This window comes from Salvia hispanica, chromosome 1 (genome assembly GCF_029641045.1).
Source record: "Salvia hispanica isolate PSC_SH4W2 chromosome 1, Shi_PSC_v1, whole genome shotgun sequence".
In the NCBI taxonomy this organism is placed as follows: Eukaryota; Viridiplantae; Streptophyta; class Magnoliopsida; order Lamiales; family Lamiaceae; genus Salvia; species Salvia hispanica.
The window spans coordinates 38,900,178-39,006,393 of NC_142692.1; the positions used below are offsets into that span (position 1 = coordinate 38,900,178).

The 106,216-nt window shown below is 35.4% G+C and overlaps 18 protein-coding genes, 1 long non-coding RNA gene and 1 other non-coding gene across 22 annotated transcripts; 4 read left to right on the top strand and 16 right to left on the bottom strand.

Annotated features, from left to right (window-relative positions):
* The first annotated feature begins 549 nt into the window (after positions 1–549).
* Positions 550–2,173, top strand: LOC125222717 (SKP1-like protein 1A). The gene is made up of 2 exons (XM_048125482.2): positions 550–961; positions 1,827–2,173. Exons 1-2 carry the CDS (start codon positions 629–631, stop codon positions 1,998–2,000), a joined length of 507 nt encoding a protein of 168 aa, XP_047981439.1. The 5' UTR covers positions 550–628; the 3' UTR covers positions 2,001–2,173.
* Positions 2,174–3,016: 843 nt separating this feature from the next.
* Positions 3,017–4,630, bottom strand: LOC125219188 (tyrosine sulfotransferase-like protein). Its single transcript, XM_048121095.2, has 2 exons — positions 4,494–4,630; positions 3,017–3,731 (listed from the first exon to the last, which is right to left on the bottom strand). The coding sequence occupies exon 2, from the start codon at positions 3,727–3,729 to the stop codon at positions 3,328–3,330; it is 402 nt and encodes a 133-aa protein (XP_047977052.1). The 5' UTR covers positions 3,730–3,731; positions 4,494–4,630; the 3' UTR covers positions 3,017–3,327.
* A 1,598-nt stretch (positions 4,631–6,228) lies between these two features.
* LOC125223233 (la-related protein 1C-like) lies at positions 6,229–9,796 on the bottom strand. Of its 3 annotated transcripts, none has more exons than XM_048126279.2 (7): positions 9,162–9,796; positions 8,157–8,724; positions 7,897–8,080; positions 7,727–7,817; positions 7,084–7,158; positions 6,666–6,973; positions 6,229–6,596 (listed from the first exon to the last, which is right to left on the bottom strand). In XM_048126279.2, the coding sequence occupies exons 1-6, from the start codon at positions 9,609–9,611 to the stop codon at positions 6,698–6,700; spliced, it is 1,644 nt and encodes a 547-aa protein (XP_047982236.1). In that variant the 5' UTR covers positions 9,612–9,796; the 3' UTR covers positions 6,229–6,596; positions 6,666–6,697. The 3 variants fall into 3 exon arrangements, with proteins under 3 accessions (XP_047982236.1, XP_047982237.1, XP_047982235.1); XM_048126280.2 differs by having other exon boundaries at positions 6,229–6,582; positions 9,168–9,794; XM_048126278.2 differs by having other exon boundaries at positions 6,229–6,582; positions 9,162–9,794.
* A 2,520-nt stretch (positions 9,797–12,316) lies between these two features.
* LOC125217504 (UPF0496 protein At1g20180-like) lies at positions 12,317–14,280 on the top strand. Its single transcript, XM_048119021.1, has 2 exons — positions 12,317–12,446; positions 13,035–14,280. The coding sequence occupies exons 1-2, from the start codon at positions 12,398–12,400 to the stop codon at positions 14,060–14,062; spliced, it is 1,077 nt and encodes a 358-aa protein (XP_047974978.1). The 5' UTR covers positions 12,317–12,397; the 3' UTR covers positions 14,063–14,280.
* A 497-nt stretch (positions 14,281–14,777) lies between these two features.
* LOC125223964 (peroxidase 64-like) lies at positions 14,778–16,605 on the bottom strand. Its single transcript, XM_048127286.2, has 4 exons — positions 16,398–16,605; positions 16,134–16,322; positions 15,546–15,708; positions 14,778–15,351 (listed from the first exon to the last, which is right to left on the bottom strand). Exons 1-4 carry the CDS (start codon positions 16,596–16,598, stop codon positions 14,951–14,953), a joined length of 954 nt encoding a protein of 317 aa, XP_047983243.1. The 5' UTR covers positions 16,599–16,605; the 3' UTR covers positions 14,778–14,950.
* A 3,591-nt stretch (positions 16,606–20,196) lies between these two features.
* LOC125219309 (expansin-A11-like) lies at positions 20,197–21,771 on the bottom strand. Its single transcript, XM_048121251.2, has 3 exons — positions 21,588–21,771; positions 21,144–21,465; positions 20,197–20,742 (listed from the first exon to the last, which is right to left on the bottom strand). The coding sequence occupies exons 1-3, from the start codon at positions 21,730–21,732 to the stop codon at positions 20,436–20,438; spliced, it is 774 nt and encodes a 257-aa protein (XP_047977208.1). The 5' UTR covers positions 21,733–21,771; the 3' UTR covers positions 20,197–20,435.
* A 1,444-nt stretch (positions 21,772–23,215) lies between these two features.
* On the bottom strand, positions 23,216–26,526 carry LOC125219307 (uncharacterized). The gene is made up of 9 exons (XM_048121249.2): positions 26,379–26,526; positions 26,070–26,195; positions 25,399–25,479; positions 25,216–25,304; positions 25,019–25,093; positions 24,764–24,825; positions 24,607–24,678; positions 24,136–24,495; positions 23,216–23,606 (listed from the first exon to the last, which is right to left on the bottom strand). The coding sequence occupies exons 2-9, from the start codon at positions 26,190–26,192 to the stop codon at positions 23,527–23,529; spliced, it is 942 nt and encodes a 313-aa protein (XP_047977206.1). The 5' UTR covers positions 26,193–26,195; positions 26,379–26,526; the 3' UTR covers positions 23,216–23,526.
* Positions 26,527–29,647: 3,121 nt separating this feature from the next.
* Positions 29,648–30,605, top strand: LOC125219308 (uncharacterized protein At1g76070-like). Its single transcript, XM_048121250.2, has one exon. The coding sequence runs from the start codon at positions 29,663–29,665 to the stop codon at positions 30,446–30,448; it is 786 nt and encodes a 261-aa protein (XP_047977207.2). The 5' UTR covers positions 29,648–29,662; the 3' UTR covers positions 30,449–30,605.
* Positions 30,606–35,409: 4,804 nt separating this feature from the next.
* On the bottom strand, positions 35,410–36,098 carry DRT112 (Cupredoxin superfamily protein). Its single transcript, XM_089063098.1, has one exon. The coding sequence runs from the start codon at positions 36,068–36,070 to the stop codon at positions 35,573–35,575; it is 498 nt and encodes a 165-aa protein (XP_088919224.1). The 5' UTR covers positions 36,071–36,098; the 3' UTR covers positions 35,410–35,572.
* A 1,349-nt stretch (positions 36,099–37,447) lies between these two features.
* LOC125217944 (uncharacterized) lies at positions 37,448–40,149 on the bottom strand. Its single transcript, XM_048119525.2, has 4 exons — positions 39,872–40,149; positions 39,721–39,800; positions 39,366–39,623; positions 37,448–37,785 (listed from the first exon to the last, which is right to left on the bottom strand). Exons 1-4 carry the CDS (start codon positions 39,984–39,986, stop codon positions 37,612–37,614), a joined length of 627 nt encoding a protein of 208 aa, XP_047975482.1. The 5' UTR covers positions 39,987–40,149; the 3' UTR covers positions 37,448–37,611.
* A 3,883-nt stretch (positions 40,150–44,032) lies between these two features.
* On the bottom strand, positions 44,033–44,106 carry TRNAT-AGU (transfer RNA threonine (anticodon AGU)). The gene has a single exon. It is a non-coding gene; the product is annotated as a tRNA-Thr (tRNA).
* Positions 44,107–47,119: 3,013 nt separating this feature from the next.
* Positions 47,120–48,486, top strand: LOC125185702 (uncharacterized). Its single transcript, XR_016134447.1, has 2 exons — positions 47,120–47,793; positions 47,950–48,486. It is a non-coding gene; the product is annotated as an uncharacterized LOC125185702 (long non-coding RNA).
* Positions 48,487–50,687: 2,201 nt separating this feature from the next.
* On the bottom strand, positions 50,688–53,399 carry LOC125218369 (rop guanine nucleotide exchange factor 1-like). The gene is made up of 5 exons (XM_048120023.2): positions 52,907–53,399; positions 52,432–52,548; positions 51,800–52,338; positions 51,317–51,679; positions 50,688–51,222 (listed from the first exon to the last, which is right to left on the bottom strand). Exons 1-5 carry the CDS (start codon positions 53,166–53,168, stop codon positions 50,887–50,889), a joined length of 1,617 nt encoding a protein of 538 aa, XP_047975980.1. The 5' UTR covers positions 53,169–53,399; the 3' UTR covers positions 50,688–50,886.
* Positions 53,400–57,831: 4,432 nt separating this feature from the next.
* Positions 57,832–62,137, bottom strand: LOC125218914 (Pseudouridine synthase family protein). Its single transcript, XM_048120717.2, has 15 exons — positions 61,923–62,137; positions 61,260–61,639; positions 61,031–61,151; positions 60,799–60,916; positions 60,309–60,433; positions 60,085–60,162; positions 59,470–59,538; positions 59,307–59,387; positions 59,078–59,197; positions 58,919–58,993; positions 58,758–58,838; positions 58,592–58,665; positions 58,456–58,516; positions 58,264–58,319; positions 57,832–58,032 (listed from the first exon to the last, which is right to left on the bottom strand). Exons 1-15 carry the CDS (start codon positions 62,070–62,072, stop codon positions 57,951–57,953), a joined length of 1,671 nt encoding a protein of 556 aa, XP_047976674.1. The 5' UTR covers positions 62,073–62,137; the 3' UTR covers positions 57,832–57,950.
* A 2,657-nt stretch (positions 62,138–64,794) lies between these two features.
* Positions 64,795–68,867, bottom strand: LOC125222608 (TCP-1/cpn60 chaperonin family protein). The gene is made up of 12 exons (XM_048125317.2): positions 68,761–68,867; positions 68,290–68,352; positions 68,137–68,193; positions 67,898–67,963; positions 67,709–67,820; positions 67,205–67,333; positions 66,883–66,954; positions 66,671–66,786; positions 66,439–66,515; positions 65,775–66,260; positions 65,346–65,661; positions 64,795–65,199 (listed from the first exon to the last, which is right to left on the bottom strand). Exons 2-12 carry the CDS (start codon positions 68,293–68,295, stop codon positions 65,053–65,055), a joined length of 1,584 nt encoding a protein of 527 aa, XP_047981274.1. The 5' UTR covers positions 68,296–68,352; positions 68,761–68,867; the 3' UTR covers positions 64,795–65,052.
* Positions 68,868–70,092: 1,225 nt separating this feature from the next.
* Positions 70,093–74,976, bottom strand: LOC125222891 (L-ascorbate oxidase homolog). The gene is made up of 6 exons (XM_048125759.2): positions 74,744–74,976; positions 74,551–74,660; positions 72,464–72,734; positions 70,828–71,642; positions 70,675–70,753; positions 70,093–70,551 (listed from the first exon to the last, which is right to left on the bottom strand). Exons 1-6 carry the CDS (start codon positions 74,942–74,944, stop codon positions 70,339–70,341), a joined length of 1,689 nt encoding a protein of 562 aa, XP_047981716.2. The 5' UTR covers positions 74,945–74,976; the 3' UTR covers positions 70,093–70,338.
* Positions 74,977–77,488: 2,512 nt separating this feature from the next.
* On the bottom strand, positions 77,489–80,600 carry LOC125217834 (cytoplasmic tRNA 2-thiolation protein 1). Its single transcript, XM_048119383.2, has 10 exons — positions 80,433–80,600; positions 80,237–80,351; positions 80,010–80,152; positions 79,642–79,761; positions 79,393–79,505; positions 78,971–79,063; positions 78,828–78,868; positions 78,612–78,678; positions 78,410–78,521; positions 77,489–77,878 (listed from the first exon to the last, which is right to left on the bottom strand). Exons 1-10 carry the CDS (start codon positions 80,529–80,531, stop codon positions 77,714–77,716), a joined length of 1,068 nt encoding a protein of 355 aa, XP_047975340.1. The 5' UTR covers positions 80,532–80,600; the 3' UTR covers positions 77,489–77,713.
* Positions 80,601–88,298: 7,698 nt separating this feature from the next.
* LOC125217961 (uncharacterized) lies at positions 88,299–89,996 on the bottom strand. Its single transcript, XM_048119541.2, has 2 exons — positions 89,808–89,996; positions 88,299–88,699 (listed from the first exon to the last, which is right to left on the bottom strand). Exons 1-2 carry the CDS (start codon positions 89,934–89,936, stop codon positions 88,478–88,480), a joined length of 351 nt encoding a protein of 116 aa, XP_047975498.1. The 5' UTR covers positions 89,937–89,996; the 3' UTR covers positions 88,299–88,477.
* A 4,162-nt stretch (positions 89,997–94,158) lies between these two features.
* LOC125217960 (uncharacterized) lies at positions 94,159–95,114 on the bottom strand. The gene is made up of 2 exons (XM_048119540.2): positions 94,934–95,114; positions 94,159–94,597 (listed from the first exon to the last, which is right to left on the bottom strand). The coding sequence occupies exons 1-2, from the start codon at positions 95,096–95,098 to the stop codon at positions 94,406–94,408; spliced, it is 357 nt and encodes a 118-aa protein (XP_047975497.1). The 5' UTR covers positions 95,099–95,114; the 3' UTR covers positions 94,159–94,405.
* A 5,839-nt stretch (positions 95,115–100,953) lies between these two features.
* Positions 100,954–102,193, bottom strand: LOC125219040 (dehydrin ERD14). Its single transcript, XM_048120889.2, has 2 exons — positions 101,861–102,193; positions 100,954–101,383 (listed from the first exon to the last, which is right to left on the bottom strand). Exons 1-2 carry the CDS (start codon positions 102,068–102,070, stop codon positions 101,072–101,074), a joined length of 522 nt encoding a protein of 173 aa, XP_047976846.1. The 5' UTR covers positions 102,071–102,193; the 3' UTR covers positions 100,954–101,071.
* Between the last annotated feature and the right edge of the window lie 4,023 nt (positions 102,194–106,216).

Below are 106,216 nucleotides of genomic sequence, written 5' to 3' on the forward strand. Positions count from 1 at the left end.
AAAAGTTATGTTAAAATTTGTTATCGCCACTGAGCCTCGTCATGACCTAGCTTTGTATTATTTAATGGATCGATTCTAGAGGACCTACTTGAAAGTCCAGGTTTTGAATGTAGAGGAAGGGGGGTTGTTGTTTTGGTCCCGAGCCAAGGGACTAAGAGCCGAGACAATGGTCGTTTTGTAAGGTTGCCGATCGAAACATGCAACAATGGGTAAATGTGACACGAAAATGTTTCAATAATGTGAGTTCAATGTTTGCGAGTGTTCAATTTAGAAGGGATCGATGACAACAAAGCAAATGGTGGCAGAGATCCGAAGAGGAAAGAAAAGAAAAATTAGAAAAAAAAGAAAATAAATAAAATTTACCTTCCGTGAATTTTGAATTTTAAGTAGAATTTAATAATTTGTCATTAAAATTGAAGAAGAGGTGATATACCAGAATCTACTATTTTCACGGTTTTATTTTAGGTATATTTTCCTTTTAAAAAAAATAATTAAACAATATCTTTTCGCCTTCCGCGTGCGATATATTTGGGCTTCCCCCTTATTTATATCTCTGTAGCAGAAAAATCCCCCATCCCCAATTTCGAGCCCTAATCCAATTTCCAAACCCTCTCTCAAATCGAATTCCATGGCTTCCGCGTCGGAGAACTCCGGCAAGAAGATCATCCTCCGCAGCTCCGATGGCGAGGTCTTCGAGGTCGACGAGGCGGTCGCCGTCGAATCTCAAACCATCAAGCACATGATCGAGGACGACTGCGTCGACAACGTCATTCCGATCCCCAACGTCACTGGCAAAATCCTCTCCAAGGTCATCGAGTACTGCAAAAAGCACGTCGACGCCGCCGCCTCCTCCGCTTCCACCAAGGCCGAGGACAAGGTTGCCTCCTCTGACGACGAACTCAAGGCTTTCGACGCCGAATTCGTCAAAGTCGACCAGGCCACGCTGTTCGACCTGATTTTGGTACATTTTTTTGTTATTCGGTGTTCTGGTGTTTGTCTAGGGTTTTTGATAGCTCTTTGTGATGTTTTATTTGCTGGATTTGTTTGTGCGTTGTGGTTTAGGGCTTTGTTTAATGCTACTTGTTTGCACGTTTATTTGCCTTCTATTCTCCAATTACTGTCATGATTGCTATATTACTTACTTGCGTTTGCGTATTGGACTTGTTATGTGCTTTCAACTTTGTGATTATTGGTTTTGTAACTCACAACTTGTTGTTGTTGACTGATTTTATACATTTTTATTTGTTTACTGTCTTCACACAGTACTAATTTGGGTCAGATAGTATTGCTTTGTTGTCTGTCTATAGAATTTGAGGTTTACAACTAACTGTGGATTTAAATTTTGATATTCCTCTCTGGTTTTGATATGATTACCCATCAAATTTTGAAATTTGAATAATTTGAAATTCTCCCACGACTGCTCCATATCTTAGCAGAGTTGTTGAAAGCTTATTCCATATGTATAGTTTCTTGTATTTGTTTTTTGATCATTTCATATGTTTATTGAATCATGATTCTTCCAATCATTGTTTGTTCTGCAATCTAGTGGAACAACAATATGATAACCAGTGAAGATAATAGCTTTTCTTCTGATTTTTTGGTTCTCTTGTGTTAAATAAACCTTGTAAATCTAACTATTGATGATTTCACTTTCAATAGAATACAATACTCTTGTTGTAGTTATACCCTTGTGAATATTTTTAGATCTTTTTGAAAACTCTACTGTCTCTATTGATGATTGTTCAATCCTGTTTTCTGGCCTCATTAACACTTTATTATGTCTTTGATTTTGAAAGTGTCGGTTTAACTACTTTAAACATTTGCAGTCTGCTAACTACCTGAACATCAAGAGCCTTCTGGATCTGACTTGCCAAACAGTTGCTGACATGATCAAGGGAAAGACTCCGGAGGAGATCAGGAAGACGTTCAACATCAAGAATGATTTCACTCCCGAAGAGGAAGAAGAGGTCCGAAGAGAGAACCAGTGGGCTTTCGAGTAGAAGTAAAACCATTCTGGCTTGTGAATCAAGTGCTACTTGCTGTTTATGGCTTATTTTGTTAACCTTTGAATCGAATGTTTTGTTAAGTTTGGTTTCCCCTATGTTTGGCACCAACTTAAACTGTGACTGGGTAATATCTATTCTACTATGGTTGTTATTATTATTATTATTAATATTCGTGTTGCATTTTGGTTTTGTTCTTTTGTTGATCTTTCTAAGAGCACACAACATTCCAGCAGGGAAAAGTTTTAAATAAAAAAGTGCTTACCTTTTTTGATAAGTAAATGTTGCGCAATGAATTCAATATGGGGTGAATCTAGTTGAAAAAACTCATTTTGTTTTGCATAACCAAACAGCCAATTATTGTGAAAGACTGTGAGCCTTTCGTATTTGACTAGCCCTTTGGCGTTTTAGTTAGCTGCAACTGCAATTGAGTATTGATGTGTATCGATGGTGAGACCTTCCAAGTCCCCCAAGCCTATTTATGGGTGTGTTATTGGTGTATCCTCGGCTCATTGTATAAATAAGTTCATCGATGCCTAGCGGGCGTGGGTTTGATTGAGGCACTTCTATGCCCTAGGAAGATAATTGTCTTACAAATGGAATGTTTCTCCTAGACTTGACTTAAGGTTCTTTTGTTTAATCTGTGGTTTACATTATTGTTTTCCATTTTTGTTGTTTTGAATTTCGTTTCCTTTTAAGAGTATTTCAATTAATTTGTCATCCCACACACACACAAGAAGCATTGTTCAAAAGTTATTTCTTTCCACAAAATCGACTTAATAAACATCACAAATGAAAGCATATCAACACCTTGCAGAAAATACAACAGATGATGTCCTGTTATTCATCAGCATCTCAGTTTTAGCAGAGGCCAAAGAGGAAACGAATATCTAAACAGCACGACCTACTTATGTAAGAGCTCATCGAAGCATCATAACAAAAACATTCAAAATGGATGTTCATCAATAACATATGCAACTAACTAACAAAGCATCATGAATTCAAGAAGATACTTAGCAAGAAGGAATCCAGTTTTGAATAACATGAAATGAAAGGGCGGAGCTGTTAGCTACTAGTTCAACACCTTTTTGGCATACGACATAACAATTCATCAGCATCTCAGTTTTAGCAGAAGCCGGAGAGAAAACAAATGTCTAAAGAGCACGACCTACGTATGTAAGAGCTCAACAAGGCATCATAACATAAAGGTTCACAACGGAGGTCGACCAACAACTTATGTAAGAACTAACAAAGCATCAAGGTGAAACTGCACAAGAAGGAATCCAGCTTTTAATACCATGAATCGAAAGGGCTGAGCTTTTAGCTACTCGTTCAACGCCTTCTTGGCAGCGTCCTCTTCTGCTTTCATCTTCCTCTCCCACCTTCTCTTCTTGTAATCATCCAACATCTTGGGCATCTCTTCCATCAGTCGAGCAGTATTGGCTCGCTTCTCGGCAGCCAACCTATCAACCTTGTGACCTTTCCTCTTTGTCTTCATCTCCTTCCTTTCCGGATCAAATTCCCAATCACCTCCAGCAAGGAGGACCTCTTTGCGGATCCGAGCTCGGCGGCGTGCACTGATAGCTAGAGGCTTCCAAGCACCAAGCTCCCAGTAACCCCACACACCCTTTGACAGCTCATCCCTGTATTTTGTCAGCTTCTCTCTCCATGGGAACTGGTATTCCCCAACAGCTTTTGCAACAGATTTCACTGCTTTCCCAGCCATGACTGAAACCATAGTAGTCACAAATTTGTACAAAATGTGAGTGGTTCGTGGTGTGGCATCATTGGACATATAGACAAACAACTATTCTTCACAATGAAGCATTTAAATCATGTTAATGAAACTTCAATCATAATGCAGCAACATGTGGCTCTCTAATTAACGCTATATATATCATATATGACACACATCAATTTGACATTTTCACAAACAGCTTAGCTGCATATCTTCACAATCTACCATTTCAACCACAATGAGGAAAATTCAATCATAATGAAACAACATCAACCATTTCTGGCTCTTCTAATTAACGTTATATATATGATACAATTCAATTTGACATTTTAAAAACAGCTTAGCTGCATATATTCTTAATCAAGCATTTCAACCACAATGAGGAAACTTCAATCATAATGAAACAAAATCAACCATTTCTGCTCTTCTAATTAACGCTATATATATGATACAATTCAATTTGACATTTTGACAAACAGCTAAGCTGCATATATTCTCAATCAAGCATTTCAACCACCACAAGGAGCAGCATGAAGCATTTGTGGCACTTCTAACTAACGCAATATACATGAAACACTTCCATTTGCGTTCGATTTTAACTATTTTCCCTCTGATTTACCAGATAATTAAAAAAAAAAAGAAGAAGTCAATGTCGGAAACAATACGAAGCCTTTTAATCGTACATCAAATTTCAATTAATCAGATTCACAACAAAACAATAAGAAAAATGAAAGATTAGCTGAAGATTAGACCTTGGAGTTTAAGAATCGCGAGCTGAGGAAGATGGAGAACAGCGGCTCTGTCACTTATATTTGGCAAAATCTTGAAACCCCAATTTATTAATCGAAACAGAAAGGAGTCTATTTCTCAGAATTATAGCAGTATGAAAAAACTAAAATACTTGAATATATTAGTATAAAATTACATACCACAATATTATTAATTTTATTTTTAAAACAAGAAAATTAGTCTAGGATCATTGTATTGAGGCATAAATATTTTGCATAAGTTCTGTAATTTAATTATTAATTGGGGTAAATATGTACTAGTTCATTATAGAATTAAAATAGAGTATCCATTCGATTATAAATCAACATTTCAAATATAGAAATTTTAACTAATTATAAAAATACTATGTGACAATATTTAAATTCATTACTACTTTAATGATTTAATCCTATTATATTTGATAAATTTCATTGTCAAAACTAGGTTTTATGCAATGTTTTTTCGAGTTAAGTGGAGAACAATTCACATAGTAGAAAGAGTAGTATTTATAATCATTTAGGTGCAATGTCCGGGAAAATTACACTCCATCGATCTGCCATTAGTAGTCTCATTTCTTGATGGCACGAGTTCTAAGAAATGTTAAGAAAAGTGAGTGAAAAAAAGTTAGTTGAATATTAGTACCACTTGTATATAACTTTTAAATATAATGTGAGTAGAATGAGTTAGTGAAATATGAGACTCTATATGGAGTACTCCCTTGTCCGCCATTAGGAATCTCATACCTTGGTGGCACGGGTTTTGAGAAATGTTAAGAAAAGTGGGTGGAAAAAAGTTATTGGAATATGGGTCCCACTTGTATATATTAGTTTTAAATGAAATGTGAGTGGAATGAGTTAGTGGAAGCTGAGACCCTATTACCATTTATGATAAAAGTGAACTGGGACTCCTATTCGCGGACGAAGGGAATACCATTTATGGTAAAAAAGTGAACGGAGACTCCTATTAGCGGACGTACTTAAATAGAAAAACGCGACTCCTATTTGCGGACGGAGGGAGTATCAATTAGTCCTATTTGTGGACGGAGGGAGTATCAATTAGAGTGAGACAAGTAATTTGTAAGGAAACATGTGAAACTTCAACAAGGTAATATATTTGGCATGTTTGATAGGGGTGATAACTCATCTAGGGATGGAATTTTGTGAAAAAAAATGTCTAGATGAGTTATCACCCCTACCAAAGTGTTTTGGAAATAAATTGAATGATGGTGGTGGTAAATATAAACCAAACACATTTTTACTTTGACTATTGAGCCAGGGAAGACGATATTATGAACCTCTTCCCCAGATTGTTCACACTTGTTGTTCCATAAAGATGATCACGTTGGGGAAATGGAGATATGGGAGGATAAGGTTTGGAGATAGAGACTTTGTTGGAAAAGGAACATGTTTGGTCAGAAAGAAGAACTTGTATCATGTTGTGATAAAGAGTAAATAGGGGTGAGCAAGGGTGTTGTCTTCCTATAGGTCTAGTTTATTATATAGAGGTATCTAGCTTTGTTTTACAAGTTGGTCGATGTGTGGATAATCAGTCATATAGCGCAAGTTTGAGATAACTAATGTGATTAATTTCGTGGTCCCTTGGAAATGATTTGCTTGTGTGCGCTTTTTCAGTACTAGTTTCAATATCCGTTCTTGTTACCTCATGCATGCGTTTGTATTACCAGAATTTAATCAAGATAAAAACATATAGACTTAAGTATGATATGCCCCAAATTGGAAGCCACGAAAGAATATTCAAAAAATAAGTTAAGAGCACAAATCATAATGGCATTCAAGAGTCATTTGCAAAGTATCAACAAAACCACGAAGAGCTCACTCTCAATTTTGGGCAGAAAACCAATATCGTTTTTTGTTCACGTAATGCCCGTGTAATGAGGAAAGTGCACCTCATATCATCTCTCTCGGATGCTTCAAAAAATCAATTAGTCAACAGGAAAAGAACAATCAGTTGTTCATGTTGTGCAATAAACTAGGGTCAGCTCCACTCCATATTCTTCTCCAGTCTTCTTGTGTCTTGATAAATTACAAAAACTCCTTCATCCCGCTCCTTGTGCTGCATAGACATTACTGTGTTTAAGGGGAAAAGACCATCACCAAAGCACAAATAGGGCGTAATGAAGGAGTAAATAACCAAACCTTGGCTGTGCAAAACTTTCGTTAATGAAAGGTCACAAGCTATTCGAATGGTCATCAGCGTGGTCTCCATTCGCCAACCCAGACTGGATGGTCGAGTCCTCAGGCAACTGACCATCAGCCATTTCCAACCGACCTTCTCTTGCATCATCAAGATTGCCATTTACATGGGCTGTGGCATCATCCAGTGAGACCTCATTTAATGAGGTTGCCAGAGCATTTTCCGGAGCTGAAATGTTGCCACTGGTGCTAGGATCACCATTTGAACCTATCCACAAACTCCAATCGTTACGCCTCCTAATCATGTCACCCTGTGAAAAAAAAAGGAAAAAATTAAGTTGTTGCTTTCTACCCGGTCAGGGATTTTCAGATTAAAAGATTACTTGGTAACATCAAAAGAAGTCAAGAAACGAGAGCTGGCCTGTATTTCCACAGCCGTAGAATGATGTCTCAATGATTCCACAATGAGAGGGATATCATTTGTTAAACGCAGAACCTGAAAAGGCAGACATAGAGAAAACCTTGATATTTGCGTTGAAAAACCAAAAGAAAACCTTAATATTTGCGTTGAAAAAACAAAAGAAAACCTTGATATTTGCATTGAAAAACCAAAAGAAAACCAAACCTAGTGAAAGATTTATGTGATCTCAAGAGGGGTGAAGATGTAACAACCACAGCTTGTCCACTTTCTAATATACGGAGTAATTTAATAACCAGAGAGTTTCTTTCAAATATCATGAAATCTCTTGAGAGGATGCTTTGCAGCAAAAGGTCAGAAAAAATAAGCAGTAAACATTCATTTTGAACAGTCAAATTAACTTTCATTTACAAGAATATTGTTTGCAGCAAAGGGTCAAAAATGTCTTGGTAAATTAATAAAATATACAATATGCATTCTCCAATTGAAGAAAAGTTCATCATAAGACTTTGTTTCAGAGTAATTAATGTGAACAAATTTCATTCTTGTTTTAAGACTACAGAAATAGACTTTGTTATAACTTGAGAAGGTATAAAATAGGTTACATAATACATAAAACATAAGAATATAAATCCAATAAACTTACTCGTGGAAACGAAGCTACCAAAGAGATGGGCACCCAGCCATTATCATCCATCTGAGACTTCAAAAAGGGATCTTTCACCAAATTAGCATCGCTGGAACAACATCCGTACTTGATTCAGCATCATTTGCATAGTGAGTTCAACTTCTATATAAGTTTTAAATGAAAATAACCTGAAGTAATAGTCTATTTGGTTGACTATCATATTTGGTAATGGATTTGGAGATAGATTTGGATTTGGTAATGGATTCTCATTAGCAGGAGGGAAAATCACAGGTGGCGGAGGAGGGACCATGGGCATAGTCCTGAACGTTTCCGGTGGCATAGGTGGAACATACACAAAGGGAGGCTCCATATCTGAAAGTTGAAAACAAACGTTAAAGAACATAAAGAGTCATACTGTAACAGAAACTAAACCACGTCGTGGACTCACTAAAGCCCATTTGTCCAGGAAAAAGCATCATGGGTGGTGGTGCCATAAAGGAGGCAGCACCAGGCGGCAGTGGAGGCGGCATATATCCCATGGGTGGGGGAGCATAAGGAGGAGGAGGGGGGTGACGGACTTCTCTGCGGTCATGATCACGCCTTCCACCATGGTTGTTGTGGTACTGTCCATCTCCCCGAGGACGAGGGCCATAGTTGTTGCTCCTCCTTGTGTTAATCCTCTGAGTAGGATGGTCATTTCCAGAATGAGATGGCCCAACCCCTCCTCCGATAGGTCTCGGACCTCTAACAGAGTTATCTAGAACAGTAGGAATAGCCCCAAATGGTACTTCAATAACAGGAAATGGGGGTGGCATTGGGAGAGGTAGTGGATTAAAAGGACCCTGAGATGGTCCACTCACTGAGAAGCTACCTCTTCCACCTCCACCACCACCTCCACCACCACCACGATTCCTCCTTAGCCTAGCCGGATTTGGATTATTTCCCCCGGAATTACCATGAACATTATTAGCATTATTATGAGGTGACCGTTGAGGAGGTTGTGATATTATAGGAGCCTGTTGAACAAAGTAACATATCTCAGATTAATCAGAACAGCCCCTCAATTATCATAAAATAATATAATCATTCCATTTATTGAAAGATCAAAGGTTGTAATTTCAAAATGTGCATATTTACAGAGCATTAGACACAATTTCAAATAGCATAACTTGTGAAGAATTTTATAACTTGTGTAATTTCACTGAAACCCAAAGAAGATATACAGATTAATCAGAAAAGGCATTCATTTATCATACAGTCAAAATTTCAAAACGTGTATACAGATACAATTTTCCCTAAAATATACATTCAAAACCAATGCACACAAATTAGGGTAAAAGCCAATTTTCACTGAAGGTGTGAATTGATTAATTTAATGGCAATGCACACAAATTAGGGCAAAATCACATTAAAGTACGAAACCCTAAAAAGATGAATTAAAATCAAAACGTACAGTAACCTGTGAAGAGGGGACTGATCCGTCAGAGACGATTCTAGAAGCATCCGAGGACGACGACCTAGGAACAGAGCGGGTGGTTTCAGAGAGCGCCGGCCAGGAGACGGCTCCACCCATAACAGTAACCGGCTCAACGACGCCGTTTAGCGGCCGGTTCCAAACCGGCCTCCTCGCAATGCTGTCGCCGTTTTCCGGCTGAGATTCCGAGTTATCAGAAGACAAAGCCTCCTCCATCGGCGGAGAAGACGTGGAGGCTGAGGCGGCGGCGGCAGACGAAGATTCCGGAGAGGTAGCAGCGGCGGGGGGTGCGTTTGGCTCGGGATCTCCGCGCACAACCGAAGCCCAGGGAGAGGGGAGGCTGCGGCGGCGCGATTGGGGACTGAGATGCGCTCCGCCGTTGGCGATGGGGTCGGTGTCTGATGGAGGGGGCGAGGAGTCAGTCACCATCAAAGAGCCGAGAGAAATTTGGAATTTTGAGAGTGAAAACCAAACCAAATGCGTGAATGTGTGAGAGGGTCAATATATAAGGGATGGAAGAGAAAAGAGGGCGAGAGAATTAACAAACGGTTAGGGTGGTGATCGGAGTGAACATTAGGGTTTCGGCCGCTCTCTTTCTTTCTTTTCTTATTTTTTTACTTTTCTATTTCTTTTTCCATTTTTTATTTCCTTTCTTATTTATTCTAACCCTTTTCACCAGCCTACTATTTCAATAATTTGTTACGCAATCTGAGTCAAAATTTAGGACCCTAACAGATTTGCCTATTAATTTACAAAATCTATATACATTTTGTAGATTTTATTTACATAATCCAATGGTAAAATATTTATCGAGGTTATGTTTCTATTCGCCTGTATCATGCACCACGATTCATGTACACAAGAAGACAACTGATGAGTATAGTATTAATTAAAATGTAGGTTACTTCTCAAACCAATGTGCCTATAATTTTGATTTTCAAACGTGAATGAGGGGTCTTTTAGACAATAAACCGAGCTTCATACAATCTGGATCTGTGACATAGAAGAATATCGGAGGCGAACACCGGGATAGGCTTATACAGAATGAGCTGTTTGGTATCTTAATTACAACCGGGTAAGTGGTTGAATACCGGGTCCTTTTGGAAGAATATCAGGGCAATCAAAGACGAGCTACACCCCAGATACAATGTCTTATCTCACCCTATCAGGAAAATCAAACGAGGCCTAATAGTGTCCATCTAAGGTCATCCCCTGAAGCTAACACACAAGGCTTATGATTCCTCATACTCTTTTGGTGTTTCTTTCACCTCGTATATTGTCTGGCGTTTTAGTTTATTTTCATGCTTTTGTTGTTTTTTCTAGACTTATAGGAATTAGAGAGTGATCAATTGTTAACTCATCATTTAATTGCTAATTACAACTAATTTAAGATCATAGGATTTTACAAAACTTATGGTCTACAATTTGTCACGTGTAATTTTCGTTTTTATTAATTAAATTGAAAAGGATAAAAAAAACTATCAAATTTGGGTTTTGGATGAAAATGTCAATATAGTGTTTCGAAAATATCAACACGATGCTTTGAGAATGTCAACACAATGCTTTGATGATGTTAACACATTGTTTATATTGACATTCTATATGTATTATATTGACATATTTTATATAGTATGTTGTCATTTCTACTGTACGAAAAAATTAAAAAATTTCGAAATTGTTTTCAAATTTTGACGTCGGAACATATGCATGTAGGATATCGTTGGAATTCTTATGAAATTATGTTTAATTTGATATATGTTATATGAATTTAAAGTTTTGGGATTTCTTTTAAAAGTTAGTTATAACTAAACATGTAGTTAATTAACATTAATACCCCTATTGATATTTTTTGGAATTAATCCTATGACCTTATTGACGTTTTTCATTGATCATATTGACATTTAGAGATTAATATGATTTAAGCCCTTAATTTGAATATACAATGGCTATTATTTAGTTGTAGTTAGCAATTAAGTTATGAGTTAGCAATATAACACTCTCCTTGTACTATAAATATCAAAATATTTTTTATTACTATAAAATATCTAAATATTTTTCGCTAGTAAAAAGGATAGAAAAGGACATCCATAGTAATTGACTTTATTTCAATTACAACCATACTTTTCGGTTGTGATATCATCCAGCAAATGGAAGCAGTCATATCTAAACCATAATTTAATTGCATAGTAATTTCTAAGAACTCGTGTTGAGTTAAAATGAGACTATAAATGGCGTACAAATAAACTCAAAATAAGATGACTAAAATTTTCATAAGCCGAAGTCATAAATTACATAATATAACTTGCCAAATTACTTAAATTTTTTTCCAAAATTACTAAATACTAACATCTTCCTAAATTTATCTCAAGGAGCGTGATTAGTTAATGACATTGGTGTTCAATGGTAGCAGTGGCGTATCCAGAGTTTTTGATTTGGGAGTGTTCGAACTCAGTCCACAAGGAAGATAGTGTGAGTTAATTGCCACTAGAGCACTTTGTCGTTTTATTTTACTAATTGAAAATAGTATTAATATTATGATTTTTGGGGGTACAGTTGTATCCCTATTTACCCCCCTAGATAAGCCACTGAATGGTAGGACATCAGTTGTCATCGAAGTTTTACCAACTAATAGGGAAAAATATTTTTTTCATGGCCATCGCGACGAGCCTCGAGCCGTTAAACGACCTCGAATCAGTAAAGCAGTACAACTTTTTGACCCACACTTGGTGGAAATCGCGGCGGGCCTTCATCCAACAATCCTGCACTTGAGTCGCGATTCCACCTCGCGCCCCGAGGCTCCACTGTGCATCTCTATTGGATCGTTATTCTAATTATTACACAACATATGATAACTATAGAATAAAATATATTCTAAATCAATAAGTATGTATCATTTGATTTGATTCTTCTGTATATTTCCTTGTGGCTCAAAATATATCTTCATTTTTTATAATTCAAACCTTTATAATGTTACCGAAGCTTCTCTATATCTTACACGTAAACAATGTTAACGTGGAAGGAATACACACAAAACATGTAAAAGACTATAATTGTGGGTGTAGTATTGTAGTTGCCAACTAATTTCTTGTTCATAAATACTTCACGTCTCTTCTTATAAACTCTAACCAAACCAAGAAAATTATAAATAAGGCTTCTTCTTTTGGAAAATAAATTTTCTTATCCATTAATTTGTTAGGATCATTTGTCTGATTAAGATGAGAAAGATCATATGTTGTAAGCTCAAAATACCATTCGCAAATAACGGTTAGTTCTTTTTTTATTACATAAGTATTATTTATAATTCACCCTATTTTTTCTAACAACTAGCTTGATATGTTTAATATTTGAGAGTTTTATGGTTTATGTTATGACTAGATGTGTACATATCTTTTACAAATTATATGAATGATTTTTAAAGAAATAACAATCAATTTATTAAAACAATTGGGAATATTGTATGCTTGTCATCCTTGTGCGCAACCTGATCATGATAATTGAACTTTGTATCGTTCCAAATTTATTCTGAAGTTGATACTTCTTTCAATCACGCACTCCAAAATTGATACTATTATGTGTTATTTTTGGGTTTGTGATGATCAAAATTCAAAATCGATAAATTTCTATTTTTAGTAGTATTATAGGAGTAGTATATAGTTTCCTTCTTCGATACTAAAATTTCTTGTATTAAGCATTGGCCGATCGACATACATTCCCACAAACCTCTATTACTATAAAAAAGTTATTATATCAAAATAAAAATATAACGTCGAAACTCATAAATTTTGATTTATCTCATAATTTATGTTCTAAATGGAGTATGTACTCAGACGTTTGAAATGTATGCTTTTTTAGGTTCACATCGAAGAGAAGAGTATGGAAATACCTCAACCACAAAACCAAATGTGAAGGAGGAATACAAGGAAGCCTTTCGGACCAAGTCTTACATAGAAATATCCGACAAAGTCGAGAGCCATCTTATGAAAGCAACAACTCATGACGTGGAGGAGAATCTCACCGCCGATTCCACGTCATCACCTCCGCCGCCATTTCCTCTCATCCATCTCTCCCCATACTCCTCACCCTCCACCTCCGATTTCAACCATTTCTTCACCAACTACTTCGAGATCACTCTAGAAGCTTCCAGAATCTGCGAATCCCTTCTCACCAACATCAACCAAGCACGCAAGAATCATCTCCGAGTGAAAAAAGCCATCAAAAGAATCTCCGGCACCGACGAATCATACCACCTCCTCCACAAGAATCTCACCCTTTTTGCAGCGCAGCGAAACCCCTTCTCCTCTGCCACGAACCCCGAGAGATTCCTTGATTTACGCGAAAGCCACGTGGCCATGTTCCAAGAGCTGACACGCACGTGCAAAAAGCTCAAGAGGCGAACTCTGACCATCAAGCTCATCAAGAAATCCCTTGCCAGTCTGGTTCTGATGGGATTCGGTGCATTAGTCGCAGTCGCCCTGGCGCACTGCACAGCAGGGCTGGCGGTCGCCCCAGCCCTCGCTGTGCTGGCGCTAGTGGCAAAGAACATGAGGCGATTGGAGCGGAGGTGCGACGAGAAACGGCTTGAGGGCTTGGCTGCAAAGCTGGATGTCGCGGCGAGAGGGGTATTCATAATGATCAATGACTTCGCGACGATGAGGATGATTGTGAAGAGACTTGAGGATGAGATTGAGCATAGGAGATTTGTTGCGGATGTTTGTGTTAGGAAAGGGAGGAAGGAGACGTTGAGGGAAGTGGTGAGGGAGTTTCAAGTGCATGAGTCTTGCTTTGTGGAACAGTTGGAGGAGTTGGAGAGACAGATTTGTTTGTGTTTCTTGGACATAGATAGATCCAAAAGGCTTCTTGTAAGAGAGATGGTTAAGTGATAATTAGTGCCAAGTTGTGTTTGAATGTAGTTTATTATGTGAATGTCAATAGTTGGGCTAGAATTAGCTAGTTTTATGAATTATTTGGATAAAAGAGAGTTAGTATATATAAATATCAGGTAAGTATACTATAGAATGTATAGATATGAATAATGTTTGTTGATGCCTAGATCTTATCACTTAATTGGCACTCCGTTTGTCCGCGATTACACATTTCATTTTGTTGTTTTGATCTATCAGTTATTGTTGGTCTCATTTCACTTTTACTATGTAGGTTAAACTAGATAGTTTTAGGATTTTGGTTTAGCTTTAGTTTCCTTCATGGGTTTTCTTTTTCTTTCTACTAGCTTGTGGTCTTCGGATCTCGGTTTGAGAAGTATTGTCGCTTGAATTTGTTGTGTACTGCAAAGTCGACACATACACGTATTATTCTTGTTATTTTTTGGCTTGAGCATTTTTCACTCTTTTATGGATTGATTCACTTTCCTTTCAGACTCCTTAGTCCAACAAATAAGAGGCAAATTTCCATAAATAATTTTTAACGAATTATTGAAATTCATAGTGAGATTGAATGAGCATTGGTGTGTAAATTGAAATCGATTTTGGTGTGGTTAGATCATGTTGGTGGGGGGCTATTTATTAGTATTACTCGTATAACAACTATTCATTAATTTAATGAATTCAAAAGAATAAATGCCCCCACTTCTTGGTGAAATTGAATTAATACTAGTAATTTTGAAATTGAACACCCATTGTTTCATGATGCATTTACAAATTACAATCGCATATCATCAGTACATATCAGGCGTATATACCGACAAACTACAAAGCCAATCTATACAACAATAACATAGCATAACAATCGAAACATCCTGTTCAATATAGTAATCAATTAACAACTCTGCAATTCAACCTTATCTCAGTCCCACCACCACTACTAATGGAGCTCATCTTGATCATGGACTTGGCAAATGCCTCAAAAAAGTGCTCTTGAGAGGCTGCATAGTTTCTTACCAATCCTTTGGTTTTAGAAGTTGTGAGCAGCGCTTGGTCGGAAGAGAAAAGGCTCTTTCCTTGAATAAGCAGTTTGTAGTATGCATTGTCGAATACAGTTGGTGAAGAGTCCATGTTGGCTCCCGCGCTCCTGACCTTGTTGTGCATGGGGCAAGTCCTCTTCAGGGCGCCTGCGAACGCAGGGCTCATTGTTGGGTCGACGTCGTTTAAGCTGTCGAAGTTGTGGATCCTGTTCTGGAAGGATGAGCAGTGGGAGAATCCGAGTGTGTGCCCTCCTGCATAAATATGTTATGCATGGTTTAGTATACGGACAAACTAAACATGAGAACTCATTTTAGAACTCTATTTATTCTGTTTGGAGAGAAAACTCCATATAGTCTATAAACCCAACATCTGTTGTTTTCGCACAACCGACGTGGGACAACACTAGAGTTCGTAAAATAGAGGATGAGTGGCATTGCTTAACTACCTGAGAGTGCAACTAGGTCCTCCCAAGAAAGGCCTCTCTTGGAGAAGCTTTGGTGCAATTGAGAGATGTTGAATGTGGGAAATGGCAATTGCAATGAGTCATTGGCCTTTGAGATTCTTCCATCTTTCCTCCCTTTAGGCACATCCCAAGTAGGTCCTCCAGACTAGTTAATTTAACATAAATCAAACCAAACCAATTAATCACACTATAATACACAAATTCCCATTTTAGTAATTAATCACGGTAAATTGCCATAAAAATCATGAATTCTGATAAAAAAAACCAATTGAAAAAACCATGAATTTTAAGATTGTTCACAATTGTCCCACATGTCTGATTTTGGTGAAATGATATCTAGCGTGACAATCAAATTAGGCAACACACTTAACACCTACTTAGCTACACCATCAGTTTGAGATATGCATGTGTCGCATCAACAAGATATTACACATACAAGCTTTCATGGTTCTTCTAACTAATTTTTAGAGTTGTGGGACGGACCAGAATTTAACCAAATTTTATGGTTTTCAACAATATTCCCTAATAATTAAGATGAAGCACCACATCACAATAACTTAATGAACTTACAAGTGCAACAGCATCTCTAGCAGCAAGAGCCAAAATGTCAGCACAAGAGACCACACCAGGGCACATCCTCTCCAATTCCTCCTTTGCATTATCAATCACATAAAATGCATGCAATGAAATATTTGGAGCACCATCTTTTTCAGCCTTCTCTTTCCCACTTGAATTCAGCAGTACAGAAGCATCACAACCCTTCAAAACATACACAAAGTTACACACATGTATAACAATTCTATCAAGAAAAACAAAAAAGAAATTTATTCATACCCTAATGAAACAGTCATGGAAGTGCATTCTGAGTAGAGCTGCTGGCACAGTCTTGTCATTGATCATGCCCTTATGCACAATCTTCGAGATCACCGGCTCCGCCTCCGGGCATGTTTGCTTATAGTAGTCCACACTCATTGAATTTGAAGAGCTCATGAAAATAGATGAAATGATGAGAGTAATAGTGATCAAGGAAGCCATTTTTTTTGTTTATACACTTCTTTGACCTTGAGTGAGTATTTGTAAGGACACCCCCCACCCCTCCGGGGGGTGGGGTAGGGTAATGGCATGTTAGTTGAGCTAGAACCACTTTGAGATTCACAAGAGTGGTTAAGGGAAGATAAGAACATTATTTATAGTAAGCTTTATATTGCAAGCCATTATGCTTGAGAATGAAATAATGTAGTTGGGACTTGGATTAATTGCTATAATTAAGTGTGACTTGATGAGTAGTTCAATGTGAGGCACATGGAATTTGGTTAAAAAAAGAGGAATTTTGGTTAGTTACTAACAACTTCAACTGACCCTACTGATCATTAACCACTTCACATAAAAATTCTTAGCAAGAAATTCAAAAAAAAAAAAAATAGACATGAAACTATTTGGTGGATAGGGTAGAAGAAATGAAGAGTCAACGTGAAATATACAATAGATAGCCACATAAATATGTATGACCTATATTTGGTAAATAATAAAAATAATTATAAAATTTTACGACTTAGAATTATTGAGTCATTAACATATTAATTAAATGTATCATCATAACGTGAGTAACATAAGTAGTTTATACTGTGGTGTTCGCTTTGTTAGATAAAATAATATCAAGATATAATCTATGATTAAATTGTGATATTACCGACCTTATCGTACCGAAAATACTAAACTTTCGGTACGGTATGATACTTTACCGAAAGATTCCGGTAAGGTAACAGTATGAATTTTCAAATACCGCGATATACCACTGCATACCGAAATTCGGTATATACCGTAAACTAACATATATACCACAAAAATATAAACATAATTATATATAAAATATATTTTATATATTTAAAATTATAAAATCTATTGTGAAATATAAATATAATTATGAATAAATTATATTTAATTTATTTTTAAAATTATAAAATATAAATAATATTCTAAATACTCTAATTTTCTATATTAATTGATGTTGAAAGTCAGGTATACCGCAAAAGTAAGGTATACCGAATTTCGGTACGGTATACCGAAAATGAGGTACGGCATCGTTATGGAAATTCGTCATACCGAAAATAAGGTATACCAAAAACTTTGGTAAGGTAAAGGCATGACTTTTTCGCATACCGTATTTACAGTAAGTAGGGGTGTGCATTCGGGTTTCGGTTCGGTTTTTCGCCCAAACCGAACCGAACCCGAAAAACCGAATTTAGGTTAAAATTGAAACCGAACCAAACCGAAAAACCGAAAAACCGAAACCGAAAAACCGAAAACCGAACTTAAAAAACCGAACTAAACCGAAAAAACCGAAATTTCAAAACAAAACCGAAAAACCGAAAAAAATAGTATATTTTAATATATCTAATTTATTTTATTTTATATACTAATAGAATATAAATATATATAATATAAAATTAATATATAATATTTATTATATAAAAATATATTAGAAGAATATATGTTATATATATGATATAATATACTAAATTAATAGGATAAAAATATATAATAATATATTTAAAATATAATTCGATTTTTTTTTTCGCCCAAACCGAACCGAACCGAAAAACTGAAATTTTTGTATTTTTAAAACCGAACCGAACCGAAAAACCGAAAAAACCGAACCGAATTTCAAAATTTCGGTTTGGTTCGGTTCGGATATTCGGTTTTCGGTTATTTTGCTCACCCCTAACAGTAAGTTATACGGTATAGTGGTTTCGGTAAGTTATACCGTACCTACCCACCCCTAGAGGAGGTTGGCCATGTCTAATTATCATATGATGTTCATCTTAGATTGAGTTTTGGGATTCAATCTTATGAACAAACACACTACATAAGTACGCGTACTGCTACGACTTGCACACCCTCTCAAAAACGTGGGCTTATGTTTAGGGTTTTACATAGTTGAAACTAAAGTAAATGACTAAATTTTAGATTAAATTAATATGACTAATTAAGTTTGTCATGGCATGTTTAATGTATCTACATTGCCAAGAAATCAAATAGATATTTATAGTTCTTAGTTATGATTTGAATTATGATTATTATTTGCGTATAACTATGTATAAAAATTAATAAAATATTCATATGGATTATGGACCCACACTAGCGGTGTTCATAAATGTGGGGCTCAATCATTTGTATGTAGCTTATAATAAAAGATTTCAACATTTATATAGTTCTAGATTAGTGTAAACATATAAATGAAATAAATTGCGTGCAATTAAAGAACAAACATATATCCTTGTTTCATTTAGTAATTAGTCTAAATATAAGGTATGACACAGTTTTGACGCAACTGATTATTATTGACAAGATTCGTTAATTTATTCAATTTGGGGAAAAGGGAATATTGGAGATAATGGTTTCCTAATTAATAAACTCCGTTATTAGTGCTAAAACATTCATTTTCCATTCAATAATTGGTGCGATTTAGGTGTGTCGTTATCTCATATAAGTCGCATAGTTGTTAATATTGATAAAACAGAGATTTGAGTGGTACTTAAATTACAAAATAGATAGGTCATAATTGAGATTTATTTGGAAATTTCTCTAATAACTAACCGTATAGTATCAATTGATCTGCGTGCATATTTATAGTAGTATCTTAATTTAATTGTAACTTTTCTTTGGTGCAAAGTTAAAAATGGTTTGGACTACAATTGAATTAATATGTTGCAAAAACAAGAGCAGTCTCTTGAAAATGCTCTTAATATCTGCAGTTGCAAAAGTGGAAATTGAGGTGGGAATGTACTTAGAATGTCATTTGTTAGTAATATTATATTTATTTACATGCATTAAAATATTTGTAGCATATATTAATTAATTTTTAAATATATATGTTAATTGTCTTCACTATGTAAATAAAATAACATAATTAAATTTATATAATATATATTTGGTATTTACTTTATAAAAGACTTTGTATTTTAAAGCAAATAAGACATCATTGTTTATTTTTAACACAAGAGCTCAACCACTTCAATGATTTTGTTTGTTCCATCATCAATGTTTACAGAAGTCTATTTCTAAGTTCATTTCCTTACGAGCATTTGGGCCTACTAGTATTATGCTAACCAAACCCAATCATTTAAAAATTCCTCATAAAGCACATTAATGTGAAAGATAAAAGGTGTTTTATTAAGTGTGCAATTGATTGGTCATACAAAGAATATTACGATTAGCGGTTTTGGGCTCATCTACCGCCTAAAATGAGTGTTGAGTTTTGATCATATTTGAGTGTAAATAAAGTTTAAAATATAAGAAGTTATTGCTGCATTTTTCAAATGTTTGTGCTGGTTTAATTATAAGGAAATCCGGAATATAATCTTTTTCTTAATTACGCAATTTATATGTTTGATTTAATTATAAAGAAAGTCATTTGATTCCTAAATTAATAAAAGATTACACTTTTAAAATTTGGAAATTTTAAACGATACTTAACTCTCTTAGGCCAATGAAAATTATGGTTTCAGCATTGTGAAATATAACTAACGTAGCTGATATTCTTATCGTACCACTTGTTATTAATAAATTAATCGTCGTTTCATTCACATGATATATATATTTTTGCTGAACAAACGACTGAACGAGCCCAAGATGAAAAATAGTAGTAGTAACACTTTTATTAGAGTTATTCATCAAATTATATAGCCTAAACACTAAATTACAAACCAATAATTTATGTTTCAAAAATATAAAATTTGCCATTCCTCTCAATCACCATTACCAAAATGCATATCAATTCCTTTAGCGGGCTGCTTTTTTGTATAAAAGCACGCCACGGCCTTTTTAAGAGTAGCAAAGCCCAAAATGCATTGAGCGAATGTACTAATGGGCCTAGAATTGGGTTGGGCTTGAAAACGTCTGACCAAAAGCCCAATTAGAGGGCACAATGTTGTTGAAAATCTTGGTGATTCCATCACTTGTTGTGACCTTGAATGAGATTGACTGTCCATTTAATTTTGAGTTTGATTGCCAATTTGCACCCCAATTTCTTGACATGGACATCCACCCTGTGTTGCTGCCTTTAATTTGGACCGATTGTACTGAACCGGCGTTGGCGACATTGCTGATCATCACTAGCTCGAAGTAGTCTCGGCCATTGATCGTGAACCGAACCCCACCGTGCTTCTTGCATGGAACCCTGAAGTATTTTTGGAATTTCGACAAGAAATCAGGAATTTACACGGAAAGAAATTGAGAACATCGATCGATAAGATTTTACTAGACGATAAAGTTCAACTTAATTAGTAAGATGTTTCGCCTCCAATTAGAAAGTTATTGACGAATGAAATAAACAAATATCTTAAATCGATCTAGTTACTTCACCTATTGCCATTTAATTAAAAAGAATGATACTCCCTACGTCCCACAAAAGATGTCACACTTGTGGGACAACACGAGATCTTAGGAAGTTTTATTTTGTGTGTTAGGTGAAAAGAGAAAATATAATATATTATTACGAGAGAGAATCTTTTATAAAAATGAAAATATGACATGTCGTGGGACAAACTAAAAAGAAAAGTGAGACATTTTTTGTATTACCTCTGGTAAATGACGGGGACAATCCCGCCCCTATATATCCCGATCTTTTCCCAAGCCGGCTGCGCCATGTCAAAGTGCTGGCGCGGTGGGTTGCACCACCCACCGTTGTCGCTCGGGAGATCGAAGTTGGGCGGGCAGAAGTTGGTGGCAGTGACGGTCACTGACACCCCCTTTTTGCACCACTGAGGATCCGCATTGTAGTCACACATTATCTTGTAGCATTGCCCACACGACGCCCCGTCGTTGAACAGCGCCGTGCTCAACGCCGCTGTCCTCGTCCCGTACCCGGTCGAGTACAAGTTCCCGTACCCACACGCACCTCCTATAAACAAAACAAAACAAAACAAAATGATAAATTAAACATCACTTCACTATTCCATTTGACTCAAATATAACACAATCTATCTATATCTATACATATATAAAAACACAATTATTACACACCCATGGTTCCCGAGGCGTCGGCGCCACCGTAGAACGTGGCGTGGGCCGACGTCCAACCGGAGGCAGTGAAGGCACTAGCATTGATGATGAAGCAACACAACACCACTCCTACCACCACTGCCGAATCAATTTTGGAATGAATCATCTTGAAATTGTGTGACACTTAGAATTGATAAATGCTGTGGGATTTATAAGACTGAGAACAGAATCTGTGGGGGAAATAAAATAAATTATCTCTGTGAATTCTGAATCTCATTCAATTATTCCCACGTTCTCATCCACATGGAGGGAGGCTGTGAATGGATGAAATAATTTGGTACACACACAGAATTCAATGCAAGGCTCTATAGATAGAAAATTGTTCAGAGTTGAGACAGTGTGAGAGGTGGTGGCATGTGGCTTGCTTTGACCATATGTAACGCAGACACAGTCCATTCTAATCATGTGTAACCCACGTGCTTTTTGAGGTGCGACTTTGTCTTCATATGCTCTAATTATATCCATCTACACCCTCTTTGTTCGCATTCTTTTCTTACAGTTTTTTCTTCTTGTAATCATGGTTACCGGCGGATTACTACGACAAGGGCGGATTTAGGCGGGATTGGAGTCGATCAATCCCATTTGACCTTATGGAAGCTTCACCTCGACCACATCGTCGAGGCATGAGTACTGCCCGATATATTTCTCCTACTATTCCTAATGAAAGTATTTTAAGTCTATTTTCTAAATATTGATGTTCGTAACAAACAGTTGTCGCACACACTAAAAAGATAATGTTACTTAAACCATTTTTGTGAAACAAAGTGCAACTCGACGTTTCCCTTTGTGAGCAATAGATCAGAAGTTCGAGTCATAATTAAAGATAGAAATTAACAAAAATTAAAAAATAATTAGATTTATTGGTTATGTACAAAAATAGTATATATATGAGGGAGATCTCATGCTACAACTTTATTGTTCCTTTCCACTTTAAAAAAGGTGAAATTATGATGGTCTTCAACTTGCAAATAGTATACCTTTTGTTGGTATGGAATGTAATGCAATTTAGAAATGGAAGTGGACAAATGGGCGACTATTGTGATTGTTCCATAATTGAATATAGTATATGATGATTTAAGAAAAATAAATAAAATAGTGGTGTAATTTCTCCATTTCTTCGTTTTCCATTGGGATGCGTAAGAAGGAATAACATATCTCATGTAAAAGGGATTAGGTTTATCACAAGTTGTCACGTTCTCGAACTATCAAAAACTTATCCATGTGAAGACACCAACGTAGGCAGCAATCCTAGAGACACTACCAATACATCATACATAAAAGCATATTCTGATTCTCAAAGTTCCAATCATTGCTTCAAACTATTTAACTTTGATAACAGTCCCTCCGTGAATTAAAAAACTATTTTTACAAACAAATGGAGTATATAAGTTATACTACTAGTATTCAATTAACCTTTTCAAGCAGCATGTCCCAGTATCCCAAAAGAATAAGATATAATTTTCTAGACACACTTATAACTATTTTGATTAAGAACCTCAAAAATTTGGTAGAAAGTTTTGAAACCAAATAACATGGGTTTTAAGCATCAGAAAATAACAAGAAACCCATACAATTCAAGATTCTTTACCTAGAGAGGAAGTCAATTTATAATAAATCAGCCAGCAAACTTATCCAATCCAAGCATACAAATTAAAGAATGTGCTTCATAACAATCAAGTCACACTTGATCAAAGCAACTAAAAAGCTATGGAAGTATATAAGGTGAATGAGAAAACAAAAAGGCTCACCACGCAGACGCGGCACAAGTTAGTCTTTCTACTACGAATCATTACACAGATGACTTCCTACTGTTAATTCTAGCAAATAGTATCTCGGAAATACATAGAAAGGGAGATGAACAACGTATTGTCCTCACGCAATAAACACCGAGCTCTGGCACTCAACTAGTGGCGGCAATGGCAGGGCCGTTAGGTCTGAATCCACGACCTCTGCCACGGAAACCCCTACCACGACCACGGCCTGCGTCAAAAGGAACTCATCAATTACCATACCATAGAGCTCAACACTAGCAAAACAAATAACTGCTCTACTATTGTTTTGAGATGCACGCAATTGAGAAAGAGGCGGAGATAGGCCAGAATCATTGTAGTGAAAAATCAAAGGGTTCTTGAACACAAAAGGACAATGAATAAGAGTTGCTGACCAAATATATGTCAAAATTTGCGAAATAAATGAGGTTAGTGTTTGGGCCATATTGAAAAATGCATGCAACACAATATTGGAAATCGACTAAAACAACTCTATGAAATCAAATATTTCTGAGAAAACAGCAGTTAAGAGCCATGAAAAAGAAGAGCATCGGGAGTGGGCGTGCTTGGGCTCAGCCAAGAAGTGCTTCTTATTATCTAACAAATCAATCAGAAACTATTTCCCAGCCAAAATTAATAAACTTTTAACATAATAATACTAAGAAGTAAGAATGACAACAACAACAACAATAATAATAATAACAATAATAATAAGGGAATAGTTTAAATGGCTGCAGTACCTCGAGGTGCATCTTGGTTGTAGCGAGGTGCATCTTGGTTGTAGCCACCAGCATCATTCTGAGCATCTGACTGATAATATCCACCCCTGCCACCACGGCCACCAGACTCATACTGAGCATCTGACTGATAATATCCACCCCTGCCACCACGGCCACCAGCCTCATACTGAGCATCTGATTGATAATATCCTCCCCTGCCACCACGGCCACCAGCATCATTCTGAGCATCTGACTGATAATATCCTCCCCTGCCACGTCCACGGAAATTGCGGCCTCTACCTCGCCCCCTGCCCCTAGGGTAACCACGATTCCGGTCATAGCCCCCATCGTCAAACTCAGCAGTCATGGCGTATCCATTCCCTAAAGTAGAATGCAGGAAAAACAGATTATACAGCTGCAAAATTATAAGTTTCTTTAAACTTTAATTGTGTTTATCTAAGAACAAGAAAGAAAAGGTTTCAGCTGTAATACCAGCAGGACCGCCTCTAGGCCGTCCCCTCCCTCTACCACCTCTGCCTCTTCCACGGCCCACAGGTGACCCCTCTACAGAGTAAGAATATTGCAAAATATAAGCTGTCATCAAACTAAAAGGTACGGGACAAGACTAAATCAAAAAATGTCACACCACCTCCTTCATATTCAAGCTCTGTTGACACCTTCACCTGGTCAGCTGGTATGGGGGGTTGATACCTGTATCACATAACAGACAATTATCAAAACAGCTTCCATAAATTAAAACACGATAAAATAATGGTTTAGAAATCATATTTTAGATATCCATAATTTTGAAGCAGATCTATCAAGTTGCTAAAAATTAGATAGCACCTCAAAGTATAAATCAACATAAAGATCAAGTCAACAAAAACGTATAGATGCTACTCACCCAACATTATTCAGGTCCAAGTCCTTTTTGGAGAGAGTAATAGTGACCATTGACACTTTCCTCGTCGTTTCCAGACTGTATGATCAGTAAACAGTGTCAATTAGTCCAGTAATATATGTATGTTTCACTGTGATGATATAAGGATAGGAAATAATATTTTGAACTCCTACAACATAAAACATTTGAAGTAAACTTACGTTTGGAGGCCTTCCTCCAGAGGTTCCCATGTGTCAGTGATATCAGTGGACTGAATTGATGTAATTTGGTGAAGACCAACAATTCTCCTCTGAATTAAGAAAGATACAATAAATTCAGACCACCATCAGCAATAAAGAACAAACAGTTAAGGAAAACCATGAAAAATCATCAGCTAAGGAGACCTTGATTAACTCCACAATTGTGACAGTTTTATTGATGGCTCTGCCCATTGCCTTGAATACTACTTCATCTGAGCCCTTTTCCTACAGTTATCACATAGTACATGAAATATATCAGCATCTGTATGAAACTATGGGCATAGATCCAAACATTGAGTGTTACGAAAAATGACAAAGTATGTGAATAATCATGTCAACAAGACAACAAAAGTGCAGGAGAGCATGCAATCCCACACAGAACAGTTTATAATAAATATCACATCATTACTCCATGTAACAAGATAATTATTCCCGGAAATCCTTTCTATGTATCTTTCCTTCATAGCAAACTGTATAAAGGCATTCACACAATCGGCAATTACATGGATTTTACTACATATTTGAAATTTCATATATATACACTACAAGCTGAAGCTATATTATTCATCACGAAATTTAAATCATACAAAATCTACTTAAGAATCATATAACCAGTTTTGAAGCTTTTAATACAAATAAGTACAAAAATCATACACTACTAGTCTAACAAAATTTGCATAAACAAATGCAAACCGCAATAGTTGAGACTGTGAAACTACACGCTAAATAACCTCACTTCATCAACAACAAACGCAGTGCCGATACATAAATTCACGAACCAATACACTATCACAAACAGTACCGCATATTCATACCTGAAGCAGAGTCATGGCGTAAGTGATGTAGCTCCGCATCCTGCCCTGGCTTGTAATCCGAATTTCATTCTCGTCGATCGGCGTCTCCACCTTCGGCTTCTCCACCTTCTGGTACCGATCCATGCTCTACGAAATCCAAAAAACATAAATTAAATCATCTAATTAGAATTAAATAACAAAACCTCGAAACTGACAAACTAAATTCAAGCAGTATGTGAAACAAAAAACTGGAAATAAAAGCGAGCATCAGCTAGGGTTTTGCTGGTGAAAACAGGAGGAACGGATCCGCAAAATACACACATGGAATACCTTGACGAAGTGTACGTGTACGTATTTGTGTACGGAAGGATGAGATGGTAAAGGGATAATCCCTCTTCTCCGGCTTCGTTACTTCTTTGCTTAGCTCACGAAGATTTTGCTGCGTGCTCCGTAGCTATTTATAGTCCGAGCCCAAAAGCTGTGCCCTAGCTCAATTTAATTGGTCAAACCGGTTTTGGGTAGTTGCTTTTTTATTTTTATTTACTCTTAATTAATTCAAGGTGTCCTATAATTTTAATAATCAGTTTTAAAAAATTATAATCTTATCCAATTTTTGAAATATTCTGATTTCTCATTCATTATTAAGCGTGTTTTTTATTTGGTGACACGTGTTTCAAATTGACGACATTAGTATTTGTTTAGTATATTTAAAATATAATAAATTTCGCACGTTGATCTTTTTATAGATTTTTTCGAATGACACACTGGATAAATTTTTATTTTACAGTCAATTTTTAAAATCGGATCACAAACGCCAAAAATCATGATTTTTCTGCATATTTTATAGTAATTGGTATAATATCATTCATTGATATATATTTCGTGATATTTTGTTACTATCACAATAATTTGCGTTCATATTGATTTTTAGATTGTCTTTAAATTTGTTGTTGTAAAAGAAAAGAGCAATATTTTCTGCCCAAAATCTGGCAAATATGCGCATTGATGGCAATTTATTAGACATGATTATGAATTGTAGTCTAATTTTGTATGGTTCACATAATTTGAAATAATATTGAGTATGAAAGAAATAAAACAATACAAAATCTACATTTTATACAATCTATGCTGGGCTCTTAATGGAGTTATAGGCATAGAGAATTGGGCTGGGCTCTTGAATCTACTTCATATTATAAATGGTTTCTACAAAATGGGTTTTGATTTTGAAAAATGAAGTTGCCCCATAAGACAATGTAGATGTAGCCCAATAACACTCGGTCCCAGTCCCATGAACCTAGTATGTAGTTATATTTCGTTATGATAATACTCCCTCCGTTTGGTATTAGTAGTTCGTTTTTCCACTTTGGTATTAGTAGTTCGTTTTTCCACTTTAGCATGTCTGTTAATAGAAGTCTCATTTGAATTTTCACTAACTCGTCTCATTAACATTTCATTACAAAATATACTTATAGAAGTATGACTTGCATTTCATTACTTTATTCAATTCACATCGCTCAAAACATGTTTCATAAAGAAATGAGACTCTTCATTGTGGATGGGAGAAGGATAATTTATTCTGATAGAAACTTGTGTTTTGATATGCAAGATAAATTACCACCACATATGTGTTAGTCTTTCAGCCTACCCCTCTCCATATTTAGTTGGATTAACATTAACCTACCAAATTGGCGAGCATCCTTAATTTTACGAATGTTAATAGGGTCAAGCCATAAGTTTTATGAATGCTAATCAGGCCAGTCTATCAACTTTCAGATCGGCCCTCCTTAAATTACTTATATTAGACTATAAATTCATTGAACTATAAATTTCAATTAAAATCTTCTAATTTTATAAGCTGTCCAGATTAATCCACGAATTTCGAACCGAACTCACATTCCTACATCGCCAAGTGATATGCATGCTAAGAAAGTAAGACATTATGCATCATTTTAATTTTTGCACTCCTAATTACTATTATAACGAACAATATCATTCGCAACTACCATATTCGCACGAGTGATAAAATCATTTAAAATAATCATTGCTTATCAATTATTAATACTAGTGGACGGCACTATATGACTATATCATCGTCGTGTAATATATATATATATATATATATATATATATAAAAGTCAATTTTCCTATGTTCAACATTTGGATATTATCAAATTTAAAGTACTACTTGTAATATATATATATATATATATATATATATATATATATATATATATATATATATATAAGTCAATTTTCCTATGTTCAACATTTGGATATTATCAAATTTAAAGTACTACTTGTAATTGTATAATAATATATCACAATTTAAATAACCGATCCACGAGTAAAGTTCAAAGCCTGCCGTTTAGTATGACTTTGTTTTATCCAATAATATTAAATCACCAAATTGCAGGCCACATCCATTAATTTCTATATTATCATCACGTTGAAAAAATCAAATTCAATTATCTATATTTAAAACATTGGAACCACTTTCACGAATATTGTGGCAAATAATCTTGAATTCTTTTTCAATTTTCCAATATAAACACAACTACGTATAGACTATACAATTCAGTCTAATACTATGAACTAGTATTATGTTGAATTGTTGATTAATTAGGCAACCGATTTGCATAAACTAATTGATTTGGTGGATTTAGCCCCGAGATATTAACATTTCAATTACTCCATTTATTTATCATGTGATACAACTAATTGCAGAAAGTATATACTCCATGTATAAAAATGTTATTCTACATACATGTAAGCAATCATTCTTTACTATCCCCTTGTTTGGTTCACATTAGCATTGTATCGTTTGTTCTAATACATTATAGTTTATTTTGATGCAAATATCTCAAAAGTGGCCATCGATGTCTTATTATTTTAATTTTCTCTATAACTTTAAATAAATGGATGAAATACCATAATTGGACTTTACATGGTATGTAGGTATAAAATTTAATACTATTAATCATAATTTTTAATATATTAAATTAAACTAAATATATAGAATAAAATAAATAACGGTAAACATGCATAAGCGACACACCTTGGCCTAAAGGCCCTACCAAAAAAATTATTTTTCAGTTATATAATCATATCAATTGGTTGGTATTTTTGGTGTAAGATTATCATGCAAAATCCCCATTCAACTAAAAAAAACAGAGACATATTATTCTATAGTAATGTGTGACAAAGACTAAGGAGTACTCCCTCTGTCAGTCATTAGGAGTGTCATTTCTTGGCAGCACAGGGTTTAAGAAATGTTAAGAAAAATGGGTAGAAAAAAGTCGGTGGAACAAGGGTCCCACTAGTATATATATTAGTTTTAAATGAGATGTGAGTGAAATGAGTTAGTGGAAGATGAGAGTCATATTACTACTATTTATGATAAAAGTGAACCGAGACTACTATTCGCAGTCGTACTAAAATGGAAAAACGGGATTCATATTCGCGGCGGAAGGGAGTACTATATTATTATTATTAGGAAATATAGTGCTTGACCAATTTAGTTACCTATTACACCACCCATACAGACAAGTCAAATATACATCCCCAATTCCATTATCTCGTCTTGTTGTACTCCTCATTGATACACACACACCCGCATGTATGTGTGTGTTTTTTGCGCACACATATATACACAAACATACACATTGAGAGAGAGAAAAAAAAAGAAAGAGAAGTGGTGTCAAATGGAGAAAGCAGCACCAAATAACAAGAAGCTCAAAAACAAGATTCTGAAGCTTCTTCCAAAGGCGATCTCCTTCAGCCCGCGGCGTGACACCCGGCCCGAGAGGCCCAAAACCCACCACAACAAAGCCTTCTCCGGCCCGATCATCCCGGCCGAGGCCCGTCGCAAGCTCAGGAGCTTCGAGACGTTCACGCACGAGCCGACTTCTCCGAAGGTCACGTGCACGGGGCGGGTCAAGCACAAGGGCAGGATTTCCGAGAAGACGAAGAAGAAGCAGGTTTCTGTACCGAAAGAGTTGAAGCCCGTTTCTGATCTCCCGCAGGCCGTGAAGAAGGCCAAGAAGAAGAAGAAGAAGGCGGGGATGATAAAGAAGTTTTTGAGGGGAGAGAGGAAGTGCGTTGAGGTTGAGCCCGAGGGTGGGAGCGCGCCGAGCCTGTGCCATATGAGGAAATTCGCGAGCAGCCGCGACACGTTTGCGAATTTCGATTGGGCGACGGCGGCGCAGATTGCGCCGGAGGATTGCTGCGATGGAGAGAGGGCGTATAGCGATGGTGACTATGATGATGACGACGAGTGCGGCGTACCTTTCTCGGCGCCAATATTGAGCGGCGGCGAATTGGAGCCGAAGAAGGAGATTAATTTGTGGAAGAGAAGGACCATGGCTCAGCCTAGGAGTCTTGAGTTGGATTTGGATGAATAGATCAAATTAATTAGGATAAATTATGCAATTCTCTTTTTCTTTTTCTTAATGATGATATTTGATTTTGTTGTTGTAGGTTCATTTAAAAGTTTGTACTATAATTATGTTGTACATATGGGTAGATATATTTTTTGAAACTATACTTTTTTGGTTTGAACGAGTTTGAGTTTTGTTTACTTGATCTCGTTCGAAGCTAGACTTTTTTTATTTAAGCAAACAAGTTTCAGCTATATATTCTTTAATTGGGTTAATTAATTGTCAAGTAGCAATGAATTTTCATCTATTTTTTAGTTTAACGTGTTATTTAAAAAATTGTGAATATATTATCATTCTTCAATTTCTTGTGATTAATGTACATAACGGCATCCCTCTATCATTCCCGATCATTGAAATATTGATATTTATTCGTGACATATCAACTTGTTAATTTAGGAGGATGATGTGTCCTATGAATTTTTAAATGGTGACATATAGCACCGTTCAAATCGGTATTGGATCTATAAAATTGACAAAATCAACAAGTACAAAATTTCATTAAAAATATTAATAATTTAAATATTCAAGAAGATAAATAAGAAATATATCTTCTTAATAAAGTTATAAATTAAGCAAAATAGTCAATCTAAAAGGATAAAATAGTACTTAATAACTTATTTATATTTGTACAGTAATGGTTCGCTAGAATATGGTTATAATATTTATCGAAACAAATTACATTTAGTTATGTGTAATATAGGGAAATAGTAAAATGACAACGCTATTTTGGATGACACTGTACCACTAATCATGACCATTAGATATAGGAATAGTATGATACACAAACTGCCACATGGCATCATAAATATATACAAAAAGTATGGGATTAGGCGTGGAGGGGTATTAAAGGTATGCCACTAAACGGTTTTATTCTTTCCTAAATTCAAGCAATTAATGTGGTAGATAAGGTAAGTTATTATTCATCTATTATTATGGCACGTTTGTTTTGTACCAAATATAGTTATTTTCTTATAATGTATTATATGATTTTCTTAATTATTATTTTTCATTGCTTAATTTTTTTATATGCAGCATATTGTTTCCTTTTATTTAATATTGTTGTAGTATTATTTTATTGGTGGAGTTTATATTTAATGATTTATTGTAATTTATTGATTAGTTGTTTGTATTACCAATTTCATATGTCAGATTGTTTGATTAAATATATTATATTGCTTGTTTATGAGTATGAAGTTGCATATCATTGTTTAGTGATTCCTTATTTGTCATTTTTGTGCTAAAAATAATAATAGAAGCTATATTTCATGCCTTATATACTTTATTGCTTATTAGTAATAGATATCGATTTGTGCTTGTTGTGGTGTAAATTTAACAATGACTTTGCATCGCATTTTGCTTGATAACCATATAGATTTCAGGTAATATTCGCAATTGATTTTGAAACTACAATTTCGCTTGGTTACATTTGATGAATTGTTTGGGTGTGCATTAACATATGCTTATAATAATAATTGATCCCTTATGTGTGATTAATGTTCTAAATCTCAATGTGCTGAATGACAAACATAACTCGATATCTACAGTTATCTTCTCCAGGATCTTCGTTTGCCTTCCTTTTCTAACCATCGTAATAAGCGCGAGTCCTGTGTTGAATGACCGAAATTATTAGTCTATTGGCTTGTTCTCAAGTTTGACAAGAAACAAGCATATATGTATATATGTAGTAAGCAGATATACGATAGAACACAAGCAATTGAATTAGCAAGCATATATATGGAATCACATAAGCATTTTTCATACTAGTGGCAAGCAATCTGGAATCCTTTTTGTAACCATTTTAATTAGACGACCAAAACTATTAGACTAAAAGCTCAGTCTTAAGTATGTCAATTGTCAAGCAGCAAGCAAATACTCCCTCTGTCCCATTAGAAATGAAATGTTTTCCTTTTTAGTTTGTCCCATTAAAAATGAAACGTTTCCTAAAACGGAAACATCTCTATCTCTACTTTTTCATCTCTCTTACTTTACTCTCTCCTTATTTACTCACAAAACAACACTACATAAAAACATGTGCCAATTCACAAATGTTGCATATTTAATGGGACGGAGATAGTATATAGTAAGCATATGCACAGTAACAACATAGGTAATTGAAGTAGCAAGCAAATATATTGGAACATACTAGCGTTTTTCGAACTTGTGTCAAGCAATTCGAGATAATTTTTTTAACTATTCTAATAAGCAAGTCTCATATTCAATAACCAAAATTATTACATTGTTGGCTTATTATCGAGTATTCCAAGCATCAAGAGATATGTAGAAAGCAGATATATACTAAAACACAAGCAATTTTAGTGGCAAGCAGATATATGGTCACACACAAGTATTTATCCAACTTGTAACAAGCAATTCGAATTTATTCAAAATTGAACCCAAACAAAATCAAAACTCAAAATCAATATAGTAACTGATAGAGATATCAAAGCAAACAATTGCATACACGGCAATTACACTCATCAACAATGTCAAATCAAAAGAATTACCCAATCTGTCGCACCGGAGCAGGAATCAAGAACATTAGAGGAGCTATGAATAGATGTAATGAGAAACAATTAGAGAGAAAGGCTGGTAGTTACTGTAATCGATGGAGAGAACTGGTGGAATTGAGAATTGGGGGTGACTCTGGAATCCAGAATTGTGGCGGAGTGAATTGGTAGAAGAGCACTAATTAATTGAACATTTCTTCCTAGGGTTTTTGGATTGAGAGAGCGTTGTGATTAATTGGATAATAGGGGAAAGAGAAAGATGGGAGAGAGTTATGGCAAAGTGGGAGAAAGAAATTCAAAATCAAAGTGCAAAATAACAGGGATTTTCAAATCATGCATTAGTTTCTTATATGAAAAAATGACTAAAATACCCATTCAAGCAATATTCTGTTAACAAGCAAGCAATCCGGACTCTATTTCTGTAATCCAATCTCATCTATTCATTTAAGAAATCGGATGGCTTATAATGATGATAGGTTGTCATTTTAACTATGTTGTCACCGCAGTGCACCCCGTGTAATATAACATCAAAGAGGGAGTATGTATAGTACTACTATAACTTGCCACCACGTTACCGATCTCATTCTAGTTTATTATCAATCTCTCTTCATAAATATGCTCCAACAACGATAGGCCAGGAAGAACATCTAAAAGCAATGCCTAAATAGTGATCTTTTTTCCTTCTTCTCTTCTCATCCCAATCTCTAGCTAGACATCTTCAATTGATAATTACAATATCTAAATCAGGTATGCTATTCACTTTTTTTCCACCGCTCATCCCAATCTCTAGCTAAAGTATCATCGATTGACTACAATACCTAAATCGTTTTCTTTTTCACTTTTCTCTCTTCTCATCCAATCTCTAGTGAGAGTATCTTTTCAACATTTTCCTTTTTTATTCGACGATTGATAATTGTAATATCTCAATTATGCTTCTTTTTCACTTTTCTCTCGTGTCATCGCAATCTCTTATATGAAAGGTTCTTACTAGTTTTGATGAAATGCCTAAATATTTAAATTTACTAATCTAACTTTGTGTCTATGGTAGTAACTCCCTCCGTTCTGTTTTGTGTCAAATTCGTCAAAAATATATTGTAAAGATATTAATAAAAAAATATGAGTATATAATAAGTTTATTATGAATATATACCCTTTAAGGTATTGAGGGTATTTTCGTCCAGAAAAACTTGAAAATAGTAAAAAAAGTACTTCAAATGATATTAACTCATAGTTGATGGACCTTAAATGATATTTTCAAAGTTCACGGACCTAAAATGATACTTTGGCAAAGTTCGTGGACCAAAAAAGATGTTCCATCTTTTTCAAAATGGTGCAGAAAATGAAACGTCTCTATTTACATGGTACGTGAGGGAGTACTATTAAAAAATAATTTCTTATAAAAGATTATTAATAATAGTTTCCAATCTATTTTTGTAATGACTCAAAATCTTATTCTACTAATTGAAAGGAAAACTTACCAGCTGAGTTAGGCATTGCCCAAGTATTTAATGAGTTTAAGGGAATAAATTTTATGCATTAGTTGTTGATTACCCGTGCTTATGTGGCCGACACGTTTACTAGAAAACATGCTAAGAAATCAATCATTCTTTTTGCGAAATTATTGGGTAATTTAGTGAAGATTCTGGTGGCAACCATGGAGTTATTTAGGATAATTTTCAAATTTAACACGCAATTTTCAACATTATGATTAATACCATCTTATACAACTTTCTACCAAATGCCGTTGTCTCAATAAAAGTTTCTCACAATCAAGAGATTGTTTTCAATTTCGGTAAATTCTGTTTTTACTTTCTACCGTATAACTTCTATTGATAGAAATAAAATAATAGTAGTACGGAGGAGTACTATTAAATAGAGGATTGCGTATGTGTAAATAAGAGATGAATAATTAAAAATGAATCAGACTACGAATTGGAGTCACAGATGGAGATATCCTTGAATCAAAATGCATAGGATAAATTGATGGAAAAACTATGGAATTCAATTAAATTTTGGGCAAATTTAAAACTAATTTGAAAATTTGTGAAATTTTTATTTGTATTTAATATAATCGTACGTACATTACCACAGTTAAGTTAAACAGTAGGAGTATAATTTATCTGTAAAGAAAAAAACATCATTTAATTGAAAATATCAGCAATTGCAATATATATATATATATATATATACAATGCAAAAATTCCAATAATTCAACAATACATCATATGTTGCCTATTAAATATTTCGTTGTGGAAGAATAATTTTGAACTGTTCCAAAATTCATGTTTGTTCCACTGATTTTTAAAGCTGCGTGATGCAACAGAATTCCACTATTTTTGCATGATTAGCTTACTTAGCCCGGCCTAAAAATACTTTAATTCCAAATTATAGAATCTCCGGCTATATAAAAACAAAGAGTAGCAAATAAAATATACATAATCCGATAAAAATAAATGTGTAATAAATGCAGAGGGCACACCACCATGATCATCATAATCATCATCTCATACATAGAGTTCAAATACAAAAATGAGACGATTCACATGAGCATTTAATTTGCGGTGGCACGACACGACGTCGTCTACTTAACGGTGACCTTTCCGACCATGCCGGCCCCTTGGTGAGGAGAGCAGTAGAAGGAGTAAGTCCCGGGCGCCGTGAGAGTGACGGCGTAGGTCTCCCCCTTGGCGTTGAGGAGGTCCTCCTCGGACATCGAGATCTTGGAGGCGTCGACGCCGGCGGGGATCTCATCCTCGTCGAACACCACGTTGTGCGGGAACCCGGCGTTGTTCTTGAACACGATCTTCTCCCCCGAGGCGACCTCGAAGTCCTGCGGGATGAACACCAGCCCCCCGTCGTCGCTCCCGAGGGTCACCTCCAGTGCGAGGGCGTTGCTCGCCACGATGGCCGTGGCGGCCGTGGCGGCCACCGCCAGCCCCAAGTCCCTCAGGGACGCCCGCACGGACGCCCTGGGGGCGGCCATGCGGACCGAGGCGGGCTTGGCGGAGGAGCTGGAGGACCCGGACTTCAAGCCGGTGAAGGATGGGATGGAGACGGCGGCGGAGGTCATGGCGGCCATTTTTTCTTGTTAGTGATAGTGGTGGTGGGAAATCAAGTAAAGTTGGGATTAAATATTTGGTGGGGGTTTAGTGTGTGTGGTGTGTGTTTTTGTGGATGAGATAAGGAATGTCTGGTTGAAGATATAGGGATTCATCTCATTGGGTGGTTTGGATACTACTACTATCCAATATCATGGGATGTGAGGTGGGAAATAATTTAATTAAATCATGTGTATATTGATTTGTGGAAGAGGATATGAGATGTGGATTTCATCTAATTAAAGGTGGATTTTATTTTGAGATTTTAGCTATGTAAAAAAAGAAAAGTAGTGAAAAATTACTACGTATAAAAGACTTGTGGCATACCACGATTTATCAAATTATATTAAGAGTAATTGCCAAAAAAAAATTTGAATTCTAGTTTAACCAAAATATCTAAAACCAGTAAAAAAAATCGTAAAATTTGTATTTTCCCATCCAACACAGTGAAATTTTTGGGTGAATAATATCTACTCATATACACACTAAACTACATTGTTATACTTAAACACAATTTAAATAATGAAAAATCCAATATTTCAAAAGAGTGTGAAAATAACCCGAAAGTGAAAACAAGCCCATATACGAAAAAACCCTCTTACAGGAAGTAGAAGTGGAAATAGGCTTCATTTTGAAAATAAAAATAAATTTAAGTAGAAGCAATGCCTCAGAAAGAAAGAATATAGAAGTGGTGGAAAGAAGTTCTACTAGTAGAAGGAAATTGAAATATTTTGAAGAAATATATAGGGGATTAAGCAATAGATTTTTCAAGTACAAACGGGCAAAGGTGTAGTACTTAGTGGTACAACACAAATACAACATTGTGGTTTTGCCAAAAGAGTCGTACAATTCGAACAAGGACAACGTTTATTGTGAAATCGTAATTAACCACAATTTATTCCCTAATAATTTCTATTTATCTTAATTATGGAGTAATTAATAAACCAATTGCAAACGTTGGTAGTTCAAGGTTTTGTATAAATATATTTCCAAAATTAACTTTTGGTTCATGGTTCCTCGTAAATTTATAAGTTTTAACAACTGCATGCGTGCTTATCCGTCAGCCACCATCATATCGCGTATAGAGCACATCGATTTCCTATTCCTTTGTGACAAACAAATTCTGGTTCGTCCCATAACTTCAAAACGATATCGTTTAACTGAAAAACACCAACAATAGAGGTAATTCGATTTTTTTCTTGTGAAAGTTCCTAACACTTTTGTAGCTCATTTTCTTTTAAATTTGCAGGAGGCCAAATTTGACCAAAACTCATGGTTATTCGGCCAAATTGTCTTTCAACAAAACCCCAGACATTATTTATGTGAAGAATAGAATGGTGCAATACCTAAACTGGGAATTGGAGAAACCCAAGTATACTGATATATATCAAACACTAAGCTTTACACATGTATGCTATTTATTGTGGCAACACCAAGATCACATTATCACTATCTACAAACACTATGTTACAGTCAATAGAATGTAGAACAAAGTTGAGTATACAAATACAAGTCACACCTCTCATATACCCGGAAAGATATCATCGCCCTTGTCCTCGTCCTCGTCCATGTCAAAGAACTTGAAGCTCATGCCATCGTTCGCATTTGGATTGAAGCTTGGATCCACATAGCACTTCATCTCGTGGAAAAGATTCAAATTGTCCACCAGTTTATGGAATACATTGCATCCACAACACTATATCCACAAACAAGAACAAGTGAACAAAACCATATAAGTGCATCTTCACCCAATGAATCAACACCAGTATTGCCTAAAAACTATTGATCAAAAAAGGTTTTAACCTTCCAACTATCAAGAATACTATAGTACTATGTTACTATATACAAGTGCTTGAATTGTAGACAAGGCTTTGATGAGTATGGAGCCTGAAAGAAAGTGAATAGATCTACGACCACAATTTAGGCTTTCGTATAGTTTATAGAGTAAAGGCCAAAAGTGGTCCCTAACATATGGTCGTTTTATCAATTTGGTCCTAAACATTATCTTTTTTATTATTTGGTCCCTCACAAATGAACTCCGACTCCTCCAATTGACGGAACCGTCAATAATAGACGGTCAACGTCATTTCTGCCGCCAACCTCAGCTTCGGCAACTCTCCAACTCCATCTCCGCCCTCTTCCGGCGCCACCTCCGCCGCCTCGTGTCCCTCCTCTCGTATCCCACCCTCTTCACCCGCCGCCCTCCGATTCTCCGCCTCCGCCAACGGCACCCAATCCGACCGCATAACGTTTCCGTCGAGAGTGACGAGGACCTCGCGGTAGACGCTGTCGGAGACGTAGCCGGCGAGGATGGCGCGCCACCACGAAGGCAGGGCGTCGAGGAAGTTGGGGTCGTGGTGGTGGAGCTCGCAGAGGAGGAGGAGGACGGCGTCGAGGTCTCTGAGCTTCATGTAGGCGGAGAATCGGAGGGCAGCGGCGGGGGAGGGGCGGCGGTGGGGTTGCGGATGGCGTGGGTGAGGAGGGTGAGGTTGGAGAGGAGGTGGCGGGCGACGAGGAGGGACTTGTGGTGGAGGGAGAGGGATTGGAGGTGGCGGAGAGTGAGGGTGAAGAGGGTGGGATACGAGAGGAGGGACACGAGGCGGCGGAGGTGGCGCCGGAAGAGGGCGGAGATGGAGTTGGAGAGTTGCCGAAGCTGAGGTTGGCGGCGGAAATGACGTTGACTGTCTATTATTGACGGTTCCGTCAATTGGAGGACCGATTCAGGTCGGAGTTCATTTGTGAGGGACCAAATAATCAAAAAGATAATATTTATGACCAAATTGATAAAACGACCATATGTTAGGGACCACTTTTGGCCTTTACTCTAGTTTATATTTAGGTCCAACTCATTCATATTATGGATAGGATTATGGTTCGCTTTTTGTATGTATATTCCCTCTCTCACTGTAAATTGAATCCAAGAATATATAGTGAAATCTTAGGCTTCACATCACCCCGACATAGATACCATACCTATCATATCGAACTAGGTAAAAAATTCTTATGATTATTTCGATTATGTTCATGATTAGCTTCTCCAAGATAATAGTACTAGAAAATGGCAGCTCTTTTGGTGCACCAACAAATTGGGAATCGTATAATTGCACAAAAAACATGAAGTTTGGTTAAATTCTGCCACCGAATTCTTTGCCCGGAAACAATTGTAAATAAACTTAAACTTCATAGTTTTGTCGACTAATTATCTAAGCTTCGGAAAAAGCAGAATTTAACCAAAATTCATAGTTTTTCCGGCAATTTGCACTTTTCAAAATATACCTGAACAAAGACGGTGCCGTCGGTATAGGCATGTGGGTTGATCGCCCGGGTTGTGCGCTGGCCACAGACGTTGCACGTGAAGGCCACGCGCATCCGCCGCCGCGGAGATTTAGTGAAGAGTGACCACGGGAAAGTGGACACACGCTCCATTCCCGAATCAAGGCCCGACCCGGCCGGCGACGACGGGCCTTCCATACCCGACCCGGTCGTCCATCCCCTCACGTTGGCCGCGCTCAGAACCAGCCCCATCGCCGCATCCTACAAATCCCCAAATTCGAGATTAATCAAATTTGCAGCTCAACTGTTCGACCAAATTACTGAACCAACTATTTCAACTCAATATAACGAATCTTACCTCCGAAAGCGTATGATTTCCGAGGATTGGGACGAGCTTGAGATCGGGATCGCCGTTGCCGTTGCCGCTGTTTCTATCATCTACATCACAATAAGATCAGAAAAATCCGATGGTGTAAGAGGGGAAGAAAGAGAGAGAGAAAGGTGCTGACTTTTGGCGGAGGTGGAGAAGCGCAGAGCTCGCCGGGAAGAAGGGTCTCTGAATTTATCGGTGGAGAACATCGCCAGCGATACGGCGGCGGCGGATGTGGTGGTGAGGGCCTCCATTTTATGCGTGATTGAGTGTAGAACGCTTCTATGATTCTAATTTGGGAAGGGAAATATGTGATGGAGAGATCGAAGATTGAAAAGCTGAATTGGATTGGGTTTGTGTTTTATATACAGTTGAGGAGGTGGTTGATCGCCGCCTTTGATCGGAGAATGAAGATGATTTTTTGAGAGATTTTTTCTAGGAATTTTGGAATACTGGTGTTCTGATAGAGACAGGAATACTGGATCTGATGTTGGGCTTCATTTGGGCCCGATTTAGTATGTAATTTTGGGCCTTTTTTTAATGGTTAGTGACTCATAAAACAGTATGTCTCCACCATTGACCAATTTATTGGAGGGAAATGCCTAGATAAGAGTGGCGATCATATAAATTGAAACTCATTTTCATTTTGGCTTCTTAAATATTGTGAGGTTTGGAGAATATTTTTAATTTTTCGATCAACAAGATTCACAACGAATGCATTAACCTGCTAGATGAACGTATCATTAAAGTTCCAACACTTTTAGCGCTAAAAATTCCACTTTAGCACTTAATTTCATGGTAACTGATTGATTTTATGAGTACAGAGAGCATCTTTCGTGAACACCTATATCAAGCATCACTGACGTATAAACTATAGTTGGTGCTAAAATATTTATTTATTTGGGCAAATACATGAAAGATAACGAAATTTGGCCAAATTCTGCTTGGTCCTTTAGCTTTAAAAATCAATCGAAAAGACTATGAAATATTGATTTGTGTGCATATCTCATAGCAAAACAAATGGTGTCAAAGATAAATAGTTAAATGATATCGTTTATTCATAATGAAAAAAATGACGTCGTAGTTTAACAATATGTTACACATGGACGGTCGATTCATAAAATCGTAATTCATATAATTAGTTTTACAAAAACATAAAGCATTCATTTTATTCTTTGTTCATTTACTAACAAATACTAGTAAAGTATTTACTAAAAATATAGAGAATCAAACTTTAATTAAATGCACCTGTCCCACTCTTCACTCCTACCTCTTCTTAAATGCCCATATTTCCTCCCATTTCAACTCCACCGTTATGTTATCACTCTCCATATATATCTATATATCTCTCAACATTCTCTGTTCATCATCCTATATACCACAAATATTAGAGAGAGAGAGATAGTGTGTGTTTCTGTGTGTGAGAGATGTTGAAATAGTCACTATGATGTTGGCTCGGCTCACTCAGAAATGACATTATATTCATCTTGACATTCAACGTTTCTGATTGAGCCGTGTCAATATCTTAGAGCACTCCCAATGGAGTTCCCTAAAAACTCCCTTATTTCTCCCTAACTCCTGCCACATCAGCGCCACATCAGCACCAAAATTTATCCCCAGTTTTTAGCCAAGTGCTACATTGGTTTCTCCCTTATTTCTCCCTTATTTCTCCCTAACTCAACATTTCATTTTTACATCATTATTTTTTATATTATTTAATTTTCCCTACAAATGTATTTAATAAATAGACTAATAATGAACAATTCATCGTTGTATTAATCATTGGAAAATATAATACAACGAGAAAAAAAAAACTACAAATAAAAAACGCAAATAAACAAAGATTTAAAAAAAAAAAATCTAAGACGGAGGGGCCGGAGGGGCGTCGGGATCGAGCCCCAGCGTACTCTGCAGGTGTTGGATGCATTTCCAGAGGGCCGCCTTTTCTTCAGGGGTCCCGCCGCCGGTGAAGTACAGCGTGTACATCTGGGTCAGATTGGCGACATTGCTCGAATAAGTGGCTTTTTCTAAGTCGATGACGGATTCCGACGCGACTTCCGACGTTGCGCCCTTCCCCTTCCGCCTCCCCTTCGCCTTCTTCACTCCCTCCGGGCGCTCGTGCGGACCATCCCCACTCAAGTCGATGTGGGCCGCGCTCCCCTCGCTCTCCGAAACGCTAAGTCGCGAGCGCACCGATTTCCCGTGCAGCGCGTCGTGCATTCCCGTCCGGAATTTGGGGAGATCCTTCAGCTTATCGTAGATGTTCCAATACTTGAAGCCCTTCGTCGACAAGTACTGGCTACTATACATCCGGATGGCCTCATCTCGGACCATGTGCTCGTTCTGGCCACTCGTCATGTGAGTCATCAAGTTAGAATAAATACCGTTGAAGTGCCCGCAGTCCCTCATGAGGCGCTCCCAATGCCGACGGATCGCCTCGCTGCCATGGTCCTTCATTGAGGCAGTCTTGTGGCTCCTGTACTTCGCGGCAATCCGCTCCCAGAATATGATCTCAGTCTGGTAGTTGCTGCGCTCCGCGTCCTGTGACGTGTCCGCCCAGCAGTCGGCTATCAGCTCGGACTCTTGCAGAGTGTAAGTAGTCCTTACCCGCTTCGGCCTCTCATCGGAACCCGTATCAGTCGCAGCCGACGACGCCGGCGCCTTCCCCCTCCCGCTCCTAGAAGGCGGCTCGGTGGGCGTTTCTTCCACCTCGAAGTCCTCCGCGCTCAGTGTCGCGGCCTGAGATTCTTGGTCGCCTGGGGTTGATCCGGGGGTGTCGAACTGGGGCCGATACACATCGTCGGCTGGAAAGGGCATTCTGCCGGCAGAGTTGAAGTACGGAGAAAGTCTCCGCGCCGGAGGAGTCTGCAAAGGAGACGGACCCCCGTATGGAAGTTGGCCGGGAGGAGAACCCATCGCCAACAACGACTGCATCCACTGCTCGTTTGCTTCATCCGTGTTGGGAATTTGTGAACTCGACTCTTTCCCCTTACCCTTATCCTTACCCGATCGGGAACTTTTCTTCCAAAAGCTCATAATTTTGATGAAAATTGAAGATTGGGAGAAGAGATTGAAAATGGAGAGAATGAAGATTGTGGGTGATGAATGGAGGAAGTGGAGGAAATATTTATAGGGGTGGAATGTAAAATAGCCGTTGGGTTCAAAAAAAAAAAAAAAAAATTTTAATTATCGCCGATTATCGCCGAGCGTCGCCACAGTGGCCGGCGATCGCTCGGCGATAATCCGGCGTTAGAACGCCACTCGGCGAAGCAACGGCAACATTATCGCCGAATTATCGCCGACTTCGCCACAATGGCCGGCGATAATTCGGCGATAACCGGCGATTTATCGCCGAGAATTCGCCACCTCCATTGGGAATGCTCTTAGTGCGTTTTTCACTTACCATAATTGTTCTTCATTTTGCTACCATAGTATATTCTCAGCTTCATCAGGTTTGGGTTTTATATCTATTTAATTTTGAAGAAAAAACACAGACATATTATAGGAGTATGTATTTTAATGATTCCTCCTTCGTTGTAGTATTATTTTAGAAATTGTATACTTCTACATGTTTGTTTATTTTGCTTGAATACCATGGCTGATACAACCTTACTACTTACTACTGATCAAAATAATGAATATAAATATATGGATTTTTCTTAATTACAATGCTAAAACATTATTCTACCGCTAGATAAATAGTGGGCACACCTTTCTCTTTACAATTGATTTTAATTGGATTCGTTTTTTACTACGCTTTAAATCTATGGATTTTCAAGATATAAATGACCAAATTTCACTCTAAAAGTATATTTTATTGTATATTTGTGATAAAATCATACTAAAAATTGACGCATCCTATCTTTATTCCAATTTATTGCTATTTTTATGGTGAATATTTATTTCAACTTTTCAATTTTCAACTAGTATTTGTTATGTATTTCACCATCTCACGCACTTCCTTTATGTAGATTTCAAATTTTATTTTTTTATAAAAACAAAAGAGTTAGTTGAAAAGAGTAAATGCGAGAGGTGGTATTGTTGGCACAACCATAAATGTTAAGAACAACTTACACTGCAATGATTTATGACACAAAAGAGAATCTCTGCAAAAAATTTGTTTGTCAAACCTTAATAAAATCATGCAGACAAATTATCGCTGTGAATATAAATCTTATTTTAATAGATATATGGAGTCTAAATTAATAATAGTCCACCATTGCTAATTTTGCTCAGATATTATTTATAGTATTATAAAAAATAATCTAACAAAACCTTTCAATTTTTATACAACAACATTTGCTTTCATTGAGAGTTGAACTCAAGACCTCCCGCTTACTAAACGGGTGCTCTAACCAACTGAGCTATGAAAGCTTTTGGTCAAAAATTTGATGTTTACGTTCTTCATTTATTAGAATATATGAATGCCAATTATAATTATGATTTCATTTAATTCTTTATCAGTGTTACAAAATACACACCGACCGTATTTTAAAGATTTCTTTTCTATACAAACAATGTTATAGATTACAAGGCCCAAAAGATAAAATTGAGATGTAAATATTTCATGTGACTAGGCCCATGATTATAAACGAGCCCAGCCTAACAATACGAGCCCTATTTCCTCATATAAAAAGAGCCGAGCATATGAATGTTGAAATTATATTAAGTGGGCAAAAATTGACGACAAAATTTTAAAATTTGGTCCAATTCTAATTAGCCAGAAAAATCATAAAATTTAGGTATTATCACACAATGAAAATATAATTTGCCTATATGTATTTTTGATATTTTTCAATTAAACGACGTTGTTTAACTCACCGATGGTTGCGTCAACATATGATTCCCGGCCCCTGACTGCCATATCAAACATAATATCATCAAAAAAAATTTGTAGACTAATTGGAAACAAATTCAAATTTCAAGATTTTTCTAGCTTATTTTTGAAATTGTGTCAATTGTGGAGTAAGTACTTCATTTCTCCGTCAATTAAAATATATGTTGTCATTTTGATCCATTCTATTATTATTATTAACTCATTTATCTAGTAGTATATTTTAGTACTCCCTCCGGTTCTTTATAGTTGAGTCATTTTTTCATTTCGGGAATTTTTTCATGCTTGAATCATTTCCATATATGATACTAACTTTTTTTTCTTTCTTACTTTACTCTCTCTCTTATTTTATTCTCTCAACTTTATTTACTTTATATTTTATTCTCTCTACATTTTTCTCTCTCTTATATTTTTATCTATTTATTTTACACATTCAATATTCATTTCTAAAACTTAATGCCGAAAAATTCTACATTCAACCATGAAGAAACAGATAGAGTAAGTTTTTCAGCCCGCTTTTCACAAACATAAAAAAGCGCAACTACAATAGGATGAAGTAGTTAATATTTTTGCAGGAAACAAGGATGATATTATGAAAAAGAAGAAATAAACATCGGGTATTGGAAAATGAAGAGGAAATCTAGAGCGATATGGAAGAAAGAAAATATATTGAAAAGACCAGTCGAATAAAGGCTACGAATTAACTATGATCACTATAAACAGTCATCGTCAATGTACTCATCATTTAGGTGTTAGAACTCCATGCACCTCTCTCTCCACTCTCTCAACCATTTTTTAATGTTACAATACAAAAGTGTCGATCCTATAACTACATCATTCACTAGTGTAGTAGTGCCACTTTTTTATTCTCTCACGTGATAGACACAGTATAATCATTATGCATGTGAGATTATTAGTGAGAATCAATTTTATTCATTGGTTCATACATTTATAATGGAGCTCCAATCCTACTCAAATTTTAAAAAATTCTACTACTACGACTACTTTAGATGTAATTAATCTCAGATTCTCAGAGCAAAATTCATTGTTTATAATTAATGTAATTAATGCTTATAGTTTTGGAAAAACACTAATTAGCGCAGTATTCCCTCAAGAAATATACTTATTGATGAAAAATAATTAATATAGAATCTTGAGTAATAGTAGTACTGTTCATGAAAAGCCACTGGTCATTTTATTTTAGGGTGTCAAAGTTGTTCTGACACAGGTGACTGAAATTGGATTTTACAACACAACTGTCTACCGGATTATTTAAAAGTTACCCACAGCTATGCTTAGCTGATCTTTCTTAAAGTTAAACAGAAATGAAAATTTTTAATTTCAGTATTTTAATGAAATCCATTTGAATAATCCATATCAAGACTATACTCTTGATATTTTAAAATTCAATAGATATTCGATTACTTATAGTACAAGATATTTTTTAATCTATTTATGGAAAAGTATAATTTACTGAAAATATGTTCAAAATAAAATAGGTATATATCTTACATAAATTCATAATGATGTAGCAGAATATTTTTAATAAAGTCCAGCAATTTGATAGGATACTTTTTCCTATTTTATTATAAAAAAACCCTGAGTTTTTAGAGGGATTACACCAAAGGGAATGGATTTCCTACTGTGCTTCGTACACAATAGAGGGTGTTGTGAGCTATCGTAACAGTGTAGCATTTTATTTATAAAATAAAATATTAAAATAGACATTAACCCTCTTTCATGGAGGAAGCACAACAAGGGATCTATGCACTTCAACTTCACCAAGCCTTCAAATTAACATGGGCCTAAGAGAGAGACTTCTCGCACACCAAAATTACTAGAGTATTAGAATAATCCATCAATTTGATAGGTAACATTTTTCATTTGAAGCCTGAGTTTTTAGAGAGTTTTCACCGAGCTCCAAAATTAACATGGGCCTAAGAGCATCCTCAATGTGGCTCATTGAAAGCTCGAACTCGTCCCGCCGGGACGAGCTAGCAATGAGACCGGGTTGCATGCGTCCAATCTCGCCCGACAACTCGCGATGGAGGGGAGGCCGGCGAGCCAGTGCCTCCACCTCTCCACGTGGTGAGCTGGGATTGGCGTGTGACGCCCAGTCGCCATCGTAATTTCGGATTTTAAGTTTTTAAAATCCAAATATTGAAACAAAATAAAACTATTTAAATTAATTTTTGAAAAATAGCCGTTAATGGGCGTTGGAAATTTAAATTATGTAACTTTTATTTTATAATTTTATCAATGGAGTAATTTCTAGAATTTAATTATGTAATTTTTTTTTCTAATATTTTGTTAATGCACTTTCTAGTTTTTTATTGTGTCTATTAAATTATGCTTATGCAATCCGTGAATAGCGAATGAATGAAATGGTTAAGGGATAGGATTGTGGATGACCTAAGAAAGAGACTTCTCCCACGAAAATGAGCCCAGATAAAGACCCTTATCTTGCTTTAATAAGATATCTATCAAATGCTACATAAAAATATTTAGAACTTAAAAGTCTCATGTGAACTTTATTGTAAACATTAAACATGTAATTGACCATTCATTTTTCCTATTCTCACATCTTTCTTCCCAAACCCCAAAACCTATTATGTTCCTTTCTCTCTATAGAGATAGAGATAGAAGAAAAAGTGGGGTGGATATAGAGATGGTGGTGGGCGAGGGTGTTAATAATGACACAAGCAAGAGCAATAGGGTTTTATCATCAGAAACGAGGACTTCACAATCATCATTCTTTCCTTCTAAATAGAGTATACCCCAAAGAATGAACCATCTAATCTGATTTAATCACTCATATATTATATCCCTCTCTCTCACTACCACTCCCATTAATTATACCCTCTCTCTCATTTACTGTGCCTCACCTCTCTTCTTAAATAGAGCCACCAACTACTCCTTTTCTCCATCTCTTTCCCCATCTACTACTTCTCTCTCTCTCTCTTGTGTGTGTGAGAAAGAGAGAGGGAGGTTGAGGGTTTTGTTAAGGGCAAATTCATGGAGGGCTTATCAAAGGGTTTCTAACAGAGCTTATTGGCATTCTGTCCACCTCCTCCTATCATTTTTTGAGAAAAAAACATTACATAATGTGAAAATTATATATAAAAAATTGTTAGTTAGAGGAGGTGGGCATACTGCCAACTGATCTATGTTGGTTTCACTTTGTAAAACCCTCATGAATAATTTTCCACAACTGTCTCAAAATCAAGGTATGTTTGATCTCAAATTTTGTTATTTATTTATTTTATTGTAGTGGCTATAATAATGGCTTGTTACAAGTCATGAACCCTATATTTATATTTCATTTTGTTTGTGAAAGTGTTTCAAGAGTGCTGACTGATTCAGTTTTTGTTGAATTTGTTTAGGTTTTGTTGGAATCTCTATGTGAAAATCCAATCAAAGGCAGATGAATATATATGGAGGCCTATTATCGTTCATTAATTTCCTCTAATGGTTTTTGTGTTTGTTTTCTACAAAACTGAATATTCTAAAAACATCAAGAAATATTTTTGAGTACAGAAATGTGATTGCAGGAAGGACGTTGATGAAGATTTTGCCCTTTTCCGGAAAATAAAAGTTAAACATGGAAAAAGCTTATGCAAATTACACAGAGTGGTAGGGCAAAAAGGAAGAATATATTTTTAGTGCTTTTGGTTTTACAGTGGTTTTAATGTAGGCTCATGATTGATTTTTCTGACAATTTAGATAAAATAATCGTAGCATTTAAGGCGTTTTAATTTGTATAGGTTATTAATCTTCTCAAATACTACATGGCTAGTTCAAGATCATTTGACATCCATTTTTAAATTTCAAATTTTAAAATATTCATTAATTTCAGAAGTAGTATCTTCTTGTTTAATGTGGATTTGAGACCAATATAAACTATTATTGCACTTGTTATATGTGAATGCATGTTAATTGGGTGTTACTTCAGTTGATTAATTTTTTTGAGCCTGATGTTCTGAGGAAGTAATTAATGTTTTTAATTTTATATATCTGTATTTTCAGTTTACGTGTAGGGAAAGAATTTCTTGTTTAATGTAAATTTGAATAAGACAAGGACTAGAAATTTTTCTTGGATTATTTCGAGTATTGGCAAAAAAAAATGGCAGGGATGTAATTCAAAATAATTCTCAAAATTGTGTTTCATGTAAATAGTTTTGTAAATAATCTTACATAAAAAAGGGAATAGATAAAGGATTAAGAAGTAGCTAGTAGTAGGAAATTGGATTTAGAAAATAAATATTTGTACATTCCTTAAAGGAAATTGTTTTTTCCAAGGAAAGAATTTTACTCGAATTAAAAAGTTCACCCCATATAATCTTTCAAAATTATTCCACTTTATTTTTCAGCATGTTTATTTTACCTATATGATTTGCATATAATTATATTATATCCGTAATGAACTTTACCTGGTGTATTAGTGTATATATGTAATTATTTCCAAAAATATTTTTTCAATCTCAACCCCATGAAGTTCAATTATTTTGTCGAGTTATCAGTGGCTGAAATCATTTTAAGTGAGTTTGGAAGAGGTAAAAAATTTCTTTATTGGTTAAATAGATGATAGAAATAGAATCCACTCTATCAAATCATTAGGGCTTCTGTTGTTCCGATTTTTTCCATAAGCACGCACGCAGCTTTTATTCATATTTAAACCTTCTCTGTCAACTCATAATAACTTTCCCCTTAAATGTGGAGCCAAATCTCTAATCATATATACACCTACCCCTTATTAATATCGTATATATATTGATCGTTACCATTTTCATTATTTATGCACAATAATGATGATTTTAGATAAAGCATTCATTTCAAACTGAAGTGTGGCCCTTGATTTCATTCTTGATATATAATGTCTTTTTTTCATTTCGACCGTTATCATATAGTATAGATTAAAAATCAAATTTTGTCATATCTTAATAATTATTTTTATCAATATCTTGTTCGGGTGTTAGGAATTATATATTCAAGGTTATTAAATTGACACAAAACATATTTTCACATGCAATTTCATGTGGCTACAGCCTACAAAGTTAACTTATTTTATTTGCCAATTGCTCGTGTAATTAAATGTGGCTTAATTATTTGTTTATTCAACAGTATTATTCAGAACTAATGATCAATTAATGCATGAACTTTCACCTATTTTATGTTAGCATAATATCTGAAACGTTGCAGTAATGTGACATTTCAGTTTTAGTTGGCAATTTTATGGTTATGATTATGAAGAATGACTATCTCTATCTCTTCATTGTGGTCCACAATTTGAATTTTCTCTTGGTTTGTTACATTCATCACATTAAAAAATTAGGTAGTTATAGTTTGTTTTATAATTAAGAACAGCTGTGCAGTGAGAATTTCCGCAATTAAAGGTCGTTCCAGGTCTCAAACACACTAATACTAATTTACACGCCATGTATATATGATTTACAAGCTATTATGAATTTACCTAAACCACGCCAAAATAACGGGGGGAATAATCTAGTACTTGCAAATCTTGAACATATCAATACTATCAACGAAGTGTGAGTCACGCGTCATGTATGTTTTGCAAGCTATTACACACGAACGTGATTTTACCGAAACTATGCCGAAATAATGGGTTAAAGCAAACATTTGCCATGGCGTAAACGGACCAACTTTCCCTAACAAGGCAAAGCAATTTACAAGCTAGCAAGTGTAGCCATTTTCCATTCTTATATATAAATTCTGATGAAACATCATTCAATTGAGTAAGATGTTTGCAAAATCCATTTCTAATAATCCTACCAATTAAAGCCCCCATGACTTTTGCTCATTAAATGTCTCAACAACTCACTACATAATATTCTTTCATGAAAAATACAACACATCATCTTCTTATCAAGTAAAAATAGCTTCAAATAAACAAACATGCCAACTTCAACCATGATGATGCGTGGTCTATTTTTTTTTTTTTTGATATATATAAAATTCGACTTACAAATATTTTGGTAGTATATAAAGTCTTTGTGAAATTTATAAAATCACCACTTTACCATGTTAGTTAGTATGCGTTATATCAAGAATTGCACAAATATACGATAAACAGAAGCAAACGAACAACACACATCATGGAAAGTTATCGTAATAACTAGACTTCGATTACCTAGGTCGATCTCAAAATTATCTATAACCGTGGATTACAAACTATAACGATCGTCACTTCTAATCCGTTGATTCAGATTCACAAAATATCGAGGAAAAAAAAATTATAAAAAGAGAGCGAAATTCTGTTAATTCTAAGCACGAAGGGAATACATAGAGAAATTCCATTCGGATTACAAACTATAGCCATCACTGTGTCTAATCTGTTGGCTTTGTGAACGGCGTAATCTACTGGGCCGCTGCGTTACAGGGACTGAGTAACGGAACGGAGACCCTACGAGCGATGATGATGATGAGAATGAGCTTTGATTCGAGAAGAATTTCTGGTTATACAGATCATGGTGAGCACCCACTGATCCTCTGCGGCTGAGCATGGCGTGTGACTCTGCCAGAGCGCGTTGTCTGGTGGCATCGTCTACGTACAGAAGATCATCGATCCTTGCCAACAAGTTGAAGGCTATGCTCTCCAGCACCCTCGAGTAGCTTTCAAGAATCGACTGCCCAACATCCTTCATCATAGCAATAAGCAGAGCCATTTGAATCATTACTCGGACAAATTCAACATGTGTTTAATGCATCGGATTCATAACACGAAATCCTTACCATGTTATATTGAATCTTGTTCGTGTCGAGAGATGTCTGAGGGAGGCCGGGGAAGTGGAGCTTTAAGTTCTTGAGGAGCGTTTCAGCGCGATGAGCAAAGAGTTTGCTCTTTTCAGCATCACCTGTGGGGCCCTTCACCGTGCTTCCCCAGAATAAGCTCGTTTTCGAGTGGTTTAGCTTCTTCTTCTTATTCTTCTTCTGATATCTCAGCTTCCAGAAGTGAATGGCGGCCTCAAGCCTATTTGCTACTTCCATAGTAGTATATTCTGATGAAAGATCGAAGTAGCTAAGAAGACGATCCGGGGAGAACTGATCTGCAGTTATGTAACGGTATAAGACATCGCCTAAACACGCCTTGTCTGTCTGACAAATAGAACAAACAGTAGATCAGTAAACAGCAACATAAGATTCAACAGAGGATTCAGCAATGCATAACTAACAAATCGAGTTTAGATAGTAGCCGAAGAGACATAAATGAGATACCTTAGGCAAGCTGTCGAGGTAGACTTGTGGCACTTCCATATCTGAAAGAACACTGCCATTGATCGCGAGAGCAGCTTTGAATATCTGCTGCGTGCATTCCTTGCACTGCTGCAAAACCATTCTTGACTCATCCGAAAGACCATTTGCCGGAACCTTTGGGAAAGGCAGCCACCATTTTTCCTCGAGTGTTGTGGAAGGCCTACTTGAAGGTGGCGAACTTTGATATGGTTTGATGTGTTCAGCATCACCAACGATGATACCTCGATCAACATAACGAAACTCAGTGTCGTGAAACCTGTCTAAAATGCTGATCAACATCCCGTCTAGCTTCTTGAGCGCTGGAAGGTTCAGGTACAGGTCGGATCTCTGCTGAGTCACCATGATCTCGAAGCTCCCACCACCAGGGAATTCTTGAACAGACGGAATAAGCTCAACAATGGAGTCGCTAACGCACAAAAGCCACTCCATCTCTCGCTGCCACATTGATCTCCTCTGTGGAGCCAGTGGCTCCAACTTCCAGAGCTCTCCAAATACACTAGCTGTAGATTTACAACGAACGAGTGTAAAGAGTAGATACAACGAAACCATCACACGAACCACATTGTGAAATCGAGTTAGTGAAATGTACTGACCAGCAAGATTAGTGATTGCGTTGGAGATTGCTAGAGCACTGCTTACTCCCTTCCCTCCACCAGACATGTCCTCACCGAGTAACAACTTTGCGAACCGTTCCTTCATGAATTCAACCTCTGTAACCATTCAATCAGGAAAGACTTAGCTAATCCACAGATCAAATCATCATAATTTTCTATCCCAAACCAAAATCAAGACCAAACTGTTTCACACTGCTCATTTTCTAATCGATTCTTCCTCGAGAAGAGACAAAGATCTAGCTTCAAACATTTTGCATATCGACATTGTAAATCTAACTAAAACCTAAACAGCAAACAAACATTTTCCTCGAAGAAGATGATATATGGACGAATTCCACACAATTCTTCATGTATAACACTACAATTATACGTACAATCGACGATTCCATCAATTAATCAATTCAACAATCAAATCAACTAAAAACCTAAAGTGAATCGGAAGCTGAAAACTCACCGGAAAGCTCAGGCGGCTCAGGCTTATCCGTATCCCGCTTCTCCGCCGCATAGACGACGTGTCTACCCCCGACAACCGGCAGCATGATCGGCGGCGGCGTCAAACACTCGGAAGCCAAATCGCGGCGGCGATCGGAAGAAAACGTGGCGGCACTGGAAGTGGAGCTCTCCGACTCACTGACGTCGGCGTCATCGAAACGGCGCGATTGCAGGTCCTCGAACTCTTCATCCGACGGAGAAACGACGCTATCAGTATCAGCCATTTCACAAAGCAAAATTCACCGATCTTCTTAAGCAGTCGAAATTGGGGGAAATGTGGCCAATGCTAAGCTTCAACGGCACAATTTCGACAGCGGCGTGGAGAGCGCATAAAAAAGCAAGTGCGTGTTAGTGTGTGAGAGAGAAAAGTAGAGAGCGAGAGGAAGAGGAGGAGGAGGAGGAGCCCCACCGTTACATGGTGGAGCTCGACTTTATACCGCCATTGTCGTCTCTTTAATTTCTTTCTCTTTTTCTTTTATTTTTTTTTCTTTTTAAGGGAATTAACTGAAATTGTTGTTGACTAAGATTACGGTTTTAGTCAAACATGCTAATGACTTTATATTTTGGGATAAATTCCTTGTTTTGCCACACAAAATTTCTTATTACTATATCTATCCATTATCCATCATTTTAATAATGAATACCATCTTTTGCCATACAATATTTCTTTTTTTAAATATTACTTAATCTATCCACTATGAATAATTTAAATAATGAAGAATAGGAGTTTTAATCAAAGTTAATAGTTTTAGCAATGAATAATAGTATGAATTTTAATAAAAATTAATTAAGTATGAGAAAAATAGAAAGAAAGATTAGTTAATACTATTAGTGTGAGTGAAGAAAAAAGCCCACTTCATTAAGATTTGAGAAATATAATTAATTGAAAATTGGAAAACATAACTATTGATTGTGGTATTAACAATACAATCTTCGTCCAAAACTCTAATGGAGTTATATCTTTTTTATTTCATTTTGATCCTTCTAAAAAATTTAATCCATTTTCATTTTCATTTTCAATGATATTGCCCTCCACTTTCATTTTTTAGGTTCTCTTTTAACTTTACTCGTAATTTTATTAATCAGATAATGTTTCACTCCAAGAATATTATTCTAATACTGTTTTATACCATATAGCACAACACTATCATTTATAATCACCATTTAATTTATTAACTCAAAACCAAAGCAAAAAAATTATAGATAAAATTTAATCTATTGAATAATCAACTTTAATAAGGGCATCCGCAAATGGGGCGGACGATGCATCGTCCGTCGCATCGTCCGCCACTGCATCATCGTGGACGATGGGTAACCCATCGTCCGCGGACGATGCGCAGAGGATACCCATCGTCCGTCGCATCGTCCGCCACTGTGGACGAGGCGGACGATGGGTCACGGACGATGCGACGCGGTTTAGTTTTATTCCTCTTTCACTTCATTTTTCTCACTTCACTCTCATCAAATTCACTACATTTTCAAGCAAAATGGATTCCGGAGATTATCCGAATAGTCCGATGTTCGGTGGTGCACGATGGCCAGGTACAGAACCCGACGAATACCGGCCATTCGACACCAACGCCGAGTACGATCCCGACTTTTCCACCGACTCATACGGGCTGTCCGACATGGAACCGTCTCCAAACCGCCCCTCCGCTGCCGCCGCCGCTTCTGGGTCCGCCTCCAATAAGAAGCCGACCAAGGCACGAGCCCAGAAGTTGCCTACAACGGAGGTATGTGAAGAGTTCGCCCCGGGAAGGACGAACTACTCCGACCCCGAATCCATCGTCTTGACGAGATGTTGGATTGATGTTTCGGAGGATCCGGTGTACGCCAACAACCAGAGGTGACTGCGTATTGGGAGCGCATCGCCGAGAAATACAACGCGGCCAAGCCTACGAACGCGCACAAGCACTGGGATCAAATAAAGAAGCAGGTAAATTTGTTCGTGGCGGAGTACGAGAAGTACGAGAGGGAGCAGGCCAGTGGCGAGAGTCTCGCGGATGTGCGGGACAAAGCGATGCAGTCGTACTTTTCATTGTACGACGATTTCAAGCACTACCAGTCCTGGGTGCTCTTGAGGGACAAGCAGAAGTTCGTTGGTGGTGTGATTCCCCAATCGACGGCGGCGAGGAGGAGGACGTCGAAGCGCACCTTCAATGATTATACAAGTAGCGATAGCGGCGCGTCTCCGATGGACCTCAACAGTCCGGTGTTCTAGGATGAGAGTTCCGGCACACCGATGTCCTCCCGGCGTCCCCCTGGCGTCAAGGCTGCCAAGGGCAAGGGCAAGGCCACATCAACCTCCGTCGCGCCGCCTGACCAGGCCCCGTCGCCGACCCCGAGTTCGACGCCATCCGCGACTTCGACTGCGGCCCATGCGTACGCGGATTTGGCGGCCTCCTCCGACTACCGGACGTTGTTGGACGCGCACACCACCCTCATGCAGGCGACCAACCCGGCTCAAATCGAGGGGATCCAGCGGATGATCGATGGTCTCAGCCGCAAGTTGGGACTTCTCTAGACTAGCCTCCTTTTTTTGTATTTAGTGCTTTTTTTATTTCTTATTTTGTAACTTTTTTTTAATTAAGTAAAATTAGAATTTCCCTTTAATTGTGTTGTTTTTATTTGTTTATTATTTTTATTTACATTTGCAAACATAAAAATATAAATACAAAATAGTAAAATGCTTAGGGCGTCGCTTAGAGCGGACTATAGTCCACCCCACTGCAGGTGGAATAGGAGGAGGATAAAATGCTGATGTGGCGGTGCATAGGGCGTCGCTTAGGACGTTCCATTGTGGATGCCCTAAGTTCTAGTATCAACAAAATTTAAAATTTGAAAGCTCTGAAAAGCAACATTGATGTAGCACTTCAGCACTATCTTTGTTGTAGATGAAATTATTGCCAACTTTAGGTGAAATTTTGATATGCAAAACTAAATGCATATTCATAGTCTCAGCCATTATCAAAAAGCATCTAAATTTGTCAATGAAGTTCTTGCACGAATTGTGTAACGGTTCATTTATTATCTTTGGGTAAATAAGATCACATAATATAGAAGAAGATATTAATTCAAGAAAAAGGGACAAATGGTAACACCGCACATAAATATAGTTGGGCTACTAAACCTAACTAAACATAAACATACCCTAAAATGAGAGTTTTTACGAATCATGGGCTGATTAACTAATTTAATTGGGGGAAATGTGTTGAATTGAATAGCACATAATTCTGACTGCGTAGGTTTTCAAAAAGAAAAAGAATAATTAATTAGTCTATAACTAATTGGTAGTATTTACAATAGCGTTCTACCAATGGCCACGAACATTTGTTGAACATTTTGAAGTACTATATTATTTTTTCGCAAATTTCAAAATTAATACTATACATAATCATAAACATATATTTTACATATCGATGATTGATTCCAACTACATTTAAATGTTTAAATATGGACGATTGAATTACATACAATTGTTTATGATTTAATTAATTAAGGCTTCAATTTTTGACTGATTGAGGCTTAAATTGAAGTTTGCATCATCAACTAAATGTCATCTAATCGGCCATATTTCGTATCATTAAATGAATGTCACTCAATTGCCCGCATCCTTTAATCTACACCGGAATATGTCATCGATGTGTAATTAACATCTCAACATAAGTTCATGATACTTATTATATACCAACTTCTAAATTTGTGTAAAAAATCAATATTTCCAAAAATTACATGATATTAGGCGCTATAATCCTTTTTTATTTGAGGAGAGATTTTACAAATTCATCAATGTAATGCAATTATTATAATTTATATCATCAAATTTTGAATTGCATAGTAATCAAGTACCAATATAATTTAGTACTGTGTTTGTTGAAAGTTTGTGGATTCAATCATAGAGAAGAAATTATTGTTTGAAAATTAACCCAAACAAAAAGGAAATTTCAATTACAAAAAGTATTAACTGAATGACAAAGTAATAATACTACTCTCACCTACAACGGAATTAATATTGTACTCCATTATATACAGGTGTAACAAACATATACATAAAGCATTTAATTTAAATTCAGAAATAAACACACATTACACCAAATAATATCAAATATTCTGCACTCAATGAATAGTGCATTATTGCAAATTTAATTTGTGGAGCCATTGCCTATTGGAAGGTTGATTTTAGTGTACCAAGAATTTAATTTTTGAAGCCACCATGATCACTAAGAATTTAAAGTGCCATTGAATTTCTGAATTATTATTTTATTATAACAGAGGGTTTGTTGCAAAGTAATTGAGGGCAGTTATAAAATTTAAGCACTCATCAATATTTTAGATCCCAGCATTATATTTTTGTTGATGCGCTATTTAATTGATTGTAGGGTTCTTCTATATATGTTAGCAAAATGCCATCAATGCGTACCAATAGAATTGAAATATTTATTGATCGATAATATATTGAAAGGGAATGATATACTACTCCATACTAGGAATGTTGTAATTTTTTGGGCTATAAATTCTTAATTATTATTGTTGTAATCTTTCTCTTGATGATTTTATATTTGTGATAAATAAACACACCCATGTGTCATTTAAACTAGAAAATAATATGCAACTCTTGGAGAATTAAAAATCACATTTTTCCTAAATGATTATTGGTTTTTATTTGTACATAGAGAACTCACTCATTTTTAGGATGCCGTCTTATCATATTTTCACAAGATGACATGAAATAGTTATCTAAAGGCCCCGTTTGATAGGCCGGATTAGCCAAGATAAGGCCTTTGACTATTGGTATCAAAGCGAGGCTACGTTTGGGGAGGGCCCGAGGTAGAAAGCCCTCAAAATCACGGTTTTGGGCTGATCGCGATAGCCAAGCTAGTTCACACATTAAACCAAGGAAAGGACTTCATAAAAAGTCCCAATAAAATAGAACCAAAATTGAATGTTTACGTTTGAAATGAAAAAAAGAGAGTCTGAAATGAAAGTTTGGCACAAAGAAGCATTACTCAGGCTTGGAAGCAATCCATCTTCACATCTGTGACATCAAGTTGCAATATTTCTGCTCTGCATCCTAGGATCGAACCGACACTGAAAAAATAGTGTAAAATGGGTGAAATGAACTGATGTTGGGATCTGTCGAACAACTTGAAATTCGATATAATACTAAATTTTTAGAGTAGCTATTGAGGTTTCAGACATTATACGTATCCAACCAAGTACTAAGATAGTAGAAAGAAACACTGGTCTGGAGATTTAAGACGAGCGAATCCAGCTAAAATCTAAGATATAGATGATGACTACATAAAAGTGGTTTCATACTTGGGATATGTACGTCCGAGATCTCCATGAACGAATTCCTTGATGTAAGTTCCAGCCTGGCCGCAGATAAAAGCATCAACTTATCAGCTTTTTTTCCCGAAAATTCAAGAAAAAGAAAGATGCAAATTTCTACTATAATTATCACTGTAATGGGATAAGTCAATCTTACACCAGTGTAAGAGATTACTTAACCTGAGTGCACAAGTGCAAAAGAAAATATTGAGAACTACCAGCTATCTTCTCTATTTTCATCCTGAAATATGAGATAAATGTAAATAAATCTGCAAAGGAGAAGTATAGTGAAACATTTATGTAAAAATATTCTTACCAATGTATGATTTTTTCACGTTCTAGTGGACTTCGACGATGGAGGACTCTCACTGGTGTTTTCTGCAAAACTTTCTGCACAAGAAAATGGAACAGCTAACCAGCTGTTTTGCCAAAGAACAAGCTCGAGAATAAAAACAAAAAACGACGTAGATAATAAAGCAAACCAGATCCGTGAACGATGATAACTTTTGCTCATCTTCATTTTCAAAGGGGCGAGAAATCCACACCAGTGCAACATACTGTTTCTGCAAATACAAATTGAAACCTTTTAGGACTACTGGTCATTGCGAGTCTACCGCCCAACTATTAAAAGCTAAAGGTATACCTGCTTTTCTGCTTCTCCTTCACGCATCAGTTCCCAACCCTGACTACCCAAAAACCTAAGATTCTTCACTTGCACCTGCACAAGCCAGTACGTTTTTCTTCATAATTCATTACATGTATGATGAGCAGGAAATACATGATCAACTTTACTAGGGCATACAAGTTTGCTTTCCAAGCTATTTATCTTCGTTTCAATCTCCTTTATCAACAGATCAGAAGGGAATTGGCGTGCATTTAGGATCTCAACCAGAAAAGGTCGCCCAGTACCCAGCATGCGCACCTGCGTAGATATTTACTACATGCATGTAAGAGAGCTACAAAAGAGAGGGGCAGATGTTCAAATAAGAACTGCCAACTATTAGTGGTGATGATAAGATTGAGTTCTCTACATCAATGTCTTCTCTCCCGGCAGCATGGAACTTGTACTTGTCACCCTGGCAGATGGGGAGGATGTTGCTACCAACGATTTCCTGCAAAACAAGGAAAAAATTTATGTGTCTAGTCTAGATAGTCCAAAATAATCCCCAAATTTCAATCTTGAAGCTTCTTCACCTCAACAGATGCTTCACCCATTCGTTCATCATCTATAATCCAGCGTGACTGGCTGACATTTCTAGAGTACTGTATCAAAATGAGTAATAGCATAATTCAGGGAATTTTCGCCCAGGTTAACCCAAACTGAATAGACCTTTTAACAATAGCGAACATTATGAATAAGGTGGACTGCAGATATGACAAATAAGCATCTAAGTCAACTAAATCCTAGAATGATCTATCACAAAAGATCTCCAAATACCTCCCCACCCCACATCTTCAAAAGAAAACGTTGACCTTTGTAATACATGGACGCTATTTTATGCAAGTAATGCTTATACTAATTGAACTTGATATGATAGAGCTTATTCATATGGGTTTATATGCTGGTCAACTTAATAGATTTAATGAGCAAAATCTTACATTTGTAACTATCACTGTTCCTGCTCAAAAAATTCATATTCAGTGAAATAATGAAAAGTGTAGAATAACGCCAAAGTGCCACCAACCCATCATTATAGATGAATCTCAAATGGCATAAGAAAATGAACCCAAGGCTTTTAATGATCAAAAGATTGACTGTCATCAGAATTCAGCATCATACATATTATGTTTGTGATAAAGTTGTTGCACCTTAAGATATCTCCCACCAACATAGACAGAAGTCTTATAGCATTGAAAAACCAAGGAGCAGCACCCATTTCCATTGACCTGAAAATAAATCATCACCCATAAAGCGTTGAAATTTGAAATTCAGTAGGCGTGGCAGTAAATAAAATAAAGAACTTAAGCTCCTTATACAGGATAAGTTGGAAAAGAAGGAAAGAAGGAAACAAGAAATCAGGACTCACACACACCTTCTCTAGTGGGAATTTTGACAAACCCGCCTGATCACCTTTGCACCCATTTGAAGATTTGGAAGTGAGGTCATGGCTTTCAACCTTTTGCAAGTCGGAAGAGTTCTTCAAGGTATCAGTGTCATCTGTCAATTTAACAGGAAGAACATATATAATGTGCAGAATCCAAGACAAAATATTTCACACGACCATATTCACTGCTATGATGATTCAATGCCTATTCTACAACTATAGTGCTCAGTTTAACATATGGCATAATAAAGAGCGTTCTCCGAAGCATTTATTGAGTAAATACTTCACAAGTAGTAATTGATAATGCAAAAGGGACCAACCTTTTAATAAGCATATGCTAAATACGTTTAATACTACAGTGTTATAATTTCAATCACATATACAAGTTCAGATTATTATGACTCTGCTAGTGCACCGGGATGATATTTGCACTACTGCGTTGAGGATATAACTGGAAGGAGAAAGGAAAGTGACTTGCCTATTTTCCTCCTCTTATAGCAGCCATTGCTCTCACTAATGGGCTCTTTCTCGGATAGTGCATCAGAAAGTGTGTATGTTAATTGAACTCGGAACGAATTCTCATTACATTTTACATCCTGCAATAGTCACCAAAATATAAACAGTATACTGGGATAACTACGAAAGAACCAACAGAGCGCCAAATGCAAAATAAGATTTAAAACACCACTAAGGAAAGACTCAAATAATACCAACAACTTCTCCAAGGGATTTGTAATTGACAATTTCAAGAAATCTTTCACTGTAATGCCTGAAGATGGGAACTTTTCTGTGAACCAAGATTCAGAACTATACTTCTCTTTTATATATGACCTGAAAACGAGCAATCCATGGTTACTTTTACATGAATTATATCTTTAACAATACAAAGATTTTCCCAGCCATAATGATATTGCATATCCAAGAATCTAGATCACTAACCAAACTGCCTGCTCATTATCGACCACAACCGGGGGCAGGGACACTTGGAGACAGAAGCTATCAATTTGATAGCCCCCTTGGTTTACAGGGTCTGCAACTGCTGCAGCAAAATCGCAAGCATGACTCTTTTTCACCGAAATTCCATTGTCATCAATATATAGGAACTGCAAAATGCCTAGACAAACCCTGCAAACCTCCTGTAAATCTTGTTCTACGTTAACCATATCTTTACTTTCCCCAACACTACCATTAGCAGCTCCAGCATCACCATGCTCTGCCACTTCGCGAAGAATCACATCCAGAAGAGGTGTTGTAACCGAAGGACGAGAACATATATGCTCGTGTAGACCAAATTGCTTAAGTATACAGCGTGCACAAACCTGCATCAATAATGAGAGCTTTAGCATACAAATCATACATCATGTGCACCACCACTATGTAACAGTCAATCAATTTCGGGATCTAAAATTAGGTCAATTACAATTTCCAGTCCATATAATTGGATTGCATAGAGTGAATTTGGGAATAGTTTGTCTAATTTCTATAGAAGTATTTCCAATTGCAATAGCAAAGCGATCAATTACAAACTGCTGCGCTCTTGTGAACTAAATTGGAAATTAATAAAGCAGGAAAAATAATATAAATGGTGAGGGAAGAACTAACGCCATTGGACAGCAAGTCCTTGAGGACTGGCGGCGGCAGAGAGCGGGCGGCGCGGCGGAGGAACACTAGGTCGTCATTGTCAGTTCCAGCGGCGGAGCTAACGTGCGCGGTTGTGGTATCACTGTGAAGTGCGGCGCCGTTGCTGGCCATTTGATTCCGACTATAGGGAGACGGCGGTAGTTATTTCCCTCTGTAAATTTTGTAAACGAATTTTACCAAGTCAACAAGAGATCACCATTTTATATAGTACACGTCATATTTACTATTTTAGCCTCCTTAATTTCACAACTCCTAATATAAGAGCATCTTCAATGGTGCTTAGGCCAGCCATAGGTCAACCGCAATAAAAATAATTCAAAATATAATACATTTACGGAATTAAAATTGCGATATACGGAATTAAATTTACGACACATATACGGGAAAAATAATCCATTCCATTAAAAAAAAAGTACTAAGATTTTAAAAAAAAAGTACATATTTTTTTTTAAAAAAAAGGGCTTCAGCAAACGAGCCCCGCCACTCTCTACTCCTCATCGCCGTCGCCGCTACCGCCACCCGTGGTATCTGAGCCCAGGTCGGAACCCCCAGCCGTGACCTCGCGATCTCTAAATCAGCATGCATGCTCTCGAGCATCTCGTAAAGAAACCTCTTCTCCGTGGGGTCAGTGGCGTTCTTCCACTCTCGGAAGACCTGTAACATCTGAGCCCGCGTTTGGTTACGCGAATGGAGAGTGTACTCGAGTGGGGCGGCTGGGAGGGCGGAGGACTGGACCTCGCGGGGCGATAGGGGGGATCCGCCCCTCGCAGCCCGCTGCGCCCGCTTCTGTCCAACCGGGCGGGGGCGACCAGTAAATGAAGGAGGGGATGGAAACTCCTCAGCATCCGGGGGGAGGTCGTGGGATCCGCCGCTGCTGCCGCTGTAGTCGCCGCTATAGTTCAGTCGCTGCTTTTTCGGCCACCCAGCGTCGTACCCCGCCCGGAACTTCTCGGAGTCCTTCAACAACAAGAAGCACTCCCAGAAGGTGAACTCCTTATACTTCCCCTCCAAGGGGAACTGACTCGCGGCTATCCTCCGGGCGTCGTCCTCAGTCTGCCCACTTCTGAGCTGACGGAGGGCGTTGGCGTACAAATTCGCAAAACGGCCCACCGCGGCCCTGGTGCGCTCCCACCCCTTCCGGACCTCCTCGTTGTGAAGTCCTTCCAGTGCGGGCAGTGCCTCTTATAGGCAGCGCTGATCTTCGCCCACATATTGACGACCCGCTGGTTGTTCGCAACCAGTGGATCGTCGCACACCTCCAACCACCCCTTGGCCACCCCGGCGTACTCATCCTCCGTCCACTTCCTCCGGCCAGTGGCAGCGGGCTGCGATGACTCGCCGACCGCCTTGCCCTTCCCCCTCCCCCTCGTCTTCTTCTTCGGCGCGGCCGGCGTCGCTAGAACAGGAGTATCATCGTCCCCGAGATCGATCCCCGTATCATGCAATGACAGAAGGTCATCGCCAGAGAACTGCGTCTCCACCGGGATCGACGTGTGAGACGAAGCCGTCAAAAAATCAAGCGAGGGCCGATATACCGCGTCCCCTCCCGGTGACCCCTGCACCCCCCCCCCCCGCCATATCATCCCCATCATCTGTTGCAGCATCATCTGCTGCTGCATCTGGGGCATACCCCCCCCACCCGGGCGCTGACTGCCCGCCGCCCGACATCCCCCACGGCATACCCCCCTGGTTCCCCCCCATCGCCTCCCCCCCCCCCCCCCCCGGCGCACCAGCCATCATCCCCATCATCTGATTCCAAGGGATGCTAAACCCCGGGCCCATCTGCCCCCATCCAGATCCCACGGGTACTGTGGGAGTCTGAGATCCGCTCGTCGCCGGACTGGACTCGTTGTTGTGATCCATCACTCGATGATGCTCTTGTACAGAAAGTTAGAGAGATAGAAAACTCGTTAAAACAAGTGGTGCAAATGAAAATGAAACGAAAATCGCGTTTATATATGATTTAAAAAAATAAAAAAAATATCGAAAATCGGCGCTGGCCGATCGCTCGCCGATCGGCCTCCACAATGGCGGCTAGCCGATCGGCTAGCGCTTCGGCCAGCGACGAGCGATCGGCCAGCCCACGCCGATCCGCTCGCCGAAATCGCCCTCGCCGATTGCAATGGTTCAGCTAGCCGATCGGCTAGCGCGACGAATCGGCTAGCCGGTCGCTAGCCGAGCATTGCGAATGCTCTAACAACTCTCTCACTATACATTTTTTATTTGAAATAAATTTTAATGGATAGTTAATAAAATAAAAAAGATAATTATTAGTAAATAATGTATCATATTATACTTTATTAGAGAAAAATAATTTCTAAAATTAAAAAGAGCGACTAAAAAAATAAAAGAATGCGTACTCGATAAAAAGTTAGGAGATTTTAATTACGAAGTATGATTTACAGTTAGAATAAATATAGTACTAGTAGTACGATTTTTGCCCCCTTAATGTACGATGCGAAACGTGAACTCGAGGATTGAGGTGAAAACAGAGCTAAGATGTAAAAATCATTGCAAGTCCAGACGCATCTAACCAAGTCGCTGAGTCGGGCAACATCATTGCAAGTCCAGACGCATCTAACCAAGTCGCTGAGTCGGGCAACATCATTGCAAGTCCAGACGCATCTAACCAAGTCGCTGAGTCGGGCAACCTGTCGTACGCACGACTAGGCTGCAATTGGCCAGTTCACACAAACATGTTTTAAATCAGTTTTTCGAGGCAGTTTTTGGCATTCTTCCACGGTGAGACAGAAAGAAAACCCAATGAAGAAAAAAGAGGAAGGAGAAGGAAGACTACTCCGGCCAAATCCCATCCAACCAGAGACAGATAGAGTACTAAATTAGGAATAAGACTTGATATAAAACAACGTTTTTGAAGACCATCATATAATAGTTTTCACACACACAAAGTCGAAGAAATTAGAAAAAAATAATTCGACATGCCCTAGTTAAATGAAAAAAAAAAGAAGAGAATAATCCCAAAAGCACAAGCAAAAATAATGTTTCGGTGAACAAAACTGCACGTCCCCCTGATATTTGAACTTTGCTGAAACCACCCTAACACATCAAGAGACAACTGCGCACATTATCTTCACATCCTGTCTTCTCTTCTTCGTGGTGCACAGGTGATGATTTCGTCAACCCTTAGGATCATCTCAGCAGCTTCGGTTGCTGAAAGCAAAACAGCATGCTTCACTTTGAATGCCTCACATATCCCTCTCTCAGCCATATCTCCGACCTGTGAAAAACAAGTGAACCATGACGATTGAGAAAAGCACACAATCATGTTCATTTTTGAGATTACAACAAAGTTTTATAGCATGTTGTGAAGGGGTTTTAACTTATCGGAATCGTGAGATAAGCCAATGATAACATGAGACTTACAGATCCAGAGATGACGTCAATCCCAGCATTGGTCCCTTCCTTGTGGTGCTCTGCTCGGAGTTGAGCAACTAACTCAGCACTGTCCAAGCCAGCGTTGTCAGCAATGATAGTTGGAATGGCCACAAGCGCCCTTGAAAAAGCTTCAATGGCATGAGACCTCTTTCCCGGAGTTCGCCTAGCAAGTTCATCAACTGCTTTTGCCATTACCATCTCAGGCCATCCACCTCCAAGCAACACCCTGCTGTCAATTACCGTCTGTGATAGAACGCACAAGGCATCATGCAGAGATCTTTCAGCTTCATCCAACATATGAGGGCTGCCAGAAGTACAAACGACAAATATATTAAATTTGAGATGAGATGTAAAACCATAATTGATATGACAAGGAATGCTTCAAAGCAGAATGTAACACTCGTCGAATGACAGTACCTTGCACCTCTCAATACAATTGTACATGCCTGGCCCATTTCAACACCAGAAAAGTGAATCAACCGGTCCTCGCCAATCATAATTTCTTCAATGAGCTTGCATTGCCCAAGCTTAACTGACTCTGGATTATCGAAAGTTGATGCAATATCACCACCAGTAACAAGTGCCAACCGCTCAATACCATCAAAATCAGCATGCTCTATTGCAAGTACTCCAGCATCAGCAAATAATTCCTCTGGAAAATTGTAGATCAGCTGGCGATTAACGAAGCAGTTTATCCCATGATTTATAATCTTTTGCACCTTCTCCCTCATCTTTTCCTTTTCAGCCCCTTCAATCTCAGCGACCTTAGCCATCGAATCAACTCGTACACGTGCCCCATAAATTTTCACTTTATCTGTATCCATTGCCGTATTTGCCACCAAAATCTTTGCATTCTCAATACGTTTTGGTTGGCCAACACCAATTTTTTTGTCCAAAATAAATCTGTGGAGAAGTAAGAAACATTAAATTGGAATTTAAACAGCTTCTGAACCCAATCTAAAATCAGATCACAGCTGAAAGCTGAATTATCACAAAGCAAGAAAAAACATGTAAATTCTGAGAAGAAGCAATAGTCCGTTAAAAAGAAAGAGAATGAAAAGAAATTTGGAATACGACTTACCCTTCATCCAAAAAGGAATCTTTTAGCGACCCTCCAGGCTTCTTTATGATTTGAATGGATTCCAAATTCGTACTACCCTGTAATAAAGAAACGACTAATTTTTATTAGCCATATATTAACAATTATAAAGGCTGACAATTAATATATATATATAGGCATAAGAACCCAATACCCTTACAAAAAACATCTATAGACACATCTTTACAATCAACTAAGTAAAACATGATCATACCTTCAGCCTCATAACTGCATCAACAGCCAGTTTGGCAAAATGTTCTTTGTCCTGAGAGAGAATTTTGGAACTCAAAGTAGTCATTGCAATCTTCATTAAGTCGGACTTAAATTTGTCTGAAAAATATACGATGTAATGAGAACAATTATAAGGGTTCAATATCACAACACAAAAATAGCAATGCTCAACTAAAGCTAAAAGAATATAATCACCTGCATCCGATTTATTATCTACAACCTTCTCGATCAAAGCATTTAATGCACATTCAGCAGCCATACGGTACCCTGTTATAAACAGAGAAATAAAGGAATTATCAACTTTAATGAGAAGGATTATAGACAAACCATTCCAGCCTCTAATTAAAAAAACTTACTATTACCTCGAAGTATTCAGCGTGGATATATTACATAATTATAACCAAATCATACATTCAGTTTGTTTCATTTCTAAATTCTAACTCACCAGATATAGCGAAAGGAATAGAATTATATATTCTATAGTATGATTGAGTTAGTATAAAAGCATGTGACAAACCTGAAATAATGGTCATTGGATGAATTTTGGAATTGACAAGCTTCTCTGCTTCCCTCAAGAGCTCCCCAGCTAAAACAACAACTGAAGTTGTACCATCACCAACTTCATCATCTTGTACTTTTGAGATATCTGGCAATGTATTTAAGGCTTTGCCAATGATCAAATATTTTTCTCTAGGCCTCTCATTCAAAAGAATGTTGACCTCTGGTTTACTCCAATATTATAAAAATTTACCTGAAGCATATTTTATTTAGCTGACAGACTCAACGTCCTGATCATGGGATCTTAATAATTAATTCATTATTATGAGCATAAAGTGAGAATTTGGAGTTCGGTAATGGTTGAATACTTGGCTGCAAGCAACACAAAATTTTACCAACACCACCACCATTGTATATAAAAATAATGTGCCCAAGAACACAAGCAAAATGAATCCTATACTAACCAAAGCCAAATTGAACTTAACTAATGTAAAATGCAATAGTAAAATAACATCAAGGATACCAACAAGGACTTTAGCCGCAGGGTTGTCAATGTGTAGGGACTTTAAGATGGTGGCCCCATCATTTGTCACCGTGACACCATGGCCTCTGCCAGTGGATTGCAAAATTTTGTCCTACAACAGAGAAGAACTTTTCACTACGATTACAATAACTACAAGAGGTATTCCATACTAAGAACAAGCTCTTATACCATTCCCTTAGGTCCCAAGGTTGTCTTAACCAAGTCAGCTATAGCCATGGCTCCAATAAAAGAGGCCTGTTACAAAAAGACAGAACTTAGATGTTAGATACTCTTTAAACATAGAGCCGACAAACTCATTCAGAATCACCCTCTTCACTCAATATGGTACACTATGAGCAGGACTCAATCAGCACATATTGCTTGTTGAAATGTGATTGGCAACACATCACGAACAAAATAACACTTACCATTCGGGCACGCTCTCCCTTCTCCTCTGTGGCCTCATCTTTGAAAAGATTTTCTACCTATTCAATCACATCCAGAAGCATTGTTAGAGAGTCTGGAGGTTATAGATAACAAAAATAATCTAACAATGCAAGAGCAGTCAGAATACATCATACCGCCATCTCAGCAAGCGTCGAGAATGAATATGGTAGGAGCACTCAAACACAGCAACCAATTTTCTGGAAGAAAAAGAATAAATCTTTAATCACGAGCGCACAAATTATAACATTAATAAAGACCAACAAAACCTTTAAAACTTGTGGTTTTCGCTCGAACAATTCCACAGAAAATAGATCTTAAACCCTAGTAATCAGTAGCGATTTTCAACATACATGTGCCCTACAAATAATTTCACCATGTGCACCCCAGCTAAATAATAGAGTAACCAGAGATCCACATCTACAAAACATTCCTTGAAATGTAATCTCTCTCGTTCAGCATCAGTACTAACAAAACCACACCTTAAACCCTAGAACAGTCTGAATACTATCCTCAGACTAAAACAGTGAAAACAACAAATGTTTTGCTAGATTTTGATGGAGAATTGAAATTAGCAGTTTGAGAAACCCTAGGAGAAGAAATCGCACCTTGTAGTTGAGCGAAGAGAGCTGGAGACTGGAGTGTAGAAGAGGCTGCGGGAGAAAGGGGGTTTCTAAATATTTCTCACTTTAAGTAGAGAGGCTTCGGGTTTTTTAATTATTTTATTAATGACTTGTTTATTTTTCTCTCAAATAAATAAGTACGTACAGATTAGTATACCAACTTGTTTCGGTTATTGATCAATTTTATTTTTATTATTTTGGTTTATACCCCTAATAAAACTCTAATTTCACTTTACTTTTACATAGATTTCACAATCAATTAACACATTGTAATTACATTTTACTATTAAAAAAAAAGTGAGATTCACATTTATTAATTTTTTTGAATTCATGTTTCTTAAAATTAGTGTCAGTAAAAAGCAATTTTTTAGTAGTGAAAGCATGAGCAACTCACATGGCCGAGTAGGAAAATTACAATTTTTTTTACAATGGATATTTAGTTAATAGAATATACTTATAGTGATAAGTTACGTGCAAAATTACAGTTTTTTCTAAATTTTGGTTTGTCTTGGAGTACCTTTTAAAATTTGAATATTTTAATGAAATTTCAAAAATTTACAATTATCTGCGATTTTTTCTCTCCAAGCTATGCAATGTTGATGTGGAGCACGCATGTAAACATTAGTGGTAAAGAGTAATGCTTATATGAATTAATAGTATGAAAATATATAGACAATTAAACAGCATTTTAAGCCTAATAAATTAATAAACACCTTTCGTTTTTACCAATTTAGTAAAATGAGATAGTAATTGAAAATTTTCCGTTTTATTTTTATAATTAATAAATTTATATGATAAAAGATTATATCTATAGTATTTTCGAAAATTATCTTTTTCAGTATATAATAAATATACTTCAGATGGTTTTTTGGAACCAACTAATAGGTTTTTTTCATATGAATGATGCTTGCTTAAATTTGTCTTTTTGTCTATACAACGCTGACGAACTCTATTTCGCAATTTTTCTGGTATTAATTTAGACCATTTGATCTGAGATAAATGGTACTGAAAATGCTCTTTTAACCAGTTTTTCCATTGATCTGTTTCATAGCCCGGAAATTTCTTATTTGCTAATTTCGAATGAACCATTCCTTGTCTTTCAAAAGAATCCTTTATTTTAGACTTAAGAAAAGGGTGTATTCTTTGATATTGAACAATAGATCTTACCGAGTTACTAATTTAGATTTGTGATAATTTGTAAAATTATCACTAATTTGGATTTGTGATAATTTGTAAAATTACCGAGTTACATGTGTTTGTGACATGTAGGATAAGTGATAAAAAATAACCAGATAAATATAAAATACTAGTATTAAATTCATCACATAGTAACCGTACAACTTCATTGAATACAAAAATAATTGTACTATATAACATATGAAACAGAGATACAACATCCATGCTCAAATACAAAGAATAAGGTAATCAAACCCTGATATATATAGATAACAACATTGCTCCTAAAACCTCATGGTGCTGAGCTAGCACCTCCAGAACCCAACAATTCAAAAACCTTCTATTTCTAACACATACACCAACTCATGGCATGCCATATATAGCAAATCAAAGCGGCCTCGTGCGCCTTCCGCTCGCCCTCCCACAGAGAAGCGCGTTCCTTGGGATGGGGTATTCGTCTCTCAATGACGTGGACAGCGTGTATACCCTCAGATACAGCTGCTGCCCCAGGTACTGTCGGGCCCAGAACTCCGACCTCAAGTTCCACATTCCCACGTTGTCCAACGCCAGATATATCGTGGTCCATGACTTGGGATACACCTGTCCGCACAATACTGATAAGGGTTTTTGTACAACGATTCACATAAAATACAAAAAATTCGACAACATTTTTTTTATAAAAAAATATGCTCCATTTTTTAGTTTGTAGTACTCGTTTCTCACCTGGACCGTGCAACGGGAGACTGCATCACGTAGATTGTATTCGTTACGACTATCGGAACGCCATTGCCCTCCGTCCATTCTGATATTCGTACAAATCAACTCAGTAAGAAAACGGGAAAGACACAAATCACACACACGCACACACACACTTACCCGACTACGAAGAAGGAATAGCCACTGAGGTGATAGCTCTGCGCGATATCTTCATCGTTTTCGAACACGATCTCGATGTAGCTTCTGTAGTCAGCACCTATCACTCCCGTGTCGAGGTACACTCCTCCATAGCTAGGAGCATCCGACACACTCCCAACGCGAAAAACCCCATCTATCTTGAAGTAATCCGCGACTTTCAAAGGGGTGTCGGCCGGTTTATACGACACACTGTTGATAGCATACCTCTGCTTATTGTCCACCTGACCAGCCGAGCTAGCCAGCCTTATGGTTCGTGTCGTGTTGATCATACCGTAGTGGTAAGAGCCCTGTGGGTTCGGTCTTGGCCCGCTCGCTGTAAGATTAGTCCTGATGGAACGAGCTTGGTTGAGGGACCAGTCGATCTCAACGGTTGGTCCCCCGGGAAGGGGGCCCGAGGGCGGGCTGTTCGAGTATGAGTAACGGAGGAAGCCAGTGGTGAGGAGGACCGGGGTGGTGAACCGGCTAGACACAGCAATGTAGTAGCTCTGTGACGGCTGATCAGCCGTGACGAGCACGGACATGCACTGGCCGACGTGGATGTCGAGAGAGGAGTAGCTGATCTGCAGAGTGTGAGTTCCTTCCACCTCAACCACCTTCATCTTGTGGCCTTGAATCCGGAAGTTGAGAGAGTTCTGCAATCCCACGTTGCATATCCGGAAGCGGTATGTTTTGCCTTGTTCGACGTTGAAAGATGTCGCATTTGGGCCGCGGCCGTTGATGAGGATCGCGTCCGGAAAAGGCAACTTGTTGCCGCCGTCGAGGATTCCCCTCAAGACCTAAGCAATTTGCCATGAAGTTTAGTCAAATTCTGATTCGTTTCTTAATTTTAAAAAACAGTTGGAAAAACCACTAAACACAGAGTTTGAAATTTGAACTAATGGGCCCAAAGACAAAAGCTGGACCAGAAAAGCATCCAGCTGTGGATGGCTCAATGGTCAAAGGTTGCTGCATTCGTAATTAAGCTTTTCAGAAAATGGGCCTACACAAAGCTACCGACACTCCAAAAAGCCCATATCCCGAGATGACATGGCACACGAGACTAGTTGAACTTTCTTTTAATAGATGAAAATGCAAACTCAATGTCTAATAATTATTAGCAATAAAAATAATCTATCATAAATATGATAAAATTACAATTTCGGTTCAAATAAATGGAGTATCATTCATTTGTAGTGGTTTAGCAAATTTAATTCATTTATACTCTTTATTTGAGTAAAATCGTATTTAAAAAGTTTTAACAGTTAAATAAAATCATTAATTTATTTATTATCAAAATTATAGTTGCATGTGGCAAGAAAGTAGTAAATGATTTCAATCTAAAATCAAATCCAAATTATTTTCTGTGATGTGACTGACAATAATAAATCAACAACCGCTATAATGGAAGTAGCTCAATTTCAAATTTCAGATTTAATACTAACAAATTTCACATCAATATTTTTGGGCCAGATTTTGAAAAAACAAGTATGTTTAGCTAAAATGTGGGGTCATTTATTGAAAGAATTTAAAAGTTTAAGTTACAAAAAAATGAATTATAGTGTGCATTATTTGACAAAAAAATTAACATGAGTGATAGAGAGTAGGAAGGGAGACTTACAGTGTGATTCGTTGCATACCAATCTCCAATCAAGACGGTGAAGTCATCGGCAGGATTATCGAAAGGGACCGGGATTCCCGGTCTGCTTAAGATTTTAATCCCGCCGAATCCACCAGCAGCCTTGTGGAATCCCAGTGATGGGAAATATGAAAAGCTCCCTATTTGATCCTTCATTTGTAGAATGTATGTGAAGTTCCCTCCCGGAGGGATCGGACATGTTGTTCCCAACACTCCATCTTCGTAAGAGTTCCTCCTATTCTGAATCCCATTCCTATCATTCAAAGTTTACAGGCTCGAGCTCAGACACGAATACTAGTAATATTAATTAAATACACTAACGATTTACTTAAAAAATATCACAAGACTTGGATCAATAATTGGAGACTATTTGGGGCAGAACTGGAAATACAAGAAATAATGGGGTTAAAATCTATTTCTGACAAACACAAGGACTAGGATAGTAATTTTAAAATTGAGTGAATAGAGAGACAGCTCCATGTGTTCGACTTTATGCCACTGTCAGAAACAGAGGCAAATCCAATTCATTAAATTATTGATGAATCAGAATCCTTGTCCTTTTTATCTCAATCTAGGTCCCTCAATTTTTCGCTTTTTTAAATAGAACCCACGTTTATTTTATTACTCCCTTAATCCAACTACACATAAAGAATAAAATAAAAAATTAAATTTATTAATTTTTGTCGTAAACTAAATTTACCCAATTATAGTATGAACATAAAAAAGAATACGATTCGTAGAAAAAAATGGAGAATATTTTATACTATTTGATAAATTTAGACAATTTATATAATTCAAAATTGATAATGGCTGGAAATAACATAAGCTTTAGAAAATGTATGTCACTACAGCCCATGTGACTTTTATCTTGTTTCCTGAATAAAAATGCATGTGGCCTCTTTTTCAAACTAGTAGTACAACATTTCTGCTAATAAACATAAAAAAGTACTATAACATTCAAAATCAAAGCCATTCCAAGGATAATAAAAGTTCAATTTTCATCTTTCCTCTTAATCCAAATATAATGCTCCAAAACTAGAAAAAGAGCCTGAGAATTGTGGCACTAAATAGAGTATAAGTTCTTATTTCAATTACTGTATAACTACAATTATTGGAATTCATTTATTGCAAATTGCATTAGTGGGTGAATACGTACTTTTTTTCTAGTTTACTGAATCGAAAATGAAATAAAATACACATGTTTTCCTATCCCTCGATTCTTGTATTTTTTGGATTTCACACTTATCTTGTTAAAATTCAGGACCCTATTTATCGTAAATGAATATCAACCATGTGCTTCTATCCACTCCACTAAAAATTCTTAAATGAATTGTATTTTCTAAAAATAATATTTTGACATAATGCTCTTATTTTTTACAGTTCATTATTACAGAATAATTTATGCTTTAACTAATACTAGTATATTCTTGTGCTATTTGGGATGCAGATTACTCAAATTATATAAGTTAAATTTTAATCAAACACCCTTCCTAAAAAATCAAATTCATTAATAAGCTTTGGATTCTAAAATTACTAAACATAATGTCTAATAAACGACGAAATAATACCCTAAACTTAAGGCGGAAGTAAATCACTAATTGGTGGCTAATCAAGGGCTATATTCTCAATATCAAGGCATAATAACTACGCACATATACTACACATAATCAATAACTCCAATTCATACTACTCCACTAAAAACGTGCCTCGTATTTCTTTTTTTCAGTTCCTATTTACCTTTTAATACTTATTTAATAAATACGTCTACATTCCATTAAAACTAGTTAATATCCGAAATAATAGGATTACATTTGGTATACAAATTAGAGAACTAAGTGAGTATTTGGTAAGGAGACTGATCTCACAATCCATTGTATAGTTGAATTGTAGAGTACATAAAAGTCGAATTCACATTTCAATAATATTTGAATAAGAGTAATACTAACTTTTTACTAACCACAAACAATTAAATCGTCACAAACCCAATAAATCCAGTAAATAAAAGCAATTTAACTTGATTAATGCATAAAAGCATTTAAATGCGCAATAATCTCAGAAAATAAAATTACCAGTGAATGAGGAAGGGCTCGTCCAAGCTGTTGAAGACATTGACGATTATGTTATCGTTGGTAACAGAGTTGATATTCGGCCCAGGAAATTGCCCATTTATCAAAATACCCTATTACCCAAACAAAAACACCAAATTAAAACGAAAGTCACCCACATTGCGTCGCGAATTGGAGAGAGAGAGAGAGGGAGAACCTGCTGGGGGAGGCCGAGCGGCCAGATGGTGCCGTAGGTGACATTCCAATTGAAGAATCGGTAGGGATCCTCCGCGGCGGCGATGGCCAGAAACGCCAAAACTACCGCTAATCTTAGCGGCATGTTTGGGAGAGTGGAATAGAAGAGAGAGGAGAATGGATTGGGGATTTTGGATTGGGATTTGGAGGTGTATTTAAGCATTTACAGTGGCTGCCGAGAAAGAGCCTCGTATCTAGCTGTGATAAATTCAATAAATTAATTTAATAATAAGACCATTATTTTATGGATAAAAAAAGAGTAAAGTTATGAGATTTGATTAAATTTTTGTCCTACCAGCTTTGAAAACTATTGGAGTTTTTAATATGTAATCAATCATGTTATTACAAAAAAATTTAAAAAAAATGGTGAAATTGCATCCGATATGGTGGCCTTGAAATTATACGTGGACGTCGATGTTGATTAGCTAATAAACAACGTCGCTTATTTGCAATGAAAACGATATAGTTTGGAGGAGTATATCAATAATGTATTAGACGAATGAATTTTTTATTTTTTTTATTTTTTGTGTCGAGAATTTTTTTGACTGATATTTCAAGTTTTAAAGGTGGTCAGTGCTTAACCAAATATTCTAATATTGAGACAATATGCATTGAAATAAAGAAATTTTTGGAATGTGTGATGATACTACTTGCTAATTTTATTACTGCGACTCTTTTCGAATAAACGCGTAGATTGACAACTCATACATCGATAATAATAATAAGATGGAAAAAAATCGCTATGAGGATATTTATTTAATGATAAATCTCCTAATAATTAATGATGGACTATGATTAGAATGTATTTAATGGTCAAAGAGTCAGATTCTGAGATTTTTTTATTTCCCGAATTATAAAACCAGTATGTTTGATTAATGGTTCATCTAAGGGTAAGTTAAAAATACTTACTAGAGTTAATTTATAGAGATTATGTTTTACTTGCAAATCAAAGTACGTATATGATTTAGGCATTAGTACTAAAATTTAAAATATGAGTACTATTAATATCATATTTAAAATTAAAACAAATGTGTCGGTGGTGTCCCATGCACCCACCCCACATGACTTGTTATCCTCATGATAAAATACTAATGTGTTAATTATTTAAATTAAATGCGATTCATAATAAACTTTATGTCTTACCTTTATATATTCCCATTCAATATTTATTTGCATAAATTTTTACTACTATAATTTTCATAGTGTGGTATTCAAACATCGATTTTATAGTAACTATCCAAAAAATAATTATTAATTCGCTGATAAATGGTAATGCAGTGAAGATTATTTGTTTTATATCTCCGAAATCAAAATTATACTACTACGATTTAAAAAACATTTGGTCAATCATGAAAATACAGGTCAAAACCGTCCCTTTCCAAATCTATCTCACTTGTAATATTCGCAATAGTTTTACTCAAATTTTCAACTCAATCTACCAATTTGGTTTCGATCTTAAACATTTTACTTAATACAAGTTGTAAAAAAATGGCACTCCATAAGATTGATACAATATTACAATTGATAAAATTCATAGTTGATAGTTTGGAATATAAATGATAAAATTATTAAAGACCGGATATATAGATACAAGTATTATTTAACTATGGATTTGCGTTCCCATAGGCCATAATACAAGTTGCAACTTGCAACTACATAGTACTATTATAAAAGTACTATAATTATTTTATTCACAATTCAATATGACATTTGAGTTGTTATTATAGTACTAATCTTCTTCTTTGCTGACCTAACAGTAGACTACTGTCTGAATAAAGAAACAAAGCAAGCTCTTTATATAATTGCAACTTAAATTATTAGATGGTAAATTAGAAAAGGAACAATGAGAATCTAAATCTGACCTTTGTCTTTTAATATAAAGTATGTGTTCATCCTTGTCGAGTGGTGTTTTAATTTTTGGAGGTATTACATATTTAAACTAATACAAAACAATCTGAAATTTTCGATTCCGAAAAGTTTTACTTTAAAATTTATAGGATTTTAGTAATTTAGTCTAATGCAACATTTTGTATTTATCCTAAAAAAGCAATTTTATTACTTATAGTATTATGTAATTTTAATATTTATCTATTACCAAAAATTTTAAGCAACATTTGTAACAATCTTTAAAACGGCACAAATTCAGGCGAAAGTAATGGCGAAGCAATTGCCATAAATAAAACGTTGGACGGCAGGCCTTGAAATTGGCTTAATTTGCTGAAGTCGAAAATGTGATTCAAAGCTCAAAATGTTGCCATGATCTTAAAATATTGCAAATATTTTAGTGTGAAAACGTGAATTTTTTTCGTATGAAATCAGTGATTGGAAATTTTTATTGACTGGTATAAATACCACTCAAATTAATTAAGATTTTTTTTTGCTCAAATTTAAGCAAATAAGTGTAGAAAAATAAAACAGAACTAGATAACTAAAGAGAAAATAGATAGTTATTTTGCTAAAAAATGAAAATATATGATTCATTTAACTTGGAACGTATTGCAAAGCGACTTCAATAGAAAAACAAGACTATTTTCTAGACTATAATAAAAAAATAAGACTGTTTTCCGTGAATGAAAACAGAGCCTGCTTTTCCACAACTCAGTATGGAACATGGGCCCTTTCATGCTGCAGTTCACATTATCATTATTGCTACCTTTCTGACAACATAACATTGAAAACAATAATGCCAAAAGTGAAAATATACCCATTAAGAAGAAAACAGTCATTCTTTTAATATTAATAAACAAAAAAGAAGAAAAGATGGTATACATGTTTTCTAGCTAACCAAAATTTCATTAGCCCAAAGAATCCTAAATAGTGTTTTTAAAAAGTACAGAAAATACAAAAATATCCAAATAAATATATTATGCTTCTGCTTCCCATTATAAACAGTACATAGAGAATTTCAAACATACCAAACTGCACCACTGAATCAGAAGTCAAGTGATCCACATTGCTTGCTCTGCAAACTCTGTGTTCCATTAGTTTCTCTCGAATCCTTGTTGCGCTCGGCATCCACGCCTCGCGTCCGACCAATACCTTGCTTAGGCAAACCTCGATTAAGTCCATCGAGTAGAACGCAAGCTTTACACCATTTCTGCATTTATAAGACATGTGTAAGAAACTTTAAACCCTCTCAATCTTCTGTCGGGTGACATGTTATGGGTTGCAAGATGATGAGCTTAACTGCAGTTATTTAGCGCCTCAAGTAGAGACTATCGAAAAGCAAATGTAGAATATGCCAAAGAAAGGGAAGTGTTGAAGGTTATATGCATCGTACTTTTTAATTTAAAGTATAACATGCCTAGTAGTATTAAAGTAAATTCAATGCAGAATAGTCGAGTAAAATGAACAAATACGACCAACTAGATACTTCCTCCGTCTCATTCAAAGCGACACACTTTCCTTTTTAGGATGTCTCACTCAAAACGACACACTTCTAAAAATGAAATCATGTCTCCTACTTTAATCTCTATCCACTTAACATAGCAAACAAAATTGTAGGAGTATTAAATTCTGTGCAAAAATGGAAATGTTTCACTTTGAAAAGGACGGAGGGAGTAGAATTTGTTTGAGATATGTGCTCTTCTAAAGATTAAACTGAAGGCAAAGCAATTTACACTCTTACCTGGCTGGAGATGTAACCACACCTTTCACAGTTTCCCTGCTCTGGCATTTTTGTATGGGTTGCTATCCTAAAATCTTCACCAGATTTTATGATGTCGAGTATAGCTCTTGGCCTAAAATGACAACCACGGAATGCAATGTTACACCAAAATAAAAAAATATTGTGCCAAAGACAACACCAATATCAGAACAGATTGTAGGACCTGATCCTCTCCAAATCTTTAATGAATTCCCGAGCAAAGCCACGATAAGCATTGGGAGAGTATATGCCTGCAATTCAAATTATAACATAATGATGATCAAAGAATGTGTAAGGGAAGACAAGTAGGCTTAAAAGAAAGTCACTAGATACCAAGAGAATTTCAATGACCAAACAAGAAACCAGTGAATATGCGAGGAAATGTGCATTGAATACTTACACTCGGTTGAGAAGTAATCCAACCGTTTGAAGTATGCATACGTAAAAGTGTGTTAAGGGGACACGACTGCTAATAAAACGGCTGCTACAAGCATACAATTAACAATGAAAAGAAAGCATAAACTTCTAATTCAAAAAGGATATATCACAATTTCCTTCTCATAGGTGTACTTAAAAGGCTTGCATCTTGGAATAGGCCCATCTTCACCCGTAATAATAGAGGTGCATCTACTCAGCCTGCCATTTTAACAAGGAGTTTCCACTGATCAAGCTGACAAAGAAAATGGAGCACAAAAGTACAAACTTATCGAAGCTTTCTTCTTACTTTCAAGATCTTAACATATACTCCCTCCGTTCCATAGTAATAGAGTCATTTCCGTTTTTAGTAAAAGTCAACACATTTTTCCACACCTACTTTACTCTCTCTTACTTTTTTCTCTCTTCATCTCTCTACCTTTTTCATTTTCCACTTTATTCTCTCTTTACTTAACTTACCAACACAATTTTTCTTAATCTCCGTGCCGAAAATAAATGCCACCATTACTATGGAACGGAGGGAGTATTACCTTGCAATGTCGCCTCTCAATATGTTTAGTAGAACTGTCTCAGCAATGTCATCTGCATTATGCCCTGTAACTATCTTGTCCACTTTTAAAAGAGAAGCACCCCGGTCGAGAGCCTTAAACAGAAGCAGCATCACCATTTTTAGATTTGGATAACTAAGTACCCAATGTGAGGATTCTAATCGTAGAAGTTGTTCAATCGAAACTAAAGTTATGTTCTTTTCAGGTTCCTAGTTTCATCATTCTTGTTACCTGGCGACGAAAAACACCACAAAAGGTACAATTGTTCTTGAGACCTATCAGCTTCACAATCTCATCCATCGTCCACCCATATAAGTCTTTATACGAGACAACTTTAAGAGGAATTCCATACTGAAAGCATATAAAACGCATCAATCGATTAGACATTACAGAATCACTGAAAATGTGAGAGGAAAACCAGTTCATCTAGCTGGACTCTCCTTAACCCTATAAGCCTATAGCTTTAATTCGAACAAACACATTGCAAAGCTAAACCCTAAACCCTAAATCCTTAAATCGGCATATAAAACGAAACAAACTTCATCGCCAGAAATGAAAGAGGATAATCCTGCAAGCAAGCAATTGGTGATACAACACACCTGAATTTCATTTCTTTTAACAGTTTCAAGTGAATCATCTCTGTATCCAGTAATTCCTTCATCAACCGAAAGCAAGAAAAGATCGAGCCCGTAATCGTGTCTACGATTCAATTCGGCCATCACATATGCAAGCACAGTTGAATCTGCCGAAACACAATCCAATTAGTACCAACCGATTGCAATCCAAATTAGGGCAAAATTAGAAGAGGAGAGCAAATTTTCTGCACCTTTTCCTCCAGAAGCTCCAATAGCGACGCGTTCGCCGCGCTTGAAGAGGTGATTGTCCACAATCACTCTGTGAATTTCGTCTTCTAGAACTGCGTAGAAACACTCTTTGCATATCTATTGCAGAGAGGAAGAACAGCATGTTTATTCAATAATGGTTTGAGAATTAAATTGAGGATTATAGCAAAAAAAGTTTACTTGTTCGAGTGTTTTAGGGCGCTTGAGGGCGGCTTGCTTGGTGTTGCAGATGGTGCAAAGCCTATCGCCTCTTGGCTTCGCCGCTGCTTCCGACGCCATATCAGCACGAGTGATGCGGCGGCTTCTTAAGCCTTCAAAATTATTTGTGCATATTTAGGGAAAATCTTACAAAATACAAAGCCATCAATTAATTAATAATCTTAGGCCATGTTTGATGGATGTGATAACTCGACTTCCATATTTCCACAAGAGCTCTATTAAGTGTATAAAAAATGCTTTTATATATGTATGCGTATATCATTGAATTTTCGATATCTTATGAACATTTGTGCAAAATAAATATCATCATAACAAATCGTATCATTATTAATATTATTTAAAAATTTAGGATTTGAATTTTATAATGTACTATAATATATTCCTAACAAATCTAACTTTTTTTTTCCATCCCAAAATAGTTGGAAACTCTTTTTTTATAATAAAATATACATGCAAATACACTCTATGAATAATATCATATCAATACATATTAGTGTTCGTAATATACTATTTTACACCAGTAACATACTTATTCGACACACTAATATGTAGTACTACTCATTAGTTTCAACTTATTCGAAATGCTAGTATACTAGGGGTAATATCTTAATCATTTTGTTGCAACGGTTTCCTTCTTCTTCTCCTTCTCATCAACTTTTTTTCTCCCGAGTGGCGGCGCCCTCAGCTGCTGCTGCCGGAGCCTTCTTGCCGCCGGGAAGCTTCCCTTTCTTCTCTTCAGCCTCTTGAGTTGGTTTGTTGTCATCACTCTTCTCTTCTATATCCTCTACCGACTGCAATCATCAATCAAATAATATTATTTTCTCATTTTTTTATTTTTTAATATTCCCTCTCTTTGAGAAAGATGAGTTTGTATTTTATTAAAAATGGTAGTAGTCTGTTCATAACCTTGATTTAGATAAATTAATATAATTTGATTGATTTAACTAATTTCAAGTGTTCTCTAGTATATCAAAAGATTCAAAACAATTTTTTTTATATGTACGCAATTAAAACTTCATTTGATTTTTTATTTTGGATAAATGTACTCCCACTCCATTAAATATTTAATTATATTTTATTACTCCTTAATTAGTAGTACTAGTATATTTTCATATAACAAATAATGAATAGACCAAAAAGAATTAGAAAAATGTACTCCTAACACAAAACGATTAATTTTTTTATTTCCAAATAGACAAAAGTATTTAAATAAAATTTAGAAATGGAGAGAAACTCACAACGGCAACATGCAGACGAGCAGGCGGAGCCTGTTCTTCATTTTGAGGAACCATTTCAAATTTAATCGACTTTATAACTTTCAAGTCATCCGACATTTTTCTGCCAAGGAAAGAGAATATCAGTGGCTGGCGGAGCCAGAAATTTCATCATGGGGGGTCCAAAATTAAACTTCAAAAAAATACATAAATTAAATTATAAGGTTCAAAATGTAAAAGTTAAATATAATCACATCATAACATTTGTCTTATATTCTTCATCTTCTGAAATCGCTGCATAATAGTTTCATTAGTAATTAACTTTAACAAACACATCTTTTTCGATGTAAGGAACTAAACGATCATTCAATAGTTGGTCTCCCATGCTATTACGTAGAGAAGCCTTTATGATCTTCATTGCTGAAAAGGCTCTTTCTACTGATGCAGTGGCAACATGTAAGATCAGTGGCAACTTAACTAATAAATAAACCATTGAAAAATATTTGATATTTTCTATACTAAGAATAGCAAAATATAAATTATACACAAAAAGGATAAAGTTCATATTAAATACACTACAACTAAAACAATAAAGAGTAACTAAAATATACAATCTGCTCAAATCTAAAAGTTGCAGTTACGAACAATAATTAATAAAAATAAAAAAAACTATTAACACATACACATCAAATAAAGAATTCCAACGACAGAACCGTCATAGCCATTGAATTACATAAGCTTATCTTCTTTCTCCCCCTTTGAATTTTATGTGTACCGATTTAGAGCTTTAAATGTGATTATTTAGGTCTCAATTTACATAATTATAGCCGCCAAACAAAGAAACAACATATGTAGAAAAATCAATTGAATTATATTTAAGTTTTAAAATATATCTAGTTCTAGATAACCAGATTTCAGATTACAGACTTATAGAATAGCAGAAGGAGAATTCAGATTACACTTATAAAACGGCAAAAGGAGAAAGCTAAGTTAAAAGGAAATGATTCATATAAATTTTGCTGAGAGGAAACAATTCATATAATTTTTGCTGAAACCTATCTTTAATAATATACTATATATTATAAATTATAATTATTGTGAAATTATTAAATACCCCTAGGTTTTTTTAAGAATTGTGGGGGACATGGGCCCCCTGACCCCACCCTCCTTCCGCCCCTGTCTGGAGATATTTTTTTTCGTTAGGGGTCTATGGTGCAACAACCCTAAAAGTTAGGAACTAATGGCATAGTTCTTTCTTTTTAAATATAATTTAACTTTTCGACTTACAATTGTCATCCCTTATTAAAATTTTCCCACCTTATTAAAATTTTCAACTAAACTTTCAATACCCTCTTTTATTCCACTCAACAGCTCCATCTAAACTTGTCATTCAATAATGTGGTAATTTTATTATGAAATTATATTTCGTACAAAACTATCACCTCATTATATTACTATCAATTGATTCACTCAATAATGTGGTAATTTTATTATGAAATTATATTTCGTACATAACTATCACCTCTTTATAATACTATCAATTGATTTAGGGTTTAGGGTGCTATTCATTCAGTAATAATTTCGTACGCAAGTATCACCTCTTTGTAATAATACTATCAATTTATTAGTCATAAAAGCATACAAGAGCCTATATAGATGGAAACTGAAAAAAGAAAAATAAAAGAAATCCACTTGTCAATAGTGGATCACAAACTAGAAAAAGAAGCATGTAGAATAACATAGAATGTGGGCAGCGTCCACTAACAAGCTGACACAAGGTGTTGCATGAAGCTCGACGAGGTCGTCGGCCTCTTATATTAGAATATTTAATTTTGTGAAAGTCCATAGACACTTTCTTCCTGATACGTATGTGCAGAATTCTTAATGAGGTGGCTTGCTCAAAAATAGGCATTTCCTTCATTTTAAGGAATTTGAATTACTTCTTTTTTGATGTGTTTTAAAAAAAAGGTTTTTGGCTTTAAAAACCATAAACTTTCTCCGAACTCCTCGATCGCCTTGTCCATGAGCTGAGTAGATGGAGGAGGCGCAGTCTGCGGGGCGCTGCCAATCCAGACGTGCCTGCTTTCGCCTTCCCTTTTGCCTGGGCTTTGGCAGCCTTGGTACCAATGGAACGTCTAAAAGTAGAAGTAGGCGTGCCGAAACTCCCTTCTGGCTCAGCGTTCAGATCCACAGGAGATGGGCCGATGTTCGTGTAACCGCCAGTGGCGGTGATCTTCGTTCGCTTCGCAGCCGAGGATCCAGCCGGTATCCCTCCGTTGAACTTCGCCTTGTCCTTCAAGATCAGCCAAACATTGTACAGCTTGAACTGCCTGAACTGCCGTTGGTACTCGGACAACGACTTGTTGAGGACATCCTCCATGCTCTCACCACTAGCCCTTCCGTCCATGTTCCTGTTGTAGATATAGCAGAAGTTGTTGACGTGGAGCTTGATCCAATCCCAACACTTGCGCAGCTGAATCTTGGTTCGCTTGAACGCCTACCTCGGTTTCACCTCGTTGTAGCGTTCCCCATTGCGATCCCACATCCTGGCCGAAGTCTGGTTGTTGGAGGATATCGAATCCTCCGATACATCGACCCAACACTGAGCCACCTTCAGGTACTCATCAAACTCGTAGTCAGTACGCCCTGTTGCGTACTCCTCGTTCGGCTCGTCGGGTGGGAGTGGGACTGGGACAGATGGCGCCTTTTCTTTCCGCGTCATCTTCTTCTTCCCTTTCTTCCGTGGCGCCGCGCAGGGGCAGGAGGTTGCCCACAACTAGGGCTGGGAAAAAATACCGAAATACCAAAATACCGGCCTTATCGTACTGAAAAATACCGAAAATACCGAATTTTCGGTATACCATGACTTTCGGTACGATATGATACCTTACCGAAAGATTCCAGTAAGGAAACGGTATGAATTTTCAAATACCGCGGTATACCGCTACATACCGAAATTCGATATATACCATAAATTAAGGTATATACCACAAAAATTTAAACACAATTATATATAAAATATATTTTATATATTTTAAAATTATAAAATCTATTATGAAATATAAATATAGTTATGAATAAATTATTTTTAAATTATTTTTAAATTATTTTTAAAATTATAAAATATAAGTAATATTCTAAACTTAGAATTATCCAGATCTCATTACGGTTTAGCAATTTTATTGAGCACCTAAACTTAGAAAGAAATGAATTTTGCGGACAAAATTCTTAAAAGGGGAAAGAATTGTGACATCCCTAGCCCGAAACCTGCATCATTTTTCACAATTGCAGATTTTTATTATCATTTTAGGACTAATTGTTATATCATATCTGAACAGTTAAACTAATAGTATATAGTATATGACATATAATGCCACGGATTGCCAAAGAATATATATAGGACAACTTTTGACTAATAAGACCTATGAGTATATACAAAATCATCTATTTCTTTGGTTTATGAATGTATTTGTGCATTTAAAACATATATTGTATGAGGGTGTCTTTTTAGAAAATGTATAAATAGAGATAATGCATGGAAATATAAAAACTACTCTATACTTTGATAAATGTGAAAGAAAAATAAAAGAAAATTCTTAGTAGTGACGTGTAGTTGAAACGTGTCTCGTATTTGATTCATTTGAGGATTAGTGTATTTTAAAGAAGGTTTGGATATAAAATCATTTCCTCCATTAAGTCTGGCTATAGTGTTGGATAAAAGAAAAAAAAAATTAAATTAATAAAACCAAAGGGGTGAACTCCTTTGTAAGAAAAATAGTCCGGTATTATTTTTGTTGAAGGACCAAGGGCTATAGATCGAGAAACGGGAACAAGTGATCTACCATATTATCTATCTTAATCTATAAATCACACTTTTAATTTTATATATTTTATGTGCTTTTTTGTTAGGTGTTTAAATAAAGTGAATAATTGAATTATATGATTTGATTATGTGTTTGATTGTGTAATATGACGAAGATATGTGATATGTGCAATTGATATGTTTATCTATAGTATTGAAATTATCGGATGAAATATGATAGAGATATGTAATTGATGCAATTGATATGTTTACACATGGTTTTAGAATTATTTGAATCATTGGATTAAAGAGGATCTGTGACAGTCATGCCCTGGGTCTGATATCAATGGCAATGGACCTACGGGTCATATACAATGGCAATGGACCTACGGGTCATATATATACAATGGCAATGGACCTTCGGGTCATATATATGTATACAATGACAATGAGACCTACGGGTCATATATACAATGGCAATGGACCTGTTGGTTTTAGGGAGTTACAAGAGATAATCAGGCGTAATACAACCCAAGAAGGAATACATAAAAGAACTGAAACGAAAAATACAAATGGAAATCGAAACTACAAACTGTAGAACAGGAAATAGCCGAGTCGAGGAGGCCTCTTTCCGCAAGACGAGTACGCCCCGGTAGTGCTCTTCGGATTGGCGTTTCGTCCCCAAAGATAAAACGGCTGCGTCTCTGGTGAAGCAGCACCGCTATCAGCAGAGCTCCGGCGAACTGGATGGAGGACAGGGCAGAGCTTCGACAGAAGAACAATGCAGAGAGAGAGAGCTTATGATGCAGAATGCTTTCTAGTGTTTGATGTGTGTAGAATGCATGAAATGGCTAGCCTATTTATGGGCTCGGTCCACTGCAGGGGGTCAACGGTCATAATGGCCGTCATTAATGCTAGACCGTAACGGTCGTCAGTTACGAGCTGTTACACGCTCTGAGCTAGAGAGGCTGAGTCTAGAAGCTTCTAGACCCACTAGACTTGGGCCAATCCCGCAACTAGGCCCAAGCACCAAGCCCACGACCAGGCCCAAAGAACAGCCCAAAGACCACCCAAAGACCAATTGCCAAGATCCAAGGACACGGACACGAGCACGAGCACAGGCGCGGGCTCGGGCTCGAGGCATGCAACTCACGGCGGGGCGGGCGGCGCGCGCGTGTGCGCGCGTGTGGGCTCTTACAGCCCATCTTAGTCCACTATAATTATTACATGTAATAATCCTTCTTATTAAATACTAGTTTAATAAGGTTGTAACTTCCAATGTGGGATAATTAACTCTCTTAATTATTCCCTAAGCTTCTCTCATAGCTCATTAAGTTTGCAATTTTGCACAACTTTAATCCATTCTTTCTCACTCACCCAGAATCAGATTTGAGAAAATAAATATACCACGGTCATCTACTCCGAACGTAGATCGACACTATATTATTTAATTTCACAAAATTAAATATCTCGTTGAAATTATAATTGGTCAAAGTTCATTGACCGGACATAGATTCCAACAGGACCTTCGGGTCATATATATATATATATGTGTGTGTGTGTGTGTGTGTGTACAATGACAATGAGACCTTCGGGTCAGATACAATGGAATCCCGGGCAGATGTCAGGCTTGATTTGTCACAGAATAATAAACTGAATAGTGTGGCATATACATATGTACATGAAATTGTTTCTAATATTTGTTGGTTAGTGTTATATATATTGGTTAAAGAATATATTGAAATCTGGGATGTGGAATTAAAGGTAAGGTTTATATACACTGAGTTGTGACTCATATAAACCACTAATATTTTTCAGGAATAAGATATTAGTGAACCTTTTGGGTCAACGTGAGTCATAGGAACTCTATATGTTATCAGGGTCGGCGGCTGATGCATTTTGGCAACCTTCTCCTCCTCATCTTTTTTGCATATAGATAAATGTACAATATATAGAATGGTGAGAGGGTCCCACTACAGTTTAAAATATTTTGAAATATGTACCTGATTTAATATGTGGATTTTATGTAGTTGACACATGGATTATTTATTTTAAAATTTTGAATTTATTTATAGTAAGTGCATACGTGATAAGGGTTGAGGTGTGACAGATCGGGCATGAGATCGGACATCCATTGTGGATGCTCTAAAAGTATTAAAGGATGGGAGTTTTCTTCTACACCATATCCATCATCAGAATATTTCCAATATTGCGAATATGAATAACAAGAATTTTAAATAAAAAATATGTAAATGTTACGTATAATTTATTCACAATATGAATAAATAAGTAATTTATTTATTGTAAATATAATTGTAAACCTCATTTAACGGTAACTACGGTGCCAAGCCTACCGCCTCTAGGCTTCGCCGCCGTCTCGGCCGCTGCTTCCGAGGCCATATCAGCACAAGTGATGCGGCGGCAAGCCTTCAATATTATTTATGCATACTTTTCAACTTTAATTATTTTTAAGGGAAAATCTTACAAAGGCATCGATTAATTAATAATCTTAGTTTATTGAGGGAAAAAAAAGAAATCTTTAACTAACGAAAATGTTAACAATCAAGTGACCAAAACTTTAATCAATGACATACATATTACCACAAGGAGCCATGTTAAGTGTATAATATAGAATATCATTGAATTTGCGATATCTTATGAACACGTACTTGTGCAAAATAAATATCATTATTAATATTATTTAAAAATTTAGGATTTGAATTTTATAATGTATAATATATTCCTAACAAATCTTACTTTTTTTTCTCCATCCCAAAACAGTTGGAAACTTTTTTTATAATAAAAAAAATATATATAAATAATATCATATCAATACACATGCAGTGTTCGTAACATATTTTACACCAGTAACATACTTATTCGAAGCAGTAGTATCTTAATTGCTATTTAGTTGCAACTTATTCGAAATAATAGTATACTAGGGATAATATCTTAATTATTTTGTTGCAACGGCTTCCTTCTCCTTCTCATCAACCTTTCTTCTCCTTGTCGTCAGCCCCCTGAGTGGAGGCGCCCTCAGCTGCTGCTGCCGGAGTTGGTGGAGGTGAAACCACCACCTCCACCTTCTTGACGCGTGGAAGTTTCCCTTTCTTCTCTTCAGCCTCTTCAGTTGGTTTTTTTTCATCACTCTTCTTTTTGTCCTTCTTTTTCTTCTTCTTTTCTCCATCTTCCCCTATTTCTTCCTCACCTGACTACAATCATCAAGCAAATAATACATTAAAATATTAATTTCTCATTTTTGTATTTGTAATATTCCCTCTCTTTGAGAAAGATGAGTTTTTATTTCTAAAAAGTTACTATGAACTTAAATAACCTTGATTTAGATAAATTTAATAATTTATATTACTTAATTAATAGTTGTATATTCTGTGAATGAAATATAAGCTTATGTATTCCCTATTATATCAAAAGATTCAACAACAATTTTGTCATATGTCCGCGATTAAAACTTCATTTGATTTATTATTATTTTTTGGGAAAAATGTAGGGCTGGGGAAAAATACCGAAATATCGAAATACCGGCCTTATCGTACTGAAAAATACCGAAAATACCGAATTTTTCGGTATACCGTAACTTTCGGTACGGTATGATGCCTTACCGAAAGATTCCGATAAAGTAACGGTATGAATTTTCAAATACCGCGGTATACCATTGCATACCGAAATTCGGTATATACCGTAAATTAAGATATATACCGTAAACTAAGGTATATACCACAAAAATATAAACACAATTATATATAAAATATAGTTTATATATTTTAAAATTATAAAATCTATTGTGAAATATAAATATAATTATGAATAAATAATATTTAATTTATTTGAAAATTAAAAAATATAAATAATATTCTAAAAACTCTAATTTTCTATTTTAATTGATTGATGTTGAAAGTCAGGTATACCGCAAAAGTAAGGTATACCGAACTTCGGTACGGTATACCGAAAATGAGGTACGGTATCGATATGGAAATTCGTCATACCGAAAATAAGGTATACCGAAGTTCGGTATACCGAAAACTTTGGTAAAGTAAAGGTATGACTTTTTCGCATACCGTATTTACGGTAAGATATACGGTATGGTGGTTTCGGTAAGGTATACCGTAAATACCCACCCCTAGAAAAATGTACTCACAATCTACTAAATAATTATATTTATATTTTATGATAAAATAAGGCTTATCTTATCATATACTAACAACTCATGAATAGAACACAAAGAAATTTGAAAGATCTCCATAAGAAACTAAAATTAAAAAAAAAAAAAAAAAAAAAGTAGGAAAATGGAGGGAAACTCACAGAGGAGCTGTTTGATCGCTGAAGTTGTGCAGCTTGTTCTGCAGTTCGAACATCCACTTCCAATTCAGCCGAAATCGGAAGAATCCAATCAATAATTTGTCCTGCCGAATCTAAAAGTTGTTCTGCCATTGATATTTTCTGGTAATGATCGAGATTATACAGATTGATTGCACTTTTGAAAGTTGAAAATGTTTGATTTTGAAGAGTAGGGAAATGATGGGGCTTATTTATACGAAGAAATTCGATAACAAAGGTGACTTGACGTATTAAGATTAATATTTTTAAATATAATTGGAATTTTCGACCTACACCCTTACGGCGATGCACGCTTAATTAGTTTTCCAAAAATTAATTTAACATCATTTTATCATTACATTAATTTAAAATATAATACTATCTCCGTCCCATAATAGAAGTCACGTTTCTTTATGAAACATAAAAAATACGATTAAATAAATTAAAAACAAACAAACAAATGTATTGATTTTGACACGGTTAAACAATAGATCTTATTTTTGAAAAAAAATTATACATAATAAAATAATAAAAGTAAGATTAGGATAGTGCAAAGGGGAAATGTGGTTGAATTTATTTATAAAAACTATAAAACACAAGTAAATACTCACTCCTCCATTAAAAATAGTCTTATTTGTTAACGGCACGAGTTATAATAAGAAATTAGTAAAATAAGAGAGATGAAAAAAATGGGTAAACTAAGAGAGATGAGTAAAAAGAAGTGGGTAAAGAGAAAAAGTGAGTAAGTATGAGATGATAGAATAAGTGGAAAAAGTGTAAGAGAGAATATTTTAATTTTAGGAAATGGACTACTTTCTCTGGACATTTTAAAATAATAAAATGAGACTATTTTTTTCGTGGACTATCAAATACAAAATTAGTAAAAATTTTCTTCAAATCTTTCCATTTTAGGAAATGTGACCATTTCATCTTTTAATCTTTGACCAATAAACGTGTAATGACATTTTTAATTTTAAATATAAAATAAAACTTTAAAATAGATTCATGTCAACCTACCATCTTAATTAATAAATTTTTAAATTATTTTATTAATAATATGAAATAAACATTTTTATAAATGGTCCAAAATCTCTAATTTTCTATTTTAGATCACCTATCACCTATTTCATAGGTCGGCAATTCCTTAATTTCTTTCCTTCTTCTATGCTTTAGCTAGAGTCCATGATTCTCAAATCGTTTTATATCATCGTCATGTATTATCAAGTTTTTTCATTATTTTATTGTTATTATATCTGGTCAACATTAATAAGAATGGTTCGTAACTAGTTTGAGCTTGACAAACTATATATAGCGGTAACAAGTCGACCTAATAGGAATCTAATTTATAGTACGATTTGTCAACCACAGTTTTTAGCTATTTAACACTTCATCCATTTCATTCAAAATGACTACTTTATTTTGTCCCAGTTAAAATGATCATTTTCTACATTTCGGAATAAATCATCTCTCTTCTCCTTTTGTATTTAAATATTCAACTAACTTTTAATAGTACTCTATTTTACTTTGGTCAACAATTCCATGTAAAACGTGTCACTCAAGAATGTTGTCATTTTAATTTTTGAATGAGATATTTCATAATAAAGTGTGATCTCTTTATTACTCCATACTCCCTTAACTAATTTAGGGTTTAGGGTTTCACCCTAATCCCATCTTGAGCTATGAAGAGAGAGTACTATTGAGTTAGCAATATTTCGTACGTAAGTATCATTTCTTTATAATAGTACTATCAATTAAATAGCCATAAAAGCATAGAAGAGTCTATAAATGATAATTGAAAAAAGTAAAATAAAAGAAATCCACATGTCGACAGTGGATTAACAACCAGAAAAAGAAGGTGGGCAACGTCCGCTAACTAGCTGACACAGCTAATGGGGCAAACAGTTTTTTATTTGACAAACTATAACCCTAAGTTAATATTGAATGGGAAAACTGAAATATATAAAATTAGATATATCTGCGATGCCTACATGTATAATTTTAATATTACTCCGTATGCGAATGTAACATAAGTTATGTTATTAAATCGTTTGTTTTGTATAACTCGATTTCATTGGGTGTATCTCTGTATTATATTTTACAAATAGGTGTATCTTTTTGTTATCTTTTCCAAATAGGATTAAGACTTATACCGCCTATAAATAGCCCTTAGTGCTTCATTATGTTGTATCACAGTTTCTCCTCATATTTTCTTTAGTCTTAATTAGATTTCTTTAACGTATATTTTTTGAGATCTACGCATTCTTTGTGACATATTTTTTGAGATTCCTCCTACGGATTCTTTGTGACAAGTAGATGACTTACGAGGATAGTTGTGACAAGTCGATGACCGATAAGAAATGTGAATGGAAGTTTATTATGTGGCTTTGTGCTGCCATGATAATTGGAATAATTATGTACATCTTAGTTTCCAAGGTCATGGTATCACATATCTATATACAACGACTGCACATTCGAGAAGGTTCCAGTAACTCTTCGTACCCTAATCCCTCCATTGTCATAAACCTCAAATTCGAATATCCTCTCACTTCCGACATCAATATTACTTTGTATTATGCCTCCTCCTATCAAAGCTTCTCCCCCATCGGGTACTGCATTGTCCCAGGATTCAACGATGGCTTCAAGACGACGCATCGAGAGGCGGTGGTGGTACCACATGGTCCGTCGTGGGACAACGCGCGGCGGAGGCTTGCCCAAGGGTCAACGGTGGAGTTGAGGGTTGAGATGAACACCAACTTTATATACAAGGAATATTGTCGTCATTGTAACAACATTAGTGGGAGTGACAAGTACCGTTGTAGTTATTGTAGGGATGCGAGGCCGGTGAAGGTGGTGGCGGATTTTCTTCTGGATGGCTCCGGCAAGGTTTTGAGAATTAGTTGAATTTTGAATTTTTTTTATTTCGTTTAATTTCATTCCTATTGCTTTTAGTTTTCGGATGATATTATTTGTTTTAGTTTTATTCATATAATTTACGTTTTCGTTATGTTCGAGTAGTAATAGAATATCGTACAGTTTTTATAAGTTATTTAACTAATTATTGTTTATTGTTTTATATGTTTACTCACGGTTATTTTTTTTATCAACAAACGGTGGAGTTGAGAGGAGAGGCAAGCTTTCTAAGAAAGCCTAAATGATTATTCATCTGTAAGAAAACAAAAAAAAAATTACGTATATGTTTGAAGGTAAGCGGTCAATTGCTAACTAATTAGTAATCTCAAACTAAGACTAAATATTAGCCATTAGATTAGAAGATTTGAAATAATGTTATATAGATTATATTTTTAATTAAGAAAATTAATAAATAAAATTATAGGGTATTAATGTCAATTCCCTCTCATTAAAATCATCTTAAAACTTTAAATTTACGTAACTCTCCCGATTAAATTATTTTTTCGCAAAAAATATATCAAATTAAAGATAATTTTATAAGGATTCCAACGAGATCTCAATTGCATATGTTCCGACGACGTTCGGATGATGAAATTTGATATTTTTTATTTTAGTTTTCGTAAATGTTGATAACCAGATTTTTATCAACAATTACATCAAAAAATCTCAATAAAACCATTTAAATCTCAATAAAACCATTTAAAAATCTCAATAAAACCATGTTGATATTTTCTTGTACTAGTGTTGATATTCTTATGTTATATTGTTGATATTTGTAATACACTATGTTAATATAAAAAAATATTCACGAAAATTATCATATGATAACATAATGACAATATTGCCCTTTTGTTGATATTTTGTCTACTATTTATTGAGATTCGTAAGATTTAATCTCATCCACTCATTTTAAAATCTAAGGATGGAGACTTGGTCTTGATTTTGGATTAGGGTGCTATAAGCATTAGAATATGACCCCATCTAAATTATGTAAGTTTCATTAGAATATTTTAAAAACCAAAAGAATGAAAACACAAAAAAAACACTATTTACCTAGCAACCGATTCTGAGCATCAAATATGTGTTCGAAAAATTCCAAGCACATTCCGAGCACATAACTCAAAAACTCATACAGTTAAAAACAAGTGTGCACTTGCCAAGCACGCGGTCAATGTGCTAGGATATGTTTTGGCATTGCGAGCAAACAATCGAGCACCGCATGAATGTGCTAGGAATTCCTGAGCACCTACTCCGTGCTCGCAATAAACGAAAGATTCCAAGTGCTTTGTTGCTTAGTCGTATCTAGATTATTAAATCGTTTGTTTTGTATCTAGATTTTATCTAGGTTTTGTATCCAAATCATATTATTAAAAAATTTAGGATTCGAATTTAGGAACCTTTGTTTATAATATAGTGGAGTATAATATATACACAAATACACTCTGAATAATATTATATCAATACATGTGTAGTTTTCATACAACATACTCCTATTTTACAACAATCACTTATTCAAACATGTGTAGTTTTCGTATAACATACTCCTATTTTACAACAATCACTTAATTAAAACTCTAGTATCTTAATCTTGTAGGTGCAACATAGTACTACTATATTATTATTAGTATCTTAATTATTTAGTTGCAACAGATTCTATGTCCTTCTACCTCTCATCAACCTTTCTTCTCCTTGTCGTCAGCCCCCGGAGTGGCAGCGCACTCGGCTGCTGCTGCCGGAGTTGGTGGAGGTGAAACCACCACCTCCACCTTCTTGACGCGGGGAAGCTTACCTTTATTCTCTTCAGCCTCTTCAGTTGGTTTGTTGTCATCACTCTTCTTCTTCTTCTCTCCATCTTCCCCAACCAACTGCAACCATCAATCAAATAATACTAATATTAATTCCCTCTCTTCGGAAAAGATGAGTTTTTATTTTCATAAACCTTGATTTAGATAAATTTATATAAAACTAAACTCACACTCCTCTAAATAATTATATTTATACTACTAAAAAAAATTAGATTTATGTTTTAGGAGCATTATAAAATTAGTATATGTAAAAATATTTCATAGTTCAACAATCACAAAAAAAATGTTCACAAGTAACTTAAAACGATAGGTGATTTATTTTCAAATAAAAAAATGGATTACAGAGTAGTTAATTAAGAAACAAATGAAGTGGTTTGGAAATGGAGGGAAACTCACAGAGCTTTTGGAGGAACTGTTTGATTGCTGAAGCTCTTCACCAAGGATTTGATCCATCTCCACATCACCAATTTCACGCGAATTCATAGTTTCATCGCTTAATTGGATGTCGAGGTCGATGCGAGCAGCCTTAGGGGCGGACAACTCATCGCTCTTGTTCATCATTAATATTTTTTGCCAAGGATGGAGATTATACTACAAGACTAAGGAAATGACTGCGCTTATTTATAGGAAGAAATTCGGGATTTGAAGTATTAATATTTTTAAATATAATTTGATTTTTCGACCTACTATAGCTCACTCCTTTTGTATAGACTATATCTATTCCCATACACGACACGACACGACTCAATTAGTTTTACAAAAATTAATTTAACATTATTTTATTATTATTATTATTATTATATACATCAATTTAAGTGTACACATAAAATTTTGTGAAATAAGTAAAGTAAGGGGAAAGAGAGAAAAGTGGTTAAATATGAGAAATGTGAAAAAATTATGGTAAAGTATGAAAGAGAAATTTTTTATTTTTTAATTTAGACTATTTTTCGTGGACACCTTAAAATCACTGTCGGACCCAGTTTGGACAATGGGTACCATTGTACCCCCCAAATCTTGATTTGTTTACTATATATTGCTTAAAGACCGTTGAGAATCTAGCCCAGCGGTAGATTGCTACACAGTGGCGTCAGAGGTCCAAGTTCGACTCCCAGCGGTGGAGTTCAAGGTTTTTGTTTTATTTATGCTTTGCTATTTATAATTATACTATGTATATTGCCCCACTTTGTTTTTTCTTTCTATATTGTAGTTATTATATTTGTATGTAAATAATATAATTTATTCACAATTAATAAAAATATTGATATAAGATTTGGTATTTATAATTATACTATGTATATTGCTCCATTTTGTTTTTTCTTTCTATTTTGTATATTCTATATTTTTATGTCTATAATATAATTCATTTACAATTAATAAAAATATTGATATAAGATATTCACAAGTCACACCTAATAAAACGAAAGAAAAATGATTGATCGAATTTTAATATTCTAAATCAATGTAAAAATTGTACCTCGAATTAAAAATTCTGGATCCGCCATTGCTCAAAATAGGAAAAAATGAGACTACTTTGCGTGGACGGAGAGAGTATAATTATTTAAATTTTTAATAAGAAAGTTACTAAATAATGATAAAGTATGGGAGAGAAAGAGTGTGTAGAGTAAGAGTGAAAAATTTATTTTGCCAAAAAAGAGATGATTCAACTATATTGGCACAACCCAAAAGGAATACAACTCAAATACCTTGATACAAGTGAGTGTAATTAAATTGATTAGTGTGTATCTCAAAATATTTTTAATTTTATATATTATATATAGAGTATTTATTATTATTATTATTATTATTATTATTATTATTATTATTATTATTATTATTATTATTATTATTATTATTATTATTATCTCATTGTTATTATTGTTATTGTTGTTGTTGTTGTTGTTGTTATTGTTTAGATCATGCTTTTATTAATCTTTTTAATAGTATATCATATTCTTTTATAATTATTACTATTATTACTCTTTTAACTTTAAATATAAGTAATACTTTAAATAAATTCAAGTCAACAAATCATACTACTATTAATAGCATGTTTTTTTTTTATTAATAGCATGAAATAAACAATTAAACAAATTCATATTAAATATATGAACAAATTAGATCATATTGATAAAACTTCTTTAAAAAGTCATTTTTTCAATATCTGTGAGTACTTGGTTAATGGCCATGTCCAACAATTTTTATATTTTAATTTTTGCCAACAGACATGTTTTTCTCCAAACTAATATTTTTAACTTTTAAGTGTAAATAAAACTTAAAATATTATTCATGTCAACAAACCATCTTAATTAAAAATTTTAAAAATATTTTATCAATAGTAAAAAGTAAACAATTAAACAAACTTACATTAAATACATGAATAAACTAGATCTTGGAGGTTTAAAACTTCTTTGAAACCAATTTCTCTATATTTTACTATTGGATAATGGTGATGTACAACAATTTGTGTTTTATTTTTGACCAATAGTCATATTTCCCTCCAAAATAACATTTTTTATAAATACTAAAAACACTCTCAGTTTATATTCTAAATTACCTATTCCTTAGGTCGGCACTTCCTTAATTTCTTCCCTTCCTCCATGGTTTAGATAGAGTCCATAAATCTCGATAGTTTTATATCATTATCCTGTATTATCAAGTTTGTAGCGTTATTGTACCGTTATCATATCTTGTCATCATAAGTCTGAGTCGTATTTAGTTTGAGCTTGAAAAATTATAACGTTATCAAGTCAACCCAATAGCAATCTAATTTATAGTACGGCTTGTCAACGACAATTTTTAAGTATTTACTGTTTCTACGTTTTTCATTCAAAATGACCACATTTCCTTTTTTTGTCCCAATTAAAATGTCCATTCTTTACTTTTAGGATAAATCATCTCTCCTCCTCTCTTTGATAAAAAAATATTCAAGTAACTTTTAATATTCTACTGGTACTTCAATACTTCATTCCACTCAATAATTCATCTAAAACGTGTCACTCAAGAATATGATATTTTAAATAGAATACTTCATCTAATAATAATTCATTCCACACAATTAACTTTTAAGTATCAGCTCTTTATAATATCAATTAATTTAGGAGTTTAGGGTATCACCCTAATATATCGTACGTAAGTATCACATCTTTATAATAGTACCATCAATTTATTAGCCATAAAAACGGAGAAGAGCCTATATAAATGGAAATTGAAAAAAGAAAAATAAAAGAAAGGCACTTGTCAGCAGTGCATTACAAACTAGAAAGCCACTAACAAGCTGACACAAGATGTTGCATGAAGCTCGACGACGTCGTTGGCCTCTTAGATTAGAGTATTTAATTTTGTGAAAGTCCATAGACACTTTCTTCCTGATACGTATGTGCACAATTCTTAATGAGATAGGCTTGCTCAAAAATAGGTATTTCCTTCATTTTAAGGTACTTGAATTACTTCACTTTTTGGATGTGTTTTAAAAAAAAATGATACTATGCTTCTTTCATCTCAGATAAGTTAAGTTGTATGTTTCTTTTGGAATTTCCGAACTTAGTTAAATTATTTTCTTTTTTGACAAAAGGCAAGTATTTAACACCTCCCATCTCATAGAAATTGACCGAATTTCCTTTATCATCCTTCCAATAGAAATAATCAATACCCATTTGTGGAAATCTTTTATTATTTTCTTTATTTTATTATTTATGCGCCCACTATCCACTATCCTAATTCAATTACTTTTCAACTATTTTTATCATTCTCTATTACTTTACCAATTACACATTAAATTCGTATCAACTCCAAATGATATATTTCAAGGGGATAGACAAAGTAGTTCAAGTGGAGAAAAAAATTAAAGAGATAATAAAGTATAGAAATCTTCTCTAGTGTATTTCACTCTTCTCCACTTTAACTATTTTCTATACTTATCATTTTTCTAAAAACGTGATCCAACACAACCATGGGGCCAGTTCTTGAAACTAGTTTGCATATCCTCCGTTCCGCGGTAATTGAGTCATTTTATTTTCTGCACTTATTTTAGAAAAATGATACTAATAAATAGTCCTGGAAATTAAAAAACGTGATCCAACACAACCATGGGCCTGACTGTTTTTAGTAGCAATTTAGGTGCTTATGTAAATGGAAACTGAAAAATGAAAAATAAAAGAAAGCCATGCACTTGTCAACAGAACCAGAAAGCCAATAACAAGCTGAGACAAGGTGTTGCATGAAGCTCGACGACGTCGTTGGCCTCTTAGATTAGAGTATTTAATTTTGTGAATGGAGCATGTAAGCTACGGGACACGTGGCGATATGATGAAAATGAAAATAGAATTAGAAAGTGGTCTCTTTCTCTCACTGAATTGTGGTCGACCAAATTAAAAATGAGATCAATTGGTCATTCTCTTTTTCTTCCATACATTTACCAAAGATTTTTGCCATTAGGCAGAATTTGATTGATACTTTAACTTTTTTTAATACCCCATTAATTTATTTTAATATTCCCGTCTTCCACCATTGGAAGTCTCATTTGAGTTCGGCACGACTTTAAGAAATATATAAAAAAAAAAGTGGATGAAAAAAGATAGTGGAATGTGAGACCCATTTTTGTATATTAGTTTTATAATAGAATGGATGAAATGAGTTAGTAGAAAGCATGATGTATCTAACATGTACCAAAGATAAGAGTGAATTGAGACTTCTACTGGTGGATGGACTAAAATGGTAAACTATACTCCTAATAGTAGACGGAGAGAGTATCTTATATTCAAAATTAAAAAAAAAATTACTAAAATATACTACTATAATTTTTCATACACTATCAATAGAGACCAAATTTATTAGTAGGAGTACTATAATTTTACATAATTTTTTTCTATAACTATAATTCATTTTTATTGTATATTACAAGTAAGTATTTATCCTTAATTATGTTTTGGTTTGTTTGTCTATATTTTTTAATTTGTTATTTTTTGTGTTTGTATAGTTTACAATAGGTATATTTTTACTCATTTATTTATAAAGTAGATAATTTCTTAAAACTCGTTGCAGTAAAGTTAGTTAGACAATGATAGGGAAGTTAGTTAGACAATGATAGGGAAAGATATCAAAATGCAATTATAAAAAGAGGTGACTGATTGGTTTGGAGCATAGACTTGCGCAGAAAATTATGTCTATAAAAGCTATTATTAACTTAGTCTCATGCTATTTATGTATTTTTTTTATCTTGTCTTAAACTACTTTCACTATTTTCTAATTTAAAATAAGAATATATGTATTTAATTAAGATATTTTATATTTAAAATATTAATTTAATTACACTAATTACTTAATCATTTATGCTTTTATATTTAAAATTTTGAGATGATATTTTTTTATGTTTCAGTTTATGATAAGAGCTTTTACAGGATTCACGTCAATGTCTGAAAATTAGGCTAATATTATATAAATAAAAATAATAGTTTTTCAACTTGAAGGGCATAGCCCCCTCTTTATGTGACTTTGGAGAAATTTTAGTAACAATTAAAATTTGCCATAAATTTTGTAGTTGAAGCCGATCACAAATTATATATATGATAGATCTAATCCTATTAACCTTATTTATAGTAGTACTCTACTAGATTAGAATTTGCACAAGTATCTCAATTGGGCCCATTTCTCGAAATTAAAAAACGCATCCAATACAACCATGGGCCCAACAGTTTTTTATTTGACAACTACTCCGTATTAATTAGATTTCTTCGATGGCTACATTATGTATAAGAACTAATCAATGTTAGTCACGAATGTTTAACCAATTTCAATGAAATTTATATGTACATAGTTTTCTGATCAGTGACTTACTAACTATATTGTATACTATTATTACACTAAGTAAGTTTTTTTAACTCACTTTCAATTTAATTTATTCAATTTATGGTTGTCCATCATGAAATTTGCAAAATCTGTATTTAAGGACGAACGTATTCTTCTACACTTTATCAAAAATTAGAATATTTCCAATATTGCGACTATGAATGACAAGAGTATTAAATTAAAATATGTAAATATTATGATTTATTCAGAATATGAATAAATATGTAAATATTATGATTTATTCACAATATGAATAAATATGTAATTTATTTATTTTTAATATAGTTGCAAACCTCGTTTAGCTGTAGCTATATACTAAATGTGTCCACTTTTAAGAAGGGCTATATAAATCTCCATCCAAACTTTTGGATCATACATATATCGTTTGTCGTTTTTGCATTGGATATTTAAAAAAATTTAATTAATATTTATGTGCTAATTTTAATAAATAATGTTTTTATTTTCTGTTTAAGATGCATGATAATTAATACTCCTACCATTTTTTTCAATTTTTGAAAGAAAAACAATATGGAGTATTATGCATCGATCACACGAATGGTACGTACACTAGCTTAATTAACATGCCTGACACTGTTAACAAACCAAACAACACCACAATAATAATCACAATCACAAATTAAACATTGACAACTTATTCAAAACACTAATAATATTTATTATCTTAATTATTTAATTGCAAACAGCTTCCTTTTCATTCTCCTTCTCTTCATCAGTCTTTGAGTAGCCAGGGATTTTGTCCTTGATCTTATCCAAGAACCCTTTCTTCTCCTTCTCCTCGGCGCAATCGGCTGCCGCCGCTGGAGTCGGTGGGGGTGTAGCCACCTCCTCCGCCTTCTTGCCGCCGGGCAGCTTCTCCTTGATCTTATCTAGCAACCCTTTCTTCTCTTCACCCTCTTGAGTTGGTTTGTTGCCATCACACTTCTTTTTATCCTTCTTTTTCTTCTTCTTTTCTCCATCTTCTCCTATTTCTTCCTCTTCAGACTGCAATCATCAATCTAATATACCACATCATAATAGTACTAATATTAATTTTGCAATATCGCCTCTTTGAGAAATATGAATTTTTATTAAAATATTCAAACTATTTAGTCTGTTCATAACCTTGATTTACATAAATTTTAATAATTTGATTGATTTAATCTAGTATATGTGAATGAAAAATAAATAAGTATTCCCTTCCCTATTATATCAAAAGATTTAAAACCAATTTTGTCATTAAAACTTCATTTTTTAAAATTTTGAATAAATAAACTCACACTCCACTAAATAATCATAGTATATGGAGTATAATTTATTTTAAAATTAGTATGTATAAAAAAAGACCTATTTTTTATAACAAAAAAATTAGAAAAATCTTCGTAAGTAACTCAAAACAATTAGTGATTTTAAAAAAATAAAAAAGTGGATTACAGTAGTAAAACAGAGAGTATAAAGTAGTATTAATGGATGGATACTGACAGAGCTACTGGAGGAGCTGTTTGATCGCTGAAGCTTCTCTCCGAGGGTTTGATGCTTCTTCGAATCTTCCTCTGAAACCTTAACTTTCTCATCAAATTCGCCGCCCTCCTCTTTCTTGCCCGCAAAATCGAACAGCCCGCGATCGCCAGCCTTAGGGGCGGGCGGCTCACCGCTCTTGTTGATCTCGTGGTGGTTGTATTGATCCGCCATTAATGTTTGTTGCGAAGCTAATTGAGAGATTAACTGTGTAAATCTATTTGATTGAAATTTTGAAAGTTTGGAGTGTTCGATTTTGAAAAGTGAGGAAAGGATGGCGGTTGTTTATAGGTAGAAATCACTAATAAGGCGGTGACTTATATTTATATTTAAGATATAATTTGCTTTTTACGACTTAGCTTATCCCATTTGTAAAGATTATACTATATTCCTTAGGTAATCAATTCTTTAATTTCTTTCGCTCTTCTGTCATCTTATCCTCTAAATTCTTTTTATGGGTTAAATAGAATTTTAATCGATTTGTATCATTATCATGTAATTTCTCATTCTTTTACAAGTGAGATGTTTTTTTAACTGTTGTTTTGCAAATATGATAATAAATAGTTAGAGTATAAAAAAAGTAAAATAAGAAAGAGAATAGATAGTCGTATATATATTATTCTCTTACTTACTTTATTTTTTCTACATTCTAACTATTTATTACTATCATTTTTACAAAACAATTTTCAAATTGAATGATTCAATTATAATAATACAGAGGGAATATTATTAAGCTTATATCAGTATCAAGTCTATTCGATAGCTACCCAACTTATACAATAAGTCATAACTAATTCACGTACTTACAATGTTATTAAACAATTACTAATAGTGATATTTCGTGCATAAGCATCTCTCTTTATAAATATCCATGAATTTTCAAATATTTTACCTATTTAAGACTAGTACTTGTAACACTACAAATTAATTCAGATAAGATGTGCATTTTTATATCAACCATTCCTAAAAAAAGAATTAGCCATAAAAGCAGATGTGAGCCAATATAAAAGGTAACAGAAAAAGAAAAATAAAATAAAGCCACTTGTCATACAACTAAAAAAAGAAGAATGTAGCGTAGCAGAGGATATGGGCAGCGTCCACTAACAAGCAGACACGTCGGCACCAGCTGTTGCATGAGGGTCCACGACGTCGGCCTCTTGGATTAGATATTTTATTCTGTGAATTGAGCACGTAAGCTGCATGACACGTGGCGCGATGATGACGGTGGATGATTCCAGAGCTTTTCACAAAAGCCAGAGGAGTATTCGTGTGCGGGGCAGCAATTTTGTTTCAGAATTCTGGAGATGTACTACTATTTAGTTAGGATATGATTATGAAAGATATCAGATGCAATGATGAAAACAGGTGACTCATTAGTTTGGATTAGAAATGAACGCATCAAAAATTTTCGATAGATGTATTTCATGTTTGAAAATTTGAAATAATGTTTTGATGCTATGATATGACCGTTTGCGTAATAATTTACGTAAGAGCATCCGCAACGCATCTTGTCACCATCTCTATCTTGTCCCGCAGAGACGAGACGGCGACGAGATGGTGTTGCAACCTCCATCTCGTCCCAAAGAGACGAGCCAACGAGTCCCGTGTCTCACGCGGAAGGGCATTGCGACGAGACAGCGCGTGCTGGCGCTAGGCGTGACGCCCACTCGCCGGCCTACGAGTGGGCGTCGTAATTATGACGTCATAATTTGATTTTTTTTTTAAATCGATTTTTCGAAAAAAAATAAAAAATAAAAATAGTAATATGGCCGTTCAATGGTCGAATTTTATTTATTTAGTTATTTATTTTTATTCTATAAATACTCTTCATTCTCCATTTTACACACAAACACACATCTATTCTTCTCTCATCGCTCTTTCTTTCCTCTCCAATCACTTCTATAAATCATGCCCACAAGTTTTTCTTCTCCCAAATTTAATCCATTCATGGATCCATTTAAGTGTGCAATTTGTAATTTATAGTTTTTTAAATTATGTCTTTTTTATTTTTTTAGGTTTTTAAATTGTAATTTTATTTTATTTAATGAATTGTGTTTTTATTAATTGAATTTGTTGAAAATAAAAATAAAAAATGAAATTGAATGAATAGTTAAGGGATGAGATGGTTAAGAGATGGAAAGATGCAGGTGTTGTCTCTTAGTTAAGAGATGGGCTGAAAAGTACAGTGGAGCTCATGAATAGTTAAAGGATGGGATGGTTAAGAGATGAATAAGAGATAGCGTTGTGGATGACCTAAATAATTAAAATTAGGCACATCCTTAAATAGAGTTACAACATACATTCAATTTTGTGTTGCTACATGACACGTTACATACAACATTGCAATATATATTTGCATAAGTTGTAGATGAATATCCACATATTGCTATTTTGCGGATCCAAATCCTAAAAGAGAAGGGGCTAAATAAAATTTAACGAAAGCTAACAGAGGGGAAAGGGGCTACGTTGGAAGCTATCGAAGGGGGCGTCTATGGAAAATTTACGTCTGGGTCTATGGTAGCAGGTCGCCGGGGAGGGGCGATCACCCCTCCTGGATTCGCGTTATAGACGAATTGCATTTTATATTGTTGAGTTTTGATTAAAAACATAAACTGTCTACAATGCAAAATTCAATAATATAAAATGCAATATGCCTATAACTACCATGCAATATGCCGAAATCCATTTACAGCTTCTGCAAGTGTATGTTGCACTATAGTACTTACAATATTGCATGTTACGTGTTCACGTGGCAGCATGAGGTTGGAAATGCGTTGTAACTTTAAAATTATTGGAAGTGTGTTGTAACTTTAAAATTAGTTACTCCCTCAGTTCGCAAAATGTTGTCCATGTTTGACTCAGTGCGGGGTTTAAGAAATGTGAAAAAAAGTGAGTGGAAAAAGTTAGTGGAATGTAGATCCCATATTTATATATTGTTTTATAATAAAATGTGAGTGTAATGAGTTAGTTAAAACTGGGGTCCATTTACTAAATATGGAAAAAAGGTAAAATGGATAACATTTTACGGATAGACCAAAATAGAAAAAATGAACAACATTTTATGGAGGGGGTATTTTTTAAGCACTTCCTTTGGGGATATTTTATGTAAATAGATAGTTATTTTTTTAAGGTGTCTATAAATCAGCACCAATGGTTACCACTGGACCCATAAGTGAATGTCCTTAGTTTAATAATCCTAAGAAAAAATGATTTTTTTTTTTTAAACTTGGAAGGGCTTCGCCGCTAATATTGGAAAATTTTTGGTAATAATTAAAATTTGCCACAAACTTTGTAGTTGAAAACCAAAATTTGATTGCAAGCCCATTATAAAATTTGATTTGTATATGCATAAGTAAATTAACAGAACACAGCTCTTGAAATGAAAAAAAACCATGGGCCCGACACTTTTTTATGTCAGAACCTATAACCCGAAATTAATATTGATTGGGAAAACTGAAATTTATTGATTAGATATATGCGATGGCTACATGTATAATTTGGAGAGTATTAATGTATCATAAATTCGTATTATTAAATCGTTTGTTTTGTATCTAGAATTTAAGGTCAAACTCTCAGGCTTTATGGAATAGAAGAATGTACTAACTGAATTGTATTATTATCAACACTCTATTTGTTCTTAGATCAAATACAAGAAATGACTCCCAAATGATGACAAGGCACCACTTATATTCAGTGGCAGATCCAGGATTTTTGATTTGAGAGTGCAAAATTTTACATTAATTCGATCGATCATTTTTTATTTTATTTTATTTTGTTAATCATTAAGATCTTATATTAATATTTTATTAAATTGTGAATATCTTATATATGTACATATATAATAACAACAAAATAAATAGACACATAATACAAAGAAGAAAAAATAAAATCAAGCAACATACTCTACATGTATAAAGTAATAAAGAATAAAATTAATAAAGAATAAAAAATTAAATAACCAAAGCATCAAACTATAAGAAATACCGCAGTAACTAAAACTAATAAAGAATAAAAAACTAAAACTAAAGCAGCAAACTGGAAGAGAAATACTGAAGCAGTAACTAGGTTTCGCACTCGCGTCACTGATGGATAAAAGCCGCGTTATACCACTAGGCTAGAGCAATATTATTGTCAAAACTCAAGCAATCTATAATAAAGAAATGAAATTTTGGGGGTACAGTTATATCCCTTGTTTTACACTGGATTCGCCAGTGCTCGTATTGGTTGCATCATTATAAAAATAGATATGGTAGTTAAACTAATAGTACGATCCATTATTTGATTATAATTTGGATAGAATACTTATTTTTTATCCTCCTT

Excerpts from the sequence above, each read along its gene's own strand:
- LOC125222717 (XM_048125482.2), top strand. The coding sequence starts at position 629 with ATGGCTTCCGCGTCGGAGAACTCCGGCAAGAAGATCATCCTCCGCAGC. Across the intron at positions 962-1,826 it reads CGCTGTTCGACCTGATTTTG|TCTGCTAACTACCTGAACAT; the intron begins GTACATTTTTTT and ends AAACATTTGCAG.
- LOC125219188 (XM_048121095.2), bottom strand. The coding sequence starts at position 3,729 with ATGGCTGGGAAAGCAGTGAAATCTGTTGCAAAAGCTGTTGGGGAATAC.
- LOC125223233 (XM_048126279.2), bottom strand. The coding sequence starts at position 9,611 with ATGGTGACTGACTCCTCGCCCCCTCCATCAGACACCGACCCCATCGCC. Across the intron at positions 8,081-8,156 it reads TCCTGGACAAATGGGCTTTA|ATATGGAGCCTCCCTTTGTG; the intron begins GTGAGTCCACGA and ends TTCAACTTTCAG. Across the intron at positions 7,159-7,726 it reads TGGTAGCTTCGTTTCCACGA|GTTCTGCGTTTAACAAATGA; the intron begins GTAAGTTTATTG and ends CTGCCTTTTCAG.
- LOC125217504 (XM_048119021.1), top strand. The coding sequence starts at position 12,398 with ATGAGAAAGATCATATGTTGTAAGCTCAAAATACCATTCGCAAATAAC. Across the intron at positions 12,447-13,034 it reads AATACCATTCGCAAATAACG|GTTCACATCGAAGAGAAGAG; the intron begins GTTAGTTCTTTT and ends ATGCTTTTTTAG.
- LOC125223964 (XM_048127286.2), bottom strand. The coding sequence starts at position 16,598 with ATGGCTTCCTTGATCACTATTACTCTCATCATTTCATCTATTTTCATG. Across the intron at positions 16,323-16,397 it reads TCCATGACTGTTTCATTAGG|GGTTGTGATGCTTCTGTACT; the intron begins GTATGAATAAAT and ends TATGTTTTGAAG. Across the intron at positions 15,709-16,133 it reads CTAGAGATGCTGTTGCACTT|TCTGGAGGACCTACTTGGGA; the intron begins GTAAGTTCATTA and ends TAAATTAACTAG.
- LOC125219309 (XM_048121251.2), bottom strand. The coding sequence starts at position 21,732 with ATGATTCATTCCAAAATTGATTCGGCAGTGGTGGTAGGAGTGGTGTTG. Across the intron at positions 21,466-21,587 it reads CGACGCCTCGGGAACCATGG|GAGGTGCGTGTGGGTACGGG; the intron begins GTGTGTAATAAT and ends TTTTGTTTATAG. Across the intron at positions 20,743-21,143 it reads GTCCCCGTCATTTACCAGAG|GGTTCCATGCAAGAAGCACG; the intron begins GTAATACAAAAA and ends AAAATACTTCAG.
- LOC125219307 (XM_048121249.2), bottom strand. The coding sequence starts at position 26,192 with ATGGATCGGTACCAGAAGGTGGAGAAGCCGAAGGTGGAGACGCCGATC. Across the intron at positions 25,480-26,069 it reads ACGCCATGACTCTGCTTCAG|GAAAAGGGCTCAGATGAAGT; the intron begins GTATGAATATGC and ends TGATAACTGTAG. Across the intron at positions 25,305-25,398 it reads CAATTGTGGAGTTAATCAAG|AGGAGAATTGTTGGTCTTCA; the intron begins GTCTCCTTAGCT and ends TTCTTAATTCAG.
- LOC125219308 (XM_048121250.2), top strand. The coding sequence starts at position 29,663 with ATGTATGTGTGTGTTTTTTGCGCACACATATATACACAAACATACACA.
- DRT112 (XM_089063098.1), bottom strand. The coding sequence starts at position 36,070 with ATGGCCGCCATGACCTCCGCCGCCGTCTCCATCCCATCCTTCACCGGC.
- LOC125217944 (XM_048119525.2), bottom strand. The coding sequence starts at position 39,986 with ATGGAGGCCCTCACCACCACATCCGCCGCCGCCGTATCGCTGGCGATG. Across the intron at positions 39,801-39,871 it reads CTTCTCCACCTCCGCCAAAA|ATGATAGAAACAGCGGCAAC; the intron begins GTCAGCACCTTT and ends ATTGTGATGTAG. Across the intron at positions 39,624-39,720 it reads GAAATCATACGCTTTCGGAG|GATGCGGCGATGGGGCTGGT; the intron begins GTAAGATTCGTT and ends GGGGATTTGTAG.
- LOC125218369 (XM_048120023.2), bottom strand. The coding sequence starts at position 53,168 with ATGGCTGATACTGATAGCGTCGTTTCTCCGTCGGATGAAGAGTTCGAG. Across the intron at positions 52,339-52,431 it reads CGCAATCACTAATCTTGCTG|CTAGTGTATTTGGAGAGCTC; the intron begins GTCAGTACATTT and ends GTAAATCTACAG. Across the intron at positions 51,223-51,316 it reads ACAAGATTCAATATAACATG|GATGTTGGGCAGTCGATTCT; the intron begins GTAAGGATTTCG and ends GCTATGATGAAG.
- LOC125218914 (XM_048120717.2), bottom strand. The coding sequence starts at position 62,072 with ATGGCCAGCAACGGCGCCGCACTTCACAGTGATACCACAACCGCGCAC. Across the intron at positions 60,917-61,030 it reads ATCCCTTGGAGAAGTTGTTG|GATGTAAAATGTAATGAGAA; the intron begins GTATTATTTGAG and ends TGACTATTGCAG. Across the intron at positions 59,198-59,306 it reads CCGGGAGAGAAGACATTGAT|GTGCGCATGCTGGGTACTGG; the intron begins GTAGAGAACTCA and ends ATATCTACGCAG.
- LOC125222608 (XM_048125317.2), bottom strand. Across the intron at positions 66,955-67,204 it reads TCCAATGACCATTATTTCAG|GGTACCGTATGGCTGCTGAA; the intron begins GTTTGTCACATG and ends TGTTTATAACAG. Across the intron at positions 65,662-65,774 it reads ATTGTATTGAGAGGTGCAAG|CCCTCATATGTTGGATGAAG; the intron begins GTACTGTCATTC and ends TACTTCTGGCAG.
- LOC125222891 (XM_048125759.2), bottom strand. The coding sequence starts at position 74,944 with ATGCTTAAATACACCTCCAAATCCCAATCCAAAATCCCCAATCCATTC. Across the intron at positions 72,735-74,550 it reads GAGCCCTTCCTCATTCACTG|GAATGGGATTCAGAATAGGA; the intron begins GTAATTTTATTT and ends TTTGAATGATAG. Across the intron at positions 71,643-72,463 it reads GGTATGCAACGAATCACACT|GTCTTGAGGGGAATCCTCGA; the intron begins GTAAGTCTCCCT and ends CAAATTGCTTAG.
- LOC125217834 (XM_048119383.2), bottom strand. The coding sequence starts at position 80,531 with ATGGCGTCGGAAGCAGCGGCGAAGCCAAGAGGCGATAGGCTTTGCACC. Across the intron at positions 78,679-78,827 it reads GGATTACTTCTCAACCGAGT|GCATATACTCTCCCAATGCT; the intron begins GTAAGTATTCAA and ends TTTGAATTGCAG. Across the intron at positions 77,879-78,409 it reads GTGGTTACATCTCCAGCCAG|AAATGGTGTAAAGCTTGCGT; the intron begins GTAAGAGTGTAA and ends TTATAAATGCAG.
- LOC125217961 (XM_048119541.2), bottom strand. The coding sequence starts at position 89,936 with ATGGCAGAACAACTTTTAGATTCGGCAGGACAAATTATTGATTGGATT. Across the intron at positions 88,700-89,807 it reads AGCGATCAAACAGCTCCTCT|TCAGGTGAGGAAGAAATAGG; the intron begins GTGAGTTTCCCT and ends TGATGATTGTAG.
- LOC125217960 (XM_048119540.2), bottom strand. The coding sequence starts at position 95,098 with ATGATGAACAAGAGCGATGAGTTGTCCGCCCCTAAGGCTGCTCGCATC. Across the intron at positions 94,598-94,933 it reads ACAGTTCCTCCAAAAGCTCT|TTGGTTGGGGAAGATGGAGA; the intron begins GTGAGTTTCCCT and ends TGATGGTTGCAG.
- LOC125219040 (XM_048120889.2), bottom strand. The coding sequence starts at position 102,070 with ATGGCGGATCAATACAACCACCACGAGATCAACAAGAGCGGTGAGCCG. Across the intron at positions 101,384-101,860 it reads ACAGCTCCTCCAGTAGCTCT|TCTGAAGAGGAAGAAATAGG; the intron begins GTCAGTATCCAT and ends TGATGATTGCAG.